General features: G+C 43.1%; 7 protein-coding genes across 9 annotated transcripts; 3 read left to right on the top strand and 4 right to left on the bottom strand.

The window, feature by feature from the left end:
- Window positions 1–9,230: 9,230 nt before the first annotated feature.
- Window positions 9,231–10,518, bottom strand: LOC122177054 (transcription factor jun-D-like). The gene is made up of 2 exons (XM_042866116.1): window positions 9,873–10,518; window positions 9,231–9,730 (listed from the first exon to the last, which is right to left on the bottom strand). Exons 1-2 carry the CDS (start codon window positions 10,516–10,518, stop codon window positions 9,231–9,233), a joined length of 1,146 nt encoding a protein of 381 aa, XP_042722050.1.
- A 723-nt stretch (window positions 10,519–11,241) lies between these two features.
- THAP1 (THAP domain containing 1) lies at window positions 11,242–15,837 on the top strand. Its single transcript, XM_042866342.1, has 3 exons — window positions 11,242–11,685; window positions 11,956–12,151; window positions 15,092–15,837. Exons 1-3 carry the CDS (start codon window positions 11,615–11,617, stop codon window positions 15,557–15,559), a joined length of 735 nt encoding a protein of 244 aa, XP_042722276.1. The 5' UTR covers window positions 11,242–11,614; the 3' UTR covers window positions 15,560–15,837.
- A 17,529-nt stretch (window positions 15,838–33,366) lies between these two features.
- Window positions 33,367–39,523, top strand: CHRNB3 (cholinergic receptor nicotinic beta 3 subunit). The gene is made up of 4 exons (XM_042866251.1): window positions 33,367–33,408; window positions 36,874–36,983; window positions 37,180–38,062; window positions 39,389–39,523. Exons 1-4 carry the CDS (start codon window positions 33,382–33,384, stop codon window positions 39,521–39,523), a joined length of 1,155 nt encoding a protein of 384 aa, XP_042722185.1. The 5' UTR covers window positions 33,367–33,381.
- A 4,980-nt stretch (window positions 39,524–44,503) lies between these two features.
- CHRNA6 (cholinergic receptor nicotinic alpha 6 subunit) lies at window positions 44,504–68,085 on the bottom strand. Its single transcript, XM_042866297.1, has 9 exons — window positions 62,438–68,085; window positions 61,604–61,904; window positions 56,704–56,784; window positions 52,691–52,788; window positions 51,067–51,206; window positions 49,702–49,746; window positions 48,525–48,634; window positions 47,417–48,404; window positions 44,504–45,057 (listed from the first exon to the last, which is right to left on the bottom strand). The coding sequence occupies exons 4-9, from the start codon at window positions 52,767–52,769 to the stop codon at window positions 44,935–44,937; spliced, it is 1,485 nt and encodes a 494-aa protein (XP_042722231.1). The 5' UTR covers window positions 52,770–52,788; window positions 56,704–56,784; window positions 61,604–61,904; window positions 62,438–68,085; the 3' UTR covers window positions 44,504–44,934.
- Window positions 68,086–68,543: 458 nt separating this feature from the next.
- On the top strand, window positions 68,544–119,177 carry IDUA (alpha-L-iduronidase). Of its 2 annotated transcripts, XM_042866272.1 has the most exons (14): window positions 68,544–68,665; window positions 71,538–71,678; window positions 106,177–106,259; window positions 106,960–107,067; window positions 107,679–107,774; window positions 108,260–108,462; window positions 108,707–108,886; window positions 110,375–110,591; window positions 111,149–111,364; window positions 111,953–112,074; window positions 112,924–113,049; window positions 113,656–113,732; window positions 114,267–114,367; window positions 116,306–119,177. In XM_042866272.1, exons 1-14 carry the CDS (start codon window positions 68,544–68,546, stop codon window positions 116,404–116,406), a joined length of 1,893 nt encoding a protein of 630 aa, XP_042722206.1. In that variant the 3' UTR covers window positions 116,407–119,177. The 2 variants fall into 2 exon arrangements, with proteins under 2 accessions (XP_042722206.1, XP_042722207.1); XM_042866273.1 differs by lacking the exons at window positions 68,544–68,665; window positions 71,538–71,678 and adding an exon at window positions 81,627–82,145.
- SLC26A1 (solute carrier family 26 member 1) lies at window positions 77,647–91,286 on the bottom strand. 2 transcript variants are annotated; one of them, XM_042866270.1, is made up of 3 exons: window positions 91,113–91,286; window positions 84,806–85,453; window positions 77,647–82,608 (listed from the first exon to the last, which is right to left on the bottom strand). In XM_042866270.1, exons 2-3 carry the CDS (start codon window positions 85,421–85,423, stop codon window positions 81,088–81,090), a joined length of 2,139 nt encoding a protein of 712 aa, XP_042722204.1. In that variant the 5' UTR covers window positions 85,424–85,453; window positions 91,113–91,286; the 3' UTR covers window positions 77,647–81,087. The 2 variants fall into 2 exon arrangements, with proteins under 2 accessions (XP_042722204.1, XP_042722205.1); XM_042866271.1 differs by lacking the exon at window positions 91,113–91,286 and adding an exon at window positions 87,529–87,604.
- Window positions 119,178–121,671: 2,494 nt separating the features above from the next.
- On the bottom strand, window positions 121,672–125,988 carry LOC122177170 (purpurin). The gene is made up of 5 exons (XM_042866328.1): window positions 125,872–125,988; window positions 124,754–124,890; window positions 123,305–123,417; window positions 122,828–123,040; window positions 121,672–121,782 (listed from the first exon to the last, which is right to left on the bottom strand). The coding sequence occupies exons 1-5, from the start codon at window positions 125,986–125,988 to the stop codon at window positions 121,772–121,774; spliced, it is 591 nt and encodes a 196-aa protein (XP_042722262.1). The 3' UTR covers window positions 121,672–121,771.
- Window positions 125,989–141,642: the final 15,654 nt, after the last annotated feature.

Below are 141,642 nucleotides of genomic sequence, written 5' to 3'. Positions count from 1 at the left end.
GAAAGGAGTGGGGAGTGGCACAGTAAGCGTAATAAGAAGACATTACAGGAAAAACCTAGATTTACTAGCTTTTAGATTTTCCAGCAAAATGACAACTATGCCTTGAGGTGAAATAATAAAAAATAAAAATAAATCAGCCAAAAATATGAATATAAAGCAACTTTAATTTTCCTCTAGATATTTATATCAAAGAAATAATACTCATGTCCAAGTATTGTACATACAATATCTTCCTTATAAACTCTTTAGTTTAAAACACGTGTACAAAATTGCACATTGCATTTTGCAAAAAATCATAAATACCTTTTTGCATGTAAACAATTCCAGCACAAGGATAAATGTTATACATTCCAAGATGTCTAAGTCTCTGATCATAAACAAACAAAAACGAACAAAAATCCCATTGTGATCCCCATAAAGGTCCTAGTGTTACAAATCAACCATTAACAGATTTCTAACTGATGTACTGCACACAGGAATACATAAATGAGCACAAGGCAAGTCGCCTTTTAGTCATAAGCACTTAAGACAGAGACTTGGAATACAATCCTGCTGCCGTTTAAACGCATGGTATCCATCCCATGGTATCTAATGGTAGCAGGTTTGCATTAATTTTTCCAAGATTGACAGCTGCAGTATGCCTTACTTTTAATTCTTAAGCAAGTTGGCTACCGCTGAACAGTAGGAATTGTAAAGTTATTGTAAACACAGTCATCACCGCTGTATATTCAGTAAGTTACAGTATTCTCCTAAACACATCACTAAATTAAGAAAATGTTTTACATTTAATCAAGTGCAAGTTGCCAAACAATATTGTCCACTTTGTTTCGGAAATAAGCATTTTGATTATAGTACTACATAGTTTGTTAAAGTAACATAAAAAAAATACAATGGACATAATCCTCAGTTGTATATTATTAAGCCCTATAGCTTCTATTTATGTGAAAAAAAAAAAAAATCACATCAGAAAAAAAGCTGCCAGAGGCACCCTCCATAAATCCTTCCCCTGACCAAATCCAGCCAATCAGTAGCTACTGCATTTTGTTTCGGTATTATTACCTCGGTTTGTGTGCAATTTGCTGGCCAGCACACCTATCTCAAGAGCTCCCCGAATAATTAGATTTAAAAGAAAAAGCAGAAGTGTTTCTGAATCCATTCAAAGTAGGGTTTTTGAAATCGGGTTTTTTTTTGTTTGGTTTGGTTGTTTTTTTCCCACCTATTCAAATACTATAATTTTTAAAAATTCTTCATGAAGAAGAGATTTTGGAAGGGTATTTCAGAGTATTCCTCTGTGCCAGCTAATTTAATAAGGCAGAATATGAAGGTGCACATAAGCCCAAATTGTAAGAATCCAGAAAAGCACGTAGGCAGACAACCACCCACTAACTACCTGCACATGAGCTACTGCAAGAGCAGAGGCAAATCTGAGCTGCTCTGTCTCCACCTTTCGTTTTGAATAGCCACCCTGAATGAGTACGTTTCAGTGCTATCTATGCCCAAAGGCCTAGGGAGAATCAGCTTGAACATCAGAATTGTAGGAAGTGACATTTTGCTCATACTTCTCCTTTTGGACAGAAAAAGAGCATGGGGATGCTGGTGGCTAACCAGTAAGGAGGGGTTGCTTCTCCTTTTCTAGAGGTCCCCTGGGTATGTTGATCAGGCAAGGGAGGACCACAGGACATGAGCAGCTCCCGCAGCTACCCCAAGACACTGTATTGCAAGGCTCACGGTGCTGTAAGTATTTTCTACAAGGACACTGAGCAAGAAACAAACAACAGTAAACACAAAGTGCTCCCAATGCTGAGTCCAACTGTGCAGGAGTCCTATCATTTTTAGCTGATGAAAGATCTCCATTGAAGTGATGCGCTCAAGTGGTGTGAAAGACATATTGCTCAAAGAATGATGGATTTCTGCTTGCCTACCTTGCACCCATCCAGAGCTTCTCCCTTTTCATGGGTATCTGAGTGACACAGCATGAGTCATATTACCATACTGTGAGGGCACTTATGTGGGCCCTTAAACTCAGGAAGATCTTTAGTCTAGGCAGAAATTGCAGAAAGAAGAAGCAAGCCTCGGCAAAAAAAAAAAAAAAAGAAAAAAAAGAAAGGAACTATCCTGGAAGAATGCCCTTCAACTCCACAGTCTAAGAAGTATAGAAGCTGAAACGCATCTTCAACAACAATACTTGTTCAGAAACAGAGAGCCAGCTGTGATTGCTGGTAGGAACCTGCTCAGGGGTCCTAAGGTTTTTCTCCAGATAGCATAAACTAGAGATAATATAACAGATAAACTTGTTTCCAGGAACTGCAGACTCACTTTTCACTTTCACAGTAGAGCATCCCTTAAGGTCTTTACTCTTCTTTTGACCTTAAAAAGCCTACAGACCTATTCGTAATTAAGAAGAGTGGGTGTGGTAAGAATCGGCAGCCAGATTTTGGTGGGTAAGAGGCCTATGCAAGCTTGCTCATCGTTTTCAGTTTGAAAGCCAGGAATTGCACAATACTATATTACAACACTTACTCCCTTCTCTTTGACCCCTACTGCAACCAAAGCAAAATTACTGGTGTAAATAAATGTTTACATTGATCAAGGTGGCACAACTACCCTAAGTGTCTCCGTTAATCAATGAATAGGACATTGCAACAAGAGAAGCAATTATTTGCTTGATTTGCTTGTAATAGGTCTTTTGTTCTCAGGTTTTTTTTTTGGGGGGGGGGGGGCGGTGGGGGGTGGACAGACAGAGGAAAGGAGAAAAAAATTAATGAAGTGTGAATATCTAATCTGTTACATAGGGAGGAATGCTCAGGGGACTCGCAAGAACTTGTTTTGCCACATATTGAGCAACACCACATGGGAAAGCCTTGAAATTAGAGCAAATGCTTGAAGCCAGGGCGTAACTGCCTTTTGGAACTCGCCCTTCATGAGCCTCTTTTTATTAGAGAGCAGACCTTTGCATCATCAGCCAGTGTTCAGATCTGGACTGTAGTTGATGACATTTCAGTATGGTGGTTACCATGGCTTTAAATAAATAGGGGTAAGTGTGAAATTACTGCTCGTCAGGCAAAACAGGGAGGGACACAGTTTCCAAAGAGGACAAGTTTAGAAGACATTTAAGCAGTAATAGTAAAGCAAAATAAAAGCATTTCAGAGAGCAACCCTAATTCTCCCTACTTTACTGCACAATAAATATTACCATTAAATAATCTCTTGCAGATAACTATATTCTTTCCTTGGATTTCTTGCCTTTTTTTTTTTTACTGTTGTTTTTTTCACTGATCAATATCTAACTATTCCCATGGAGAAAGGAATAAAAAAAGGACAATGCATGCTGTTGGCCTGCTGGAAGCATGATACAACACCACATACCACAAACACATCACAGATATACCAGCTTGTGCTGTGAAGTTGCCATACCATTTTAGTAACAAGCAAAAAACGGTCTGATCTGGTAACAAGCTAGCAAAGGGGAAAAAAAAAAAGCAAAATTTCTGCTCCTGGTTCTGTTTGTTAGGAGAGGCAAGTTTTCTGTTGGTGTCATTTGAAGTTTTCAGGAAAGAAAGGGAGGATATCCTAAGCAGGCTCTTCTGAGATGTCTATTAACTTTATGCCACCATGCATCGTAAGAAAATCTGAAGGTTTATTATACAGAGGAGGGAAAAATAGCTCTGAAGCTCAGCATGATCTCTAAAAAAAGCCCTGTGTGAGCCACAAGACTATCCTCACAAGCTTTTTTTGAGGGCTGTCCATTCTTAAAAGCCAACCTTTGTGTCAGACAGGAGGGTCGTGCTTTCCTGATAGCAAGAAGTCTTCTGGAGAAGACAGGAAAATGGTACCAAACAGTTCTGCCATTTTCAAGCTCCTGATTAGGGTTTTTTGAATGACAGCCCACAGCCTAAGAACGAGGATGCAATGAAAAGTCTGACTTTTAATAGTTTCACCTTTCTCCACCTAGCCCCCAGCAGAAATCGGGGAGCACACCCTTGTGCAGTTGACGAAGACACTTTAAGGTACTTAGTAGAAAGATTTTCAAACTGCTCAATTGATAAACAAAAAATAAATAAAGACTGCAATCCACAATATTTTCTGTGATGGGACAGGGGGTCTGTTGTGGATACAGCAAGACTCTACAGACCTTATTTCAGTGGCTTACAATTCTACTCTGACCTAGGTTTTAATCAGTAAGCAGCAGCAGAAGTAAGTCTTCTCAGAAGCGTGCTAGATACCAGAACCCAGTAGTGTGCTAGCACATCTATTAGGTTTTAGCAGGGCTTTGTAGTCAACCACTGTTCCAAAGCATTCCTACAGAAATCATAATTTCTCCACAAAAATCAGCACTTAGGTTTATTAATCTATTGCAGACGATGTTTGTTACCAGTACAGAACCCAGAGCAGAACTGAACTCACAACTAGCTGTGCTATGGATGCACACCTGTCGATGGCAGACACAAAAGCAAATGACAGGCAGGTAATGATCTAGAGCCACACCCCTAGGATAATTATTTATAGTAATCTTCCCTTCACAGAACAAATCCTTAGTTTGTCACACATGGCCCCACGGCCCCTCCAAGCAGAAGCCACCCCTGTCCCCCCTCAGAGCCACTGTCAGTCACTATGAAGAGAGAAATTTCACAGCACAAATAGCTGCAAACCATTTTCTAAGCAGCGTGGAGAGAGACCTCTGACACCAGAAGACAGGAGTAATTGAGAACTAATAAAACCTTTCATCTACCATGATGAACCATAACGGCCTAAGTCTTAATACATTCAGATATAATCCCTCAACAACTTCTCAGTACAGTTTCACTTATTTGTGACAAGACTAAATAGTTCATAAGAAAGGTGAGGTTCTGCCTTTTCCACACCAGGTAGTGTGTAGAATCCTGATACAGCATCACAGCAAGTGACTGCGGATTCCAAGACGTCACCATTTGCAGGATTATTATGTACAGTGAAATCTTTCTGTTCAAGGCCTTTTCTGCTGATGCAGGCCTTCCAAAATACTCACAGAAGCATGAAAGTGATGAGTGTTACCATACACCTGTGCTAGAATACTCACAGTCACTGCACACAACACTAACCACATAAAATGTCCAAAAAGTGGCAAAACTCCCTCAGAACCGTCGCAGTGGTCTCCCATGGTTACAGCAAAACAGCAAATAAAATACTTGGAAAACTGAAGCAGTTTTGTGCCAGTCAAATATGTACACAGAAATGTCATATTCCAATTTTTCTCACTGCTAAATACAGGAAGTTAGAGAATCAGGTAAGGAAGAGGCAAAATCATTCAGCTGCAGTTATAGTTGCACACACACAAAAAAATGTAACTTCTTCAGCTCAGAATCCAGAAGGCTGCATAAAACATATTGCAGGATGACATGCTACAAGCATATTAATTTTTTCTCACGTATTAGTTTTGGATATAGGGAAAGTTTCTCCAAGAAGCTGCTGGACTCAAATAGTTAAGATTCACAGTGTAGCAGCCAGGTCCCTATTTTCAGCACAACAAACAATTCAAATATACTACGCCTTCACACGTCAAACAGCACTGAACAATACCTGATTAGAAATTAGATGCCAAATAACATTTCTACTTTTAACAGCTGCATCCTGCAGACTGCCCAGGGGCTTAACCTAGGGAGACCGCTGCTTTCTCAGAAGTGAGATGGACACATTTAGCAAGATAACCAAAAGAAAACTCATGAGCTGCTCATGATTCCTGAGCCAGTAATGACATAAACACAAACCAAGGTGATGGAAAAGGCTTAGATGGACACTCTTTTTTTTCAAGAGTGCACAATATTCAACAGTGATTTACAATATGCAGCCAGGAGTCCAAATCCCTTGAGGTACTGATCTCTTGCAAGACTACTTACTGCTGTTCACAAGAAATCAACCAGCAGAATCAGCCCTTTCACTAATGGAGATGCACCACTACTACAGACCTACAGTCCTCAGAGTGCAAAGAGCATTTGTGTCTGGGAATCTGTTCCTCAGGCAGGCCAAATGGGCTGCCCTGAGACATGCTGGAAGCTGTAAGAACACTTCCCACCCACATGGACTGCCTGGACAGCCAGAGACACCCAGATGTCACTGCCTGAGGCGCTGAGGAGCACAACCATTTCTTGTAATCAAAACAGATAAAGGAAGGGACTGTACCACCTCCAGAGCAGAGACTACACCTGGGGCAAGGAAACAAGCATTGTCCATTTGTCATGGGTTTGTATCTGGAACGTGAAACCAAGGCAGAAGGGCTTGAGAGCACTATGGGAATCTTTGTAGAGACCAGCAACAGCACGCTTAAGTATGACAAAACATGGCACAGCTTTGAAGGATGGAGAAAAAAGCACTGAGGCTCCAGAGAACTTGAAATGAATTGTTTTTTTACAGTGACACTTAAGCACCCTACATATTCGCAGTTACTGAAACCGAACCACACAGATCAAAGCTGTGTAAGTGGACCTGGTATCACTCTTTGAGCATCACACAGTGACCAACATTCATGCAAAAGATCAAAACAAAAGCTAACTGATACAGAGAGGGAAAAAACAGCAATTAATTGACTTACTAACTCTAAGAATAAACTGCAGAACCCATAACTGAAGATATAGGGACACCATAGGGAAAACAGAGTAGTGATCCACTTTAGAAGACAGCAATGGAAGAAACCAGCACCTGAAGCAAACCCAGCAGCACACCTAAGCCTTGCCATGTGTTGCAGACCACGAAGTGCTTAGGTCATCCATTCTCATACTGTTGCGGAGCAGCACCCTCTTGCAACACCAACAAAACCCAACCTCACATGGGAGCCAGAGCATGGGGCAGGCTGCTCAGGGAGTGCATGTATGAGTTCTCTGAGAGGCAACACATTGTGCTGAAAGCCAGGAGGGTAAAGGGATAACACACAGTGTTTGCTGGCTTAAGGACTGGCTAGTTACAATCAGTAGGGATAACAGGGATTGCCTGTGTCTGAGGATGCACCCACTTCCTGAGCATTGCCAATATGTTCTGGCTGGAGCACTACCAAAGGGAGAGGAACAGGCACTGAGCACTGCACAGCCTTCATCTGCCCTGCCCACCCAGCCCCGCGCTCATCTGCTGATCTAAGAACTGAAACAGAGCTGCCCACACACATAACTTCTGCATATTTTTCCAAGGCTCTTTAACAAGAAGTACACTTGGTACACGTGCAGTGAAGGCGAGCACCTCACGTCAGTGGATTTCCCCAGAGCATGACCTCTCTCACTGGGGAAAGCACAGAAGGGTGGGGAAAAAACAGCTTCTATCAACTTCTCAGTCTTGCAGCAACTTCACAGATGGGTGATACCTGCTACATAGTGAAAACTGCCTTTTGCCTTGCTATCATGCAGCAGGTGCTGCTACAGACTGTAGCTACCCAGCTCAGAACACCTGTAAGGAAGTCTTCAAACCCATGTAAAGATGAGAATTGTTTTGTTAGAGAATCTATTCATTGGTATTCCCAAAGCTACCCTAAAACCAGCAAAAGATACCATTACACTCAAGCACTTAAAACCCCAGAATGGGCTCTGATGATGTGATTTAACAGTTACAAAATTATTGATATGGCTTCTACCTAATTTGCATATGCACTGGGAAAAGAAATACCCTTAGAGCATCCTGGCTTGCAACACCCCAATTCTGATGCATTGGCATATCACCTTACGCCTATGCTGTGACCACACACCAAACGTGCTGAACTTTGGGAAGAGACAGCACTAAGAGCACTAAGAGCGAAAGAAACGCAAGTCCATCCCAGGCCCTCTTCTTGAATTTCAAAGCGCAGGCTCCAGGAGAGACAACACAGGTGTTCAGCAGCTGCTGGTGAGGCTGAGCAGACCAGAAAGACGGCTGCACCATGGGATGCCCGTGTTCCCCACCACAGGATGCCCTTGTCGAGCTCCACATCCGGGCCCCAGCGAAGTGATACTGGAGAGGTGTGGGCTCTGCTCCACAGAAGGACCTGCTCAGGAGCTCTGCTCTTAATGGTGGCCTCCACACTCCGACAGACGGCTCCAGGGCTGCGCGGGGATGCTCAAAGCACACAAGTGCACAGAAGCAAGGCAAGCAGAAGCACCGAGCAGGGGATCTACAGCTTTCCAAAACTTGTTGAGGATTATGTCGAAGCAATCAGAGGAAAAAGTCCCTGTGCTGTTCCCTTCAGCTAGTGAAATCTTGACAAATAAATAAACTGCCTCAGTTCTTCCCAACCAGAAGCGTGTTCCACATTCCAGCACTGACTCTTTCCATCTCCGGAATATTGCAAAAAGGTTCTTCAGAGCAAAGTAGACCAAGAGGAAATGTATACAGATCTTTACTGAAAAATAAATCTATGTCTCCGTAGTAGTTCTGCAATTTATTCAAACAGCATACAACAGAATTGCCATTTTATAGCGAATCCGCCCCAAATCTGAGCCCTTTTCTGTATAGCACTTAATTGTTGCTATACTATGTAAAGAGCAAACACTACTGGAATGTACACAGTGAAAGAAAAGGAGTAAAGCTCTTCTTGCCAAGGAACTGCTATCACTACTAACACGTTATCTATAAAAATAAGGTCTAGGCAACATCCAAAAGTGTTCAAGTTTCAATAAATAACTATCAATGCCCCAGATTCGCACTGGCACAAGAAATACAGAGCTAACAGCTGAGAAATGTCCTTTCCTACAGCTGAACCAGCAACACGTCCTGTCCTGCTCCGGACTTAACACCGCTCTCCTTCAGGTTCAGTCTCAGTGCGTGAGCACCCACCTGGATGACTGAGCTCTCAATGGCAAATTAAAGCTCTAGAGAAAGACAGTAGTTAAAAAAAATCTTTATCAATGCCAAGAAAATATACAGAGCCATATTATGCTTTAAATATACCTATATACACACACATCTTTTCCAGAGGGCACAATTCTGGCCTTTTTTTTTTTTTTTTTTTTTTCCTCTTTTCCTTTTTCTTCAAACTCTGAGAAGCTTATCGATTGCTATACACTCCGGTATGGCGCATTAGGAAACATATATATATAGAGATATATATATATTATTATTTTTTATCCCCACGTGAAAGTAAAGTTCAGTCTTTCTGTAAACAGGAGTTACCTTAACCTCCGACACCTCCACAGGCCTCGCGCACTCCGCCCGGCGCACAGCCCCGGCTCGCACAGTGGCCGCGGAAATCAACGGGCGCGGCGGCCCCGCTCCCTCTCTCCCGCTCCCCCGGCCACTCCTCAGCAGGCGCCTGCCTCGGGCGCGGTGGCGGCGGCGGCCTCCGGGGGCGGCTCGCGGGGCGGCGGCCCGGAGGGAGCGGCGGCGTTGATGTGGCAGCCGGAGGAGAGGTGGCTGCGGACGCGGCCTTGCAGCTGAGTGACCTGTGCGCGCAGCAGGTTGGCGGTGGCGGCCAGCTCGGCGTTCTGCCCCTTCAGCGCCTTCACCTTCTCCTCCAGCCGGGCGATGCGCTCCAGCTTCCTCCGGCGGCACTTGGAGGCCGCGATGCGGTTCCGAAGCCGTTTGCGCTCCGCCTTCAGGCGCTCCTGGCTCTCCGCGTCCAGCGGCGACAGCGACGGCGGCGTCGGGGCGCTGCCTCCTCCCTCCCCGCTGGCGGCGGGCGGCACGTCGGGCACAGTCTGCGGCTCCTCCAGGGCTCGCGGCGCCGGCAGCCGCCCCGCGCCTATCCCCGCCGGCCCGAACGGCAACCCCGGCGGCGGCGGCGGCGGCGGAGGGGGGGGGGGGCGGCGGCGGCGGCGCGGAGGCAGCAGGATAGGCGCTGCCCGAGGGGCTGAGCGGCCCCGCGGGGGTGAAGCCGCTCAGGTTGGTGTAGACGGCAGGCGGCTCGGCGGCGGCGGCACCGGGGCGGGCCGGGCAGCAGGGCCCCGGCGGGGAGAGCGGCGGCGCGGTCAGCAGCTGGTTCTGCTTGTGCAGGTCGGCCAGGGCCTTGACAAAGCCGTCAGCAAAGCCCTCCTGCTCCTGCGTCACCGGCTGTCGGTAGAGGAACGTTCCCGCCGCCGCCGGCCCGCCGGCCCCCCCGGCCGCCGCCGGTCCCGGGCTGCCGGGCCCCAGCCCCGCGCCACCCTGGATGAGCAGCTGCTCCAGGTCGGCGGCCGGCGGCAGCTTCAGCAAAGGCAGCTCTGCCGCCGAGCCCAGCGCGGCCTCCGGTCCGCCGCGATTCGCCGCCGACCCGGCGCCGGCTCCCGGCGCCGAGCCCTGCGCCGAGCCCGGGGGCGGCGGCGGGGCGGCGGAGGGTGGCAGCAGACGCAGGGCGGCCGCGCTCCCACGGGCGCTGCCGGGTGGGCGCAAGGCGAAGGGCCCGGGCAGCGGCGAGGGGGCAGCGGGCGGCAGGTCGCGCTTCTTGCCGGCACCCAGCAGCAGCTTCGGACCAGCCGCCGCCTCGGCGCCGGGCCCTGCGGCGGCGGCGAAACCCGGCAGCGGCACGAAGTCGGGCAGCAGCTCCAGCCCTTCCTCGGGGTAGAACGGCGCCTCCATCTTCACGGCGGCTCTCCCGCTCCGCCCGCCGCTCATGCTGCCGGCCGGCCGGGGCGCGGCGCGGCGCTCCCCGGTGCCCGCCCTGTGGCGGCGGCGGCTACGGGGCGCGGCGCGACTCGGCTCTGCTCGGCGGGGGCCCGCAGCCCTCGGCTCTCAGCGGCGACTGAGCCGCCTCCCGGCGCCACCGGCCCTACGCCCCGCCCCGGGCCCGCCGTCTGCCCGCCCCGCCGCCGCCGCCGCCGCCGCCTCCCCCGAGCTCCCCGCCGCCGGCCCCCGGCTCGGAGGGGCTGTGCGAGGCTCCGCGAGGGGCCGCGTTCGGCAATTCGGTCCTCGGCCGTAAGCTGTCTCATCACCCTTCTCTCCGTCCATCTCTGAGGGGGGTCCCGGACCCGATCCTGGAGCCGCCTCCCGCGGCTCCTGCCCGGACTTTGCCCCCACGCAGGGTGCGCCACGGGGCGCTGTCCGCACCACTGGCCGGCCGCGGGCCTGTCATCGGCGCCCGCTTCCTGCCCCCCGCGGGGACAGCGAGGTCGGGACAGGGAAGAGGCGGCGGGAGCCCGGGCTCTGTGGCGCTCCGGGGGCCGTGGGGATCGGCCTCGAAATTCCGCGCCGGGAACGGCCAGCTGCTGCGGAGCGGCGTTGGTCAATGGAGTAATACAGGGCAGCGGTGCGACGGAGCGCAACTTACATTAACTTTTTGTAACCCGACGCGCTGATTTATTGTTAGCGCACATGCAACACTGGAGGACGGGTCACCCATCCCGACTATCCGCACCCCTCCCGCCCTGGGGGCGCTCTGCCTCCACACCGCAGCCGCCCCTGAGGTGGTTCCGGAGCGAGGGGCGAGAACAAGTTCAAGCACCGCTCTGATTGGAAGGTCCGCCTCATGAAGCTCCGCCCCCCGCGAAAGGACCCACCAATGGGCACGGGCGGCGCGCCGTAGCACCGCGAGAGTTGCGCTGAAGCTGGTGCCGCCATCTTGGAGTTGGGAGAGGCCGCGTCCCGTTGCTGTCCCTCTCGGAGGGTCGTTAGCGGGGGGGGAGGGGGGAGGATGGTAGCCCGACGGTGAGCGAACGGCACCCGGGAGTCCCTCCTCGCGCCGCCGAGCGGCGGCGACCGCGGGGCTGGCGGGATGGTGCAGTCGTGTTCCGCCTACCGCTGCCGGAACCGATACGACAAAGAGAAGCCCATCTCCTTCCACAAGTGAGCACGGGCGGTGGGGCGGGGCGGGGCGCGGCGCGGCGCCAGGGCGGGGCCAGGGCAGCGAGTGCGCGGCCTCCTGACGCAAGGGGGCGCTCGGCGGCGGGGACGCAAGGGGGCGCTCGGCGGCGGGGACGCGCGGGGCTGGCTCCGCCGTCGGTGTGAGGGGCGCCTCGGGGCGGGCCGGGCGTGGCGCGTGGGTGTACGCCGCTGCGCCCCAGGCTGGCGGAGCAAGCGCTTCTGAGAAACGCTGAGAGTGGCTCTTGTCGTCAGGTTTCCTTTGACCAGGCCCGATCTATGCAAGAAATGGGAGGCGGCGGTGAAAAGGAAAAACTTCAAGCCCACCAAGTACAGCAGCATCTGCTCGGAGCACTTCACACCCGACTGCTTCAAGCGGGAGTGCAACAACAAGCTGCTGAAGGAAAACGCTGTGCCCACTATATTCTGTTACACTGAGCCCAGTGAAAAGGTAAACGCACGCTGCTCACAGCCCGAGGTGCCAGAGTGCGGTTGCTGATCTGTCTGTAAGGCCATCTGCCATCACAGCAGTTCTGATACTGGTTCTTCTTTCCTGACGTAACTACTGCAGGCTGACATCTTGTCATTAACTACGTTAGGTAGGGCTTTGGTCATACATGACCAGACCGCCCCCAAAATTTGACAGATAATCCAAGTCCTTGCACCTCTTGAGGACTGATGGCCCATTCTTTCTCCTGTAAATAAGAAGACAGAGCTTCATGCGTTCTCTGTTGCAGATAGAGCTGCAGAGGCTAGTATTAAATTGTCAGTATTATGTTATAGCTTCACATCAGGTGGCTTGTCCTCGTTAGCCAGATGCTGAGCTACTAAGCTGTGGCTACAGGTAGGACTATACAGATATCTCTGTGAAATAAACTGGAAAGTCCAGCCTCCTACAAAATAACACCAATTGTAGAATTGTATTATAATTCAGAGTACCATTTACTAGCCAGTTTTCTTAATCTTCTGGAGTGTACTTTGGCCACCACTGATTGTATACAGCATCTAAAAATCTGATACAGTATCTAAAACTAGTGCCTCTGTGTTGAACATATTAAGGCAGCTTACTTGTGTTTCCAAGCTAACACCAGCCCTTTCTCACAGGCTTGTCACCTGTTCAGGCTGTCATCTTTATTTTCCCACACAGTGTACAATATTGGATTTGATGCAGAAATATAAAAGGAACATCTAGAAAATAAAAGTGGAAATAACAGACAAGAGACCATAACGCAAGGTATCAAGTGAAACACGGACAATTTTCAGGTCCACTTTTCTGTATTATGTCTTGTCTGATAATGCTTTCCCACAGTCTGAGCAACACACTTCCTGTGTCACTTAAAATAGTTTGCAAAACTTCTTGCAGTGTCAAAGCTGAATGTGTGTGTAGGGAAATCTGCTAATGTGACATCCGTGCGGCTGGGGTAGTGTTAAGCCACATTCTCTCATTCATTGCAGTGCCTGGCTATGTGAACACACAAAAGAATGACTCCTTATGGAGAAGCAGTTGGTGCTGTTCCTATTTATGTCACAGCAACTTTCAGTGTATCTTCAAGACGCTGAATAGTAGTGAAGGAGGAGGATATTTTTTTAAAATTGAATTCCTACTGATTTTGAAATACATCATTTTTTGCATTATGATTCTTGAAATACCTTCTAAATCTTTTTTTTTTTTTTTTAGTTATGTCTTAGGAGAACCATTTATTGGATGTAAGAAGGAATAAGAATTCATTTGTGACATGTAAGCAATATGAATAATGAGTTCTCTGTGACACATTGTGACAGCAGTAACTCAGTGTGTGCTGCATAACTCGTGAATAGATGCCTCTGTCTGAATCCAGCTGTCTGGCAACAATGCAGTTTTTGCTTGTGCACTCTCTGCACATTATGTCTTTGGTTTGTCAACTTAGCTGAAAATTTTGAAAGCTATAGGTTGAACTTTTTAGAATACTGACATGTGATTTGGGTGGGTACATCTAGATCATCCACTTCTTATAACTGAAAACTAACACAGGCAGTTGGCTGGTTTTGTACTTTAAGGTGATCAGTAATACCTGAGCACTGATGAAACTTCTCCTCAATACCAAATGCAGAATTGCATTCTCAGTTCCTTTACCTAATGTAGTCTGTACAAGGATGATATCTGGACCTCCCAAGTTGAGTGTTGGTTTGTCTTTACATTAACGCAAGGAATTTAATGATGTGATCTTCCAGTCTGATGAGGGGACAGTTGGTGGCTGTTAAAATTGATGTTGTGAATGTCTTCATGCTTTTATTTGTAGTAATAATGCTGGGGACGGGGAGTTAAAAATGGGTTTCAGTGTCTCACTGGGACTTTCTTAGGCTTTTATTTATTTATTTATGTGTTTACCACTCATATGCACTATGTGTGCATTTCTGAATTAAGTATGTTCCTTTGGGGCAGAAAGAATCAGATTTCTCTTTGGCCTCCTCCCAAGTGATGAGAGGTATGCATTGTCCTGAACCATGCAAGTGTCTGAACCTATTTAGAGCAGTATGTTGAAGTCTGTAGTATGACTGGGCCTGAGTTCATTTGGTGTTCTGCTCTATCCCATCTGCCAGCCACCCAGTCCTGTTTTCTTATTCCTTCCGTATGCCGTCTCTCATTGCATGGCTTTGACTTTAATGCAGAACAGAACTTTCTTGCGGTGATGGTGGAAGAGTGAATAGCTTTCTGTCATCTTAGCAAAATCCTGTGTTTCAGAAAGTGGGTTAATAGCAGAGCTGGGAGAGCTGTTTATTTTGGCTCATCACATCACCAAACCCTTCTGCTACAATCTCAAAATAATGTGGTGGTCAGCCCTAGCTGTGAGGAGGCAGGTCTTCCTGTGCCTACCTTCTCTGCTCTGCCAACTTGTTCGCCTCCCTTGGCGCAATGGTTCTTAATCTGCCCTAACAGAAGATTCTCCAGTTCTGCTGCGTTCCTGGTTAAATTAGCTGACAAGTTCAAAGTGCACGTGGTCGGATGCAGTAGAAAGAAAGAGGGAATGGGATAGCCTGGATGAGCTACCAGGTCAGCTGAACTCTTTTTCACAGAACTGCATCCAGGATCCTCAGCTAATCCTGGATATCTATTTCACATATCCTCAAAAGTGAGAATGACTTCGGGGCTCTTCAGTTTCAGATTTGTTCTAGATATCAAGGATTTGAGTTTCAAAAGAGAGTGGAAATGAAGTTTCTTAAAATACCTCAATTCAGAAAACAGACAAAATGAGCCAGTTTTGAAAGCTTAGGCTTTGAAATGTGTGGTGGGTTTTTTTAATTGTTTCTTTAAATTTTAGTCCTAGTTGTTTACACCGTAGTTGCCTGTACTAATGGAGTTGTTTTGCTAAAAAATGTTATGGTTACAAATGTACTTTTTTGTTTGTTGTAGCCTGAGGAATTTTCAGAGCAGCCAGATGATCCGCTTCCACCACCGCCACCGCCGCCGCCTCCACCGCCACCGCCGCCACCGCCACCACCTGCAGCTCCCATGCTACCGCCGTCTCCATCAGCTCCTTCTTTTCATTTATCTCAGATAGATGCCAGATTTGTAGATCCAAGTATCGGATTATTGATGCCTCCTCTCCAGACGCCTAGCAATCTTGCTGTTTTTTGTGATCACAATTATACCGTAGAGGATACAGTTCATCAGCGAAAAAGAATTCAGCAGCTAGAGGAACAAGTTGAAAAACTGCGAAAGAAGCTCAAGACGGCGCAACAGCGATGCCGACGTCAGGAGAGACAAATTGAAAAACTGAGAGAGATTGTTCAGTTTCAGAAAGAAAAAGACATCCTGGCAGGAAAAGGCTATGTGATTCTGCCCAATGACTATTTTGAAGTTGTAGAAGTTCCTGCATAAAAGTCATGAGCGTCCATCTCCACTTGGCTAGGCTAAGAAGTTTAGTTTAAAAACTCAATGCTCTCGAATTCTGTTTGGGAGACTCTTCCAGAATCCTAAATCAGCAAATAAGCTGTCATGCATAGGAGATCACATTTTTTAATTTGTTTTCATTTAAGTTTGATATGTTTTTTAATGTACTGAAATTGGAAACATCTCAGAATTAGGATGCACATTTATTTTTTGAAATAGGAATTGCTTTGCAGAAGGAAAGGATGCATGGTTAAATACACTTAAAATCTGTACTTCTCTCTCTCTCTCTCTCTCTCTCTCTCCCCCTCTCTCTGTCTTTCTTTTTTTTTTACAATGGTTATCTTATACTTGCATAGGCTGAAAGTGAAGCTGAGGTTGTTCTACACTTAATACAAAACTGTATCAAGGCATTTAATGTTTGCATAGGTGGTCCCCACAAAATACGATTTTTTTAAGCCAGCTGAGTACCTGCAAATGCTGCTTTGTATAGAGAAAAGTAAGATACATATATATGTGTGTATATATATTTCAGACTGGGAACACTTCTAACCAATTGTTACGCCTTCAAAATACTGCAAAAAGTCTAATTCCTAGATCCCTTTGGTGTGTAAATGAGCCTTTTCTTTTGGAGTATGTGTGGAGACTGAGAAGGGGAGATTTCATTAGTATGGCTGACTAGAGCTATAGGAGTTTTTGCTTTAAGTACACTTACAGACCTTGCTGAAATACAGTGCTGCTCTGAACATGCATGTTGTCACATTATTGGCAGGATCAGGAAGGTGGTGTACTGTTCAGGGTGACTGCTTTCTAAAGTGTCCTAATAATATGCAGTTCCCAGTATACTGGAATATGCCACTCTCATAAGCACTGTAAGGGTAGAACGTTGTCCTTGTCTGTCATTGATGCACATTTCAGCCAGCATGGGCTCATGAAAGGCCTGCTTGACCAATCTGATCTCTGTGACCAGATGACCTGCTTGGTGGACAGTGGAAAGGCTGTTGTCATAGTCTACCTAGACTTCAGCAAAGCTGCTGACGCTGTCTCCCACAATGTTCTCCTGCAGAAGCTGGCAGCTTGTGGTTTAGACATGTACACTCTTTGCTGGGTAAAGAACTGGCTGGTTGGCCGAGCTCTAAGAATGGTGGTGAATGGAGTTAAATCCAAATGGTGATTGGTCAGGAGTTGTGTTCCCCAGGGGTTGGTACTGGGGCGTGTTCTGTTCAGTATCTTGATTGATGGCCTGAATGAGGGGATTGAGAGCACGCTCTGTAAGACTGGCTGGAAGACTGTTTGGAGGAAAAGGACCAGGGGGTGTTGATCGGCACTTGGCTGTATGTGAGCCAGTTGCGTGCTCAGGTGGCCAAGAAGGCCAGTGGCTTCCTGTCTTGTATCAGAAACAGTGCAGCCAGCAGGAGCAGGGAAGTGATTGTTTCCCTGTATTCAGCTCTGGTGAGGCCGTACTGTGTTCAGTTTTAGACTCCTTACTACAAAAAAACGTTGAGGCCCTGGAGGTTGTTCAGAGGAGAGCAGCGAAGCTATGAGGGGTCTGGAGCACAGGTCTTATGGGGAGTGGCTGTAGGAACTGGGATTGTTCAGTCTGGAGAAGAGGAGGCTCAGAGGAGACCTTACTGCTCTCTACAACTGCCCGAAAGGAGATTGTAGTGAGATGGGGGAGAGCCTCTTCTAGGTAGGATAGACAGGAATAGCCTCACGTACTGCCAGGAGAGATTCAGGTTGGATATTAGGAAAAACTTATTTTCAGAAAGAGTGGTGATGCAGTGGCACGGGCTGCCCAAGGAAGTGGTGGAGTCACTGTCCATGGAGGTGTTCAAGAACTGTGGATGTGGCACTGAAGGACATAGTTTAGTGGGCAACATTGATGGTAGGTGGATGGTTGCACTAGATGATCTTAGGCATCTTTTCCAACCTTAGTGATTCTATGATTCTGTTATCTCAAAATGTGTGTAGCTTCAGGAATGAAGGTTTTTTTTTTTTCCTCTGGAGTACTGGACATTTGCTACTTTCATTATACCATACTACAGTTTTCTTTCTATCCACCCCTCCCTTTTTTTAATTCCCCCAAAGTCCACCATTGGGCAGCAGTGGATTTGGACTTTGGGAGTTGCTTGGTGCTAGACTGGTTTTTAATATCTCCAATGCTGCTGTCTCTCCTTCAGCCTTATTAAGAGTTTCTAAAAATTAATTTAGCATGACGAAGTAGTGCCACAGTTTGCACTTATTGTCAAATAATTTACTGAGTCAATGCACTCATTCAAAATCAGAGAATGACATCATACTGACTGTATTGTAGCTTTCACAGCTGAAATTCACAGAATTAAACAGACATGAGGAGGATGAGTTTTCTCTGTTTGTGTCAAGCTTGTATGTGGTGTGAAATCTAGCTCCAATGTTAATCAAGCCTTTTTGATGATGGTTTAAAAACTTCCCTTAATACCCATTAGCATGACAATTTGAAATTTGCTGTGGAGACCAGCTTCAGGGCAGGAAGGAGAAAGCAAAAAAGACCGTCTAAAAGCTCTTTTTAGGGCTGTTTTGAACCAGCAAAAGCACGGTGCCGGTGCTGGGGGTGGCAGCAGCTGGCAGCTGGTGGGCAGGCTGCTGAGACAGCAGGGGTGGAGCTGGCACCGCTCACTCTTATCTCTGTGATTAACCCTGACCCTTTCCCTGTGAGGGTATAAGCAGCCCCCGGGAGGGTGGGAGGGAGCTCCTAACTGCCTGGTGGAAAAAGGGTGTTGCTGCTAACTGGTGTGGGAGGTGGGTCTTTTAACAGGACACATCAGCGTTCTTGTCCTTGCTCAGGTGACCGCTCTGCCACTCGCTGACCCGGAGACTGTAAGATCAAATAAGATCAAACATGGTCTCTAGCAGACGGCGGGCTTGCTCCAAGAAGACTGTGGCGACCCAGACGGAGGGACTGCCCAGAACTGTGGCAGCTCAAGTCTCTGGCTGCAGGGAGTGCCTGAGTCTGCTGCTGCCGGGGACGATGGGAGGGATGGCACCTGCGTGAGGTGCGAGCAGGTGGATGAGCTGCTCAGCCTTGTGGTGGAGCTTAGGGAGGAGGTGGAGAGGTTAAGATCCATTAGAGACTGCGAGAGGGAGACAGACGGGTGGTGTAACTCTCGGCGAGAAACAAGCAGAGATTGCACCTGGGATGCATTAAAAAGAGCATGGCCAGAAGGTGGAGGGAGGTGATCCTCCCCCTCTACTCTGCCCTGGTAAGGCCTCATCTGGAGTACTGGGTGCAGTTCTGGGCTCCCCAGTACAAAAAAGACAGGGATCTCTTGGAAAGAGTCCAGCGGAGGGCCACAAAGATGGTGAGGGGCCTGGAGCATCTCTCCTATGAGGAAAGGCTGAGTGAACTGGGTCTGTTCAGCCTTGAGAAAAGAAGACTGAGAGGGGACCAGGTCTATAAATATCTGAGGTGTGGGGGGCAGAATGGTGAGGCCGGACTTTTTTCAATGGTGAGTGGAGACAGGACAAGGGGAAACGGCTGGAAACTGCAGCATAGGAAGTTCTGCACAAATGTGTGCAAGAACTTCTTTACAGTGAGGTGACGGAGCACTGGAACAGGCTGCCCAGGGAGGTGGTGGAGTCTCCTTCTCTGGAGATGTTCAAGACCTGCCTGGATGCCTACCTGTGAGACCTGCTGTAGGGAACCTGCTTTGGCAGGGGGGTTGGACTCGATGATCTCTGGAAGTCCCTTCCAACCCCTACAATTCTGTGATTCTGTGAAACGATTAGAGCCAGTCTCAATACTTCTGACCTCACTCATGCTGTCTATCTACTTTTCCTGCTATTTCACATACTTAAAATGAACAAATTGCTAATGCATCCTTTTGTGTACATTTGTTAATTAAAAATAAAAAGCAAATGGTGTGTTAGATTTTTAACTGTTCTCTATCTTCTTTTCCCAGGACTTTGCCAAAACTAGATTTACATTTAAAAAAAAATCTTTTTATAGAGTAGTTTCCCTGTTTAGATGCTGATTTTTTCCCTCAGTATTCACATGAATCTTGCTGTTGTTACTTTTGATGCTTAAAATAAACTCAAAAAAGATCAAATTCAGAAAGTTACAAGGAAAAGAAGTTTAAAGCACTAGCCACATGCTAGCACTTGTGGCCATTTAGTGGATGATTTTCACTTTCTCTGTGAGATATCCCTGCCTTTCACTCTCCAGTAATCTCGTGATTGGGGTGCCACCCCTCTTTTGATCACAGTGTGTACTCACATCACCATCCTTTCTGTCTGCACCGGGTCTGGTGCTGGCTGCAGCCTTCTGCTCTCACTAAGCAGCATTCTTGGGTTGGGGTGGGGAGACAGAGGAAGGTGTGCAGTATTGGATCTGACATTCGAAAGGGGCTGGGAGCAGGGGATGAGAAGAAATCCTCTTCTTTGGCTGCAGTGAGTACTTTATTTCAGCTACTTCTTAACTTTCAGCATTGTTGCTTCCATGACCTCCCCCACTTTTTGTACTTGTTGCTGTGCTCAGTGAGCTTTTTCTTCAGATACTTCCTTTAAAATTTCCTCATAAAAGCAACCCAATAAAATAAGTAGTAAGGTCACTTTAAGGCATGCTGAGAGATGGCTGATCCTGTGGGTAGATCTTGTGGGTAGCAACACTGGCCATGAGAGAGCTCAATGGGTCTCTTCCAGCCTTTGCCATCCTATGCTATGGCTGGTGTGCCGAGATTTTGTTGATGAAGTTGGTCTAATGGCTGACTTAGGCCTCAGGTAAATGTTGTGTTCACTAAGGATGGTGATTACTAGTTGTCCAGTACTATGAGGCTAAAGAGGAGGATTTCTCTAAATAGAGGTACAGTCTGTTCTGGCAACAGAATTTCTCCTGTAATCAGTCCTTCCTCCCACCTCTCAGCCTTTTTCTTCCTCCTTCTTTTCAATTCTTTTTTCTTTTTATTTCTCTTTTTTTTTTTCTTTTTTTTTTTTAGCTCTTGATGCTGCTGGAGGTAGATATGAACTTTGCTAGGCCTGTGAGGACTGTCAATATCACTGAGCTATGAAACAGTTGATCCTGGATGCTCCTGTTCTCCAGGGAGGAATAAGTGAGTTAAAACTAGCTCAGGATAGCTGCCCTCCTCAAAGTGCATTCTGTGAGCTGTGTAGTTCTTCTATGAAGGCTGCTTAGGCAATTTGAGGACCCAGTGGCACAGCTGTGTACCTGAAACAAAGGTTGCCATCCAGTTCCCCTCGTGTTGAGATCTTTCCAGCTTTCCCTGCAAAAGTTTGTGGTTATTCTTCCCATTCTTCCATATATTTGTCAATCCTTCACATCTCCTCCAAGCCATCTTTTGCTGCTAGATATCTGTCAGTCAGTCACACTGTCTCCTTGCACATCCTCTGCAGGAAGAACTGAGCTCTCTATTGGCTTCAGGTGCTTTACAGTCTGGATCCACGGCTCAGAAAGGAAAGAATTTTCAGAGGTGACACTTCTGTGTGAGAGAGGAAGTGACCTTGCTCTGGGCTTGAGAAATCCCAAGGCTTCTGTCTGCATCTCAGGTTTCTGGCAAAAACCACAGTAACTGGTTATGTGGAGAAGGAGGCTACAGGATACCCAGTGAGACAGCTCAGACTAGTGCTCCACTTCTTCCTTCTCTCTCTTCTTCTGTCATTCACTGTCACTGATGTCGGTGCTGTCAGGTTCATGGCAACCTGCATGCAAAGGAAATCTGAGGGGAGCCTGAACTGTTCCCAACATGGCTGTCAGACACCACAGTGGAGGCTTTTGTTCTTAGCAGAGTATGCTATGTAAACTCACTGGCAAATATTTATCTTTCTAAAATTTTAAGCTAGATCTGCACATGCAATCTTGTCTCAAGTGTTCCTGAGCTGTCATAGTGCTTTATGGAGTGATTTCATGGTGTCTGTTTATCCAACGGACTCTAGGAGCAATTGCTCATAGCTGATGTGTCCAGCATGTTGGGAAACCGAGCAGGATCTGCTCTACAGCAGGAAAATGGTTTGACTGTGGGTAACAGGACAAATGTTTGTTTCCCAAAGTGAAGGTATTCACTTGAGGAACTCTTGGTATTTACAAGTAGTCCATAAAACACAAGTACAAACCACTGTTGTAGCATCAGTGAAATTATCTTTCTTTGATTCTGCCATTAGCTGACAAAAAGAGATTTCCTGGGGGTAGCTTTTTATATACTTACATGTATATATGTATGAACATGTGTATGCATATATATGTATACATAAAAATATTTTTAAACACAAATATCCAGGGAAGTTTATGATGCTGTCATAATAAATATTGCAGTGTCAACATTAAATGTCCATCGGTACTGACATTTACCTCCTGGTTTTACCATCTTGGGTTTACCTCCTATCTAGTGAGCTTGTTATAACTTAAATTTTTTGATTAATGGTATGCCAGGTCAACAACTCTGACGTATAATATATAATTAAACTGCTGCCTATGAATGGTGCTTTCTGTGCTGTTCTCAGTCCTGTATGACAAAGTAGATTCCTGTATCAAAACAAAACTAGCCTCCATCGACACATTTTACTCCCTGAGTCAAAAGCTTCTACGTGCAGTAGATGGCAGTGGTCTTGCTTCTTTTTCACAGCACAGTCTCCACAAAGTCTTGTGTATATGCTGCCTACTCAAGTCATCATCTCTGTGGTATGTCTGAAGTAGGACTTCTTTGCCCACCAAAGAATCTCAGAATCTCACCACTGAAAGACCTTTCCATTAAAAGGATTTCCCTACTAAAAAGTTAGGAACTTTTCATAATCACAAATCATACAGTCATACAATCACTGAGGTTGAAAATGGACTCTAAGATCATCTAGTCCAATTGTCTAGCCACTACCAATGTTGCCCACCAATCACATCCCTCAGTGCCACATCTGCATAGCTCTTGAATACCTCCTGTGCAGCCTGTGCCAATGCCTCATTCCTAATACCCAATCTGAACCCCCCCTGGCACAATGTAAGGCCATTATCTCTTGTCCTAGACATCAACTCCTTTTTTTTCTTGTCTGCATTGCCTTGCTCCTCTGCTAGATTGCTATCCTCTCCTACCAAGATTTGTTTATTCTGTACTATTAATACTGTCAGAACTTAAGCATCTGTGTCTACTACATCTGTCTTTCCTTCTTTTTTGCTTCTGAACATAGCAACAAGACATGTGACTGCTCAATTACAGCTGTGGAGAGCTACAAGATTTTTGGGATGTGAGACAACAGTCTATCACTACATGCTGTTAACTGATACTATTGCATTCTGCATAACATGCAGGATGTGAAAATGTCTTGGCTGAGAACTGCTTTGAGTAAATGGATGTTTGGCCCAAGTACTGAAGAAGATTAGTTATTACTCCAGTGGATTTTACTCTCCTTCCTTTCAGCTGATTTTGATTTAGTTTTATTCTACTCTGGCTCACATCCCACATGTGACTGCCAGATCTGCAAACAAAAACGTCTGTCATGTGCAGGCAGAGCAGTGAGCTCAGGTGCATCCCCTGGTCCTCAAAGGAGCTAAGAGACTTCCAGGCAGTATGTTCAGCAGGGGCATGGCTTTCCTCAGGAAATCAGTGCAGAAATGACAAAAGTCTGACTACAAATATCCATGGGTCTGGGATTTTTCGTATGTGTCACTGAGAATTGTGCCATTGGAAACCCCTCTGTGGTTCTTCCCATCAGTGTCACTGGACATCCCACCATGTTTTTTCTCGTCAGCCCACGTAAAAGAGAGAGTACCAGGCAGCATCACTGTCTGAAAAAGGCACATCCATATAATTCCCTGCTATTAAGCTCTGGAGCCAGCTGTGACGTAGTGAGTGTTTGCTCATGATCTCACAAGGGGATCGGTTCTACCATGGTGTGAGGACCTGCTGCAGGGAGATCAAGGTAAGGTAACAGCCCCTTCACCAGTAAGGACTGCTCACCTGTGTTTGGCAGCATTTGCAACCAAGTGGTCCACCTCACTGCCCACAGTGGAACTGAAATCTGAAGTGCCCCTGTGGAGAGCTCCTGCAGTCTGTGTTTCCCTGCTGATGGTGGCCTCAGACAGGCGTGCCACACTGAAAGTTAGCATAAGGAGTTGCCCCAGTGAGGACCAACGTGGGTGACGAGTGCTGTCAGACAGTGCTGACAGCAGCTGGGTTTGTTTCCTTAGGGCTGAGGTAGCAGAAAAGGCATTCTGGGGCCCTGGCAGAGCTTAGGATGGTGGCATTTGTTCCGCAGACCCTCCGAGGAGCCAGGCAAGCTGTAGCCTGCCACTCGTCCTGCCAGCCAGAGCCCGAGCCCTGCCCACCGCCACTGCCCCGCAGGGCAGGCCCGCTCCTAGCACGGCCCTCCCAGCAGCGTGCGGAGCGCTTGGCGTGGCCCAGCGGCGGGCTCCTCCCACGAGAGCACACAGCGCCGTGCCCGCGGGTACTCCCTACGGCTTTTGTTGTGCTGGGCGGAGCCAGGCATTAGATGCCGCATCGTTCATGAGGTTAACTCCCCTGGATAGTCACAGGCGCGCCGGTAAGGCTGCTCTGGGCAACGGCTCTTGTTTTTATGTACTTCCTAAGCAACTCTTTATAGTAAGGTGCGACTGTAGTCATTAGGTGCCCGTATTCACTGCTTTGGCTAAATACAGCAGAATGTTAGCATACTTCCAAGCTAATCATATTGCTAATCATATTGCTCAGAACTGCTGCTGTAGACACAGGCTACCAATGTGTGCTTGTCCACTTATTTCTTCCATACTCAATACTATCAGACACCTCTGACGAAAATCAAAGACATCTGAAAAAATGTCACTGAAAATCTGTCCTTTCATCTGTGTCACTTGGGAGTTTAACTGGGATTTGCTTCTGTGTACTCATGAACACAACTGGGAAACACTTTAATGTATTGAACAAATACCTTGCAGTAGTGTAGGCTGAGTTTTGTGAGCATAGTCCTTTTTGAACAGGGACTAGTGGCTTTCTGCTATAAGTTATTAAAGATAGAAAATTCTAGATGTTATTGCGAATGAGAAATGGCTTCTGGATCTGCATTTATCCTTCTAAGTTGGGAACCTGATAACGAACCAGCTAAAATGGAATCTCAAACAGATGCTGTTAACTATGGCTCTGCATACCCTGTCCCTTCGTTTCCTACCTGTGAGCATTTCCATTTAATTTTATGGGATCCCTTGGTGGAATACACCTTATTCTTTGTAAATTTGACATTAACCCAAATCAGACTGACTCATCATGGCAAGCAAAAATGTTCCCATACCAGCTCAAACCATGAGATAGGCTTCAGAACAGCAATGGGCTGAACTGATCTCTCATGTGAAATGACAGAAGCGAGTTAGGAGGAGGTGTTAAATAAACACTCACAAACTCCTGCCACACAGTTTGCCATGGAGAAGCTGGATTTATGGTCCTGGCTAGGGTATAATACTGTAACAGAAATGAAGCCTGGTCAGTTTATTTGATGCTACCAGAGAAGGTTCTGCATTTTAACCAGGAATGATTCAAAGAAAAATGCATGCAATTCATAGGAGCTAGCAACTTTCAACAAAGTCCTGACTCTTATGTGGAAATTCCCACTTTTCAAAATTCTTGACTGTAAACGAGTAGAACCTCAGTATGGAGGAGAATTTTGTTACGCCACATTCTGCAAAAGATGCAGAATACTATCAGCCCAGGGCCCAGAACTTCTTACTAATCAAGAACTGCAAGCATCCGATATCATGAAGAAGATGGGTACTTCGAACACCAGGCACCTCTTGCTCAGAAGACAGGTAAACAGCCTAGGTCCTGGCTTGAAGTTTCTTGACATTTCCACTGGCTCCAAGCTTAAGTGGGCCTGGCCACTGGGTACTGTTTGGAATCCGAGTGTTTCTAGGTGTGGCAGGCTTCTTTTCCCTTTGCAGCACTTTAGAAGCAGATATATTCTCATTCACTGGTCACCTAGAAAGCCAGGCACGTAAAATTTCAGAAATACAGTGCCCAGGTAAGGTGATTGTACTGTATTCACAGGGTGTGCTGATGAGTGATTGGCATGGAAAGCTTTGAAGAGCTCTCAACGTGAAGGGAAATGGTCAGAACAATCTGAATCAGCCAGAGTGCCAACAGCTTTGCCCCCAAGAAGGGATTCAACACTTGTTTGTTCTTTGTATTTATTTCTCTTGTCCTTTCCACTCTGTTTCTGAAAGAGGCACTGGCACCTCTCCTGCTGCTCTGTGACACACAGAGCATGCACTTCTGGTGCTGATGCTGCTTAGTCTTTGAAAATAGTAGCTTTAGAAAAATGAAAATGTTTTATTGAAGCTCTGAATGGTAGAACAAATAATAATGTACTAAAACTTGAGACTGAATGCTTGTGTTCACGAAGCACAATCTGATAAAGTTATTGTGTGCTTGCAGACTTCAGTACAGAATATTCAACTTTTTGTTTTCTTCACAGAAACGTAAGTCCTGATACACATGCTGCAAATACACATGATGGGGAATTTGTAGACTATGGAAATAATATAATCCAAGCAGCCAGTAAGAGGCATGCAGCAGGAGAGTAAAATGTGCAACAACTACATTTGTTTTTATTGAAAGATAACAAAAAGCCTCAAGCTCCAGCACACCATCCAGTAACACAATAAAGCAAGAGATAAAAGAACACGAGCCTCCAAGCACTTATAGCAAACACTGCAGCTTCATCTTTTAGACAGCTGGAGAATTACTGTCTGACTTCATTGAGATACATTTCTAAAGCTAAGAAGGACTCTCCTTGTGAATCACCTGTGCAGATGTGGATCTACAAAACAGGCATGTCTCTTAACTCTGGAGATCATCATGAGCAAATGCCCTCAACCACAGACAGGAGCAGAGCTGTTGGGCCAATCCATATTCATCTCCACCAGGGCTTTCTACCTTCTGGTGAAGCGCTTGGTTTCATTGTGCTGTCTTCAAGGGAACCTCCCAGTGTGCTGCATCAGATACAGCAAAGCAAAGCACAGCAGCAGCTCCAAAATCGAGTTCAATCAGCTACCATCATACAGGCAGCATGGAGAGGCTACCAAGTTCGAAGAGGGCTGGAAGAAATGAACAAAGCCTCTGTAAAGATTCAGGCAGCATGGAGAGGATACCAAGTTCGAAGGGAGCTGGATGAAATGAACAAAGCTGCTGTCAAGATTCAGGCAGCTTATCGAAGCCATAGGACGCGGCAGGCGTTGCCTCTAGGGTTTTACAATTGCTTAAGAGATAAAAAGGTTGCGCTGGATGGAAAAGAGAAAGAGGAGGGAGTTACGTCAGTGCTTGGAGTGCCTGGCAGCCTGGAGTGCAACATGTGGTGTGAGGAAATCTCCCATATGCCAGCTGCTACCATCAAAATTGAGAGTCCATCAGGTTGTTGCAGGGACAGGCGCAGTCCAAGCTCTGATGTTATTCCTGGGATAGCTGTGTACAGTCCAGAGGTTTATCTCACACCCATCAAAGCTGTGAACCATGAAGACAATTTACTTGCCTTTGAGATTCTCCCAGCTGTGACGTCTGAACAGCAAGTCCAGAATGCTGCAGGTAAAATTCAGGCTGCAGGGGGAGAGCACCAAAGCAAAGAAGAGCTTGATAAAATGGAAAGACCAGCTGAGAAAAAGTCAGAGCAGAACCTGGTCCTAGCCTACAGTTGTCAACTCAAACAAAACTTTTGTGAAAATTTTCAAATTTCAGACATATGCAGTGTCACCGGAGTGCTGAAATGGACTTCAAAGCCCAAAGACAAGGTGCCATACCCCAAACAAAGCCTCACTGTGCAGTTAGAAGTGAAAAAGAGGAAAAAAGCATCTGATGCTAAGAGTGAAGCCCCATCCATCGGGAAGGTTGAAGTGCACACAGTGGTGACAAACCTGCCAGCATCCCAACGGTGCTCCATCTCCCTCCATGTGTCCAGTCCCAACGGAACTGTGCAGTGGTCTCAGAGGGAAATGGATGTGAGGCAGCTACGTGGGCTGTATGCTGTCAGAGGACTCAGGGGCTCGCAACCTGCTTATGTCTCCATCTGCATCAGCGTGGTGGAAGTGGGAAGGAAGGCAGGTGCGAGCTCAGCGTGGTAGGAAAGCTCCGAGGAGATCTAGCACTGAAATACCTCTTCTCATCCTGTGCTCGCAGAGCCTGGCCACGGCTGAAGCTCCCATCCTGATACAGTTCTGGCAGCACCCACTATGGGCTGCCATCAGCCCTTCACACAGACCTCCTGCTGCTGCTTGCTGTGGTCACATCTCTCGAGGCACGCTCCAGTTGCTGCCACAAGCCGGTCCAAGCAGAAGCGCAAGATTCGTGCATGCTTTCAGAGCTCGTTACTTAGCTTGGGGCACGCTTATGCAATGCTGCAGCTACAAGCCCATCGCGCTAGGAGTCAGCTTTCAAGCCACCTCGCTGCTCTCTCGCAGCAGGCCCAATAAACGCCGTGCAGAGGCCGTGCCCGCGTGCTGCGCTGCCGCGTCCCGCCTGGGAGCGGAGCTGGAGCGGCGCGAAACGGAGGGAGCAAAGAGCGGAGCGGGCGGGGACAGGGGCCCGAGGGGAAGAGTCGTGTCCTGGTGCGGGGGGAGGAAGCGGGGAAGGGGCCGTCGTGCTGGGACGCTGCGGGAAAGGATAGGGATGCTGGGCTGCCTGCCAGGCAGTGCAGATATATGCGCTGCTCTGCCGCTCCAGCTTCGCGGTGTTGGAGTCTTCAGCCGTACCCGATGTTAAGGACAGGTTCCCTGACACCTGTGGGAGAGTAAAGGTGAACCGTTGAGAAGGTTCAAGTTTCGTCCCGGTGCTAAAGAAATTTCGTCATCTCAGGGATGGAATATTCACACATTCCTTCCCTTTCAGAAAGTGTTGGAGAGAACAGCTGGATGAAAGCTTGTAAACGGGAGGTACCATCACCAAGCAAACACGAGAAAATGCAGCAAATTATTTCCCAGTGCCCTCCTCTGGTTGTCAGACAACGCTGGCAGCCAGAGATCAGACAGGAGAGGTCCCTGTCTCTTGCTCAACCCGATCAGTGTGTGGAGGCAATGGTAAAGCAAACACGGTCTTTCCCTCCAACAGTGTCCATGTAAATGTCTAAAAAGCCAGTTAGTAGGTTATCTGCACTACCTGCAAGCATGGGCTTCTTGGCCTGCACTGAAGACAAGCATCTCTCCATCCTGCAGTACAGCAGCGTCCAACAGAGAAGTGCCAGATGCAGTCCCATCCTGTGAGTAAGATCAGCCCTGCAAAGTGAACAAGGCAGGTCCACTACACTAACAGAGGGCCTGCAGATTTTCTTTGTAAGGTTTGAAGATAGAAAAGCAAACCCACCAATTTGCTGTAGGATCTGCCTAGGAGATACAGATAAGACAAGCCCATGGCAGCAGGAATCAGGAGGTGAGACAGAAAAAGACGAGGTGAGCCAAAAAGAAAGTTTCTGGTATCGTAGAATCCTGGAATACTAGAATGGCTTGTGTTGGAAGGGACCTCAAAGCCCACCCAGCCCCAACCTCATGCCATGGGCAGGGTTGCCACCTACCAGCTGAGGCTGCCCAGCCTGATCCAGCCTGGCCCTGAATGCCTCCAGGGTGGGGCATCCACAGGTTCTCTGGGCAGCCCATTCCAGTAGCAGCAACTGAACTGTGTTGACACAGCTTCTTTTTCACTAGAGGAAGCTAAATAACATGGTGAGGTTACAGTGCTAGTTATCAGTCCTCTACACAGGCCTCAGATGAGGCAAATATGAATTAAGACTGTGACAGCACCAAAATCTGTACCTTGCTGGAAAAGCACACTTCCCATACAAAAGGCAGCAAGCAAGGAAACTCCTCTGGGTTATGAATGTGCGTTAGAGCATGAGGACAATCTCTAAGGATATGCAAATAGGAACCATTTTGTTTGTGGAGAGCATATAGGAAAACTGTGCCAGCACAGAGATGGAAAGCATCCGTTGGAGCAGAATGGATGCAAAGGTCTGGATGCAAACTAAAGTAATTTTGCACTGCTCTCTCTTGAACTTGAAAATTTCCAGGGGAAAAAAAAAAAAGCCTTTCTGCAGTTAGAGATGGTGAAGTGAATAGAGGTGCAGGAGATGAACCCAGAGATTTACGGCATGCTCTAAAGGAAGCTTAGCCCAGGGCATTGCTGCTATTGCCACACATAGGGCCAGCGGCAGTGTGCACCCACAGCTGTGTTGGCTCCCTGTGAGCACTTCTGTGCTGCCCTATGTGTGTGTGTGTGATGAGACACAGTCTGAAACCGCCAGTCTTACCACCTATAATGTTTTGTCCCATCCCCCCCCCTTTTTTTTTTTTTTATTAAATAGCCATTATACTACAAAAAATGAATAAACTAAGTCAGCTCTCAAGGGAAGCCACCAAATTTGTCAGACCTACAGATACAGCTGGAGCAAACAATCTGTCAGGCATTTGGTGTGTTTTGGGGGCTGATTTGCAGCCTGGTTTGGTTCTGGTTTTGTTGTTGTTGTTGTTGTTTTTCCCAACAGTAATTGGCAGTATCACAAAATGCATTTCTCCCCCTTAAACACTTTGCCTCACATTGAATCCCAGACAGCGGTGGCTGTAGCCACCTGAATTCCATCCCAAGCACATCAGCCAGAGCTTAGGACCCAGAGCCCTGCTTTAGGCTTACGGGATGTGACAGCTGATGGAAAATCAATGAAGTGTGCTTCACGGAGCGTCATAATGATGCAAGATGAGGCTCAAAAAGTGCCTGCTTGCCTTTCAGGCTCAGCTGTCTGCCTTAGGTTTTAACCAGATTGTTTTAGCCCCCTTCTAGGATGAGATCAACTTGCCTATGAAAAGAAAGGACTATATTTAAAGGAAAAGCTACAGCCATGCCCATGCTGTGTCTGTTGCTCTGTGTGCTGTGTTGGAGCCATTCAGGTAAGAGCAATTTCTGCTTCTTCCAAACTGAACTACAGATGTTCCAGATTTTTTTCTGACAGAGTTAGCTGCTCTTCGCTGGGAAGAGGCAGATACGGCTTCTTTTTGTCCTCATCTAGCACTGCCAGACCAGCAAGGCAGCGCTGTATCAGCTGCTGACTTTGCACTGCAACCTCAGTAGCAATAGAGCTTTAAGATTTATGGTGCATTGGGGGGGGGGGGTCACAGTTAGGAGTTAAGCAAGGAGCCAAGGCTTTGCCCTCACTGCTGTTCCGGGCAGACCTCCATCATGGGGAGCACAGTGAGATGCCCCAGATGAGCTGATGAGGTGCCCTGCCAGCCTTTCTCAGGGGGTGCGTGTCGGTGTGGCAGAGCCCCTGACCAGCCCTCCCCGTTCCTGTTCCTCTGACAAGCTGCCACCAGTATGAACTGCAGGAAGGCAGGGGGCTTCTGGCATAGGAGCAGAAGCATGGGGGCAGATGATTCTCAGTTACTTGTCTTTGTGACAACCTAATACGGAGCTCCAGAAGTTTTGCCCGCTCTCTATTCTGTGTGATAAACTCAGGAAATCTAGGCTACTGCCCATGTCTCAGTTTTTCCAAAGGCAGCATTGCTTTGTTCAGTGTTTTCTCTGAAGCTTTATCTAACTTAATCATCACAGGTGATCAAAAGAGCTCCTCGGCTATTTTTTCCCCAGGTACATTTTCCTTCTCATTAAAAACTTGTACTCTTAAACTGTTCCCCTGCATGTATTTAGTCTGCCTTATAAGAGCTCCAGTCTTGTTCTTTCTGCTCTTCTCCACAATGCCTCCCAGGAGTGTTTGCCTCCAGCTGTCACTCCAGTGGGGATGCTGGGCTTGATGCTGCAGGGCTGCCCCTCCTCAGCTGCTTGGAAGGGGCTGAAGCCACTGTGCTCTTGGGCTGGCAAAGGGGGTACAGACTCCCTGTGCACAATGGGGCTGGCAAGGCATGTGTGGTGGAAGTGAGGCGGCAGCAGGGCAGAATTGTGGCTGACACTGCAGCTGTCCTGGCACAAGGACAGTACAAGATTCTTTTTCCCCTCTGGGAACTCTGAACCAAGGTGAGATTGTGCTCACCTTTTGGTGCAGCATGCGTGCCAAGGAAGAGGCAGAGTGTCAGTGGGATTGCTGTTGAGGAGGGGTGGGAGGTATCAGTTCTGAGCTGCCCTCCCCTTCTATGTGCAGGGCAGTGCTGGGGGAGTCCCAGGCCTTGAAGGTGCAGACCCAGCACTGAATGCATTGCCTCCTGCTGCCAGCTGAACACCTTTCGGTTTTTGCTCCCCTGGTGCTGTAGCCTTTCCTCTCTCACTGTCAGAGAGAACTCCTTTATTATTATTATTATTTTTTCTCCCTGTGGTTTGCTATCTTTTTGCTAAACTCAAGAAAAGGGTTTATTTCTCAGAGCTGTGTAGGGGTCACTCTCATTTGGTTTACAGGCCCTGCAGCAAGAAAATCATGCAATCCACATTAATATGTTTGGGTGGGAAGTTTCTATTCCAAAAAGGTCATATAAACAGAATCACAGCGTGAGTGGGATTGGCAGGGACCTCTGGGTCCATCTGGCCCAGTCCTTATTCAGCAGGAACGTCCATAGCAGCGTGCCCAGGCCCATATCCAGATGACTTTTGGAATGCTCTAAGGAGACTCCATCACCTCTGTGAAGAGTGGATGCCACCTCTGTGGCAATGCTCCATCACCTGCATAGCACAGAAGGATCATGCTGTGTTCATGTTTGTCCCCATTGCTTTATGTCCTGTCAGTGGTACCACTGATAAAGAGCCTGGCTCCAGAAGGAGAGCAGGTGAAAATCCATGGACCTGAAATGTCCATAGTTTATTGCTGTTCTTTCTGTCTATCAGCCAGGAATAACCCCACAGCAACCACCATCTCCCCATGACTTCATCTCTCCACAGTAACCCGCAGGTATTTGGAGAACCTGGAGTGTCGTTAGCCAGGATGATCTCCTTGGGCTGTGACATCCCATACCTCCTGCACATCCTTCTCTCTTCCAGATGTGGCTGCCCTTGATTCAGTTGTGGAGAATGAGGATGCGCTCCTGAGACACTTATTTCAAGGCTATCAGAAATGGGTCCGTCCTGTGGAAAACTCCAATGACACCATCAAAGTCCTCTTTGGGTTAAAGATATCACAGCTTGTGGATGTGGTAAGTGCTGTGTCAGACTCAATAAAGCATTGCTTCTCCTGTGGAGAGCCCTGTGCCTTGCTGTGATGCCGATTGTGCTGCTGGCCTTGGCTCCTGACACAACATCCACTGGTCAAGCAACAAAGTACCACCTGGTGTGGTGCCAGGGTAGGACCTCCAGCTGCCCTGGGGCTCCTTCATCTCCCAATAAAGCTGAAGGCCCCCTCCTGCCTGCAGCTCCTGTCATTAAAGCCTTGTCACATCAGAGGCTGTCCCTGGGCCTTGCAGGATAGCAAGGTACAGAGCTGGGTATTGCTAGCCCCAGGCAAGGTCTATCCAGGCCAAAACCAGCAGGTGACTCAGCCACACAGCAGGGGCCTGGGGTGAACCAGACAACCTACGCATGAGCTCACTGTCCCTTTCCCCTCCATCTGTGCAGTGCATGGTGGGGTTTGCACAGGGTGGGAGGGCCAGAGAGTGCCAGATGGCAGCAGTGCTCCTCTTGCTGCAGAGGACGAGTTCTCCTTTTGTGCTTTCTTTACAAGCTTTGTCTTCTCCCTGCTCAGATTCACCTCAGGTTGGGCAGCCTGGGGATGTGAGCCACCCTGCTTTCTGTCCTAGACCTGTCATCTCCTTGTGCCTCAGCACCTGATTCTGTGGGGGCTAAGATAGGTCCTACTGGATCATATGTGGGGGTTGTCTCCTCTGGCTGTCCTGGTATTGCAGGCCTCTCTACCTTGTGTTGCCCTAGGATGAGAAGAACCAGCTGATGACGACCAACGTGTGGCTGAAACAGGTAAATCAGATGGCCTCAGACCTTCCCATCCACTGCAAGGCTGCTCAGTGCTTTGGATGAGGGGCTGCTGCAGCCTGCCACTCTGCCCATCACCATCCATGACAAACTCAGTGCCACGTAGCCCTGCCTGAAGTTCTCCTCTCCATTCAGCCAGTGCCCAAAGAGGAGTAGAGGCAGATATTGAGCTTTCAGGATGCAAGGTACCCTCTTTCTGGACTGCATCCCAGCTATCCCAAGCCATCTATATTCTAGGGAAGCAACATCTCCTGGAACTGTGACAGTTGTTCTGGGATGCTGCCTGTGCGCTGAGGGACTATCCTATCTCAGACTTAGAGGTCATCTGAGCACTCTGTCCCTTGCCCCAGCTAAGACAGTCTTCTTCTTCAGCATAAGTAAAGAGAAAAAAAAAGGTCAGCATGTTAAACCCCCCAGATTAAAATCTGTGGGATTTCTGCAAATTAGTCATAACTGTCTGTCCTGCTTCTGGAAGTAATTTACACAAGAGAAGGAAAAGCTCAAGCTGAACTGTTAGATCTCCTTCACTCCTGAGGAACATTGTATTTGGTTTAGATTACATTGCACTGGTTTATTGACCTTGTGACAATTATTTTAAGTCTCTCAGCCGTGTCAGCATCTATAGATGTGTCAGATGATCTTAGGGAGAGGACACAAAACCAAAGGCTTGCATGGAGTGATTCTGTAAGGAGTAGTTCCCAGACTGCTGGGGCTGGTGGAGAAGTGCAGCTCAGTTTGTTTCCTCAGTTTGATGTCTACAGCCCTGCAGTGATTGAGCTCTGGGATGGTGTGGGATCCTGGACACTGAATGGGTACTATGCAATAAGATGGCCTCTCTCCTGGCCAGTTCCTCTATCCAGGACAAAAAAACTCCAGTGCCCTGGGACAGCCTTCATCCCTCTGTCTGTGTGACATCTCCATAGATGTATTAATGCATTTGAGGCAGTTCTGGTCAGACATTCTGGTCAGGCATGTGACACCTTTTTCTTCACGACATTGACCTGATTTCGAGCCTGTGTCACCATTCACACTGTAGGAAACTAGGTTCTGCTGCAGGTTCCTCTGAGCATGCTGCAGGGCTAGAGCAACGCCACCATCTTCTCCTTGCCTCACAGGTATGAGGAGAAGAAGGAAACCATTTTTTCTTATCCCTCTGCGTTAAAGCATAGATAAAAGAAAGACCTGACCAGGAAGTTGCACTGCAGACATGCTGCTCCCTTGCAGGTGTTTGGAAACCAAGCTCACATTTTAGCCAGGGCAGCTCCCTAGGATAACTGAACACTGAGGTGTTCACACAGGTTTCTGAACTGGGCTCCTGCTGGGTGCTATTCTTTCTAGAACCTCTTCTGAGCATTCTGAGGACTCTCAGATGGGCTATCAAGGAAGTGCAAAGTGCATGAATGTGCAGAGCAGAAAATAAGTGAGACATGGTCATTGGTTTTCACATATGCTGATATCCTCAGGAGAATGGGCTGAGCACTAAATACCCATGGTCTGGCTCTGGTGTTCCATTCTAGGAATCACAGTCTAGGAATCTAGAATTCGCAAAGGCTTAGTGTGAGCTGGTTTCGCATGCAATTCAATACTTAGAATACTGTTAGGAATTGCAAGAACAACAGCTGAGAAAAGATGCCTAAAACTAAGCAGCAATAAAATATCTTTTTGTTTTGTTTAGAGAAAAATGAAGAACATCCAAATCTTTCCAAGGACTCAGAGTTCCTTACTCTGCAGGAGCTGGGGAGGTCAGGGAAGGCTGATAGTCACCTTGGAGGTGAAGGGGGAGTCAGAGATATCATTCCTATGCATGAACTTGGCTTTTCTTAGATGAACAAAGCTCAGATGAAAGGATTTTCTTTTTTTATTTTTCTTTCTTTTTCCTCTCAAATCCAAGTTCTAAAGATGCTGGAAACTGAAGTGGGCTTCCTGGCAAATGTAGAAGGTGCAAAGGAGTTCCAGTGGTTGCTGAGATTTATCTGTTGCTGGGCAAGTTGTAGAATTAATTGCTAAGCTGGGGCCCAAAGTTTCTTGACCTGGCTTCACTGGCTTAACAACCTGAGCCCAGAGGCAGGAGTTTGGCAGAGCTGGTGGAACGGGAGAATAGTGGGGAATCTGGGAAGGCAGGAAGCGGAGAGGAAAAGGCCCTTTACATCTGCTGCTACAGTTCAAGTCAGCATAGCCCATGGGGAGATTCCCATTTTAAACTGTTCATCTTCAAATTCTTCATGCAGTTTATTTTCTGCTCTAGTAAGGAGACACGCAACTATTTGCCTTGCAGACATGAAAGAGCACTTTAGCTTGGAGAGAAATCAATGCAGGGCATGGGGGAGGGAGGATTGCTGCAGATAGACAGAGAATCCAGGCCTTCTGCCAGGCTTAGGAGAGCTCTACCAACCTTGCATCCGTGCATGACCTTGGGCCCTATCTTTCCTTTGCACCTGGAGGAGGAAGGCACTCTCATCTCACCTGGGTCTCTGCTGAGACTCTGGGTTGCTGTAAAGGTCTGAAATAACAAGTGGTATGGTTATGAAAGGCAGGTGGAACTGAAGCAGTAGGAGCAGGCTATATGATAGAAGAAGAAGCAAAGAAAATTGCTTCTAGGTTTGTCCTTAGCTTATGAAGGAAATTGACGTAGGAAAGCTGATCCCTGGGGAGGTCCTAGTGTTGGAGATTGATGGAAAGTGCTTCATTATTTGCTTCATGATATTAGCCACAATCTGCAGATCTTGTTTCCACTTGCTTCCATTCTTGTGAGCAGCTGAAAAACCGTACCATGGAAGAGAAGAGAGAGATGCTTCTTCACTGCACCTCAATTTCTGGGTTGTTGGTGCCACTTTGCTAGGCTCTCTCCAGGTAACAAGACACAATGGTTCAATGTGATGAAAATGGCCAGGACTCTTCTTGCTTTTTGCATTTTTTTTTTAACGTAAAAATGTATCTTCAGAATTGTAACCAAATTCTTTGCAACATGATCATATTAATTTTCCTGTAATGGTATGCCAATCTTTCTCATGAAACAATGATTTGTATTGCAGGGACAGTGTAATTAAGCACATAGAGATAGATGTCATAATGTAGGCACTTCTATAAAAGATCTTGCACACTGACATTACCATTACTGAATCGCAAAATAGCTCAAGTCATCTTTGTCTCCCAGCCAGCACAGGGAAATATCTGTAGGAAAACAGACAGTACTCTCCACAAGTGCCTGCTTCGAGGCTGCCTGGATAGGCTTTTTTACGAGGCTCACCTCTGGCTGAAGGGGCAGTGCTTATGGGGATTAATGTCTTCCAGCCATGCCTGCACGACATCCCTTCTGCAGCTGCTTCATCATATGCCAAGCTCTTCCCTCAGTGCTGTACAATACAGAAAAACAAGGCAGATTGGGGGGGGGAGGAGAAGTAATGAGGCTGCTGGGGGCTGAGCAGGCAGAGAACTGCTGATTCTTTGCAGGAATGGATGGACCACAAGCTCTCCTGGAGCCCAGAGGAATATGGTGGGATCACTGCTATCCGTGTCCCTTCTGAGTCCTTGTGGCTTCCTGACATTGTTCTGTTTGAAAAGTGAGTAGCATGTTTCTTACTCCAGGCTTAGGCTGTAGCATGGATGAGACATGCCAGCTATCATAGAGCTTGCGTGCATTCTTAGAGAGCTGCTTGTGTAGGCAGTATGAATGTTGGCTTTCCTTGCATGGGACTGTGATGGCGTAGCTCTGGGGCACTCTGATCTTGGTACTGTTTCTTTCTGTCTGACTCACAGCGCTGATGGACGTTTTGAAGGGTCCCTGATGACCAAAGCCATAGTGAAATACAATGGAGTGGTGACCTGGACACCACCAGCCAGCTACAAAAGCTCCTGCACGATGGACGTAACCTTCTTCCCCTTCGACAGGCAGAACTGTTCCATGAAATTTGGGTCATGGACATACGATGGCAGTATGGTGGACTTGATTCTAGTGGATGAAAATGTAGACAGGAAAGACTTCTTTGATAATGGGGAGTGGGAGATCTTAAATGCCAAAGGTATGAAAGGCAACAGGAAGGATGGGCTGTACTCTTACCCATTTGTCACTTACTCCTTTGTGTTGAGACGCCTTCCACTGTTCTACACTCTTTTCTTAATAATTCCCTGCCTAGGATTGTCTTTTCTAACTGTCCTAGTGTTTTACCTGCCCTCAGATGAAGGAGAAAAGCTCTCATTGTCCACTTCAGTTCTAGTCTCCCTCACTGTTTTCCTTTTAGTGATTGAGGAAATAATCCCTTCTTCTTCCAAAGTCATCCCTCTGATTGGTGAGTATCTACTGTTCATCATGATTTTTGTGACCCTCTCTATCATTGTGACTGTCTTTGTTATCAACGTCCACCACCGCTCCTCAGCAACCTACCATCCCATGGCTCCCTGGGTTAAAAGACTCTTCCTCCAGAAGCTGCCTCGGCTGCTCTGCATGAAGGGACATGTAGACCGTTATTCTTTCTCAGACACTGAGGAAAAGGAAACCACCTTGAAATCAAAACTCCCAGGAAAGCAGAAACACAAGCAAGCAAAAGATGGAGAGAAGATCGTGATTGCCTTTTTGGAAAAGGCAGCTGATTCCATTCGGTACATTTCCAGGCATGTCAAAAAGGAGCACTTCATCAGGCAGGTAGGTGAAGGGAGGGCAAAGAGGCATCACAGCCTCCTAGTCAGCAGTAACTTCCAAGTTTTTCCTTTTCTGCATGCCCTTCTGACTGCTTCTTCCTCTTGCATTCCTCTTGCACGTGTTTTGGGAGCTTTCCCTGCTGGGTGTGTGAAAGCATGTTACTTCAAGAACAGTGTTGTGTTGTGGGACTCTCTGTTCTTCCCAGATGGAAGGGGGGCAAAGCTGGTTGTCCTGGAGGAATTCCTGTCTTAGGAGTATTTGAATAACCTGGTCTTGGTTAAGATGGGGACAGAAGCAAATCTGGAAAACCTGAGTTGCCATATGCTCTGAAATTGTGTCTTTCACAACTGTTCTGGGCAAGTTTTATGGCAATCACTAGGGCTCAGTCTTGGCCTCCCATCTATTCTGTGTAGTGTATGTGCCCTGTTTTGAGCTGAGGCCTTTATGGCTTGCACTAACAGAAGTTCATTTTAGACACTCTTCTCCTCCATCTTTCTCCTCCCAGCAATTCACCTGGCTATTAACATTGCAAATTTTAGAAGTTAGTTAAGTAACATGTCCATAAACAGTGCACCTCACATAAAGGTAGGATAGCCAAGCAAGGCAACCAGCAGCATATGTAAAGAGAAGAAGTTCTCTTAGCACCCTCCCAGCAAAGGCCAAGGCTTTGTTTAAATTTTATTGATGACATCACAGGGTGAGGAACAGTAAACCAAATGTGCAGTATGTGAGCATGTAGTGTCCGTGACTGAAGTCTTCTCTTTGAGGCTTGAATTATTTAAAAAAAAAAAAAAAAAAAAAGTCCCTTGAATCTGTTTTATAAACAGTGCTTCCATTTATTCAGGGTTGTGCCAGTACACACAGTGCAGAGCCTCCCTCCTAAATGCATGCAGCATGAGCCAGCAGAGCACTTAGGCAAACACAAGCTGGTGGGACCACTTGTACCGCAAGTAACATCTGCGTCAGAGTGCTTTGCTACAGCCAACTCCTAGCCCTCCAAGGGAAATGCTAAAAGAAAACCTAAATCGTTATAAAGACATCTGCAGGTTTCAGTCAGCTGTAAGTTTTTACCTATGCACTTAGCTAAAATCTTTTGCACAGCCTGAAAGAAGTCTAATTATCACGTGCTTATACCATGAAAATGCTCTGGTGTCGTGAGAGACTGGCACGTATGGCTGCTGAAAAGCTGACCCATATTGGTTTCAGGCTACGGCACACTGCAGTCTGATTTTTAAAAGCAGGTTTTTTGGAGTTGAAATATGTTTAGTCATACCAACAATGTACTGGCCTCCTTGCTGTTTCTATCTGCTTTTCCTCTCTCCTTCACAGGTTGTCCAAGACTGGAAATTTGTAGCTCAAGTCCTGGATCGGATCTTCCTGTGGTTATTCCTGGTGGTGTCAGTGGTGGGTTCAGTTCTCATCTTCACCCCTGCGTTACAGATGTGGCTGAATAGCACCTTGTAGAAAACGCTCCCACACTAACATACAGCAAGCCCAATGACGTGGGATAGTGGTGCCTTTGAGACTGGTTTCTGTTCTTCAGGATGGGAAGCAGTGCAAGAGCAAGAGAAGGTGATGTTAGCAACAGGCATTGGTTACTACTTCCTGCATGTGGCTCTGACTGTTACAACCTTGGTGGAGACTGGAGAAGGGCTCGGTGAACAGCAGAATCCAAAATTGAATTGGGGATGCATAAATGAGTTATAAGTATTTTACTAGTAGTTCGGTTATAATACAATATTATTATATTGTTATTTATATTATATTGCCAGGATTATTAGTTATACTTGGGGATAGTAGTTCTGGCACAACCATTATGTGTAATGAGCAGATGTGTCAGTTAAAATACTACTTAATTAAAGAAATTAGAGTATAGTAGCAACATTGTGCTCAGTTCTCAGTGCACAGTAGCAAGTCAGTATTCAGTTTATCTACATTACCAAGTGAAAACCACAAAGTCTTTACAGATAGCTTTTACATGTGTCAGAACTGGCAGTTATATAGCATGTGCATTAGAAAAAAAGCGTGAACAACTTTTAGATGGGATACCCAAAACCTCTACTCTATGGCCATACCTTCAGGACCAGCTCAAGCATGGCAGAACTTAGAACTCAGCCCACCCACTACCAACCTCTACAGCACGCACATTTTGTCTCTCCTCTTGGCCATCAGGAAGTTGCATTATTATAATTCTGTATAGTATTCCTTTTTGCCTCATGCTGTGGAAGATAATTAAAGGCTGAACAAGTGAGGGCTTTTCCCATGCTCCTCCACGTTTGGAAACTATGATTCCCACACCTGCATGTTCACAGGTCTGGAAGATCACCTGGAGGACATCTGCTGAAGGCCCACAACCATGCTGCTCCAAGTGGCAACAAAGATCTTCTAAGTAATTCAGTTGGAGGAGATGCAAGATCATCTGTGGCAAATGAAGCTTGTCACTGGTGCAGAAGTGTTTTTCTCCTAAGAGCTGTGGGGTGTGTTGGCTGCCAGAAGGGTACATCTTTGGTGTTGGCTTGTCCATGTTTCTCAGTCAGTTCAGAATTTCGTTGCTTTGACGCATTTAAATGGAATCCTTCTGCATTATTAGAAGAGAAAATGCACAGGTGAGGGTCTCCTCTACATTCCCTGGGACAATGCTTTGCCATCATTACATCCTTTTGAAAACCTCTCTCAGAATTTGTAGGCATTTTTGAGGCTAACAAGTGGTTGGAAATCCAATTTCTGACAACATAACTGTAAACCTGTTGCTAAAGCTTTAGTTAACCTTGAAACTTTCTCTCTAAGGGTGGAGGTCAGAAGGTGTTCAAAATATCCAAAGGTATTGTTGTGTTGTATGACATGTGCACGCCAGGCTCTGTAAGTTCAGATCATCCCATCTTGTTTCGTCACTGAAGTTCACTTGAGCAAACATAATCAATAAAATTGTGTTTAGTAAATGATTCTCAGAAGTGAGAAGGCTCTTACGTTAGTCTGAAGGTGTTCTTAACTTTTTGCTTTGCCAGTCCAATTTCTAGCCCTCATTAAAAAAACTCTGGTTTCAAATCTATTCAATGCATGATTTTGCTTGTTTTTGGAAAGTACTCGTAACTTTTAACCTGTGTGCATGAGTTTGAGGAGGAAGCTTTCAGAGTTGGCTATTATATTGCAGGATCCCAGAGCAGATCTATTTAGTTTAGCATATTCAGACAGGTGTCTCAGTGTAGACACTGATGTACAGATCTCACACATTAACCTGTTCTTCTTTCCATGCACTGTTCAAATAATTTTGTTACCCTGACCAGTACTGTGAAATATCCATAGGAAAACCTATTTCCAGCAATCAAAGACTGTTGAACTCAAAAGTGATGGATTTTCCCACTGACTGTTAGTGCCAAGGGGCTGCCTATTAGTGATGGTGGATGACAGAATTCTCTTCTGTGTAAGTGCTTCAGGTACTCAGCTGGCAGATGATGCTGTCCTTACCTTGCTTCAATTCAGTTTCCAACCTGCAGACAGCAGACCTCTTTGTATTATGTGACCATATCAGACCTCAAGCTGCTTTTTCCTGTATTGTTTGGGAGGGCTCAGGTGCATGTACTGGGAGAAGTGTGAGTGCTGCACAATCCTCTTGGCTTTTGACCTCTGGTGCTCCTAGCACAGCCCCCAGAACTGCTACATTTTTAGTCTCTCTGCCTATTATTCATGCTGACTGTTTCTGAGCTTCCCTGAATCTTATTCCCTCAGGCCCAGAAATGCATTCAGCGCATCTCACTAAAAAACACAATGTGAAAGGACATCTGTGCAGCACTCCTCCCGCTGGGTTCCTTCCTTCTGCTCCATGTGCCTGTGGATGATGACCTTTCAAATTTAAAATCTTAAAAGAAAACCCAGCCTTCTGCCTTCTCTGCCCAAAGTGTGACATCTTGATACCTGGCTCTGCTTTGCCAGGGATGCAGTGCTGCATGGCAGGACCATATGTATCTTCCATCCACCTGGAGACAAACACGCTAAATTCCTCTGGGCCTTTTCATGAGGGAGAGTTGGAAGGATGGTCTCCCTTGGGAAGAGAATGCGATGAGCTGGCTGAGCTATCTAACTGCTTCTGGGAACAGTATTTTTAAAATAAATTCACAGATGCGAACACTCTCAGGGAAAAAAAGTTGATCGCCGCCGGTGGTATGCTTACTGGTGGAATATATAATCAGCCCTGCATTCACCTCCAGCCATTCTATTATTTTCACTGTCTGTATGGCCACAGGTTCAACAGCAAATGCCGGAAATCAGATGCCTTTCCTGTCGAAATAAAACATTCAGGCACAGAATGCAGCTTTCCTCTTCAAATTCTCTCTCTTTCCCCTTCCATTCTTGCTGATTAATGAGCTAGCACAGAGAGATCATTTGATAACATATCTTAACACATTGTGCTGCAAGCTCTTCAAGTGTGTTCCAGGAGTAATATTTAACTGGCAGGTTGATAAACAATGTATGTTCATACATCTGTCTGACTGTCACTACACTATTACGCAATATTCAGGCAGACTATAGAAGAAAAGATTTTCTTCTAGAAAAGAGTGGCTACATACTTCAAATACGTATTCTTGTCATGCCACTGTTGCCTCTGCCTTATATTTCAGCTTCACTGTCTTTAATACGAGCAGAAAAAGAGTAAAAAGCCAATCAGGGACTTCAGAATGATTCTCTTCTGCCAAGGAACGGTACTGTCTGAAGTAAAGATTGGTGCATGGCACACTCTGAAAACATCGTACTGACACTGCACAGTTAAGACAGCCTATAGCAGAGAAAACCTTTTTACTCTTGAAGCTGTTGTTTGGAATAGCAACGATGCCCTTTAAGAACCCTTAGGTACAAAACCAACAGGGACAAAATAGGCAAAGGGCCTGAGGGCGAAGTGTCCACATAGTTTAGAAACCACATTAGGTGCACAGCTACCAAGTGTTTCAGGATTAAGCTCGTTACCTGGGTACCCAAGAGAAACTTCAGCCCCAGAGTGTCCCTACAGTTGCAGAACAGGTTGCACACTCAGGACTGTTCTGACAGGAGCCTCTGCAGAGCTGTTTGGATCAAAGTGCCTACCTTTGCATAGGATTCATGATAATCTGCCTTCTTTTGACATGATATGTGTAATCTAATTTGGACCTGGTTTTGAAAACAGATAAAATCAATGCTGCCCATCCAGTTCTGTCTGTGATGAATAGCTGCCCAGGGACAATTGCTTCCCAAGTGGGCTTACAAGTGAACCTGAGCAAGAAAGTATTTTCAGAGCAGCCTCTGTGGACTGGGACCATAGTCAGGCTGATGTAAGGAATGTGGTTTGCATATCCTCCTGGAGCTGACCACTGATTTTAATACTCAGTACTGGGAAATAAAGGGGAATTTGGTCACAAATATGATGAATAAAATGGCTTTTAAAGATTTTGAGGCATGTGGATCTCAAATGTATACGCTTTACATTTTAATCATGGATGCCTCAGGTCTTTTATGCTTTTACACATTGCATCCAGGTTATTCCCCTCTGGTGCCCCTAAGATCACAGAATCACACAATCATTTAAGGTTGTAAAAGACCTCTAAATACACCAAGTCCCACCATCAGCGAATCCCCACAGTGCCCACTAACCGCATCCCTCATTGCCACATCCACGTGGTTCTTGAACACCTCCAAGGAAGCTGACTCCACCCCTTCGCTGGGTGCCACTGCAGCACCACTTTTCTGAGTTTTTCCCAACTTGAACCTCCCTTGGTACAGCTTGAGGCCATTCCTTCCCATTCTGTTGCTGTTACTGGGGAGAAGAGGCTGACACCCTCATTTCCACAGCCTCCTTTCAGAGCAATAAAGTCTCCTCTCATCCTCCTCTTCTCCAGACTGAACGATCCCAGCTCCCCATAAGACTTGTGCTCCAGAACCCTCACAGCTTTGTTGCCCTTCTCTGGACACACTCCAGGGCCTCAGTGTCTTTCTTGTAGAGAGAGGCCCAAAACTGAATACAGGACTCAAGGTGCAGCCTCACCAGTGCTGTGTACAGAGGGATGGTCACCTTTCTTCTCCTGTTGGCAATACTACTTCTGAAACAAGCCAGGATCCCGTTGGCCTTCTTGGCCACCTGGGCACACTGCTGACTCATGGTCAGCCAGCTAATAATACCCTCAGGTCCTTTTCCAAAAAGCTGCTCCAAACAATGTTAGAAAGACTGTGCACTGCAGCATATTAAGCAGGTTTGTCATTAGTGAGAAATGCTTAAGACCTATTAGACTTCAAGCATAAAACTAAATACATGTGCTGCTGATCTCAGATCCTCATTTGTGTACATGTGTTGTAGAAGATGGGGATTGTGTAAACATTACAGAGTCAAGGGATTGGTTTGATTGTACTTTTATTTGGATTTTTGCCTGCCCTGTCCCAAAAGCACAGTAAAGAGTGTTGATTGAGTCAGTAGGACTGTGGTACCTCAACTAAGTGCCATGCTGATGTCTAGCATTGTACAATGAAAGAATTGTAAGAGTTGTGATGAGGAAAGAAAAATAAGACTTTTGTTCTCTTAGCACAAATCACTCACAATGGCCCTCTGAACTGAAACCATGGGAAAAAATCAATTTCTGCCCACTACAGTGATTCTTGGTGCAATTGCTACTGAAGATCTAATTGAGAAGACAGACAGCTACTCTATAAATCGCAGCCTCTCTGCCTTAGAAAGACCAAAAGCTCATTTCACATTTTCAGTACCCTTCTCATTCTGCCTTGGATTATTGCTTGCTTCCCTTCTCTCCACTGAAGCTAGATGCTGAGGGATGACGTAAGAGGAGAGAAATACAGGGGGCAGCTCCAAACTGAAAATGGAATACAAACATACGTGGAAAAAAAAGGAGTGACTCAAGTTATGCATCTGCTATTAGTGGCTGGATAAATAATCCAGCAGTCCCAAACACACAAAGGATTATAAACACCCAGAGAAATACTCTGTCAATCACCATAGCTACATATTTCCAATCATCTTCCACCTGAAAGAGAAAAAAAAAAAGGATAGATTACGTAATGTAACATATAATTGTGAGTTAGCATTTAATGGTAAAAAATGTCCCTTCTGCTTTTGAACAAGGAAGAACATACATCCTGGCAGAAACATTGCTTGTGGTGTTTATAGCTGTTCAGTTTTCTTAAGAGGGGTCTATTTTCTTAACAGTATTTATAACTTCTGGGTGAGAACATTAAGCATTCTCCTAATCTTCTACTGATTTTTTTTCCTGAGAATTCCAGTCGGTTGGCAAAATGTGGCTGTGTCTGACAGCAGCAAATAGAATGAGACCATGTGACGGGTATAGATTGAGGTGATGTGGCAGGAGGCTGAGTCACTGCAGCTGCACATGGCTGGATCCTGCCAAAGGATCTGGTCTGGCTGCCCACATACGAGACAGCCTGCTGCTCTGGCATGATTGGCTGCACTGCCATTCCAGTTAAACACTCTGCCTCCAGTGAAATGGACAGCTGAGCACATGAGCGTTAGAAAAGCAAACATCCTGACTACGCAAAGCTGTGCCATGTGCTGAACAGGCTGGAGTGAATGTAAGTTTCGGGGATACACGCTGGAACAGCTTTCAGTGAAGTCACTGTCCTTCGAACCATGCCTGTGCGTGAGGATCACTGCATCAAAGGGCACTCATTCACATAAAACCAGTGAGTGGTAAAGAGATCCCTGCTGAAGAGTTCTCTCCACTTGTTTTCCTCCTTTCCTCGCTGCAGTTCTTCTGAAAGGACATACAGCATGAACTCTAGCTACAGTTGTGCTTCCACAATTTCCCTAAGTTCTTCCACAATCTCCAGAGATATTCAAGATCTTTCTGGTTGCTTGTCTATGCGACCTAATATAGGGAATCTACTTTAGCAGGGGGCAGGACTGGATGATCTCCAGAGATTCCTTTCAACTCCAACAAATCTGTCATTTTTAAAGGGCTTCTATTCATATGGGACATGTCCATAACAGCATGCACGTAGCTGTATACATCTGAACAGAGCAGAAGCCTCTGGAATAATTTGCTCAGTGCTCATTGGAGAAAAAAAAACAGAGAAAGGATTTTTCCCACATGAGAAGTCCTGTCTCCAATCCTTGGTGCACTGTGAAAGGTGAGATGCAGAGCTGCTGATGCACACACCAGACTAAGAGTACAATTGCATGTGGCAGAAGAGGTTTGCAAAATGTGAATCAGCATGACTGGAAATGAAAGACTTATCATGAGCTTCATAATCAAAGTGGCACACTACTTGAACTGCTTCACACAAAGTCTCCTCTTATTTGGAATGCATCGAAGAAATCAGCTGAATGCAGTACAAGGGTATATTTTCTGATGCTGTGGCACTGAAAACAGGGCTGAAATGCTGGGGTGAAACAAAGCATTAGGGGCATAGTTACTAAGCAAGACTCAGTTCAATCCCTGCCTTACTGTGTACTGCTGGACTCCTGTGCTTTTCTTTGGTCTCATCCTACGAAGCCTGTCACCAGGCCTTAGCTATAGCCCAATATTCAAAGTTATGCACTTTGTTTTCAGGTGAATTTTATGCAGGACATTAAAAAAAAACATGGGGGGGAGGGGGAGAGGAGGGAGGAAGAATGAATTTTGGGGTTGCATTGAAATTGTATAAATTGGTGCTGATTTCAACCAAATATTTGGATTGAAAGAATATCTCTCAATAATTATCGTGCAAAATATTGGCTTTTTTGTGATAGAAATACAGTAGCTTTTAATTTTGAAATGGAATTTGTCTTCTCATAGCATCTAAAAAGCATCCACATTTAAAGTTAGAGCAAAAGTAAATGTTTCATTAGGATCAAAACTCTTTAAAAACAAACCATCTTGAAGTGTCAGGGTTTTAATTCTTTATGAGGCTTTGGCAAGTGCTTATGTGAGATAATCTTCATTGGAGCTGCTTTTAGTTCTGTGTTTACTCCCAAAAAATTGGCTCTTGCATTCTTAAGATTCCAATGTACATTACCTTCTATGACAGCAATCCTAGCTAGGATGAAGGATTTATAGCCTTACACAAGCTAATCTATTTGTTCAAATGACAATTCTCTTTTTTTTTTTTTTAATTAAAAAAAGCCTGTGTGTGTGTGGATCTTATTCACCTATTGTCTGTTTTTGTTTATCTGCCTCCCCCAAACTCAGAACTTTTATTTTAAAATTGGAAATGATGTCTTGCTGAAGGCACAGTGAGTCAAACCACTGCAAAAATATAAAAAATTGTCAGAAATCACCGTACTGAAACACATACTGAAACCCTACATCACAGTTGTTTGCCTTGCTTGCTACTCTTCCTTGAAATTCTGCAAGCGTGACCTTGTGCTCAGCTTGCTACCTCCCTTACCTCTTTGGTTTCATTTTGAGACTTCATGTTCTCTGCAATGAACTGAACGTTGTTGATGACATCTTTCACTTCTGGGGAGTACTCTGTGTGCTCTGCCATCCATTTCAATGACTGATGACTCAGTTGACTTCTTTTGGTTGAGATGAGTTCGGCTGCTTTATCGCAGTGACAACACCGGTGCTCCTTATGTAATTTGTTATCTTTGTGTTTCCTGTGCTTTGCTTTGCCTGATGCTTTGGCTGATCCTTTCTTGGTCTCTTTGGAGATGTTTTTTTTCTCCTGTTCTAGAGGCCGCTGCATCAACAGAACCTTGGGGAGCAGGCTAAGAAAGACAGTTTTTACCCATTTGGGCATTGTGTGTGTAGTTGGAGTTCTGTAATGTATATTTAGGACAAACACAGTGATGACGATGGAGAGAGTCACAAATATCATCGTGAAGAGCAAATATTCACCCACGAGAGGTATTACTAACGAGGTAGATGGAATTGTTTCTGTGATCACTAGTAAAAATACAGTCAAAGAAAGCAGAACAGAGATGCAAAGAGTCACCTTCTCACCACAGTCAGATGGCAGGTAAAAAACAAGCACAGTCAGGAATGAGATGAAGAGGCAGGGAATAATCAAATTTATAGTGTAGAACATTGGCAATCTTCGAATATAAAAGGAATATGTTATATCTGTGTAGATCTCTTCACAGCAGTTATATTTGATGTCATGTTTGTAGCCAGAAGCATCAACTATTTCCCACTCACTATTTTCCCAAAACTCATTCATGTCTACTTTGGAGCCAATGATCAGAAGATCAATTTTGGCTTTGTCGTAAGTCCATGAGCCAAATTTCAAGGAACAGTTCTGATGATCAAATGGGAAAAAAGTAATATCCATGGGACAGGAACTTTTAAATATAGCTGGGGGGGTCCAGGTGATCATTCCATCGTAGCGAAGAAGGGCTTTGGTCTTGCCTTCAACTTGAAAATCTCCCACAGCACTAGAAAGACAAAAGAGGCAAAGAAAAGAAAATGCTACAAGAGGAAAATAATGTATCTTATGGATATAGCAAGATGATACTTTTCAGAGAAGGAGTAAAATGGAAAAGTGTTCATCATACTTATTGTATAAGACAATATCTGGTTTCCAGATTTTATCTGCTGGTACCCGAACAAATTCAATTCCATCATACTCTCTGGGATCCCATCGCAATTTGTAGTCATTCCAAATCTGAAAGAAGAACGGATTAGAAGTATAAACATTGTGTTATCAGCAAGTATCTGCCTCACAGATCTTCCTCATGAATGGGAGGTTGCGATAGAGACTGGAAGAGAATCATGAGTAGAAGAGAGTCATGAGTGATCTGAAAGACATCAAAATCATAAGCTGGAGAAACAGGGGGCATAGGTGAGCATTGCTCACATTGTCTTGCCATCTCTTGCTCTGTGAGGAGCTATGATAACAGCGATTCACTGCTGACATGCTGAGCTCTCTCCTCTGGCTTGCTACCTCAATGTATAGCAGTGCTACTCTGCACTGCAAGCAAGAAACATGGTCCTTGCTGCTGCCCATATTGGATTGGGTCCTGAAGGCTAAGGGAGACCAACATCAAAGGAGACAAACTACCTAAAGGGAAAGGAGGTGCCTGTGCACAATGTCAGGTTGGTGTGGCTGGGAAACATTACTGACTTTATAGGGGCAATGAATTATGAGCTCAGTAGCAGCTAAAGACACCTGTCATTGCTCTCTAGTGATTTATCACTGGGCTATGTCCAAGTTCTCACAGCCTACTCACAGCCTGGTCTTAAGTACCATAACTTCTCAAGAAAACTTTGTGTGGATCACTAACAGGGTCTGGAGGAAACTGTTTTGGTGAAAGATAGCTTGTTTCTCTCAGCAGCTAAGATTTTGTAGGGATCTTTGCTTATGCATATGTGCTTAAACCATCAGGTGAAATTAAGGCATGTTCTTTTTGATAAGAAATGTTTTCACTGGAATCTTTAATATGGAGTTGACTTAGGATCACAGAGTTGCGTATTTAATCACTCTTAAAGTGTATATTCAGCTAAATTTACTAGTGATAAACCAGTGATAATGAAAACTCAGAACACAGGAAAGATGGGATATATAACTTCTCAGAAAAAAAAAAAGAAGAAGAAATTACTTATTCAAATTTTGCTAATGTAGTGTCTCCTAATTTGTACCTCTTAAACCATATTACAGAACACTTATTATATAGACCTAACATTCCATCACATTAATGCAAAGTGTATGAGAAATGCAATGCAGTCACTTACATGTCTTAGCCACAAATTGGTTTCCATAATCTGATTGACTTCATCCTAGAAAGAAACACAGGCATGCACATCTTCACTCATATATCATTTATAGTATGCTGAGATGGCCACAGTCTTATTCCGACAAAAATAGAAACCAGAATTCCACATTAACTGACATCAGCTATTTTCTGCCTGTGGTCAGTGGCACTTGAGTGGATAATAAAGGTAAGTGGACAGAGCTGGGTTATTTTCAGGGTGGGGGTTACAAGTTGTATACAGACAACTGCAGCTCTACCAAAAAAATGTTAAGGCTCTGCTGAAAAGTTATGCCCCACACATGTGTGGAAGAGAGTTGCACTTGCCAGAGACCTGAGTGTATGGAGGACAACAAACTTACAGCTGCTCTGATCAATGGCAGAGGAATAAGGTTCTACTGGTGTCCATGTGTTTTGTTGGGCTCAGTTTTTAAAACACTCTGTTTTACATAGTACAGTACTGGACAAAATTCAAGGAAAACAACATCTGCAGTACAGTTCTTGTATTTCTATGCGAAGTTGTGCAGCATATGAACTAAACCTGCACTAAGTTAAATCACTGCTGCAATGAAAACTTATTTTTAGAGTCACTTACTGCTGTTGTCAACCAGCAGTGAATCATAAGGGTGCTGCAAAAAGCACAAAAATAAAAGATGGGATCCTGTTCTAAGTAGCCTTCAGTTTAAAAGTGTTTGGAAAGGTACAGGTAATAAGTATATATGAATGCAGCCTAACATATCCAATGAAAATATCTGTGAGAATATTGCTTTGTGTAGTTCTTAATATGTAAACATATGATGTCAAAAATTTTAAAATACTTACAGACCAAAGAATACAGAAAATGCAGATAATTTTTATCACTGAGTACAGAGGACTAAGCAACAAGATAGTTTTGAAAGCCTTGTGTGGCTCCTGTCTAATGGGCAAGGTAACTAGGCCCTTCCCAAACCCATGACACTTGATAAAATCCAAATGGATCCCCAGGAGAACTAGGCTGCATGTTAGACAGCACAAATACAATCCCATGTCCCTGGGGTAGGCAAACCCTGTGACTGTGAACATTTGGTACTGCTGCTCCATATGCCAGGGGCTGCTGCCTAGAGCAGAGGGATTTGACATGATAGAGATAGCCAATGAATCTGTACAATGTGAACTGCCTGTATGAGGAGCTGAAGTGACCCAGCTGACAGAATGGCAAACATCTCACTGTGTACACATAGGCACAGGCATGATAATACCAGCTGTGAGGGCTGTATGCGCAGACATCATGAGTACGTCTGTTGTTGGAACACTTTCTGTGTTTTACAATCATGCCCAAATCTCAGCAGTCTTCTGTAGTCAATCTTACCACATTTGTAAGCTGGGTAATGGCCAATTCAAAATGCACTGTGACGGGATCAGATACATTTTCCACCGGCCTGATGAACTGGTTGTAGTGGGAGAAGAGTTTGTGAAATAGCCGTTCCTCTGACTCGCAGGCTGTGGTGTCTGCATTGGTAAAGATAAAAAGTACTTCAGAGGTAAGGAAGAGGGAAAGTAGGTGCTAAATAACATGCTGCTCCAGTCTTTCGTTCTGTGTATCAAGATACAGAGCTTACTTCTGCTCTGAAGGATGTCCATTTGTTAAGTTCAGTGAGAAAAAGATGGAGGTTTTGTAAGAGAGAACACTCTTTGGGAACAAGCACATCCGACAGAACTGGAACTCCCAATTAGTATGGGACAGATTAGAGTTTAGTAGGAAAAGGCGTAGGGCAGGCCCTGAACTGCCTCACTGCAGAAACAACAAAAGTGCTCTGAATCTGTTACATACACCCCAAATCTGATACAGGCGTTTTCCTAGTGCTTGAAACAAAAGACTTTGATTTTAAAAGGAAAGATTAAATCGTGTGGTTTCTGGTCTGTGATCACACAGATGTCCTGCAGGTAGATATGCTTACTCTAAAAAACATTACTTTAATTGTTTGGGCCACTCTTTCCTTGGTTGTGAGCCTTCTGCATTAATAAAGCATGCTCAGATTCAGAGGATTATCATGATTTAAAGATGAAACTTTGGTTATTGCTGATTTCATTTATGAGCAAATATGCCAGTAGAACTTGCATGATTTGGCATTTTGTTCCATCCTTTTTGCAACTTCTAGAGAAGAGACACGAATGTCTGCAGAATTTGGATGTTTGAACATTGTGTTTTGTGTCACTTAAAAAGGAAATTGCAGTTTCCTTTTCAGATCTCCTTAGAGCCATCCATCAGGCTGTGAGTAGAAGTCCCCTGCTGTGGGAACACGGGTTTCCTGCCATAGTCTCACATCCAAAGCCAGTGAGTCTAAAATCATGTTTGGTCTGAATTTTTCCTGCTGGCTTAGTAACAGACTTAAAGTAATAGAAGCAGGCAAATATGTAGGCCTCTCGTTTTTATACTCCGGTTGCAGATGCTCATCCTTTTGGTGTTGCTTTATGACAATGACTTTGTGCTCTGCTAATATAAATGCTGTAACTCAGAAATGTCCTGGTCCTGCAGGCATTCAGAAAAGACAGCAGGAATCCTGCTGAAATTCAGTGAGATGCATGGATATCACTGCACCAGAAACAGATTGCAAACAGCAGTGAATGAAATGCATCGGAGTTCTCACTTTTGGAAATGTGAGCACAGAATGTGCTTCAGTGTGCATTATTAAAGCAGTGGCAAAATTCAAAATTCAAGCATCGAGCAAAATTGTGAGAGCTTCTCTATCATTGTCATTCTTTGCTAGAAACAGTTCCTCAATTAGTTCTCAGAATAAAATGAAGAATTCTAGCTGTGAAAATTAATATTGTTGTAGCTCTCTCAAAATACTGTTGAAATCTTACAAGCTTCAAGTTAGGAACAGAATAGAATATTCTATATTAGAATAGAAGCTTTAAATTGCATTCATTCCATAGAATCAGAAACAGAGGCTAGAAAATACTTTACAAGACTAACACCAAAGACAGCCTACCTGTAATTAAGAATGTGAGCATGAGTGCCCACGCACCAAAAGCAGGGAGACACCAACATAGCCGCCTCGTGGGATGCATCGCCAGAAGCAGAACACACCTTTTGAGAAGAGAGATTTGAGGTAAGCCAGGAACTGAGATCAAGAAGACACTGAAACCCCTTGGTAAGTAAGAGGTGCAAAGATGGACTTCAGTTTTGCATTTGCAGCAAACTCTGCAGCCTGCTAAGCAGAGCAAAGCCTGGCGAGTTGCTTCCACAGTCACCAGGAGAGAAGAGCTTACGCTGTGCGGAGAGATGAGAGCGGGAGCATCCTATCAGGTGACTTTCACATTTACAGACACCCGCACCCTTGCCTCTGGGGGAATGTGTGAGAGTGCAGGAGAAGGAGGAAAGGCAAGAGGCAGGGTGGCCGTGGCTGTGGGGTGGGGGAAGAATCCTCCTGGCTCTCCACGTGCTGAGTAAAACAAGCTTACTCAAAAGCATCTGTTTTAACTATTGCTTGGTCCTCACCAGAGTGAGCATGTCAAAATATTCAGGGATGAAACAACTTTGCTTTTCTCACCAAGGACTGATTCTGCAGCAGGAGGAATGGATATACGCATCTAACAGAAAATATATCTGAGCCTTGAAATAGGAAAAACATCATGCGCTGGAATTCCTTGACAGTATTCCAGGCAATTAAATACCAAGGCAAATAGATTTACAGTGGGCATCTGACAGGAACAACCAAGTGTGCTAAATTCTCTCCTGACAGACAAGCCAGCTCACAAAATCCATTTTCCTGTGACTTTTTTGGTGCATGTGCTCAGACAGAGAATCTCCTTTATGTGTGCTCAGTACAGCATGAACACATCTAAGCAAAGGGATGAGTGCTTCGATCAAAACAGAACTGCTCCTAATTTCCCATCATTACACTGTTGTATAAGCGTGGGAATAAAAGAAAAGCCATGAAAGTAAAAAAAGATGCCCTTTTTGTTGCACAACACAGAGGCAATGCTACAGCTCGGGAGGTGAAATCAAAATACCTTCTATCCATGTTGTTAAAATATGAGTAGAAGGGAATAGGTCTGCATGGAAGAAAGAGACTTTAGAATGAGTTGTCTGAATAGAACTGATATTGGAAGTTAACAAAGTTGCCCATGGCAAATTTTGAGGGATGAAAAGACAGTCTTGGAGGTTACTAGCAGAAAACCTATTCCTAAGCTTACTGGATCCAGCCTGGTTCTGCTGCTGATGGAAGTTTGAGTTGAGCTTTCCCTCAGGAGAAAACTGACAAGGTAAGAAGAATCACGCCATAAGAACATTTTGGTGCCAGGAACTAGCCTGACCTCTCAAAAACAGCAGCAAACTAAACATGATTTTAAGTTAAGGAGGTGCAGTGAGGCATGGCTATGAAGCATTTCCAAGCTGAAGTTAGATATGAATTCTTCTGTGAAGTAGTTAAAGATGAAAGTAAAGATTTCAGCATAAAGATTTTGTCCTGCACATTTTCATTTTTCCAACACTCTCTGAGAAAATAAGTGGAAACAACAGGAAATTGTTTTGCTTTGAATCTGATTTTTCCAAGTTGGAATGTTTGTTAGAGTGATGCTAACAGCCTAGGTCTATAACCTTGCTGTTCCTTTGTATAATCCAGGGAAGACCTTGTTTCCTTTTTGAATTTATGCTGCCCATGGTGCACTGTATTTCACAGAATTATGCAACCACAATACATCAGAGGATACCTGCTACTGGATGGAATGCTTTATGGCATACACACTCCAGTTCAAGTAGAAGAAGAACAGTAACATAGTTAAAATCAGTGTGAAAATAAACTGACTCCAAATTCAATTTTTGTTCTTCAAAGCAACAGACTGGCCAAGGAATTGGTTGTCAGAAGTAAAAACATCTACAAGCTTGTATCTGGGTTAAATAGGCATCCATGGCTTGCCTGAGTAGCCTGTGCCAGGCCTCACCAAACTCTGAGGAAGGAATTTCCTCCTGGCAACTAACCTTACACTCCATACATACATATATACATTTAGTTTCAAGCCATTCTCCTTTGCCCTATCACTTCTTGCCCAGGTAAGAAATCAGTGTCCCTCCTGTTGTAAGCTCCCTTTAGTTACTGGAAGGCCACAGAGAGTTCTCCCTGGAGCCTTCTCCATGCTGAACAAGCCCAGCTCCCTCAACCTGTCTTCATAGAGGAGGTGCTCCAGCCCTCTGAGCATCTTTGTGGCCTCCTCTGGACCCTCTTCAACAACTCCACATCTTTCTTGTGCTGGGGGCTCCACACAACTGTCACCTCCATCCCTGTAAAATTGGGCATATCTTCAAGTGATTCACCTGGAATCCACCTGGAGAACACTAGCCTGCCAACCTCTCAGATTCCACAAGAGATCTGGTATAACCTCCTACAGCTGAGATGTTACTAACAGCAAAATGTTATTATTCTCTTAATTCTTCTTCTGTGCAATGAAGGAATGGCTCTTCTGAGGATGCTGAGGGACTAAGTATTGTATTATTAGACTGCACAGACCTGCTTCATCAGTGAGGATTATAGCTTCATCAAAACAGGGGGTTGCTATTGATCTGTGTTAGTACCATGCTGAATGTAGTTAGGATCCCATGTTTTGTTTGACTCTTGCACTCAGCACTCAGTACAAATTACTGGTGATCTTGCATTGTAAAGTAGTTTTCAGAAGAATATTAAGAATACAGCTTTGCTGCATCTCTGGCAGATGCTTAACCACCACAGAAACACTTCCAGGTCATCACCCTTTGTTCAAATGTGAGTACAGTATGTCTTGAAAGGTCTCACATGGAGCAGTGCATTCACAGGGATGGTTTTCCTGCACTACCTGCAGCAAAGCCATGTGCAAACCCTGGGCTGTGCCTCTGTCTTATTCTGGGACCTTAAATGCCATCAGTGTTTGCTCCCTCATCCATTAGTCACTGGATGGAGGCCAGGAGGAGCGGGAGATGTGGAGCATGTATGTGGATGGAACTCAGGGGGCCATTGCATGTAGATGCAGTGCCCCGTGCTCTAAGATGATTCACATGAAGGCATTTTGGGGAGTGAGATTTTAAGTGATGGGTGGGAAGAGGCTGTGAAGCCTGCATCAACCACAGCTTCAGCAAAAACTGAGCACAGAATTTCTTCAGTTCAGTAGTATAATCTATGGTACAGTCCCTTCTTCCTTGTTCTTCTGTTTTAAAGGGATAAAACCATGACAATCTGATAATGAGGCAGTCGTCACATGCTGAATAACAGTACATTAAGGAAGATGCCCATTGAGGTGATGCAGTACCCAGAGTGTGAGACAAAGATCCATCTTTCAAAGTTGGAGCATCTTTTTAAAGTCAAAACGTCACTGATGGCAATGTTCTTGATACACCTTACGCTGTACATGAGAGTCAAATAGCATCACTCTTTTCTGCTTCAGTGACCTTCAGTTTGGAACAACTCTTTTTGTAATTCAATAGAGACCTATTATAGGCTGATAAAACCTGATCAATTCTAAGGAAACTAAAACTCAAATCAGTAATCTCTATCTGGCTTTTCTACTACTCTTATTAAGGCAAAGAGTCCTGGGAATGTGTTTCAACGTGCAAAATTTGTACTGCTACTGGAGTAGCTGAAGATTTCATTGTCAAAATGAATGTCGACAATTATCAAATAGCAATCCACAAAGTATTATTTTCTTCACAACAAGACATATTCACAACCATAATTTCACTTGAAATGAAGCACTGTTTTGCACCAGATTTCACTGGAAAATGGTCACCAGGAGCCCTTCTGCCAAAAAACAAGCACACAGAATCTTGAAAAATTGCAGACTAAAATGAATGATGTGAAGAAGTCAGAATTTATTCTGACAGGTCTCAGTAGTCCTGTTGAAATTCTACTTGGACATAAGAAATTGGTATACTTTCTTCTTTCGACTTGAGGCAAATCTAGCAGATGTGCAAGTTCAGAGCAGCAGGGACTAATGGTGTACAAGGATGCACTCTAAAGGTGCTTGGAGTTCTCACCAGCTGAACACTTTGACAGAATTCTTCTCAAGGAATATTTCTCTCCAGAGGAAACCACTGCAACGTCTGGTAACTTCTCTCCTGTTTGAAAAAGAAAAGTATTATCTCTCTACTAACACTGACTACTCACTGACTTATTGCCACAGAGCTTGTACTCACATTGTGCCAATATCTCTCAGCAGTGTTGTTTTGAATGGCTCAGAGCCATTTTTTCTTAGCCATTTCTCTAGTCAGTCAGAAAAGCATGAACATTTTCACAAGATACATTAATTTCACACAACACTAATTACACAACCAAAATTAATACACAAAACAAAAAACATCAAATTGACAAAAATAAATATTGACCCAAACCTAAGTTAAGTTCCCTGACACGGCTGATGATGAGGAGGAGTGTTGTGTGACTGTAGTGACATACGACAGCCTAAGGAGAGCAAGCAGCACAGTGACATCTCCCATGAAATCTCATCACGGCACATCTATTTCATAAAATATTTCAATTTTTGGTTGATTTATATGAAAAGCAGAGAGAGGACTTTATTTACTCTCAGAAAATAGTACCACCTCTCTGCAAACAGAACCACTTAGCCCAAAACTCAGACTTTGGCTAAAATTATTTTTAATCCACTTTAGTAGTAATTACTTAATTGCTGGCTCTCAAAGTGCACTGAGAAAGACAGCTGTGGGACTGGTAGAATATAAATGTGCTGAGAGGCAAAGAATAAAGACACTGCAATATAACTGACCAAAGCTCCAGTGCTCCTGAAACAAGTCGTTACTTTGAGAGATCTGAGTTATACCGTTTTTTAACCTCCTGTAACAGCTTATATTTGTATATGGAGGGGGAGCACTTCCAAGGTGCCAAAGGAGACCAGCTGTCCATTCCCCTCTAAATGGATGACAAGTCAACAACAGAATCTTCTGGTAATGCAAGAAAAACAAAATCTACCTTCTGTTATATGAAAAGCAGTCGCTTTAAGAAAACAATAACTCTGCCACAAAAAGCACAAATCAGTGCTTTCAGGCGAGATCTTGTTTTTACTCAGTTGGTGGACTTGTCCATCTCCCCTGTGGACATCTTTGTATTTGTAAGAGAAGCATGAAGACCATCAGCAAAGTTGACTTTCTTCTTTATGTTACAATGTTTTATTTTTGTTAAATGCCAGTCTGACAGCCACAGAGATCTGTACACTTCTTTTACTGCATGGTTTTGTGAATGCGATGAGTTCAGACATTTTGAGGACAAGCAGAGCCATCAATACTTCTTGTGCCTCTGGCCAAGAAGTGTAAGGAGAAAACCTGATGTCATTATGGTCAAAAATCTTCTCTGTTGTTTTTTAAAGGAGCACTTGGAAAGGAAAAAATGAGAAGAATAACGATGTTATAATGAGCACTGTGATTGAGAGAGGAAATGAAAAAAAAATGCAAAACAGCTGCCATTATTAATTAAGAAAGGTAATATGTTAAGGGGACAGGCTTTGAGTTCTGTGCATACACTCGAGATTTGACAGTGAAGAACCTTTGTTGTGTCACAGCCTTTGCAATGTTGCCTTAGGTTTTGCAAGCAGAGCTGAGAGATTGCTACACTTGTTTCAGGCAAAAGTAAGATAAACTACTTAGTGGAGGATTAACTCCATCCAAGATGGATCCAAGATCCAACTCCATCAAGCTAACTTTGAACTAGGTGACTAGTTCAAAGATTTTTCTGTCATTAGTGAAGGAAGATGGAGTTCTCTAAGCTTGCTCTTTGAAGTCTACGTTCTGGATGGCTTCAGTAATGTCGGACAGCTTCCACACATTTTCCTTTCTTTTTCCATTTGGGAGTGGAAAATAGGAGAATAATGCTTTGACTATGTCCAGTTAGACTTTGTTTGCTGTATGCATGTATTCCTCTAAAATTTACCATATAGACAGTAACAAGGAAAATGTTCAAACTGGTTATGATTAAGGCAGAATTACAAAAATGATGGGAAGAATTGTATTATTTTCAGGGATAAAACAGAAGGTGACAGAAGATATTACAATTCCTCTGCAGGCCTCTAGAATATGTGCAGCAGGTCATATGTTAGCTTTCTGTTCCTCAATGAGGTATTATAATATTCAGATATCATACTTATCATACATGAGCTCATATCATGCATATCATACTTGAGCTCATGATTCATCTATATGAATAGTTAATCAGCCCACATTAACTGCACAGGGAAGTAAATGAAGAATCACACTGAAGGCTGCAAAACATGTGTTGAATTGGAATGTACAGGGTGGGGCAAGCAGAGTTTAACCATCATCCAGACATGGATACAGCTGTTTTGAAACAAAAGTGGTGAAAAAGATAAACATAAATTGCCAGGATACTCCCTTGGCTTCAGGGGTGAAAATTCAGCAGGAAATTTCCAGAGCCACAAATGTGAAGATGAAATGAAAACACGATGAACAGCAAGAAGTGGTACGAAGTGCCAAGAGTGTTCCACTGTGCATCACAACAAGATGAGTGTCAGTGCCTGCCTAACATACAGTGCCACTGAGCTGCAGCCTGACAGAGGAAAACAGAGGGAAATTCTCTCTGACCTATGACAGCTAGCATCTGTTGGAACTAAAATGCAACTGGGCAAGCCAACAGGACACTCTAATCTAAGCTAGCTAGAAGACTCGTAATTCAGAGAAGGTCAAAGCCACCAGTATGGTAAGCAGAATTTTTTGAATTTCCCTTAAAAACAAAATAATTAATTTTGGGAGGGTACAGCAGCTTTGCAGAAAAGAAACTGGGGATCCCTGTGGACATCAGCAAGAGCCAGCAATGTACCCTTGCTACAAAGAAGGCTAATGGCATCCAGGGCTCCATCAGGGAAAGTATCACTAGCGGACTGAAGGAGGTGATCATTCCCATTTCCTCACTAATGAGGCCACATCTGGATTGCTGTATCCAAGTCTGGGCTCCCCAGTGCAAGAGAGACATGTACCGCTAGATAGGGTCCATCAAAGAGTCGTCAGAAAGATGAAGGGACTGGAGTACTTCTTCTGTGGGGAAAGGCTGAGAGAGGTGGGACTTTCAAGCCTGAAGGAGGCTCAGGGGATCTTAACAAACTTGAAAGGTGGGCCTGTGTGAGCCTAATGAGGTTCAACATAACAAAGTGCAAGGTTTTGCATTTGGGTCAGAGTAATCCTAGATACAAATACAAACAGGGAAATACTTATTGAGAACAGCCTTGCTGAGGAGAAGAACTAGAACTAGAAGAACTGATGGATAAAAAACTTAGCATGAGCCAGCACTGTGCTCTTGCAGCTTGGAAAGCCAATAGTATGCTGGCCTTTATCAAAAGCGGAGTGGCAGCAGGTACAGGGAGATAATTGTCCCTCTCTACTCTGCCCTTTTGAGGCCCCATTTGAAGTACTGCATCTAGGTCTGGGTGTCCCAATACAGGAAAAATACAGAGCTGCTGGAGAGGGTCCAGAAGAGGGTCAAGAAGATGGTCCCTTACAAAGACAGGCTGAGGGAGCTGGGCTTGTTCAGCCTGGAGAAGAGAAGGCGGAGAGGAGACTTCATTGCAGCCCTCCAGTATTTAAAATGGTATTATAAAAAGGAGGGGAATCAGCTTTTTACATGGGTAGGTGACAGGAGTAGAGGAAACGGTTGTAAGCTCAAAGAGAGAAGGTTTATTCTGGATGCCAGAGGGAAGTTCTTTACAGAGAGAGTGGTGAGGTGCTGGAACAGGCTGCTCAGAGAAGTTGTGAATGCCCTGTCCCTTGAGGCGTTCAAGGCAGGTTGGATGGGGCCCTGGACAGCCTGGTCTAGTACTAGATATGGAGGTTGGTAGTTTCACCTGTGGCAGGAGAGTTGGAGCTTGATAACCCTTGGGGTCCCTTCCAACCCAAGCCATTCTGTGATTCTATGATCTCATCAGGTCTATAATAGCTGAAGGGAGTATGGGAGTTTGCAAAGAAGACAGAGCCAGGCTCTTTTCAGTGGTGCCCAACTCCAGGACAGGAGGAAATGGGCCCAACTTGGAAGACAGGATGTTCCTTTTGAACATCAGGAAGCACTTCTGTGCTGTGAAGGTACCGGAGCACTGCTGCAGGAATTTCATGATTTTTTTTTTTTTTTTTTTTTTTTTTTTTTTTTTTTTTTTTAGAGAGAGAGAGAGAGAGAGAGAGAGAGAGAGATACAGTTCCTTGAAAATAAGTACTTGGTTAACTTCAGCACATCCATTCCAACATTGTACAAATGGGAAAACCATGCCCTGAGAAGTTCTCCCATGAATTACCTAATAACAAGTGTAGTCTACACCTTCATCACTGGACTAACAACCTGAGGGCAAGGGTAGCAAAAATTTTTCAAGCAACAGAATAGCATAGTGTACAAGTTCATTTTGCTTTAGTCTGGATACCACTATGAACACATAGTTTTCAGAACTCGTTCCTCTCATTCAGAATCAGGCTAAGGATGGATAGTCTTAGGTTCAAATCACAAGTTTTTCTTTCCACATGCATGCATTCTGTGCTTTAGCAGGCTCCTCCTGCCAATACCGAATTTTCTATGGAATCAAGGACAGCTGATAAGGGGCTCATGCCCTGGAACTGGTCATTAATGTTTAGACGAAGGGTAGGCTACCTTGGCAAGTTGTATAAAGTACTGGCCAAGGTATGAGTATCCCAAACAGTCATTTGGAATGGCAATGAAGCGGAGAGGATGTTGCAAATGCCCTGCAGGCATTCAGAGCCAGGCTGGACGTGGCTCTGAACAGCCTGATCTAGTGGTTGCCAACCCTGCACATAGCAGGGGGAAACTCAATGATCATTATGGTGCTTTTCAACCCAGGCCATTCTATGATTCAAATTGTTACCATTAATTTATCATTTGATTTGTAAATGGTTGTTATAAACCTGGGCCATTATATACCTGTATGCAAGCAGCAGACAGTCCCCTGGAGAAGACAAAGAAGCGGCAAGGCAGTTTCACAAACAGCTAGAGGTTGTTCTGTGTAATAGCCCTGGAGGAGAGAGAGCACAGATAATTTTCTATTTTGAAAGCAGCATGCCTGCAGGACTGCCCAGGCTGAAATTTATGATGTCTTCTGTCCTCTCCTGCTCCTTACCACCAGATGATGCCCAGACATTCAGAAGGTGCAAGAACGCTTCTAACCACTTTCCATGGAGGACTGTCCAGCCCACACTAGGACAGCACTGGTCTTTGTCATCCCCTATTCATTTTCAGAATAGAAGTGATGGTTAGTACTGCTACTTGTAGAGAAGATCTGATGAACTCAGACATTGAAATACTTCAAGTCCTGCAATGCTGAAATATCTCTAAAGCGTTGCTATTCCTTTAACACATTAGTTTTAAGCCTTGCAAAATAAAGTAAAACAAATTAATAAATCATTAGGTAAAATGTTTGCACTGGATCTTCTGAACTCTATTCCTTCAGTTTCTAAGTATGACTTAAGGGCTTTGTTCTGCAGTCCACGATTAAAATAGAAGAGCTGTGAAGCTGCAGGGAAGATACTGATGGACAGCTCTGCAAATTGTTCCAGTTGAACCATAAAACTGTCAAAAAAATGATACATATTACTTGTGATGGCCCTATGCCTCCCAGAAATAAAGTGGATCACTAATGGAAGACTTTGGTAAGGAATTAAATATTAATTAGGGCTTATACAAGATATATATAAAAAGGATTAGTGATAAATTGTAAGTTTGCTGTGAGAACAGTAGAACACAAGCCAAAGCACTTACTTTTGAACTTTGGTGTCTTGACTGATTACAAGCAATATAGACCTACAGAGAAGGTCATATAGCAGAAAAAATTTCTTTAGTCCTTGTTTTTAAAAGAGATAGTGGCACAATGCCCTCAGTTCCCTTTAACTGACTTCAGAAGCATGGCGCCAGCTGAGTACTTATATTCTCAACTACTGAAATCACTCCTAACTGGAACAGCTTCTGAGGGTTGCCTCATGAGCTCATGTTATGGCCATAGCATGTCTGATATGGAAATTAAGGCTATGCGTAGTGTCAAAGTGACACATTCTGTAATGGAAGTGTTGTTTAATTGAGTACAGTTGTGTTAACTTGTTCAGACAAAATGAGCCAATGAAAGCTTTTCAAAGGACTCAAACAGCAGCCATTTTGATTTCTCTGGAGAACTTCGTGATTTGTTATTCCTATTGCCTTTGCATCTCTGCAGAGTACACACATTTCAGTTACAATACATGTCCTGTGGAACAAGGAAATGAAAATGTGAATATGCCTTTTGTCTTTCCATTTTTATGGATGGTGAATCTGTAGTAAAAAATCTGTAGTATTTTGACTGGCATCTAACTTGCACTTAATGTTTAAACTATAAACCATAATAAACATTAATGCAGTCAGCAGATTTCCAAAACTTGCTGTCAGTCCAAATGTTGACAATGTTCATTTTAATTCACAAAAGAATATGTTGGATTCTGCTTCACCTGATATTGTGACCCATCAAGAACAGATAGATGAATAACAAATATTCCCAGCTGCAAAATAGAAGCTGACACAAATCCTGTAGCAACTAGGAGCAATTAGAAACTGTTACCAAGAAAGTACTATTGTCCAGCTTTGTGACCGAATCCAACTTCTACGTTATTTCCAGAAAGTGCAATGTATTGCTGTGAAAGATGCACTGATAGAAGTTCCTCACTAGTTCTTCTGCTAGTACACAGTACTCTCTTTGATGGTAATAGGATTTGAAAGTTTCTGTTTTGATCTTTAGCTATTTCCTCTTGTGCAGGAAAAATAAAAAAAAAAAAAAGGTGCTTTCTGAGGACATAACAGATTCACAGTCCTCCTCCATACAGACCCAGTGCATATAAGATATCATAGAGCTGTGGACTTGTGGTTCCCTTCTACATGTAGATCCAAAGCTTTTTGATCAAAAGCTTCTTCTGTTGCTGCTCAGGAAACAAAATCAATCTGTTCCCTTGCACAAGGTCTCCTAGGCAGGCTAAGCAAACAAGGTTCTTACTAGTCCTTACATAGACACTTTGTTCTCTTCTGTTCTGGAGGGAATGTTTTCCTCCCCATGTTCAGAACCTAGCTCCTGATAGCAGTGCTCTTCAGAAGGCTCATATTCCTCTATTTGCTTTGAACATCCAATTTTTTTAGCCCATCCATTAGAAGAGTGAGGAACAGAGAGAAAAACTTGTGTTTTTCCTTTCCTAGCTTAAATGTTATTTGCATATGAGTAAATTTGCTGAGCAGAGCAGAGAAGAAGATGAAGTAAAAATAACAGGTCAGAGTTATATAAATATGTATAAATAACATACCAGCTGCATCTTTGTGACATCCACTGTACTTGACTATTTCCCAAACCACCTTCTGAGCAGCACTGTATTTGAAAAAGTTTTCCCTAAGCAGAAAGTGGGTATCACACTGAGTCCCAGGCACCCTGATTTCTTTACAAAGGAGAAGATAGCAATGGCTGTAGGATGGTTATCTAAGCTCTAAGGACTATTTTTGTATGTTTTCTTTAAAAGGTCTGCTTTGTATTTATTAGTTCCCAGATAGACTTTGAAACTTGGATACAGACTGAGTCTTCGTCAGATGCAGTGGAATAAACTCACAACTCTACACCCAGCAATAAAATCTGTCAGATTTGCCTCCTGAATTAAGCACAAATGCAGCACATGCCAGCATCAAACCCAGCACTGAACACACCTGAGAAACAAGTACATACCATGGGAAAGAAAGAACATTGCATTCTCACAGACATCAATGCTCTCCATATACAAATATTTAGCATTGACACATTGACACCATTTTCCACCAGACATACTCCAGCAGAGCAGATTTGAAAGACATGCCAATGGAAAATGCAGAATGGGACCTGTAGATGTATATCAGCTTCATGCAAGATGGAAACTGGAAAGTGGGGAATGTAGTGGTAACAGTTAAGGAAATGACTGAGGAACAGTTAAGGAAATGACTAACATTTCAGTGCAGAAAGCAAAGCTCACAGCCTTACTAAGAGTGTTAGAATTGTCAAAGGACAAAAGTGTTTATATCTGGACAGATTTAGAGTTTGACTACAGGGTATTCCATGATCATGGGGACAACTGTAGACAAAGGGGACTTATAACATCTCAAGGATCTTCAGTCAAATGTGGATCAACAGCTTACAAGCTATCGATCTGCTTGAAGCAGTGGCAATCATGCACTAGTGCACATCAGACTGGAAACAACCCAATAAAATACAGGAAAACAGATGGTGGGTAGGGCTGTGAAGGAAGCTTTGAAGAGTCAAATATTGTTGGTCCTACTGGAGAAAATCCAAACATTGAGGCATAAGGCTTACCATATACATCAGAAGAGGAGCAATTAGCTAATCTTCTGAAGGCAAAAAAAAAAAAAAAAAAAATCAAGAAAGATGGTGGATGAGCCCTTCACACCAAGTAAATAGTCACACAGGAAATTATGCGTGAATTGACTGATAAAAAACATGAGGAAACTCACTGGGTAAGCAAAATGACAGAAGTGCTAAATATACAAGAGTTAAGTGCATGAATGACTGAGATAGCCGAAAGTGCAGTAAAGAAATGTGAATTGTTTTTAAAGAACAATCCTCATTAACTCTGAAGACCTTCACAGGGGGCAACGGAAACATCCCATTATTGGCAAATAGACTTTGCTGAGTTACTACAGCAAAAACGGGTATTTATATTTTTTAGTAATGACAGAAACTTTTTCAGGCTGGCCAGAATCTTTCCCTTGATGCACAAGAAGGCCACGGAAGTTGCAGAAGTGTTGCTTAAGGTAATAACACCAAGGGGTACCTATAGGACCATCTTCAGATAGGAGTTCACACCTTATAGCAGAAGTAGTTCAAAATCTAGCTAAAGAAATAGGGATAAATTATGATCTCCATACTCCATGGAAACTACAATCAACTGAAAAAGCAGGAAGGATGAATCAAAGCTTAAAAAAACAAATGAGTAAAGTTTGTCAAGAGGTTCAATATAAGATGGCTGGGTGCTTTATCCTTAGCCTTGCTATGGATACACATCCAGCCAGGAACTAAAGAAAATGTCAACCCTTTTTAAATAATAAGTGTAACCTTATTAGAGAACAGAAACCAGGGAAATGCTATTTAATGGAATATGTCATTTCTTTAGGGACGTTTTTGCTTTCTCCCTGCACATACATCACAGTCAGCATGATGCTGCCCTTAGATGTTCCGGTGCATCAATACAGGGATTGCATGTCTCCAGATTGTACTCATCGCCTACATGGCAGTCAGGATTGAAAGAGTCACTCTGTGGACATATCACAGAGGGATCAAGCCAGTTTCATCACTAGGATGGAGCGTTAAACAAGAGGGACCTTTGTGCTTAAAGTTAAGTCAGGAATCATAAGGTTTTGGATTCTAGGGACTCTGGTGGTGACAAACTGGTCTACTATGACAAATGGCTCACAGGCTTTATTGCTACAGGAGCCAGCATTTGTGGGAAATGTTATCCAAGGAAGTGATTAATTGTTTCTTTTATCTTGATTCAGGAAAACTGGAGGCAGAAATGTATAGTTCCTGTTTAGTAAGGTTCCCCATCCCTGTAAAGTTTAGCAAAATTACACAATATTAAAGAGCTTAGGGACAAATGCAACCTACGGGAACATCTGTGATATGCTATGCAACTACAAGTGAAATGAAGAGGATTGTGAATATAAAAGTCCAAGGCACACTTCCATGCCAAGCATTGTGTTAAATTCATGAATTGTACCTCAGCCTGTAGGATTTTAACAAAATTACAACCCCATTGAACTGTAATCAGACCCCACAGGTAAGTTATGCTGAAGCCTTTCTGCAAATCTGCACAGCTTGTTGGCAGAAGCCTGCTGTAGAAGGGAGAAACAGCAGGTTTTGGAAAAAACTTTGAGACTGCTCCACTAAAGAGAAACATAATGGACAGCTGCAGTTCAAGTACTCTTTCTATGGTCTGCTGATGAACGAATGAGAAGGAGAAAGGATATCTCAGGGCTGACAAACCAGGTCTTGGGGGAAAGTTGCAGTAGTGAAATAAGCTGAGATTTAAAAACAAGCCATCTGTGAGAGAAGGAGCACTAACACCCATGCTGTTGATGCTGGTAAGATTCCAGTTACTTCTGATCAACAACATCTTTATTACATAACGTGTATGCAGTTATGAGCAGGAGGCATTTAAACTGAAAAACTCCTTAAGCAAATTCACAGTGCATTGCTTTCCTCCTTGGTATCCAGATGCCTCCTGACAAAGCTAATGCAGTAGGAGGAGTAAACTGCTCCCTGTGAAGGAGACTGATGTGTCTGTTCTCCCAAAACATCTGCACAGATGCTGCAAGGAGAGCAATTGTGACCTAACAGTTTACATGACAATAAATTACTCAGCTCTGATGTATCATGCTGTCACATTTCTCATCTGCCCAGTTTGAGGCACTGGATGAATTTGTGCTGTGCAGGCAGCTGTCACTTAGGGGACATGGGAATGGTCAGCCTATACTTGTTGGAAAGAGTTGATTCCCTGCTATTTCACTCCCACTCTCCCACCATTTCTTATACTTGTGTGCCTCCTCAGGAGTGCCTCTGGACAAGAAGAGCTCCTGGTCTGTGCAAGGAGAAAGAAGAAGGCTGTTCCAAGACAGTGTCCTTTGTCTTCGAGCATTAGTGATGGGAAATCTCCCAGGTAAACATTTCCAAACAAAACCTCCTGCTGTGGACTTCCCATTCTCCTAGCTCCTGGATGAGCAAAAATTAAAAGGCAGTAGGAGAGATTCCCTTTGGCTAAGGCCTGTATCAGGGCTCTGCCTGATGGTCTCTAGAATCACACCCATAGCAGGGTGGGCATATGTGCTCAGTTCCGAATTAAACTTCTATGCCTTGGAAAACGTTTGCTGGAAGTTGCTTCTTGTAACCCAGGTGTCTGCTCTGCTCCTGGGAGAAGATGACTGGGAGTTCTGTAAACTAGGCCACTGGGTACTACCGATGTAACCTGGCACTTGGCCTGCAAATGCATCCACACATATTCAGTTGGCTACCTTGGTTTACTGACAGCAAATCATTTGACCTCTTCTGTAGCATCCCTGCAGATATTTTGGGAACAGAGAAATATGAGGTTCCACCATAGGGAACTCTTCTTGCTTTGGTTTCTTGCCACGGCAGGAAGAACAAGGGCAGCAGCGTTGAGCAGGAAAGATTTTCTGCTCTTCAGAAAATGAACACTGAAAAATCCTGTTGCTTTCTCAGATACAGAAAGTGGAACCTGGGGCTGATGCAGAGCCACCTCAAGTTCCCTGTCTGTCTGTCTTCTGGGAAGGATTTTTGTCCTCCCTTCTCCCCCCAGCTTTTGGTCTGATGCAGCTGAGGCGGCAAGGATCACACCTTGGGGAAAACTGTCCAAAACAAGAGGCAGACTCCTGGAGAAGAGTCTTTCCCTGAGCTCTGACAGATGATTCTTTAAATACCAACAGAGCCCTCTAGAGCGCTCACCCTGCAGGCCAAGTTCCCTCACAATGTCTTCAGGATTCACGCTGCTGGCCCAGCCACGGCACGGCGGCGTTTCAGCACTTTTTACGGCACGCCTGATACCGTGCCTGAAAGGACGAGGCTTCCTGGATAAACGAACGTAACTTTTCTTAGGCATCTTCTCTTAAGAAAGCAACTTCGGCTTTTTGGCCACGCCGAAACGTAACACTGCCGTTTCGGAAGCTTGCACGCGGCCGCCCAGCACCCACCGCCTCACAACGCCGTCAGGGCGGGGAGCCGCGGCACTCCCGCGGTGGGCGGGCTCCCGTCGTCGCGTCCGGGCTGCGTTTGCTGCCGGCGCCGGTCGGCGGTTCCCGCGCCGCCATGGGGGTGCTGCTCTGGCTGATGGTGCAGCTCGGCGCGGGCTCCGCGGCGCTTGTGGTGTACGTGGATGTCCGGCGAGCCGAGCGGCCCCTGAGGCACTTTTGGAGGAGTACAGGCTTTTGGTAAGCGCGCTGTCCTGCTGCGGACCCGGGCTCCGGCGGCGGGCCCGGTGCCGCGGGCGAGAAGCGCTTGAGGGGTCGTCTGCCCGCAGCCCGCCCGAAGCTCAGCATGCCCGTGGTGCGCCGGCGCTGCCTGTCCGGAGGAGCCCGCTCCGGCCGGCCTGCCGACGTGGGTCACGCTGCGTCGCGGGGTGGGCCGCCCGCCCTGCTGCTGCGCTGTTCGTCGGCCCCCGAACGCGTCACGTCCTCCCTCCTGCCCCCAAGCAGCGTGAGCTGTGGGACGCTGAACTCACGGCCCTTCATGTCAGTTCTGCGAGTTTCTCAGAGCGCGGCGTGTTCCGCAGCCCGGGTGTAAACTGACTGTGGCCTCTGCCGCTTAGGCACGCAGTGGGTTAAGTGGCAGTTGTGAGGCTGTGTCACAGCGGTGTTAGGTCAGCAGCCTGCACTTAGGTTTAAAAGGAATTTTTTAATACAGTGCTTAAGGCGACCCTGAGAAAAGAGTTGGAAAAATTTACAGTGTTTTCTCATGTCAGCGGAAAAAGGCCTAAAATCAGCTAGTGTATGTTAATCTAAAAACAAGCTTATGAAGAGAAAGGTTTGAGCTTTCTGGATTTTCATCTTTTGTTTGTAATTTCTACTTGCAAGGCAAAAAAGCGTTTAAGAAAAGCTGCATTAAATAATACACTTTTCTCATTTAAACCGCAACCCGAGAAACACTCAGGCATTTAATTATGTGAAATAAATTTTATAAGACTGCAAGTGTGAGAAAGATGTCAGTGAGGAGACCAAGGAGCAGAAGGAGCGGCTCTACCGACCGGCTCTATCAGCAGCTATTCAATTATGCTGTAATACTTGGCCAACAGTGTTAGTGATGGATCCCTTGAACAGCCACTCTGGGTCCAGTTGTTGGGCACGTATGCAGCTGGGGATCAGTGGATAACAAAGCCTGAGAGGTTTCAAGCCTTAAAATTTTCGTTGATGAGTGCTTTCAATTCAGAAGAGGAACCAGAACTAACTAACAAAAAATGCTGATTTTCCAGCATTCTGTTCTGTCTTGTCATGGTCATAAGGTTTCTCTCCGGCAGTGTGAATTTCAACATTTTTATTCAGCATGGGCAATGCCTGTGAATGCTTTATGCCTTGATTTCTGTCTAGTTTGCCACTGGGTGAAACAGTGCATTTGTGCAAGTTTGAATTTCAGTGCAGTCATAAAACACTCCTTCAGAATCCAGCAGTTGATACTGTCCTTATCCATTGGAACAATGAAAACCACCCAGATGGCTGGTACATTTCTAGACAAAGTAGAATCCGTAACTTCTCAGTCTCGTGTGTGACTTGAGGCAGTCTTTGGGAGATGGCATTTTAAGTGCCTTGTATGCTAATGAAGTTGCACAGAAGAGCTCTCATATGCTAGCTGATTTGCATGAAGCACCGCAGGAATGTAGTATGTGCCAAGACTTAGCTTTCTAATAAGAATGCAGGAGATGGGATGGTAGTGTCTGTGCTAGGACATGTCAAGTCTTTTTCAAGGTGGGTTCAGGTTTTTCTGCCTTCAGGCACAGAAGTCTGTACAGTATCAGGCTCATTCAGTAACTGCAGGAAGTGAGATTAACTTAAAGAGGGAGTAGGGAAGGAGAAGATGACAGTTCGACTATCTGCAGTATAGTTAAAATAATATAGCTCAGAAGATGCTGCTACCATTAGCAGCACCAGTATCTACTGCCAGTGATGGAGGCTGAACAGACAACTTTGGGAATCCTTGCAGAAAAGGGTAATCCTGGCAGAAAAGAGTAATGTGTAAAACTTACTGCTAAAAGGAGAAATTTGAAGTCACACAACCCGTTTGGTAGCATGGAAGTGGTAGTAAATTTGGAGCCTGTCTCATCTACCCATCAGAAGAGACATCACAGTAGGCCAAGCGTAACTTTGTTGCTCATCTATACAGTAACTATACTACCTGTAAACAGTATAGTATAGTACAAGTTGTCTCCTCTTGCTTCAGGAAGATGTACAGAAGTATTTTACCAAACTTTGGAAATAATTATGTTTTTATCTTTCTTGTAATGTAAACAGTTCAAAACTCAGAATTTGCAGATTCCTAGCAGTCTAATTGAAAGTGGTGAAAGATGCACAAAGCCAGTGAACAGAGCAATGTTCTAAGTTAATGTTCTAACTTGAGGAGAACGAGGAGTGAGATCTCTTTCCATCTTGCAGTTATTTCTCTGCGGAGGTAAAAGCAGCAGGAATTTGCTCTGGTGTTCCTTAATTTTGGTGGAATAATGTGGCACTGAATTAATGTTAGTATGATCATCGTTATGCAATTTAACGTGCTCAAGGCTTGCAGCATCACAGAAATACCAAGCTTCATACTCCAGTACTTTCTTATGCTTCAAGGTGAGATGAGGTGTGATGGATGCTTCTCATAGCAGAGCAAGGGTTGATGTCAGCGCATAGACTTCAGCAGGAATATCAACGCAGTATTTGCTTTAGCACAGTCTTGGACAAACCTGGCTCCTGCTCCAGAACCTAGAAGTCACTGTGCTTTTTTTATCACTGGTTACTCAGAAGTAAAGTGATCGCCACTGCATAGCCACTTCATGCCACCTCTGACTGAAGCTGTTACCTGAGGAGCAATGACTGCTTGTGATACTTTAAGTGTGGCAATGAGATGTACCTGATTTTTGTTCTGTTTAGCCACATCATAGGTCCAACTCCTTAGCTTCCATTTCACTCTCGTCCCTTGTTAAGACAGTGTTCCTTATGCCAGATAAGATCTTGCAGGTGATACATGTTTAGCACAGGGAGTTCTGAATACCCAGTGGATCTGATAGCCAATGTTGTAATACGTTACTTCTTTTTTGTTCTTTTTCCAAAGCCCTCCTTTACCTCACAGGTCTGCTGACCTATTTGACCTAAGCAAAGATCAAGAGATGAACCTTGCGTACATTTCTTCTGTTCCTCATGATGGCATTGAACAAGTTCGAATTCACTGGTTACTGGAATTGATTACTGTCAGGTAAGCAAACATTTCATGTCAAAAATCTAAAAAAAAAAGAGTTGTGACTTACTAAGGTGCCGAGCAGTTGCTCACTTTGGCAGTTCTCACAGTTTAACTGCAGACTGGTTGTGTTTTTTGTGTTCATGGAAGTCAGATAATGGCCAGTATATTGGAATAGTTTGGGGGTGTATGAGTTAAGGAAAGAGAGAGATTGTCTTGAGTAAGATGGGGCTAACTTGCATGCATTTTGTCCTAAGAAGAGGCTGAGGAGCGCCCTTGAGGCTTCTTTTCATCAGAAGAATCTGGTGGGTGTACTGATCAGCTGTACCAAGACCATCTTACATCATATACTGGAGTTATTCCACATCTCTCTGGCTGCTGTTTGAAGCTCAGTGACTTGATTCCCAGTTGTACAATGACTTCCAAAGAGGTCTCAGGCTAGCAGAATTGAGACTCATTACGTGTTTTGAGGTCATAGTGTAGCATTTTCCTGCAGAAGCTGGCAGCCAGAGGCTTGGATGGGTGCACTCTTGGCTGGGTAAGGAGCTGGCTGGAGGGCCGGGCACAGAGAGTGGTGGTGAATGGAGTCAAATCCAGCTGGCGACCGGTCGTGAGTGGTGTTCCCCAGGGGTCGGTGCTGGGGCCTGTCCTCTTCAATATCTTTATTGATGACCTGGATGAGGGCATTGAGTGCACCCTCAGTAAATTCGCAGATGACACCAAATTGGCTGGAAGTGTGGATCTGCCTGAGGGTAGTGAGGCCCTACAGAGGGATCTGGACAGGCTGGAGAGCTGGGCTGGAGCCAATGGGATGAGTTTCAACAAGGCCAAATGCCGGGTCCTGCACTTCGGCCACAACAACCCCAGGCGACGCTACAGGCTTGGGGCGGTGTGGCTGGAGGACTGCGTAGAGGAAATGGACCTGGGGGTATTGATTGATGCTCGGCTGAACATGAGCCGACAGTGTGCCCAGGTGGCCAAGAAGGCCAACGGCATCCTGGCTTGCATCAGAAACAGTGTTGCAAGCAGGAGCAGAGAGGTGATTGTTCCCCTATATTCAGCACTCGTGAGGCTGCACCTCGAGTACTGTGTCCAGTTTTGGGCCCCTCACTGCAAGAAAGATATTGAGGCCCTGGAACGTGTTCAAAGGAGGGCAACAAAGCTGGTGAGGGGTCTGGAACACAGGCCATATGAGGAGAGGCTGAAGGAGCTGGGAATGTTCAGCCTGGAGAAGAGGAGGCTCAGGGGAGACCTTATTGCTCTCTATAACTTCCTGAAGGGAGGTTGTAGTGAGCTGGGGGTCGGCCTCTTCTCTCGTGTCATTAGTGATAGGACCAGGGGGAATGGTTTCAAGCTACGGCAGGGGAGATTCAGGCTGGACATGAGGAAGTATTACTTTTCAGAAAGGGTGGTCAGGCACTGGAATGGACTGCCCAGGGAGGTGGTGGAATCACCGACCCTGGGGGTGTTCAAGGAAAGGCTGGATGTTGTGTTGAGGGACATGGTTTAGTAGGAGCTATTGGGAATAGGTGAACGGTTGGACTGGGTGATCTTTTAGGTCTTTTCCAACCTTAGTGATTCTATGATTCTATGATTCTATGATTTTATAATTGGATGCATCCTTTTAAAATACTGCTTGGTGTAGCCTAGAAGACAGGGCTCTTCAGGAGACCTTAGTGCTCCTTTAAATGAGGAAGAGCTCTGCTTTGCTGTTGGAGCAGTATATGCTGAGTACTATAGAGAGAACTCAGCCAGATTACAATCAACAGTCATTCCAGCTGTTTTCAAGTTACACCATAGTTATTGCTGCTCTTCCTCCAAGTCCAGCTGAATTTGTTGTTAGTGCAGTAACACTTGCAGCTACTCGGTACTGAGATGAAGAACTAGAAGAAACCAGACTTTAAGAGTTCTTTTTTTTCAGCGTACAGTCTAGCTGACTCATATGTACCTACAGCTCCCTCTGGCTATAGGCCTGATTTTAGTATCCAGGTCAAAGTGTTACACAGATTTGGAGAGGGAGTTTATGTACCTACAGCTCCCTCTGGCTGTCTTCTTTTAATATTCAGGTTGCAGTGTTTCACTTCCTTTCCAAGTAATATGTCTTTGGGAAAAGTTAGGAAAAGGCTAGAATAGGGTGGTAGTTGTAAATTCCTTACCAAAGCACTTCAGGTGGGAGTGCTGTCACATGTAAGGAATGGTAAGGAAAGGATGCCTTCCACGACAATAAGTAAAATAGGAGAACTAGTGACAATTGATGTAGAGAAGGTTGAAGTTGCCAATTTATTTTTTTTTTTTGTCTCAGTTTTTACTCACAGTCATTCTCCTCTAATCACTCAAGTCCCTCAACCTCAAGCCAGGGTCTTGGGGAACAAAATTGTGGCAGTCTGGAAAAGTCCCCAGTGACTCAGGAAAATAGCACACCGCTTTCTAAAAAAAGATAACAAGGACAGTGCTGAAACCAGTGACCAGTCATCCTCACCTCAGTGCCTGGTAAGCCTATGGAACACAGATCCTCCTGGAAGCTATGCTAAAATACATGAAAGGCAGGGAGGTAATCAGAGACAGTCAGCATGACTTCATTAAGGACAAATCGTACCTGACAAGTGATATTCTACAATGGAGTGATTGGATCAGTAAATAAGATTTACTGATGTCATCTACCTGGACTTCTGATAATGAATCGGCTGGATGTCTGTGTCCAAAAAGTTACAGTCCATTTCTCAGTGTCCAAGTGGAAACCAATAGCAAGTAACATCCCTCGAGGGTCCATACAAGGACCATACTATTTAATATCTTTGTTACTGTCATAGATAGTGGGATTGAGTGCATACTCAGCAAGTGTGCAGGTGACATCAAGCTAACTAGTGCTGTTGATTGCACCTGAAGGGAGAGATGCCCTCTGGAGGGATTTTAACAGGCTTGGGATGTGGTTCTACATAGGAATTTATGAAGTTCAGTAAGGCCATGTGCAAGATCTTGCATCTGGATTGGATAGTCCTCAATGTCAGTAGAGACTGGGTGATGAGTGGATTGCAAGCTGATCTATGGAGAAGGGTTTGGGAATATTGGTGGATGGAGAATTGGATAATGGGCCAACATTTTGTGCTTGCAGCCCAGAAAGTCAACTGTAATTGTGGAGTCTTGCACCTGGGGAGGAATAACTGCATGCACCAGTGCAGATCAGGGAGAGGAGCTGGAGACGAGCTCTGTGGAGAACAACCTGAGTATTCTGGTGGACAGCAGATTGGCCATGAGGCAGCAGTGTGCCCTTGTGACCAAGAAGGCCAGCAGTATTCTGGAACCCATTAAAAAGCATGTGGCCAGTAGATGGAGGGAGGTGATCGTACCTGTCTACTCTGCCCTGGTGAGGCCACTTTTAGAATACTGTGTCCAGTTCTGGGCTCCTTGATTCGAAAAAGACAGAGATCTCCTTGAAGGAGTCTGGAGGAGGCCTGTGAAGATGCTAAAGGGCTTGGAGCATCTCCCTTAAGAGGAAAGGCTGAGCAACCTGAATATGTTCAGCCTTGTGAAAAGAAGGCGATCTGATTAATGATTATAAATATCCAAAGTGAGGTGGAAGGCAAATGGGTGAGGCTTAGTGACAGGACAAAGAGGCCACCCAGAGAGGCTGTGGACTCTCCTTCTATGGAGAAGACCTGTCTGGATGCATACCTGTGTGCCTTATTGTAGGAAACCTTGCTTTGCAGGGGGTATGGAGTCAATGATCTCTTGAGGTCCCTTCTAACCCCTGCAATTCTGTGATTCTGTGATTCTGCTATCATGGTGTCATGGTTCTATGTTTTTGTTTTTTTGTTTTTGGATTTCAGTATTCCACATCAAAACATCATGTAGTGTATGGGGCATTAAAGTGTCACTGCCCCAATCCCAGGTACCTATCCCTGTACATTACAGCAGTCACGGGATCTGGCCCTTCCGGGTGGGGAGGGCGCTCTCTTGCTGCCTTGCAGTGGGTGCTGGAGGTGCTTTCCTAGCCGTTCCAAGCTTTTCAGGTTTGAATCGGTCCCGGGAACTCTCTTATCTTGTCTGATTTATTCATCTCAGTTGCAATTAAATTGTATATATTGTGTTATTTTGTATTCCAATATTATAGTAAAATAAGTTTTCCTCCATAGATTGCTGCCGCTGCTCTTTTCCTCCCTTTCTTCCTTCCCATTTTTTGTGGGACTGGGGTGGGGGGGGGGGAGGGCAGAGGCCTATCGCCCCTATCACGGACATAGATCAATCTGGTCAACTCCGTGGCACATGGTCTTCATCAAAAGAAACATGGCCAGCAGATTGAAGGGGGTAATTCTTTCCATTTACTCTGCTATTTTCTGGACTCACCTGGAGTACCACAGCCAAGAGATGGAGTACCTCCAGCGCAAGAGATATATGGACTTTTTAGAGTGGTCCTGAGGAGGGCCATGGAGATAATCAGAGGACCGGAGTGCCTCTCCTTTCAGTAGAGTCTGAAAGAGTTGGGGTTGATTAGCCTGGAGAAGGCTCAGGGCAGACTGCATAACGTCTTAGAATACTTGAAGGTTTCATACAGGAAAGAGGGAGAGGGACTTGTTATCAGGGAATGTATTGATAGGACAAGGAGTAAGTTAAATAAAAAGAGAATCCGTTTAGGGTAGTTACTAGAAAAAAATCTCTAATATTAGAGTGGTAGAATACTACAACAAGTTGCCCAGAGAAGTTTTGGATACCCTTTCCTTGGAAGTGCTCAAGGCCAGGTTGAATGGCTCTTCAGGCAGTCTGATCTAATGGATGGTATACCCTGCCCATGGCAGAGGGGTTGAAAATAGATGATTTCTTCCAACTCAAACTATTCTGTGATATGGAAGACATTTTCTCTTATGAGAGTAGTGAGACACTGGAACAGATTGCCCAGATAAGTTGTAGATGCACGGTCACTGGAAGTGTTGAACACGTTGAACAACAGGGCTGTGAGCAACCTGATGTAGTGAAAGATGTCCTGTGCTGTGGCTGGGTGTTGGGTTAAATGGTCTTTGAAGGTCGCTTCATACACAAACTTTTTTATTATTATTCTATTATTTTTATTGCCCCGTCCTTGGAGGTGTTCAAGGCCAGGTTGGATGGGGCTGTGGGCAGCCTGGTTTAGCATTAAGTGTGGAGGTTGGTGGCCCTGAATGTGGCAGGGGGTTGGAAATTCATGATCCTTGAGGTCCCTTCCAACCCTGGCCATTCTGTGATTCTGTGATTCTGTGTGATTCTATTATTCTGTGATTCAGTGTGCCCAGTAGAATAAAAAATGAAGATGCCTAGAACAGCAGTGATTGATGTAGGTAGGAAACAAAACATACAATAAATAAATAAAAATCCAAAACTGTAATCTTAAAATTCATTTGCCAAAGATGGCATTTAAACACTGGATAGGCAGACAGTAAATTGAGCAACAGTGGTGTTTGGAAAGGGAGAGAGCATGAGCCCTGCAGATGAACATTGAGCTTGGAAGAAGAAATAGGTTTAGGGTTGCAGATCAGAAGAGGAGAAGTTCTGTGCTGATGCTTACTTCTGTGCATTTGTGATTCTTTTTCTAAGCCAGTGATTTCCAGAACAACATAGAGAGGTTTTGAACAAGATCCATGTAACAGTAAAGTTAGCTTATATTGTGAGACTGGTGAATAGAGAGGATGTGGTCTACCCACAGAAGACAGTGTGCTGGGAGGTCCACCACAGAGGATGGCCAGCAGTATCACGTTGCTTTTCTTTCCAGTTGTGCTAAGTGTAAAAAGGTGATATAAATGTTCCACCCAAAAAGCAGATGTGCCTATGTAGAAGTGGAAAAAGTCTTCTAGAGTGCTCTTCTTTATTGTGTCTTCTAATAATAGTTGCCTCAATGCCATATGCATCCCTTATGCTTTAACTCTTTTCTAGGACACCAGACCTACCTTTTGTCCTTTACTTTATTCCACATTACGCTTATATTTTACCACCCATGAAAGTATACCATGAGGCGAGCTTGAAGAACTGCTATTTTTATTTTTCAGCCAAAAACACACATTTATATTCACGTCATGAGACACAGGATTCATGGTTACACACGAACTCAAAGTTTCTTTCATGGACTGGACAGTTCCCAGGATGTTTGGCAGTCCCAGTAAATGTAGCTATTTCTGGAACCTAGACAACATATTCTGGTTGTCCTGCCAATAAACAAGAGGAGAGTTGGAGGTACATACTCTCAACTCTGAGCCCAGCTCCATGGGAATCACGCAGTCCTCAAGATAAGGTCCTGTCCCTATTGTTAAGTAGCTGTACTAAAGTTTGTTGGATATATGATCTGTGCAAGGCACCATAGTGAACAAAAATATTGTAATATACATGATAGATATAACATTTTCTAGTAGTCATATAACAATTTTATTTCAAAATTAGTATTAACCTAGTTGGAATTACAATAATATCCCCAGCTCCTCTCCCAAGTCACAGTACATAGTTCATGGTACAATAGGAGAGAAGAGAATTGGCAGTTTGTAACATTTTCAGTCATATGCTTAGTCTTGATGCAGTGCAGTATAGCAAACATTAACCTGCTGGAAAAGGGCTTACTTTTTTTTAAGTGACATTTTTTGTACTCTGAAGTAATTCATGGTCTCCGAGCATCCCTACATCATCACACTGAAGGCCATTTCCCTGCTGTGTTTTATGCTGTCCTACTCGACTCGATTGTGAGCTGGATCTGTCAGTGAAACAGGTAATGGTTCTTAAACTTTCTTCCGGTTGATGGTTTCCTTCTAGTAAAAGTACTAAAGCTCAAGCCTCTTCTTATGCATAGAAGAGTTTTTCTGCTCTCCTTTGGTGCCAAAAATATGATGAAAAATAGCTTCTGACTTAATTTCTCAGTCTGATGGGTAAAAAAGGACTGCATTGGCAACTTCTACTTATCCCCAGAGGTTGTTTCAAGCATACACTTTCCATGGGGATAGTTGTTTTTCTTTCTTTTTTTTTTTTTTTTTCTTTTCTAAGATGAGATTCATCAAGAGCCAAAGGAATTTATATTTTTTCCCTTTTATGTTCTAGGTTGGTAACTTGATTCATGAAGATAAAAAAAGTGTAGATTGCTAGGAAATGTTTTTCTTTTCTATTGAAAAAATTTAAGTTTACTTCCAACAGCAGCTTACTTGGTCACAGCAGCCTAAAATTGTCTGTACTGTTACCAATTGTGTAGCACTAATTCTTGTGAACCCACTTCCTGGCGAAACATTAAAAGATACTCCCAGATCAAAGAATGATTGCAAATAAAAATAAATACAACACTTTGTCCTTGGACTTTGTCCATTTGTTTTTATGAAATAAAATAAGCCAGTCGTACCAAGTCAGCACTTTAAATAATTAATATTATTTAATTGTTTTATGGCAGGAATTGGCTGCCAGTGGTCAATCTTGTAATATCTAGACAGGCATTTCTGTCAGGTTTTACTGCTCTGGCAGTGCTAGCAGTGTACAGTTGATTGACTTTTCTGTAATGAACGCATGAGAATGTCAGCATTGAGTCACTTACCTAATACTGTGCTACTCTCAATTCCTATTAAGACGCTTTTATTTTGTCTTTTGGGAATGTAGGTTTTTTTTTTTTTTTTTTTTTTTTTTTTTTTTTTTAAGTGAAATATATGTTCTTGAGAGCCAAACAGGCTCTGGGGCACCTGGAGAACCTCAGTTAGATTGTTCTTCCATTCAGTGACCTGAAAGTTGAAATAAGCAAATCACATGATGTGTCGAAGTGGCATTTGTTTTAATGGTATATCTAAGAAATAGTTTCAGCATACATGTAACCTATTTCTGGTGTCTGCTAAGTGTACAAAGTACAAGTGTGACAGTTTCCTTCTCTGCTTGGTTCCACATGTGAACCAGCCATGAATAAGAAGAGAAAGGTAGGGCAGCTGTCCTCCCTTTCATGCGGGTAATTTTAGACCTCAGTGTAAGAAAGAGTTTTCTGTCAATGCTAGAACACTAAGTACCAACAGTACTAGAATCAGTATAACTAGAATCAAAACCTAGATGTATGCTTATTTGTATAGAGAGAGCATACATATAAAACAACAAAACTGACTCTGAGGGTATCATTTGACACCATACAGAATAAATAACTCAATGCAAATTGTCATGAAAATTAACACAAACATGTAAAACATGGCTTATTAGATCTATAATCAAAGAATTACATGGTGGGGAAAAAAAAGTCAGTAGTATGTAGAATGGTCTGTAGCTTGGTGAGATTTTTCTAGTGTTTGGGGATGTACAACTTAGAAAGCATTGTTCTACTTGGATAGTTATACTGCTGTGGACTATATGTACTACTTCATTAGAAGTGCATCAGAGAGTACCAGCCTGGCATTTTTGACTGACTAACCATTCCCCCACATGGTAGATCACAGATTAACTTCTCATTCTATCCTCTTTTCTCCTACCTTCTTCGCTTACCCTTGTACCTTTGCAGGCTGTTGTAGGAAGGGCATGATGTGCTGCATCACAGTCTTGGGGTTTATATTTAGTGATCCTTGTGTGTCCCTCGATTAGAGTTGCATCAACAGCCATAACACATTTTGACAGGGTGGTGTAACTACTCTGGTAATTGTATGATTGGTATGATTGTCAGAAAAGCCATTCTGTTTTCTTAATCCCATATATCTCTTTTCTCTAGACACAAGAAAATTGTGCATCAAGGTCATGGTTCTTCCTGTATTATTAGAGGTTACTGAGATAACCCTCCATAATTAACATATGGTAGTTCCAATATCACAAGTGACTCCAGGAAGTTATCTTGAGAAGATGGTTTTGAGAGAAATTGTGATAGCCCGTGGTTTCTTCACTAGTGGCAAGTTGTGTCATGAAGCCCATGCAATCAGGGTGATGAGGAGAGGTGTAACACATCCCACAATACTTTATACATTTTCTTGTTTGCAAATAGTGGGAGTTGCTAAAGAGCATGTCTTGAACGATGGAATGGGCAGGACTTTGCAAGCCAGAGTTTAAATCATTATATGTCCATGATCAGAGATCCATTGTGTTTGCATATATGGCTCATCCTTCTTAACACAAGCCACTGGGAGAGGCAGATGGCTCTTGACAGACTTCCAGCCACAACAGTATCATGACACATATATTGGTCATGTATCATAATGGCAAAAGGAGGAAAACTGCCCCAAGATGCACTTCTTTTTCACCCACATTCTGAAATTGAGGTGCAGAGAATTATCCAGCTTGTCCCAGCCTGGCCCTGGTCTGCATCCCAAAGGGCTGTTCTAAGTGGCATCCAGTAAATTGCAGAACTCTTCAGGGAACAATGTCTTGTAGGCCCGTTACTGTACAAAACCAACAGTGTGTCTGATAACTTAATTATTGGAAACTGCCCTTCTCCATCTGTCACTTTCTTTAGCATATTGTCAAGGAAAACATGGGATTAAACAGAGCAGTCTGCTGTAAGCTTTTGGTCTTTTGCAAACTGCACAGCATTGTGTATACTGTAGAACAGCATTTCTTGCATACTTCCAAAATCTGTCCCAAAGTAACCTCCTCTTTTCAGAGAGTCTATCACTGAGGGATTACAGCAAGCTAAGAGAACAGAAATATTTAACTCCTTGTAGTCTTTTAGAATTTCCTTTAGAGTATTAACTCCAGTGGTGTCCAAAAATGGGACGGACGAACAATCTACAACAAGGGCTTGGAAGTCAATTTGCTTAGGGACTAGTTGCAGAGTGGTGTCTCTGTTGCCCAGTCCGTTAACAGTTGGTTGATTTTCTTTTTTCAGATGCTGCTTTTCCTTCTTCTCATATTTCTTCCTTCTGGCAGCTTCTAAGTTAGGATCTAGATCTGTCAATCTGTACAGAGACTTTAGGAAATAGTTTCTGTTGGCATAATATAGTGGTGCCTCGAAACGGAATATTTTGACCTTTGGAACAGAAGAGAGATTTTCATATTCTAAGTCATCCTCATAAAAGTTGGTATCTTGGATTTGACCAAGCAGGGCTGTCCGTGGCTGCTGTGTCCGAACAATGATGCATAACATGGAGAAAACAATGCCAACTAATAGCCCTATTTCTGTGCTGATCAAGGCAGAGGCAGACACAGTAACGACCCAAACCACTGTGTCCACCTTATTCACATGGTACCGTGCTGGCACATCTCGGAACTTTCTTAGAGCTCCTCGAAGGCTGACAATGATGATACAAGCCAGGACGCACTTCTGCAAGGAGTAGAAGAGAGGTGCCAAGAAGAGTAGTACCAGCAGAACCACCATTGCACTAATCACTCCAGAGACTTGAGTCTGGCAGCCTGTAGATGTTTTCACAAGTGTTTTCGCCAGAGCTGCACTTGTTGCAAAAGAGTGGAAAAAAGAGGGAATGATGTTGCAGAACCCTACAGCAAACATTTCCTGATTGGCTCGGATAGTGTAAGCGTATTTCTTTGCACACATTTCAGAAAGGGATACAGTGAAGACAAAGCTGACTACAGCAAGAGGTAAGGCATCTACAGCAACACGGATCATTAAGTCAAAACGTGGTACCTTGGGGGCAATAAATCCTGTTGGAATAGCTCCGGAGACACTGGATGAATACACTTCATTTAAGTTTCCATAATGTGACACTAGTGTTGCCACAACAATAACTACCAGCTCTGTTGGAAGAGGGAATTTCAGCTTATGCTTGTAACGATCTCCCAGTTCCTTAGCAGTAACCAGCACAACAATACAAATGGCACTTGTAATGATATCACAAATGTTAGCCTGAGAAATGTTCCTGAAAATGTTAATCCAAGTAATAACAAGCATCCCGTGCCCTTGGCTACGTGGGATTTTTATTCCAATCAAATACTTCACTTGAGCTGTTAAAATTGTTAAGGAAGCGCCAGTTGCAAAGCCATCTAGAACTGATTCAGACAGGTAAATAGATACAAAACCCAGACGAAAGACTCCCATTAGAACCTGGGGAGACACAAAAAAAAAAAAGAGAAAAAAAAGATAAGCCTTAAATGATACTATGATACTGCAAGTACAGATGAGAGAAAATAGCTGGAGGCAGATAGCATTTGGCTAGTTGAAAATTAAAGTAGGAGTTATCCTTTAGTGTTTCCAATCTGCTTTTAAAACATGATTCCTGATATGGGATATGGGTTATGGGATACTACAAAACCAAGGGATGAATTAGAAATTTGAAAAATAATCAAATTGAACTTCCTAACTCCAGTATTATTCTGAAGTAAGTCCAGTGCAGTGGCTTGTCAGAATTTTATTTCCTAAGCCTAAGAGCAGTGGATCAAGAAGTGCTGTTATATAAACTTTTTTTTCTTTTCTTTTTCTGACTGAAAGCGATTACAGTTACAACTTGTAGATTGTTTTGTAAAGAGAATTTGAGTTACAACAGTGACAACCCTAACCCTAAGTTCTCTGGTGATGTGGTTACATTAAGCAGCTTTTGATGTCAGCCTTGTGAACACAAGGGAAAGTACAACAAGGCCTTTATGGCATGCCTAAGATCAACAATGGCAGAAGAGACCACAAACTTTGACACATCTGAGGATATTGTCCTAACTAGTTGCTGCTGCTTCTTTTGATTGCTTTGGAAAATATAGCTTTGTTTTGTTGTTCATGTACATGACTTGAAAGTTCTTAGTAAAGGGAAGGTCTTCCCTCTTAAATCTTATGCAGACAATTCACAGATATGTTCATGGTGCTTCCTTATGTGTTCTCTTGATATCCTTATGATGGGCAGCATATTGGTGAGTGTCCAACAGTCCAACAAACCACTGTCTGAAAGTTAGTTTAGTCTACTTCCTCATTTCCTTTCTGCTTTCTTTCCTTTCTGACTTATCACTGGACAGTGCTTTGGTACAACATAGCACTTGGTAGTGAAACACTGAGCAGTGTGTTCTGAGCTAATGTAGAAGTAGGTGAACGAGCCTGCACCTTCATTAAAATATCTAGGGAGATAACATTTTTTAGAATCACAGAATCTTTTTTTTATTGTTGAAGTACATAGGTACTTCAGAATTTCCCTCGTGACGAGATTTGTATTTGATTCACAGTCCCATGAAATCAGCAAGACTGAGATAGTAGAGTGTTAAAGCAGTGTTACTATTCTTGCAAAAGATTTATTTTACTTGTGCTTGCTTGTAGCTGATAAAACTGCCTACATCATGTTTTCTCTGAATTGTCTGCAGAGTTAGGCTTCCTGGAGAAAACAGTCACAGAATCACAGAATCACAGAATGGCCAGGGTTGGAAGGGACCTCAAGGATCATGAATCTCCAACCCCGCTGCCACATGCAGGGCCACCAAACTCCATGTCCAATGCTAAACCAGACTGCCCAGGGCCCCATCCAACCTGGCCTTGAACACCTCCAAGGATGGGGCATCCACCTCACCACTCTCTGGGTAAAGAATTTTCCCCTGATGTCCGACCTAAATCTCCCCTCCCTCAACTTAAAACCGTTTCCCCTCGTCCTACAAATATCAACCCTTTCAAAGAGTTGATTCCCCTCCCCGCTGTAGGCTCCCTTTAGGTAGTGAAAGGCTTCAATGAGGTCAACCCACATCCTTCTTTTCTCCAGGCTGAAGCCCAGCTTCCTCAGCCTGTCCTCATAGGGGAGGTGCTCCAGTCCTGTGATCATCCTAGTGGCCCTCCTCTGGACCCTCTCCAACAGCTCCTTGTCTTTTTTGTACTGCTGGCTCCACACCTGGACGCAGTATTCCAGATGGGGCCTCACAAGAGCAGAGTAGAGGGGGACAATCACCTCCCTGTCCCTGCTGGCCACCCCTCTTTTGATGGACCATTTGATGGACCATCATTTGATGGACCAGGATACCATTTGCCCTCCAAGCCGCAAGAGCACACTGTTGGCTCATACTAAGTTTTTCATCTATCAGGACCCCCAGGTCCTTCTCCACAGGGCTGCTTTCAAGGACCGCTCCTTCCAGCCTGTACAGATGCCTGGGATTCCTCCGGTCCAAGTGCCAAAAAACTTTGTACTTTGCCGTGTTGAACCTCATCAACAGCCTCAAAATCCAGGATTATTCAAGTGAAATGATACTGTGGCTCTCATGGAAGGACAGTTAGAACTTAGGTCATGCAAGAAAGCTTTAGGAATTTCATAGTTTGTCTCTGAATATCAGCAACCACTTACCTGATACACTCCAGCCACAAATGTCAGGGCTGTAGCAATGCCTATGGCATAGCATTCTTTTCCACATTCAGCATTCATCCCCTCAGTGGTAAGATTGAAGACAGTTGTGTTGGACTGGCTGTCAGTCTGCAGGGAGCCATGACCCAAGGCTGGTGTGGCATCATCATTTAAGTCAAAGCCAGCTAAGAGAAGTTCTCGGTCCACAACTTGTCCCACCATTAAACTTATCAAGCTGAAAATGCCAACTGAGACGTGACGAGATGTGCCCATTAAGAAATAGATGATGTTGGCAAAGAAAGATGTGTAAAGACTGTAAATGGGCTTCAGGCCTGCCAGTAGTGAGTACGCGATTGCTTGGGGCACCAAAATGATTCCAATCACTAACCCAGACATAACATCACCCCAAATGTACTCTTTGCACTGGTACTTGGGAAGCCATCGTAAAACAGGAAAGAAGTCCATTACAAAGTTCTTCAGTTTCCTTGGTGTGCAGGAGAAGCTCTTCCTCAGCTTGGCTAGCACAATCTCTTTCCTGTTCGCCTTCACACGAGTCTTTCTTTCCATGAAAAAGCAGGAAGAAGTGTTTTCCATCTTCATAGCCTCATGTGGTCTTTCCATTGTCTTAGTGTTTACTTCATGTATCTTTTCCTGCAGTGTGAAGAAAATGCCTCTTAGAGTGGAGCTAGTGAATGTTTTTTTTTAGCACAGATGTATAATAATAATAGTTCATCCCCCTTAAAAAAAGCTTTTCAGGAAACAGTATCCCAACACAGGGCTCTGGTGGCTGGGCACACAGCACTAAGAAACAAATCTTTAGATCGATCAAAAGCTTTTGTACAAAACCTTAAATATGTCTCTGATTGAATCCAATTTGTTTTACTAAGAAAAAAAAAACTGAGTTAAAATAGTCATTTCTTTGTATGACAGATAATTCAGCTCTTCCAGATGCTGCATCATAAAAGTCTCTGTCATAAAGGTCTCAGTTGTAACAGGCAGCAGTTGATGGTGTAAAATAAGCACATAGTAGTGGGATAGTCTGTGGTCTTTCTAATAGTGTATTTCTAATAATGTACTGATTTGGTATTCATGTGTGTTATAGTGATCTGTCACTGCAGATGTCCTCAGCACACAGTGGGTGGTTTTTGCTAGTGGAACCTGCAAAAACAGAGTTCCTTGGGGTGCAACAATTTAGTCTCAGGTAAAACATTGTGCACAAACCACTGATGACTCTTAGAAATTGTCTGTAGTTCTAATAACTGCTATGTAACATCCGGAAGTGTGATTGATAAACAAATGCATACATCGCCAAGCCTGTAAGCTTTCTAAATGTAGGCACCCTTAATAGAGGGTGGCTCATTATAAAGTATTTTATGTTTGTCCTGCTTAAGGTGTCCTGCTTATGAACCTTTTCCAGCTTTTAACAGATACCTTTTGTCAGGAAATTGAAAGCAAAGATAAATGATGTGCATGGAGCCAATGCAAAAGTCTTTAAAAAGATATTCAAGGTATTGTTTTGAATCACACAATGTAAGTATTACGGCCATCCAGAGTTTAATACATCTTGAAACAGGGTGCTTAAATGTTCCAAGTATGTAGCTCATGGTATGCCAAAAGGCAAAAAAGAGATTATTGTTGGAGATGTGTGAAGTGGTTGTCCAAACTGAAAATAACCTGCATGGTAGTTTAAATATATTTTTAAAGATTACTGGATTTATATCCATCCCAGTTACATTAAGTAATCTTTGATTCCCACTGTGTACATTTCTTTGCTATAGCTTCTTTCCATCACAAAATAAATTACAGTTCTAGTGTAATTATTTAGAAAGATATATGTCAGTTTCTAGTTGTATTGTCAAATATAGTTTTGACTGTACTGTATTGAGAGGTTATGCTAGGCAAGACATTCCTAGATGGCAAAGCTAGATCTAACCTTCATTAGAATGCAAAGGTGAGAGAAAAGAGAGATGTTACAGCACTAAGAAGATTACTTAAGAGCAAATAATTAAAGTTTGTAGAATACTAAATGCTAGAAACTGTAATGAAGACACTCATTTAAAAAGATGCAGAAAAACAGTGCTTCCTCTCTTACCTAGATCAGTTTGAGAGTCTTGTACTTGAGGACTGCAAGTTCTATGCAAATGCCACCTACTTCTTAAAGCCAAGTGAATTCAGACAGCCAAGAAATAAATACAGTGGCCTTGTTTAACATAGTTACAAGCTACTGGGCAGTTCAGTATCCAATGCTCGCTTTTGATAGGCTACTTAAAAGAGATTTTATTGGCTTCTGTACTCCAGGCTCAGATGCTTAATTGTACAGTTACTGTCTGCTGTCTTCTGATCTTGCAGGATTTACTTACAAATAAATTTGTATTAAAAAGAAATCAACAATAAAACAGCAAAACAAAACAGCATTAACAGACATTTACAGTCTGTGCAGCTTCCTGAGGGGATAATAGTAGCTTTCAATACATAATATTTTTAGAATAGAGTTTCTCTGTTAAATCTGTTAAGAGATATTGTGTATGTGTGATAATTTTGTAGTATGTCTATATTATCTGTATAGTGTCTGCTCTGCTGGACAATCAGAATGGTAGTTTGTTGTAAACTAAAAAGCTTATTTGGGAAAAAAAAAACCACCCTATGTATTCTTTCACAATTTTAGCCTAAGGTTAAAAAACCTGCCTCATGGAAAAATGTTTTCAAGTTAAAATGCAAATACTAACATGAGATCCTTTTCTTCAGTTCTTTTTCCTCTGAAAATAAGGACTTTCTTCCTGTAAACAGCCATTTCTTCTGCTAGATGTATTTTCAAACTGCAACGTCAAATGAACAGGCTAGCTGTAAAACAACTCTAAAATGAGTTTCCATTTTTGGCAGGTGCTGTTAATGATTATAGTTTAATTGAAGCTTTTAGAATGTAGTAAAGCCACAGCAAATAATGTAGGGGATGTTGTTACCAGCAAAACATTTTTCAGCTATGTAACCCAAGAGTTCTTAGACTGCCAGTAGTTCAGCAATAACTTAGTTGCTTCAATGGAAGGAAATGGCATTCCACTGTGAATAGCAGATATCACCCTTACCTTTGTGTGGCCTAGTAGAGAGCTGGGAACTTTCAGTGCTTTTGCCTGCTCCAAAAACAGGATGGGAAAGGACAAATCTGTATACTCCTTGCATGAGTGACTAGCCAGCTGATTCTGGCACTGAGATATAACACCATCCTTCCTCAGTGGTAATACTTGAGCAGTATTCAGGCAGTAAAGGTGTTAATAAACAGACTCCTCTGCCGTTCTGCTAAAGTGACTTTTCAGTTCTGCCCATGCTCAGTGGTGTGTAGGAACAGGGACAACACATGTTTCCAGCTGCCTTTTACCCCACCAAAGCTTCAGAACATGCTATTTGCCTTTATTCAAGCAGAGGCTTCCCATCATTTACTGAAAGAGCTGTTCTTAGTGGAAACATGCAAATGAAGCATGATATAGAACAGAACGTGTTCATTTTTTGAATTTAACTTAGATATTGGAACATTCTCAATTGTTTACTACATGTGAAGTCTACATGCTGCATGTATGACCTATTCATATTGTATCAAAGTAATGGGTAATTTTTGATGTTTGGAATCTAAAAGGCTTTTTTCAAATTGTCCAGGGTAATATGAGCAAAAAGCATAATTTTCTGTTTTAGCCTGAACCTATCATTTCATCAGGGTAAATGCAGTGACTCAGTTTATCTTGTGAAGTAGTGAAGCAAAGCAAAGAATCAATCAAGCTGAACAAACTACTGAATTTCCAGCTGGCATTAGTCCTGTCTTTCTTCCTGTCTTTTCACCATACCATGGAACTGACAAAAGCTCTCTCAATGAGAGGAAGCATTCATCACAACACGTTCAGTGGGATTTATCTTGACAGATTTTCTGACAGGCAATCCCTGGTGGGACACATTCTCCCTGAGTTGTTTTCTATGGAGCAGCACAAGCTGAAAAAAAAGAAAAAAGTATACTGATGCATCCTTTTCTTTCTCCATCATGATCTTCTTCCACAAACCAAAAAATAAAAAAAAAAGAAACTGTGTATCTAAAAAGCACACGAGGGAAAAACCAGATAAGCCTGCTTCTCTATGCTAAAGTGATCTTAGAAAAGCTGTATGTTGGGCAGAAATCACAGTTCTGCACTAGCATCACTCTTGCTGTAACAGTGACTGCCATTGTAAGATGGGATGAAACCCTGTGTATGATTCAAGAGAATTGTTGATGCTTGCATTTTTTTTCAGTGTTCAGTGAAAGATCAGCTAAAAGGTAGTATGGGTGGAGCAAGTTTTGCATTTATAGTCCGAAATTTCATTGTAGTTCTGTTGCATAAATCACAGAAAAAACAAGACACCTCACTTCATCTAAGTATTTGATTTAAAATGTGTTGGTGTTGAGTTCAATCAAGTTCATATTATTTGTACTTCATATCAGCAGCCTTTTCTGCTTATAAGAAACCTCTCTTGAATTCCAGTGACTGTGACTACGTTAGTGTTCTGTTTCTGAGCATTGGCATAGTTTTGAAAAAAATTTCCAATAGCTTCACCTACTGTGCATTGATTCAATGTGGAGAGGAGTGTTATGCATGCAAACCAGCCTTTTTCAAAGGAAAATACACAGAAGCTTTGCCCCTGTGTATCCTGATTTGTGGAGATAAATAAAAAAGCCTGATCCAGAAATTGTTTTTTTGTGTGGATTTGAGTAGGTGTGGTAAGGACCTGAACTAGACTGAAATAAAATCATCTGAACTGCTTATAATACAATACTGTTTCAGCATTTGCTGCTTTGATTTATTAAATTTTTACTGTACAGAATAACTTGGAAACATTGATGTAGATAATAAGTTTTAGAAACAAACCAGGAAAAGTTAAATGAATGTTTCCTTCTGTCTTGTATAAGCAATTGTGTTTTTAGCATTTGACAACCAGGGCCTAAATGTGCTTGGAAGCAAACTTAAGTAAGGTACCCACAACCAAAACCATTTATTTAAGAGCTGACTTAGGAAACTTTCCCACTCTAGGCCAAGAATACTGCGGTGCTTTTGAAGAAAAGCATGTGAAACTTGATGGGAACAGTTTATTTTGACTAATTGGGCAAGCTGCCATGGCTTTAGAGCATTTTTCTATTTTGTTTCAATTCTCTGCTTATATGAAGGTGAAAGAGGAAAAAAATATTTACAGTTTCATATTTCTAACTAAAATCTCAAAATCACAGTTTTTATTTCTGGCTCTAAATCTAATCTAGTATTTCCAATGCAATTTAAGATCTTTTTCAAATGTATGTATTCAGAAAATATTTGATTCAATTCCTGTTTCCCCAAAGGATTGATCCTTAGTACAGTGCCTTTGTGAGAAAGAGGACTACCACTGATGCTTAAAGATCCCAGAGGTGGTATGCAGGCCAGAAGAGAAATGACACAGTCAAACAGCAGCTATTTTTTAAGATCATTCATGGGAATGATCAGACCTTGGAAATAAATAAAAAGGTAGTTGGAGTGGTTCTCCAGGAACTATTTTTGTTCAGGGTTTCCAGAACGTGCTGATCAAAATACAGGGAAAATTGTCTTGTTCTCCTGGAGAGTCCTAGGGCGTGACTGCCAAAGGGGCATTTTCTATGGGGACTAAAGAGCATTCCGTAAGATCAGACTTCTTTCTTTTGGAAAGGTAGCTGATCCAAAGTGAAAGTCTGTTTTTTAAACAAGTCTTCCAGTATAGCTCTCCCAAGATCTTCGTCTTCAGTTGCAGTGCTAAACAGAAAACTGTTTTCTGCCCTATGCTTTTGCTGGATGCCTTCTCCATGGCTGTTATGCCATTTTAAGCTGTTGTAGAGAAAAATAAGTAGATAGCTCATACTCATGTTTTTTTCCCCATTATCTTCGTTGACATCTTAGGTTTACTAGAACCAATACAGATGATATTTATGGTTTCTTTCTCTTACCTAACTGCTCTGAAGATGCTGTTTTACTAATAATACTCTTTGAACCAGCCAAGCTTCATATAGTACTTACAAGTACAAATAGGAACAAGCCAAATACCCAGTATTAAACTCTTAGACCAGGTTTGTAGGAAAGTTTAGTTCTATTCCAGTTGCAGACTACAATTTTCAAAGACCTTTGTTCAGTATCTATCTTATGAATAATATCTATGAAGCACAGAATAATGGAAAACTTACAAATCAGCATCAGTGTACAAAATAAATGAAAAGAGACAGTTTGGCACACTTGAGAACAGGCATAGAATGAATAAAAACTGAGTTTAGAGGTGAAAGGGAAGGCAAGACTCTTACCTGAATAACTTTTTGACAGAAATGTTCAGCTCTGTTTTTGCATGTTGGAATGAATGAAAGTCGTCAATCTGGCTTTGATCTATTTGCATAAATGATAATCATTAACTAGGCAGTCTTCAAGAGGAATTGGTAGTTAAGGAATCTTCGGCTTTCTGCTTGGTAGTGTGCTGTCACTCGTACTTCTCTGAAAACTTGGATATACGTGCAGCACTCACTGACTTTGAGTTTAAATGCTACATGAGATTATTAATTAACTAATAGTGATCCAAAAATTATGCTGAGTTCAGGCTAGCACATTTCTGACCTTTGAAGCTGATTCTTATTTGAGATTTTCTCTGCTTTATGCATTGTCATACAGCATTAGCTTTTAATTTTATGTGTGGCACAGGAGTTGAACTGCAGTCTTGTCTAAGATTTTGTGCATTTCATGGTCTGGGGTATTCTTCTGTTCTTTGCTGAGAACAGGACTACTGGAGGTCAGAGTTCCATTCCTCCAGGTCACTGCATTTAGATCACAAGATCTCTGTTATTTGTGTAAACAAGAGACTGTAAAATGTAGGCAGGTCAGTGGGACAAAGACTGTGTTCATTGTTTGTAAAGTGTATAAATGATCAAGTCACTTCACCAAGGTTGTGCCTGACCAATCTACTGGCTTTCTGTGATGGAGTGGTGGCATTGGTGGACAAAGGGGAGGCAAGTGATGTCATCTACCTGGCTACCTGTAAGGCCTTTGACATTTTTCCCCACTACACGCTTATCTCTAAATTGGAGAGATACGGAGATATGGGAGGGTAGAATGTTCGATGGATAAGGAATTTGTTGGAAGGTCACAAGACAGAGGATTATGGCTAGTGGCTTTACATCCCGGTGCAGGCAGTGTCCCCCAGGGGTCTGTTTTGGGACCAGTAGTCTTTTTATAAGTGACATAGATGATGGGTTTGAGTGCATCCTCAGCAAGTTTGCTGATTACACCACAGTGAGTGTTACAGTTGATACAGCAGAAGGAAGGGATGCTATCCAGAGGGACCTTGATAAACTTGAAAGGTGGCCCATGTGAACCTAATGAGGCTCAGTAAAGCAAAGTGCAAGTTTTTGCACTTGGATTGGGATAGTCCCAGGTGTGTGTACAGACTGGAAGAAGAACTCCTTTAGAGTAGCACTGCTGAGAAGGACTTAGGTGTCTTGGTAGTTGAAAAACTTAAGATGAGCTAGCAGTGCGTGCTTGCAGCCCAGAAGGCCAACAGTTGCCTGTGCTGTAACAGAAGAGTAGTGGCCAACGGGGAGAAGGAGGGAATTGTCCCTCTCTAGTTTGCTCTTGTGAGACCTGGAGTATCACATCCAGGTCTGGGGCTCACCACGCAGCAAAGATGTCAGACTTTTGGAAAGGGTCCAGAGAAAGGCCAGAAGGGTGGTCATACGGCTTGAACACCTGTCCTGTAAAGAGAGGCTGAATGAAATCAGCTTGTTCAGTCTTGAGAAGAGAAGGTTGTGGGGAGACCTCATAGAGCTTTCCAGTATTTAAAGAGAGATTATAAACAGGAGGGAAAGTTCTTACATAAGTAGATAGTGATAGAACAAGGGTGAAGGGAAGATTTAGACAGTGGTGAGGTGCTGGAATAGATCAGGTTGCCCAGAGAGGTTGTGAATGTCTCATCTCTGGAGATATTCAAGGCCAAGGCGGATGGATTCCTGGGCAACCTGATCTATTACTTGATCTGCTTGTGGCAGGATGGTTGGAACTTGATGATCCTTGAGATCCCTTCCAACCCAAGCCATTCTATGATTTTGTGATAGGACTGTATGAAATTCCTCTCTTACCTTAGCTTTTACTTGGTGCAGAGCTGTCCAAATAACCAATAATCATGCTTTTCCTAACATTAATTAATGTGGTAACTAGGCAGTGTAAGTTAACAGACTGGGCACAGACCCATGACTCATAGGAACTGCATTTGGAACTTGCCATTTGAGCCATTGAATTTCCAGTGTTTCTATTAGAAGTTATGTTGGGCTACAAGCTAAAGGATGAGGAGATGTGTGTGTTTCTCAGCCAAGAAAGAGCAGGTACAGTTGCTTGCCATAAGAATCTGAGATGTGAAACTTGAATCAAGTTATGTTTCTGGATAGGTAAATATGATTACTCCTTCGCTGCCAGCAGAGGGAATTGTTTCTGGGGTACAGTGTACAAACATGTCTACGAAGGGTCAGGATCCAACAAAGCCTTTTATTCCAGAGCAAGAAGTTGTTTGTTTTTCTGTAAGAGTAGAAAGGAAATAATAAAATGAAGGAAATGAGAAGTCACAACTCCACCATGAAAGTGGAGCAGAAAGAGAAGCACATTTTTGTGTTATTAAATGTTATGAATTCCAAAAACCAGTGACTGTTTCCAAGATCTCAAACTTCCTTGTAGTAGTTGGGACACTCTTATCCCAGAAGCTCAAGAAGTTCATGTGAGTCTTAAAATCCTTTCTCTTACCTCTTTCCTATAGAAAGTCTTATCAAGCATTGCTTGAACAACTGACAGTCATGACAAGCAGCAATCGTGGCATGTCCCTTTGCCTTTCAAAAGGTGGTTTCTAGAACATACTCTACATACAAGAGGGAAGCAATAGCATGCTTAATATGTGTAATGACTTTTGCACACACTGTAGGTGGTAAGGCAGTGTGTCTCTTCAATATAAAGTACCACAGAACAGAAGGTGGCTTCATTGCTTCTGTTTGTTTCTTTTCAGGCCTGTGGTATTCTGAACATAAAGCAATTTAAATCAAGCCTAGTCTTTCAAATCTATCCTTTCACCCAGTTTGGTAATTGTTCCTTAGAACCAAGGCTTATATTCTCAAATGACCTCTTAAGTTGTGAATGCCATATTCTGAATAGAATTATGGTATCACCAAGGTTGGAAAAGACCTTCAAGATCATTCGGTTCAACCATCCACCTGCCAGCAGTATAACCCTGATAAACTGTGTACCTCAGTACCACATCTAGACATTTCTTGAGCATCTCTAGGGACTGTGACTCCACAACCTCCCTGGGCAGCCCATTCCAGTGCCTGACCACACTTTCCAAGAATAAATTTTTCCTAATATACAACCTAAACCTTCCCTGGCTCAACTTGAGGCCATTCACTATTGTCTTATCTCCTATTATCTGGGAGAAGAGTTTAATCTCCTCTTTTGCTTCCTCTCAGGCAGTTGTAGAGAGCTGTAAGGTCACTCCTAAGCCTTTTCTTCTCCAGACCAAACAATCTCAGTTCGCTCAGCTGCTCCTCCTAAAACTTGCACTTCAGACTCCTCACCAGCTTCATTGCCTTTATCTAGACACGCTCCAGGGCCTTAGTGTCTTTCTTGTAGTGAGAGATCCAAAATTAAACACAGTACTTGAGGTGCTGCCTCACCAGAGTTGAGTACAGGGGCATGCATGGTCAATTCCCTGCTCCTTCTGGCTACACTCTTTCTGATACAAGCCAGGATGTCACTGGCTCTCAGTCAACACCCCAGGTCCATTTCTTCCATGCAGTCTTCCAGATATTCTGTCCCAAGCTGGTAGTAGCAATGCATAAGACTGTTGTGACCGAAGTGTGGGACTTGGCACTTGGTCTTGTTGAACTTCATCCTGCTGGCTTCAGCCCAGCTATCCAGCCTACCCATATCTTTCTGAAGAGCCTTCCTAGCCCCACGCAAATTGACCCTTCCACTCAGCTTGGTGTAATCTTCAAATTTAATCAGGATGCGCTCAGTCCCCTCATCCAGGTCATCAGTGATTATATTAAACAGGATGGGCCCCAGTACTAACCCTAGGGAGCACCACTCATGAAACAAAATGACTAACAAAACTTGCCTACCCTTTTCCTTTACAGTGTGTTTCCAATATGATCATTTTTTGCACTGGATGTTGCAAATTATTTGGGTTCTCTCCACTTAAAACTTTTTGAAATAGACTTCTCTGCATTTCTTTCTGACAGCACCTTTCCCAGGCATTTTAGAGTACTACAGGACATACATTTATTGGTTGATCCCTACTAGAGTCAGTGGCAACTTTCTAACTTTGTTTTCATAGAGTCACAGATGGATAGAATAGTTTCTGCTGGAAGGAATCTTAAAGATCATCTGGTTCCAGTCCTTCTGCCATGGGCGGGGACACATCTCACTAGACCAGGTTGCTTGAAGTGCCATTGAATCAGGCCCTGAATACTTCAAGGGACATGTCATCCACAGCTTCTCTGGACAACAGATTCCAGTTTCTCACCACCCTCATATTAAATAATTCCTTCTAATGTCTAATCTAAATCTGTCCACTTATAGCTTAAAACCATTACTGCTTGTCTTTTCATTACACTCACTGATGTAGAGTTCCTCCCCATCTTTCCTGTGGGCCATGTTTAGGTATCGGAAGGCCACTATAAGGTCTTCCCAGAGCCATCTCATCTCCATGCTGAACAATCTTAGCTCTTTCAGCCTGTTCATGGGAGAGGTGATTCAGATCCATCTTTCCGGCTATTCTCTGGATCTGTTCTAACAGGTCCATATCTCCCTTGTGCTGGGACCCCCCAGATGTGTTGCTGGAAAAAATGAACATTTGCAAGGTGATTTTCACAGTTAAATTTTTTTTTTTTAACTTCTCTAAAAGAGCAGAATTAGAAGAAAATAGTTGACTGGAATTCTACTGGCAAAAAAAACGATTGAATCTTTGACAGACACACAAGGGAAGCTTAGCCCAGAACAATCTGTAGAAAACACTTCTACGTCTTCCACTCCCTGCTTCTGCTCCCAACGCTCATAACCACCAGTATACCAGGATCTTGTAATGGTGTTAGCAAGGCCACTAAGTCTGTGATCTGTCCACAGAAGAAAATACAAGGACCAGAAACTAAATCCTTCCAATAGCATAGAGTCTGTTAAATAAAACTCATCAGCACATTCCCAGAATTCCTGCAAGCATTACCTGAGAAAATTACAAATGCAGTATTCCAGTTTTTGAAAGCCTTTGCTTGCTATGTCTAACATTCATTCTCTAACTGTGACAAGAGCAGAAAAAGTGCAGCTGAAAATGATACATATGTGGGAGTGAAAAAAACAGTTAGGTTTTTATTTCTTCTTTTATTTCTTTTTTTCTTTTTTTTTTTCTTTTTTTTTTCTGTAGTCTCTAATGACAGGAGAATCACTGAGATCAGTAAAGTTCAGTGCAAACAAACAGGTATCTGTATAAAGCTGAACAAGACTACGAACATAAAACCAGTTGCATAGCACTTACCAAAGGCACAAAGCAGCTGCAGTAAATCAACAACAGATTTCTTATCAATGCACAGTAGCACAGTTCCTCAGGAGCACAGCTTTCTACAAGAGTAGATTAGAAGTTACGTTGTGATATAGATTGAATCTGTCCAATTATATTACCCCAGTAGTATTTAAAGTAAGATAACACAAATAACTAGTAGCAGTATCTGTGTCCTGTAGAGTGTAGTTACAGGTAAAAGATAAGCTTAAAAATGTTAAATTACAGGGGCTGTTAATCTCTGCCTTCTTACTCATCTCTGCTATTCTGTTTTAATACTGCAAGGAGAACAAACAGGAGTATGGTCTGCTTTAACAGTTGCATGAGTTTTGTATACTTATTTAGTTAGGACAAAAAATAAACTACAATAAATGGAATTACAGTAAGGCTGTGTGCAGAACAGTCCTTAAACACAGTGATGAGCTGTCCATGGTAATTAATGTAGATCAGTATCCAATGAAAAAGGATTTTCATGAAAATACATTATAGTGGAAGCTTGGCTGATAACTTTTAGTTCCAGCATGAATTACATACCTTCAGATGGCTTTTAGTGTAAAATGGGTGAGCTTGTCTGCCTAGTAAACAAAACTGCAACAAGTTTCCTGAATTGATGCCCCTTAGTAATGATCTTCAAGAGTCTACCTTAATGTCTGAAAATTACTTTCAAACATTTCATTAGCTCCTTTAAAAACAACAGCAAAATAGATAGATAGATAGATAGATAGATAGATAGATAGATAGATAGATTACAACCTCTCCCTGCACTCAGCTTCTCTGAAGCTATGTCGTATCTCCTGTGAGAAGGTTGTTCTCCAGTCTGGGAGCTGTGATCTCCTTTTCGCATTTTCATCCATAAACAGACTGAACTTTGAAGCCTGTTTATTCATCAGTTAGGGGTGAATGTTACCATTGATACTTCTAAATTGTAGAAGCAAATTTACTATGGGAAGGATAGTCCCTAAGCAACACTGAAGCCTCTTCATCTGTACATTGCATTAATGTGTGATTTTGACTGGATATTCAAAAACTCTTCTGTACGCAAAAAAACAGAGCACTTCTTACTTCATTGTGAACTAAATTTTCATTTTCTTTATTTTGAAAAGGTTTTCCATATTAGTGAAAGTTTTAAGGAACAAATAGAAAAAAAAAGGGTTATGCGTGAAGCAAAGAAGACTATGTAGTGGAAAAACTATTAGTGATCATATATCACTATCCTAAGTTGTAATGCCAAAACCAGGTTCAGAATAATATTATTAACTAGAAGTTTACAGAAAGCTATGGGTCTGTATCTTGCTGAAAACTGTCTGCAATTTGTTAGTTCCGTCAGCTCATTTATAAAAGGTATTGCTGTATTTTGCATTTCAAGAGCCAGAAAATGACACATCTTTTGAAAATGACAGCTGTTTAAAGAGCTGCTCACTTTATATTGGGTGATAGTGCTCACTTAACAGTGCTGAAGTATTCAGAAACAACCCATCACAAAAATTCAGGAAAAATTAAGCCATATTCACACTGCCTTTTCACCATCAAAAGTTATTTAATGTCAGTAAATTAAGAAGTGGACCCAGTATCATTTATTTCTCATTTTGCAAGTAAGTGATATATTCAGAACGGTCACCTCTGCCTGTCCACAAACCAGGATTAACTTAGGAATACATACCTGAAAGGACATTTATCATGCCTATAGATTCAGCAGCATCTGGACTTAGACAATATGTGCTATCTGAACTCCAACAAAAGACACTAGATAAATACATCAGCTGACTGCTTGCTGAGTATCTTTGCAACTTTAGTGTTTAGTCCATGTTTTGCTGTTATGTAATTGTTTGCTGTTGTTAGCACTTATTACAGGTTTAGTCTCCCTACTCAACTCTCTAAAAGATTGCTTATAGCTGACATCATTTAGAGTGCCATCAGCAAGAACAGTGTAAAATTACAGTAAACATTTCGTTGGTAGTCATGTGTTAATGGAGAAGCAAAATCATTGCTATACATCAAACCCAATCAGAAAGAAAGGTCTGCTTTAGAAGCCCAGCAGAATCTGAACCTATCTTTCAAAGTGCCTTTAAATCTGTGGCCAAGAATCAATCAAAAACTGGTCCCTTTTTTGGATTCTTGTTATTATTACAGTTTAATTCCCTTTCCAAATGAATGTAGACACAGCAGATCTCAGCAAGAGATCACAACAAGATCCCACAAGAATAAATTATACAAGCCTAGATTATCTTACGGGATCTGTTCACGTCTGGAGAGGCCAGGTGGCAAAATGCCTTTTGCTATTGCCTAAATTGATACGATCTTGTAGCCTATTTTCCCTTTTATGTCTTAAATTTATTCCAAAAGGAGGGAGGTGGGGGTTAGAGACACAACAGACTAACAGTATTTTCCTATCAAGCTAACTCACCTTGGCACAGGAAGCTGCTGATGCTTTGTCTGCCTCTCTCTTTTTCTTCCCCCCACAACCAACATGCACATTGCTGAAGGAAGGACTGTGCTCACAAAAACAGGCTGAGTAAGAAATAGGAAATCATAGGCCTCAATTAGCATCAGCTTGAAAGCATTCATTGTTTGCTTACATTTCTGTGCATGGGAGATTTAGCCAGATCACAGATTTTGTAAGTTGTTTTGCAAGGTAAAAGTCTAATAGTGCTGATATCAAAGAAGAAAGGAGGTAATTAAAATGCTCTATAAATAGAATACAAATTTGATTTTGTATATTTCAAGATAAAAAAGATTCAGCTGAATGCACAGCCTCCTGGCTGGCTTCTAGAAGAGGTAGTGAATTTCAATTAAAAAAAAGACTTGTTTTGCATGTATGAAGCCAGTTTGTTTCTAAGCCACAAAGATTCGTACCCGTCCTTCATTTTGTGCATGTATCGCGCTGGTTGGTTGTGTGGATAGATTAACTGTGACAAGCTGTGACATCAGCAAGAGCTGGATGCTGCCTGGCTGTGTAGTTTGCAATGCATCCTCCCTTCCCTTACTGCTGGGCTGACTCATTCACTGTACAGGGTGAGTGAATTATGCTTAGTACAGACCCAGTTCTGTCCTCAGCATGGAATGATGTCTTTTGGCATTCTGCTTCTGTGCAGAAGCCTCTGTGCAGAGGCTGTGCTATTAGCAAGCAGATTTTAAGTCTGTGTTTACACAAATGATATAGCTGAGAAGCAAATGAGATTTGTATTAATGCTAACAGATAAAACTGGAAATTACAAAATGTGCCTGTTCTTCAGCATGAGTGAAGTAATATTTGGCTTTAGAGTTTGGAAAAATTGTCTAAATTAGGCTTTCTGTCCTGCAATGCCTTTGTAAAAAGCACAGACAGTGTTTTGGTTAGGGACTGGTGTGGAGGAATGATCAGTTTCTGTGAATCTGAAACGGTTGAGTGATTGTGTTTATTTTGGGATACAGGCATTTCACAGAAAAGGACTGACTTCCATACACATAATGATTGTAGGAAACAAGATTGAGTGGAGCAAGAACATGGTAAAGGAAGTTCTATTGTGAATGAATACCATAGTGCCAGCTTCCAATGAGTTCAGAAGTCTGCTGATTTCGTAGTTAGTCACTAATGATCTTTGCTTAAAGCTGAGGTATCAATTTAGAAGTTTTTTTAGTTTGCGTTGAAGAAACCTGGAGCAATCACCATGGGAGGGTGACTTCTGGAAAGGTGAATGCTCATGAAATATACTCTGCCCTTCACTTTGAGGTATCATTCCCATAATACAGTCTTATGGCCTGCTTCTGAGATCAGGAAGTTTTAAAGTGATCAGTAGAACAAGAATTTAATGCATACTGTTGGTGGTTTTGGAGCAAACAAGCTCTCTGTAACAGTCTGAACTTTAAACTGGCTCCGTATCATTCCTCACAGCTGCCAAAAAACAAGGAAGCAGGATCCTTTTGTGTTGTAAGAGACACTTGGAGGACAGCAAGTTGGCCTCCTTGAAAAGATAAACTTGCGTACGTGTCCTCTCTATAGCTCTTGACCTTCATCTTGAAGATGCTGTGCCCACAAGTTAAGTGACTTACTGTTGCTTCACAGCCTACTTTCCTGGCTAAAGAAGACAGCTACTTCCAAAAATGGGTCCTTCTGGATAACCTTGTGGCAATAAGAGGTTGAATTGACAGAGCTTATCAGTGCTTGTGCCTTCATTTTTTCAGTGAACATTTCCTGGAAGAAGTTTCTCCGCTTGTAAAAAGTAAGACACAGGGTAGATGGACTTTTTTTGGTTCATCAAGTATATTGTGTCTGCTCTGGAGATTCGTGGTCTCTTAAAATGGCATCAAGGATGCAAAAAATGCAGTAAGCAATTCCTTGGGATATTGTATCTAAGGATGCTTGCTGTAGTAGTCACCTCAAACAGTTGTTTACACTTGAGATGTGGTGCTTAATTACCATGCATACTATGTCACCAGAACAATAGTGACTGCCCAGTGTAGCCAAAAACTACATCCTTGCACTATGGGCCAAAGGAGTGTATGCTTGCATGAACCAGCTTGCCAGGACACATAGTGATGTTCCATCATACAACTAAACATCTCTGTCAAATTAATACTGGTATGTGATATGATCATTATCTCAGCTGACACGATAGCAAGTTGCCTCTTATCTCAGGCCCCACTTTCAGTTATCTCTAGGTAATACAGAAATCCTCCCACAGATGAGAGTCTTTTTTTTAGGTGGCTCCCTTGTGCACTTCAGCTTTCAATTCTGAAGCCAGCCAATGCCCCATGGAAAAATTATGTTTCCTGTTAAGAGATCATTTGCACCTCACCTCTGCTAACACCTTGTGCCAATTTTCTGTCCCTGATTTTGTCTGCATCCACAACTAGACCACCAGTCTTTTCCAGCAGAAGCTTCTAGTGAATATGTAGCAGGCTCTGCTGCTCTGAGAATGATGTTAGCCACACTGCAAACCTGCTAGAAGAGAGCAATAGACAAACAATAGACGTGTCTGGCCCTGCTGCTGTTGCTGTTCTCAGGCACTGAAAGCAAGTCACGTTTTTGACTTGCGTACTATCTGTATCCACCAGAAATGTTAAGGGAGGCTATGCAAGTTGAGCAGAATGTCTGTATGAGAAAGCTACTACTCTAATATATAGGTATTTCCTGTTCTTCTTACTTCTAGACCAGACAAAGCTCTCTTCAGTAGAAGACCTCTGCTGATGGTTACCCCATATGCTGCCTTTCATTTCCTGATCAGGACTATGATGTACTGGTGGAGGTCAGCCACAGTATTTCCTCTTACAGAGAATTTTGTTCACTAACTTTTGATAAAATTACTTTCACATGTTATCAGAGATTCAATACCTGACAGAAGGTTACCTGGAACAGAAACACTCCCTGCCTATGTATTTCTTGCTGTCTTTACAGATAAGGTATTTGGTCCAATGTCTGTGTGTGCACTTGCTTTACAGACTTTACTACTGTACCCCTGGAAAGGATCAACTTAGGACAGAAGAGAGAAAGACGCAACCTGCTGAGCACGGGAAGCCATAGGCCAAGGAGCAGAAGCAACAGCTGTGCTAACTGAAGCAGATCTGGCTGTGAAATAGATTGCTGACTTGCTAAAGCAAGGTCATCAGTTCCCCCATGAGAGATTGAGTGAGTGAATGGGAAATTGCTGACTTGCTAAAGCGAGGTTGTCAGTTCCCCCATGAGAGATTGAGTAAGAGAATGGGAAATAGACTGAAAGTGGAATGGATAAGATTCACAACATGAAGCTTTTGCAATATATTCATGGAATCAGAGAATTGCAGAATGGTTTGGGTTGGAAGAGACCTTAAACGTGCTGTGTGCAGGGCTGCCACCAACAAGATCAGACCACCCCATCCAGCCTGGCCTTGAACACCCCCAGGGACATCCACAATTTCTTTGGACAACTTGTTCCATTGTTTTACTACCCTCTGAATAAAGAATTTCCTCATAGTATGTAATCTTAATTTCTCCTCTTTTATTTTAAAGCCATTTTGCCTTGTCCTATTGCTGTTTGCCCATGTAAAACATTAGTCTCCCTACTATTGATATGCTCCCTTTAATTACTGAAAGACCGCAAAGAGGTCTTGAGCCTTCTCTTCTCCAAGCTGAACAATCCCAGCTCCCTCAACCTGTCTTCATAGAAGAGGTGCTCCAGCCCTCTCTGATCGTCCTCGTGGCCTTCTCTGGATGTGCTCTGACAGTTCCACATCTTCCTTTTGCTGGGGGCCTGAATGTAGCGCCACAGATGGGGCTTCACAAGGACAGAGCAGAGAGGGACTATCACTTCCCTCTCTCTACTGGCCACCTCTCTTTTGTTGCAGCCCAGGACACCATTGGCCTTGTGGGCTGCACCCTTTTGGCTCACGTGCAGGTCTTTGTCTACCAAGACCCCACATCATTCTCCACAGGGCTGTTCCTGCATAAACTCTATGTTTATATCTGGGATTGTTCCAATTAAGATTCAGTGCCTTGCTCTTGGCTTCGTTGAACAGCATTATGTTTATGTGGACCCACTTTTCAATCTCATGTATCATCAGCCTCCACCTGGATGGAGAGTTACTGACTTCAACCCTGTGTCTGTGTCCATGCATCCAATTCCTCAAATCCTTATCTTTCCGATTTAGACAGAAAGATGTTATGTGGAACTATGTCAAAGACTTTACACAGTCCAGAAAGACTGTATCAGTTGTTCTTCCTTTGTTGACTGATTCTGTCACTCCACCATACAAGACCACCAGATTGATCAGGTATGCTTTGCCTTTGGCAGAGCATTGGCAAGCTGTCCAGGAGCTGCCTATGCACCTGAAAATAATTTTCCTCCATACTCTAGAAAAGCAAAGCTGTTAACAATGGTCTACAATCTTTGACTCAGCAAAGGATGGCCCACAAAAAACCTTCTTTCCAGGAAGGAAAGAAATAAGATTTTGTGACAGCAAGCAGGTAGTCCCTACACATACCTCCCCTTACTCATCACTGTTCATGTTCACAGCTGTTGCTCTCACAAGGCAGCGCAAATAAATGAGTCTGGAAGTGAGACTGTGACAAAGACTGAAAAGAAGTGCCGTCACTGAAATATAGCAAACTAGGCCTAGGCTTACAAGGACATTGCTGCCAAAATACCAGTAAACATGCTAACATGCATTTGCTTGTTGTGACTGAAGAAGAGTAAAACTTCATCTGGCAAGTCTCCATGAAAAGCCCAGTTAAGTGACTTTTGAAAGCCAGGCACAAATAAGACAGTGACTGCTGCTCCACATCTGACATAGCCAACAACAAACTGAGAGCAGTCTTAGCCGGACAGGTGTTCAGGTGAAACAGTAAGTACATAGATTTCTTTCTGCTTGCTAATAAATGAAGACAGAGGCATCTGGAAACAATGACTTAAGAGAAATCAGGAAGGGAGAATGCAAAAAAAAAAAAAAAGCTTGAAGATCTATAGGAGTTTACAAGTTTATTAATTATCAAAGGCAATGCAATCTTTTGACTGCTGAGTTGATCAGTTTTGTTATGTCATTGGTGTCATAAAATTATATTTAGTATCACGTCTTGTAGCAGCCTGACAGTTGAGCCAATATTTGTTAGAAAGACTTTCATTCTTCTGCTATTATTTGTGTGGCATTATTAAGTATTTACAAGACAGTAGAGTTAATCATTTCTGTGCTCACTGAATGTAAGTGTACAGGTAAGCAAATATTTCAATAGAACACAGGGTATAACTGGAAATAGTTAATGGATCTGTGGGAGCAAGACAACATTCTGTGGCAAAATGTTTGTCTTTGAACTTTGGAATGGGACTGCCAGACTTTTTTTTTCTTTTTTTTTTTTTCTTCCAAATAACTATACTGTAAGTCCAGCAGTAACTTCTGAAATGCTCTGTGGGCAGTAAAATAAATACTAAAATAAATCTTTCTTCCATTTGCTTAATTATTTAATCATTCTGCTACATTATTTGACTTTGGCAGGAACAGCAAACCTGTCAGTAGTTGCAGACACAACACTGTCTGTCATGGTGGCAGGGCATACCTTGAAAGAGGAAAGCCAGCCTCAGGTCTTTAGTAAGAGTGTGACCTTCTGGGACTAAAAGTATGTGCTTGGTTGTATCACAGATGGAGTTGATATGGTGAATATGGCTTGGATTATGGTTTTTTTGCCTGTTTTGCTCTGCAGGTGGTAGAGATGCAGATGGCACTTTCTCTACTTCATGTCATAATTCTTTATTCAGTAGGCAATTCTGTGAGCCCCTTATTTCTCTGAGAACTTCAGGATTACTATTACAAGTTCTTCAGTGAAGTCTTCCCTTGTCAAGAGAGGTCAGAAGAAGCCTCAACTTAGCAGGCTTGGAGTCCTTCTCTTCTGTTAATGGCATGGAAATAAATGAATTGTGAATCTCAACAGAGAACAGTGATTTAATAGTTCTTCTGTTGATTGTCCTACTCCCACTTTTTACCCTTTGTGGCTAGCATTCCTTGCTAGATCTAGTCAGTCACAGATCCTGCAATCGACTGTCTCTCCTGCTTCTATCTTAGGACATTGTATTTGCAGCTCCTTTGTACCTCCATAGCAGAGACAAGGTACCTGGGACAGAGTAGATGAGACAGCAGGGGCAGAGCTCAGGCTGCACTCTACCAGTGAAATCTGGTTTCTCTAGCAAGACTGGAGAAATCATTTCTGATTTCCTGACCAGCCGTCTTACTTGACTAGGGTTGGACTAAAAGAGTGCTTACAAAACCTTTAGTCAGTGCATATCGAGGGCAGAATTTTGACACCAGTCTGTGGCTTGTGCTGAACAGCAATAAGTTATATTGCCGGAATATTTTCAACAAAAGTTAATTTTAATTCCTGGGTGGCACATCATACTGGCAAGAATTCTATTCTGTCAGATTTCAGTTAAATCAAGCTACAGGTTCAGAAATTATGTGAAACAGTACACAACCCATGTAGCACATCATATTTGCTTTCATTGGATATTGATTAAGAAAAGCCTTTCAGGCATTTAAGATATGTCTTCAAATGTATCATAAATAAATTGCAAATAGAAATTCGCAGCCCCTGGGTGGAAGAATTTCACTGATTTCGTGCAGCTCCATTCCCAAATTGTGCACTCCTGAGTTGTCTACTCCTGCAAGCATTGCTAACACAAAGGGAAGCCCCTTACGATTTTCCTAAGTGTTCGAACATATGCATTTAAATGTGGCTAACGTAATTCCACTTCTAGGTACAGATGCAAGTTGGAAATTAAAATCATTGCAGATTGAGATCCTAGAAGTGCAAAAGAAATAGGAAGTAAAGGCTAACAGTAAAGTAAAAATCGCAGACATTTCACATGTAAATATGCTGTTCTTTGAAAGGCATGGAGCTATTTCCCAGGTGGGCCTAAACTCATAGAAGCACTATAGTATAGCTGTATTATATACTGTAAATTAAAGAGCCTTAGCAATATGAGACAAAGCTGGCCTTTGAGTAAGAAATCAAAAGGAAACTGAAAAACCAGGGTAGCCCAAAGCAGTCTAGGTAAATTCCGCTTTAGCAAAAAGTTAGAGAAACTAACATTAAGCACTCAAAACCCGACAGGCATCCTAATTATATTGCTTTTGTTGCTGCCACTGAAGTAGGAAAACGGCATGTGTTGGACGAGAAAAATGGCTTGCTTTTGCTTAACGCCCTTCAGAGGAAGGAAATCAGTGTGCAGTTCCAAGAACCCTAGTTACATGTAAATTTTGAAAGCCAAAAGAAAGCAGGTATCTGACTCATTATCTGCAGACAAGTACTACAGTATTTATATTTAACTTTTTTTTTTTTTTTTTTTTTTCCCCAGAATGATGAATGAGAAACTTTACTACAATTTTACTGCCTTGGATAACCTTATGGATCGTCTGTGGGAAAATAAGCTTACTCCAGGTAAGAGTAACTCCCTACCTCCAGAACTTGGTTCATCTGCTGTTTTGTCCACATTGTGCAATCATCAGATAGAACTACTCTTAGGGAACATTTTATTTTGATAAAAATTTTGTTTTTTTGTTTTTTGTTTTTTTTTACTATTTGCGTTTGCCTCATATCCACATTAATGTAAACACTCTGAGAAAAGCATTATTAGGGTAATAAAGACAACACAAATGCTTTTACGTAGTTTTCAATGATAGTCTGAGATGTACTGATTGGGAAATTACATCTCTTGGAGAAAGTTTTTAATGAACTAACATGCACCTAAAGGGGCCAGAGAAGCAGGTTCTCAAGATACAGCATCCCTTGAATCTCTGCAGATGCCTACTGTTTAAAGTTCCTCCTCTGCACTGGATTTATGATGGAAGTATTTCTATTGGTTACTGTTGTCATCAGCAAGGACCAAATGCAGCAAACTCACATCTGAAATATTCCCAGAGGGGACACAGAAACAGGACAGAAAGCCAACTTATTGATGTTTCTTCATTGTCTTTGCTTCTTCTCTAATAAGATTGCTTCAAATAATACAATAACCCTTTCACTAATCAAAAGGGGATAATATTAAAAAGGAAAAGGGGGGGGGGGGGGGAGGGAGAAAATGGGAGGGAAGGGGAGGGGAGGGAGAAGGAAAGAAACTGATATTTTGTGTCTGTTTTAGGATTTGAATTGATGGGCAGTCCATCAGGATATTTTCTAAATTTTGAAGATAAAGAGCAAGTAGTAAGATGGAGAAACTTAGTTACACTTCTGGCCAACAGATACATAGGTAAGTTCCAAAAAATGGGAACACCCCTGTAACTTATTCTATTGTAGTCCTTTTTAATTACTTCGGAATGTTCTGTGGCTTGTTGTAGTTTCTTGACACTAGATTTCATTGCAAAAGAGGAAAATATGTATATCAGAATAGTAAATGGGACAGTAGCCCCATTTAGCTGATCCACAACCAAAAGCCTGACTGTACAGTATGTGGTCTGGCTAGCCCATTTGACCTGCCCATGAGGACTGAATTTTAACTTGTATTGCTTGTGCTGGGCCATCATAGCCTGAATACATCCCACACAGTAGCTTCAAGAATTTCTGACAAGGCAGAAGCTTTAGCCTAGGCCTCATGCAGTCTACATACTTTGACAACAGAGTTATTACATCACCTCACTGCAGTTTTGTGCTGGTGGTCTTTTCATCTTTCTGCTATTGCTAAACCCAAAATGAAAGATCATTTTGAAATTACCCAATTTGTATTTTTATGACTATTAAAAAGAGATCATTTACACCCTATTGTAGCTCCAGGTGCATACCTTCACATGCAGCACATGTCTAGCTGATAGGATTGTCTGTACATGCACTGCAGATCACTGATAAATGAGGCCTCTTGCACAGATAGATACGGATTGGAGCATGTTGCTAAATGGAATTTTGAAACTTGGAATGAACCAGATCACCATGACTTCGACAATGTGTCTATGACAGTGAAAGGTAAGCATATTTTTGAGCACTTACTAGTAGCAGTAATGTCAGAAGGGTGTGTGTGTTGAGTGGGGAACGGTGAAAAAGGAGAAATGTTGAATAAATAAAGTAGATTTGAGAGATGTGCATTAAAAATGTATTTAATCTTTTATGTTACTGACTACAATAGTTACTCTGTCTCCTGCTTGAACATCAGTATAAATACAGGGATAGCAGAACAGAGAAAACAGAACACAAATTACACTATTAAGACCATTGGTTGGTTATAAAATAAGTTTACTAGGGGTAGTGGGGCAGTAAGATGAAAATAGTTGTCAGGTAAGTGCTTTAGGAGCCTGACTTCACAAGACCTTTGGAAGAACCTTGTGAATGCAGTGAAGGCTTTCGTATCTTCTTATATTGTCAGTCCAAATAAATGCAGTAATGGAAAGAAATATCTTTAGTTTTAGATTCTGAGTTATCACCTTTGTTATGTGCATCTGCTTGGACTTCAGGGTTTCTCAACTATTATGATGCCTGCTCAGAAGGATTAAGAGCAGCTAGTAGTCTACTAAAATTTGGAGGACCTGGGGACTCCTTCCACCCCTTTCCCAAGTCACCCATATGCTGGAGTCTTCTGTGTCATTGCTACAATGGAACCAACTTTTTCACAGGAGAGACTGGTGTAAGGTTGGACTACATCTCTCTTCATAAGAAGGTTAGTTCAAGACTTCAAGTTAAAGCTATTTTTAAGCAGTTCAGTCTAAGTTATTTTTTATTCTGATTAATGATGTTGATTTTCTTGTAAGCGAGCAGCCTGTGGAAGGAAATACAATTAGTTGTTCTAAGGAAACTTAAGAAGGATGTATATCTAGGAATATATTTTCAAAATATGGTGGTGCATCTCTGTGGTTACTACTATTTGCTCACTTTTACTAAGTAGATACAAAATATTGTTGCAGGGAGGTGGGCGTTCTCTCTACATCTTGCAACAAGAAGTGGAAGCAGTTGAACAAATACAGAAGTTATTTCCAAATTTTGCTTCCATTCCCATATACAACGATGAAGCAGATCCAATGGTTGGATGGTCTATTCCACAACTGTGGCGAGCTGACGTGACATATGCAGCTATGGTTGTAAAGGTAACTCAGTTCATTGACAGTCTTGTCATAGCACAGTCTCTTGAAGCTTTAATGCAATTGTAAAAGTAGGCCATTTTGCAAAAGTAGTTGATTTTTAATTTTTATTATTCTGATAACTTAGTAACAGAGACAAGAAAATACAGATATAGCCAGTGTTTCCCTTAATTCTTTGTCTCCAGTAGCTTTATTTAATTTATATTAAATTTCTTAATCTTCCCTTAAAGAAGACAGCTGGCAGCTAGCCTCCCATATGTTGGAGAATGTTTTGGATATTGTATACAGTCTCTCATTTAGATTCACTTGTAAGACTACCCATTCTCTCTCTGTGTAATACTGCTGTTGCCATCTCCCTTCTGTTATGTTATTTTCCAGCCTCTTCACAAGTTCATCTTGTCAAGGGACATCAAGTACAATTAAGAAGTAAATCTTTAAGCACTGGCCTGCTCTTTGGCTTTGGATAATGACTCCATACATATGGTTTTACTAATTAGTGCTTGTCATTACTGCTCATGCTTGGAAAAGCAGAAGCATGCCTGTATTCTGTACCCTGTGCAAGCTCAACTTTTGCCCCTACATAGCAACAATTCCCACTGCATGTTTGTTGTTTTGTGAGTCACTACCTCCTATAGCAACCGTGGCAAAATGTGTTTCACCCAGAAATGGGATACATCTTTTCACCTGCACCTCTGGGACAAGGGCTTCTACCTCCTAAATCTTCTCCAAAGCAGCAAGTCACTGGCTGCATTGCCGGGAATTCATGAGAGCAAACAGCAGTGTTTACAGTGACATAGAGTTATGAAGGGATAGAAAAGACATATCTAGCAGAAAATTAACTCTTTGGTAGATAGCTTTTAACCTGGTTAAAAGCCCTTATTTGAGGAGTACGACTATGAGACCTTCTCTGTTCTGAAGTACCATTTGTTTCTGATTTCTAGGCAAAATATGTTCGGCAGAGAGCTTGGATGCTCTGACATTTTGCAGGAAAATGGCAAAGTAACCAGTGAAATACTGAAAGACAATCTGGTCCATGTTAGTGCCAAATGGCTAAAACTGCTCAATGAGAAACAGAATTCCTGGATTCTGGAGCAACTTGAAGGCCCAGCTTCCTTTGTAGCCCTTTGTAATGGCTACAGGGTGTCTCCAGAACTGGAATAAATGTATATTTTGGATGCTAAATCCAGATTACTAATCTACTGTTCAAACAGAGGAGTATTACTTGTAGTTCAGACATATTAATAATTTATGCAGACTACCAGTAGTACTCACTTCAGTCTTTTAATCAACCGAGCTGTGTGAATACTTAAATTATCCAGTGTTTAAACTTTCACTTAAAAAATACTTTTCTTCATGAGCTGTGGTGAATAGTTTAATTCTTCACACTTTTCTAAATGACAGTGACGTGTCTTCCCAGTATACTGTGAATTTTAAAACAAATAAAGACATCATTGTGTTTGTTGAATATTTTCCATCTTCTCTGCTGTTTTGCAGGTAATCATCCAGCATCAAAACTTACTGATTTCCAAAGCCAACAACACCATTAACTATACACTGTTGAGTAATGACAATGCCTTCATGAGCTACTACCCCCATTACTTCACACAGCGGACTCTGACAGCACGTTTTCAGATGAACAATACAAAGCCACCTCACGTCCAGATGGTGCGGAAACCAGTGCTGACTGTCATGGGCTTGCTGGCACTGCTAGGTACAGTAATCACTGATTAGGAAGCGCATTTTAACCTCATCTACGTAGATATTTCATACATGAGAGAGATTGTTTCAGCCATCTCACCCCAGATAAAAAGCTGGATTTTTCCTACTCAACTGTGATTTTTAAATAAAACAAACTCTTATTTTCTTGGAGGTCAGGAGATCTTCCTGACCGCTTATCATGTCTTTGATTTAATCTACTGTTTTGTTTATAAATTCTGCAATCCAAACACTTCTTTATAGTGGACTTGTAACTTCCCTTGTGTGCCATCATTTCAGGCTGCAAATGACTTCAAGAAATACTGCCAGCTGTAAAACTCATACAGCCTACTAAGGGGAAATCCTAATTCATGGTTGTATGCTTAGACATCACCTGAATTGCTGTAGTGTCTTGCTTTTCAGTTGTAAAAACCATACATAAGCTTTACTGATACTACACCTGGTAAACCAAGCTAGAACATAGCTCGACCTACAGATCCCTATGTTTCGAACCTTCTTGCATCAGAAGTTGGATTGAGTAGCATGCTTACAGTGTTATCACATTTTTCAAAGGAGAAAAGCAGATTTTTGCGGAAGTAAACAGCGGTGAAGGTGAAAGCACTGAAAACAGCACCTTTGGTGTCCTGGCATCTGTGCACACCCCAAGTGAGCTTCAGCCCTCAGACAGTTGGCAAGCTACTCTGCTGATGTATTCAAGTGAGGATAACAGGACTTCATCCAATGTCAGCACCATCACAGTGAACGCCACCCACTTCCCCAAACTTAGAGGTAAACACATATCATATAGGCAATTCTCAGAATTGATTGTGAGGACAGAACATGTTCTGAAACATTTCTGCTTAGTTGCTTTTCCTAGTAAGAGTGAGTTTCATTTGCTAGCTCTCTTACTTGTCTTCTGAGCACTCCCAGATATTCTGAGATACAATGGTGCTCTTCTAGGAAATGTTCTTTACATTTTGCTCCTGCCTTTAATAAAGGCAGGAAAAAAGCTAGCTTTTCAGAAAGCTTTTCATCTTAGTTCATTAGCTGGGTTATATCAGGCAACAAATTATCTTACGAGGATCACTCAACATGACTACGTGATTACACAAATGATGCAGTTGTCCAACAAATGCATGCAGGACTTCTGCAAAAAAAAAGAAGTGGGTTTCAATTCTGGGTGTGGAATTTGGCAGATATATATTACAGAACCTCATAAGAATGCCAGCACTATTTTTACAGCTTTGCAATGGAAGCAACTCCAAAGTGCTGAAATCACTTTTGAGAAAGTAGACTTCAACTCCTTCTGCTAAATTAATTCATGTTGGCATTTAAATCTAATTGAAGGGTTTACTGTCTTTTATTTGTGTCCTGAAGAGCCAGTGTATGTGATGTATTACCTGGACAACAACCAAACCAATCCCTATCTGAAGTGGAAAAAAGTAGGAAGCCCTGACTTTCCTTCCCCAGAGCAGTTCCAGCAAATAAGGGACGCTGAGGTATGACCATGTCTTTGCTTGAAGTATTGTATGGGGCACGTGCTTGTAAGCTGATTAATTACAGCTAAAGAGACAAGACACTAACTAAGGTAGTCAAAATTTCCATCTCCTATTCAAGTGACTTGCAGCTAAGCAGAGAAATGTAACTCACAGATAACTGATAGTTTTGCATTCTTTTTATGCAAGAGTCTAAATGTTTATCACCAGTTTATTTGCTAGTGGCCTGGAGTAAGTTGCATGGCCCTGCATGCATTACAGAAGGGCCATACTATCTCAGGAGACAGTTTAAAGGATAAGCCCTCAGTAACAAAAAACAGCCATGCCCAGATTGCTTACTGTATATGCAGATGTATAAGTAGACTGTCATTTTAGCTTCTCTCATATTTTTCAGCCCTTTGGGTTAAAGTAAGGGGACCACCTTTACCACCTCTGTGCTCAGGGACAGTAATTGCCTTCTGACCTTGATGTACAGTATTGTATCTTCTCTTCCTAGTCACTATACTGCTGAAGTCTTTGGGATCCTATAGGAGTCATAAGGTCTGCGTTCAGCAAGAAAGCAGAAAGGTTTTAGATCCTCTTGGCCATCTTCTGATACCTAATCCTCAGTGAGCAAGCTGTGCGATTGTTATAACTACCAATCACTTTCACTGTACACTGGGGATCAATGGCAGAGAGGTGAAAGGGTGGGGAGTGCACACAAAGACTCAGCACATAAAATACTCAGACTCTACTAGAAATTTATGACTCCAAAATAAATGTGCAGTCACGTTACTTGGATGTAACAGTTAGATATTATGTTCCATAACATTAATGAAAGATTATTCACAGGGCATGTTTTTTGCTCCACAGGACCCAGTGGTAACAGGTCCCTTGCCTTTTCCTGAAAGTGGCACCTTGACACTGAAGCAAGACTTCCCTATTCCGTCAGTCTTTTTGATCCACATCTGTTCAAGACCCAGTTCGGTTCCTGATCAAGTATGTATTGTATTCTGTCATCACACACCAAATTAGGAACTGCTTCCTTCTTAAAATCTCATTAAGGAAAGCCAGACTAGCATTTGAGCCCATTATATATTAGAAACACTGTGTAGTAAAGAAACAGTTATTCTCTACTTTGATAAAGCTATCCAAGGCATAATTCAAGATAAAGCATTTCCACTGAAGAGATAGGAGCCATCACTGAGATAAATGCAAGTTTAACAAATGGTGGGAAAATATAATGTAGTAATGCAGTTTCTTTTTTAAAATTATGTGATACGCTACCAGGCTTGACAACACCTCCCCAGTTAATAATTTATGGGCTAAAAATAAACTGAAATAATGATGTCTCAGATAAGATAACTGCTTCTGCTCGTTCAATCCCAAATGTTTAAAATGTTTATAGTGGTTTCCAGAACCTCTGAAAGTCTTATGCAAGGTTTAGAGATTGGAGATCTACAAAGCCACAGAGCCAGAATTTTTGTTTTTTCCCCCAGTCTTAATGGAAAGAATGAAACTGAGTAAGGTAGGGTGAGCACAAAAAATCTCACCTAGCTGATTGGTTTGTGCAGCTTTCTCACATGGGCATTTGTCTTTGAACAGGTGACTGGTGTTCGTTTCATCCCTCTCACAAAGGGACAGGTTATTGTGCTGTGGGACGATGGCTGTGTAAATTCAAAGTAAGTGACTTCTAAGATAGATACAACCAACGTGTGAATTGCTAAGTTGCCACCAGTCCTACAGATTCACTAATTAATCACTGCTTGCACCTCGAGTGATATTAAAGTGCACTTCCCTGACAAAATGAAGTGTCGGATTTCCATACAGCATTTGCAGAGAAAATGCTGTTTGCATAGGAAAACCTGCCTGCTGTTCACAAGCAGCCAATGACATTTTTGAGAGATATTCCTTAAGCATAGCAGATAGAAAGATCCATGATAAAAGTTGCTATATTAGCAGTAAGTGCCTAGGTGGAATCATCCATAACGGGTATAGGCTGGAATAGAAAACTTTATATTTCTTACTCCAGCAAGCTGTACTAGAGTAGCAACTCTGTGTAGATGAACTATCACAAGTCCAAGACAGATGCGATTTTCCTTAGGAAGCACTGACATAGCCAGTCTAGATGTGTCAGCTTCGTCTCTGTGATTGAGATTTGATAATTTATTGTATTGTAAGTTATGTTTAGTGACTTGTCTAGTTCTCTTTTCTAGGTGTATAAAGACATTTGAAGTTGAGTTCTCACCAAATGGAAAAGTCTACAAACGTATTAATGCCAAAGACACAATATTCACTCTGTATGTCTACAGTCCAGGTAAAGTCAGACTGTACATAGTATTATCTGTCATGTTAATAGCATGTCTGTAGTAGTCAATAGTAGTAAATGTCTGAAAACTCAATTAATAAGTACCAAAAATATGTAATTTGTTAGTGTACATCTTCCCATCACAAAAAGAGTATATCTTTTTCAGTAGGACTAAGTACTTTGTAAAAGCCTTATTGTCAAAACAAGCATTTATTGGAAAAAAAAAAAAAACAACCAGCAGTTATGAGGACATTACTAAGAACGTTGCCATGAGTAAATTCTTTCTCACAGAAACCAAGGTCACCCGGACATAGGCCTGGTGTGCTCTCTGGAAGGAAAAGCAACTTCTTTGTCTCTATTCCTAGCTGATGTAGAGGCATACAAAAATGAGAACAAAAAAACTTTCTCCACATGACCAGAGTTTGGCATTGTGCTGATTGTGTTGGTAGCAGGCTCAAAGCAAGAAAAGTCTGAGGTCTAGGCTCAATTCCAGTGGCCTTAAGAGTGTGGCAAATACAGTTTGTACAGTCCTCTTGGCACAGGGTGATAGGAGCAAACAGCTTTGTAACACTTGTTTTGTACCATTGAGTTCTGAGGTGTTAAGCTGCCCAAGTACTTCAGTTCAACACACAGATAAGTATGAGTTCACGTCCACCTTTTGAGGAATAGTTTATTTATACATGCATTTATCGTGTTCTTAGCTGCAACAGAGGAAGTTTGCACTTTGCTCTTCACCTGGTCATCAGTCCTGCGCTTACACCCTTTATGGTTTGACAAACTATTGAGGTTCTCACTTTTTAAGAACTAAAGATGTTCTTCTGTCAGGTAGTTTGTTCTAACATGTGAATACCTAACCAAAGTGAGATGCATCTCTTTGCTCTTTCCTACAGCTTTATTTTCAGATTCAACTAGCTGCCTAAGTTTTAGATATTTCACATTAGAAGGAAGTTCATCTGTGTCAACCGATCTCTTGTCTGAAAGTGATACTAATGAACTGCAAGCCAGAGAAGCTTTTGCCAAAAACAAAAGCTCATTTTAGCCCAAGAAAGACGTAGCATCAACAGTGGGCACACAATAAAGTTCAGAGCCATGATGTATTATTGCAACAGGAAGGCTGTCCAGGTTAGAAAAAATTGTAAATTATGGCTAAGGCAAATTTCTGAGATTAGAATCAATTATTATCTAGTGCTGCTCATCTGGAGAATGTGCCGTATTTACTTGTTTGTTTAAAAAAAAGACTTCTTGAAAAAATTCCCACATCTTTGCAGCTTTTTTTTTTTTGCTAGATACTTATTTCTCACTCATCATTTCCACCCTTTTTTTTTTTTTTTTCTTAAGGAAAAGAAAAAATACTAAAGCTCAGATTTAAGTCAAGTAAGTAGATTACAAAAAACATATTGTTTGTGAAGTTGAAGTCCTTGCTAGTGAAGGCTGTCTTCTTTAAGCTAGATAAAGGATGAAAGCTAGCAGAGCTGCAGAATAGCAACTCACATACCTTTGGAGAAAGCCGTCCCACTACTGGAGTCGAACGGAGGATTTTCAGTCAGCTTGCATAATCGTCGTTCTCCTTTGTTGGTCCTGTCCGCATATAACCTGTCCCAGCACACAACAATAGGCAGAATTCAAGTCAGAAAAAAGGAAAATTTCTAGAGATATCCTAGCCTTCTTTGGAAGGGCTGCTGGGAAGGCAGTCCCATGACTGTGCTCACAAGTCCTAATAACAAGAGAGGAGGTGCTAGATGCTAATGAAAATAAGAGCATTTGGACCTGGGGATTTTATATGCCTTTTTAGTTAGGCAGGTACAGGCACACTTATGTAGCGTGCACAACAGAATTAACTACTTCCCACAAACCCACATTTTATCAGGGCATTGCCTGCTCCACATCCTCCAAGCACCACATGTATCAGCCTTTCACATTTACCATTTCTAACCTTTTCATTTGCAGGAAGCTCAGTCTCCGGCTTTTACAGGGTGCATGCCATTGACTACTGGGGAAAGGCAGGCCTGTCCTCTGTTCCTGTGGAGTATGTTGAAGCTCTCAAGTGACTCTGAAGAGTGGTGCCTGGTTTGTTGACTGAGTGATGTATTCTTCCTGCAGATGACAACTCCCCAGAAAAGTAAACTCCTCCCAATCTACGGGGGGAGTATAGAAAGGACCTGATGAAGCAAGTTAGGAACGCAAGTCAGAAGCAACTGCCTCTATTAACTCTTCAGAGATCAAAGACAGTGTTATCAAAAAACCACTGCTGACAACAGCTATAGGACTGGCATTCAGTTTGGCAACTAGAAATTATTGTTTGCTATTGTACACCAATCTGATACACAGAACAGACAATTATTCATGAAGGTCACAAACTGCAGCAGGAGCAATGCCATCACTTTACTATATGGGCGAGGATGGCAGTAAAGGCACAAGGAGGACCCGTCTGAGAGTGAGCTGCCTGCTTCAGCTGCCTGACTGTATCTTGACATAAAGAGTGATAAAAGAGCAAATGGCAACCAGACTTGCACATACAGATCATGAAGTGGAAGGTCTTGTCTTTCACATCAGTTAAACATACATGCTCCTGAGGGTTGTTTCAGAGCACTTCCACTCTTCTTAGGTGCATGAGGTTCTTCTCCCTCTCACAAAGGGAGTTCCTGCCTGTAGACTGCATTGTGCCTGCTGCTCGCTGCCTTTGCGTAAGTCACCTCCTTGCCTTTATGGAGGTCTTTGTGTTTGTACAGAGCCATGAGTTACTGCCTCTTTAGGGTGAAGATTCTAGCTCCAAAAGTGTCTCTTCCTCTCCATTCCACTCTTACCTAATCTCGCTTTATACAGCCCTTCAGATACATCTCTCCCCAGCATGCTTCCCTTCTGGAGTTTCATGCTTAGATTGTAAAGGAGCTGAGGCTTGGCTTTGGATTCCCAGGAAAGTTAAAATGCTGGTTAAAGCCTTTTGTGTTATAGCATAACGCACAGTTACATTTAACAGAGGGCTACAGCTGACAACCAGCTAGGAAACTAATCAAGAGCTGTTCGAGTCTCCATATTTCAGAAACCACATGCTCAAGTGTGTTATTGCTCCAGATAATGAGCTACGGAACACCTCTGGCTGTCCTTGCAAATGCCAAACACTTTATGCAACAACAAAGTTCCTTGAAATTGCAGGGGTGTTTTTTTTTACTCACCCCTCTTCACAGCAGCACAGTTTGAGCAGTGCCTTTAAAATGCTTGTAGAGGGAAAGATATTGCCAGTGAAAACAGCTGGAATGTTTTCCATTAGAGGAGCAACTTTGTCACACAAACATCTCCCCTGCTGCTCTCTTTGCTGACATCAGACACCTCACCAGCCTCACAACGAAGCTTGCATTTTTGATGAAACGCAGACAAAAAAAAAAAAAAAGTTTGCACAGTAGGAGATAGCTGAACTGTCTAAAATGGCTGCATATTTACAACATGGGAAAGAAACATACAGAATGTCAGTATTCAATGACACTTTCTAGTTACTTGTTCAAGTGCTTATACTAAAAGCTAGCCTTAAAAAATTTGACCTCAGAATTCAGGTGAAATATTTCTTACCTCACTGAAGTTTGACTGAGGAGTGATTGTTGCATCCAAATCTGCCAATTCCTTACTTGTAAAGACTTGTACACAACAAGAAAAAAAACATCAGAGTCTTCTTAGTTGGTAATTATACCAGTTTCAGAAAAGCGTCATTGAGAAGTCCTACCAGAATGGGGATAGTAAAAATACATTTTAACGTTGTTACAACTACATCCAAGTGAAGAATCCAAAAATGAAGGTAAGTAGATCCACTAGATAAGATATAGAGTTTGCCAGTATGAGGTGGAACCACTGAGACACATTTAAGACACGTTTAAGTATGAATAGTGCATCTGAAATGGGAATAATATAAAAGCATGAGAGGACAGTTAGGATGCCATATTTATGTAGTCTTACTATGATTTCCCTGCGTGGACAGCTACTGCATGTAGTAGTAGTTTTCAATTCAAGGACTATACAATAGTTATAAAAATAATATTTGCAAAAGCAGACCTAAGAATATTGTAGATGCAGGTAGAATCTATTCTGTCAGGACCAACTTCAGCCACTTTGAAGTCACCAGCAACCTCTTTTAGGTCTCCTACATTAATCATCCAAATGTGGATGGTGCTTTTTCAAGTATTCACTGGCACTGGCAACTGTGCATGGAAAACAGCTGACCAAAAATGGTGCACTAACTGTTCAGAAACAAGTTTTACATACTCAGCAAGATTTATTTATTTTTCTACTTCTTCTTTGTTGCTTTAGTATAAACTTACTCCTTTAAGCAATGAGCAAATCCAAAAATCTGTAATAGAGGATAGAAAGTTTCTAGACTAGAATTTGTTTCCAGCAAGGTATGAACTTGCTGCTCTGGTCTTTTCTGTATTTCAGTGACTACAAAATCTGCTACTTACAACTTGAAACTTGAGTTTTCTATGACTGTTTGCCACTGACTGTCTCACAGTGCTTCCAACATTGCTTGCTTAATCGTTCATTTCTACCATCTCCTCCTTTACTGGGACAGCGGTCAGCTTTCCCCAGTGCTTTAAGGTTTCATAAGTGCTGGATGTGCATAAATGGTAACTGGGGAGTAGCAGGTGCTCGGTGGTTTTTGTAGCTTCTGAGCCAAAGCAGCACTGCAGAGTTCTCAGATAAGTCTTCTTCTGGCTAAGCAACAGAAATAAGAAAATCTAACTGCAACCTCAAGATAAGATGGTGTGCTTTTCAAGAGGCAGAAGCTTCTGAGATTGTTTTGCAACTGTTTGTTAAAATGAATACAAAGGAAAAATCAAGGATATTTTAGGGGATATTTTATGATATTTTATATTGTTTAATTTTGTATATACTGGATTTGTTACCATCTTCTGTGCTGCACAATAAAATATCTCTGTTTTAGCAGGTATGAATCCTGCTAAAACAAGGTGCAATCACTGTGCTCTGGTAGCTGCTCAGTACTCTTATGTTAGTGGTTAATTGTGAAGCACTGCCACTGTTCTCAAGGTATAGGAGCCTGACTGGTGTGAGTTCCAACCTTATACAGAACTGAAGCATGGAGGAAGTGTGACAAAAAAAAAGTATGTCGAGGCTGAAGTAGGGCTTTAGACACATAGGTTTCTCAGCTACAGGTTTGTTTTTTCTTTATGCTCAGAGGAAAACTGGTTTAACATGTTATGATATTCTACCATTGGATCTCAGGACTTGAGTGTCCTTGGTGTGAGGAGGTACACTGGCATCTGAAGGACAAGATCCTTGCAGTGTTCCTCCTGCTGTTGCACAATCTCAGCCTTTCTGCCAGCACCAAAAGACCTTCTGAGGACAAAACAACAGTCCTTTTCATTTGTAAACAGTTTTTTCTATGCTCTTGTTAGTGGAAAGTTTGTGCAGAACAGGAGGACTTGGGACCTGTAGACACTTAGAACCAGGAATAATAGACTGGTTTCCATTAGCCTGTTGAAACAGCAAGCAGAAGTGTGTCTGCACTAGACTTACACTGAACATCAGATGCTGAACCCAGTAGAGCGAGAGTACTTTGGCTCAGATCAGAATACACTTGTTACTACCTAACTGACTTTACTTAGCCTGTCACAGTCTGAGAAGTCAGTGGAGAGAAATGGACGTGAGCTAATTAGATCACTTCTATCTGTTTATTAACTCATCAGATCATACAGTAAGGTCCTGAATGTGATCTTGATGGGAATGTGTTTTCTCAGGACAAGGCAGGCTCCTGGGACACGTGTAACTCTGCGGTGTAATCTCCCAGAGTCCCACTTGCCTTCCTGGAGGCACAATCTTTTGTGACTGGGAAGGGATTTTACTGTCTAACTCTTACAGACTGTGCCTAGTGCGGTAAGGATGTGCTTGGCCCTGCATCTGGATTGTGCTTGCTAGAATGCCCAGCCAATTTGTATGTTATAGTTGCAGACAATTTAAAATCTCACCTCTCGGTGTCTGGTAGTCTGGTCTGAATGTCTTGGCCAAAGGTCAGGCTCCTACATCTAGGGGCTTGTGTTGTCTAATCAGTTGTAATACAAGTCCAAAGTTCACAGAACTCCACCCCAATACTTCTTCATGGAACTGGTGAACAAGTGGTGAACATTAAATCGATTCACTAACCTTGCACTTAGTCCAGCTCAAAAGACTGGAATCTTTTAACACTCAATAGTCTCTTATCTGTGTGGTTTTGCTTTTGCATTGTGTGCTGCTCTTCTGCTTCTGACCTTAACTTTAGGTGGTTCACCACCTTGTCCCCTTGAAGTAGGCTAATGTAGGCCAGAAAAGCAAGAACACCTTAATACCATAGTTTCTCTGCTGAGAGGCTTAAGAGTGCCTCCTGAGAAAAGAAAGCCTGAGAGACATCCCTGCATCCTGAGGATCGTGTGTCTGGCCCTGGGGAAATGTGTTTAGTTAGTGTTTTACATGCTTCTCCTGCAGATACAGTGGATAGTGTTCATGGATACAGTAAGAAAGACACTGCATGTCGCAGAAGCTGTTTTGTGATGTGATGCTCTGAGGCATTTCTCTATTTCATCCGGTACCACACACCAAATGCAGGGCTCAGGAGTGAGAACTGCTCAACTTGGTCTTACGTGCTTCCTCGTATTGCTGGCAAACTGCAGGGTTCAGCACAGTGTGGGGTGTGTTCTGTTCTGATAGTTTTATTCATAGGAACATTCTAAGTGAATTTGATTGCACTAAGGAATGTGGAAATTGTCAAAAATACTGACTCAGTTTACGCTTTTTCTACAAGGAGTTGTCTAGATATTATTTTTGTTCTTTTATCAATTAAAGTGTTGCCCACAAAACATGCCAGTTGTGTACCTTTGTGTTCTATAGCTCTCAGGTACCAGAGACTGGATAAGAAGTCAGTGAAGAGTGTGTTATTGCCTGTGTCATTAGAAACAGAAGTACCTGCTCTCTTAAAGCAATGGCCCAGTGCTACTGAAAGGAACATATGCTTTACTGCACTCTAGATTTGGGGTCAACTCAGAAATATTATTTTTCTATTCAGTTGTTCCAGAAATAATTTTAGGACATTACCAGGCAGCAACGATCAAGCCCTGCTGGCCCCATGCCTTCAGGGCTGTGGCAGACCACCCTGCTCTCCTCCCTTCCCAGGGAGCTGCCCCGCTTCCGCTCTCCAGTGGCGTGCAACAGAAAGCAGTTATAGATGGGTTTTTTAAAAACTTTTATTGACAAATGCCACTTTAGGTATTACCTTGAAAATTCAGATACCACTACTGTACTGCACGCAGTTTACAAAATCCCCAACATTTTCATGTGTTTTTCAGAGAAAACACACTACTATGATTTATTAGCTGAGTGGCAGCTTCAATACCAAGAGGTCTGGCTTCTGTGCTTAGGGGTAGAATCAGAAATATACTCTTAGCAGGCTCCTGCAAAGAAAGAAAAGAAATCTCAGCTCAGGTAAGTAAATGTGCAAAGTGCTCTACCAGCCTTTTAGCCTTTAGTGAAACTGGAGTTAACATCTTCCTAGACTATTGCTGATGCACAGAACAAGACAGGCGGTATCATTCTGTACCTGTTCTCCCAACTTTTGCTAGACACAGACAACTGAGTTTTTAGCCCTCTGAACGCATCAACACGATCCCATGAATATGAAGGGGCAAGGGGCAGGGATGCCCCACCATCCCCATAACCAGGTGTGATGCCAGTGCTTGCTCTGCCTTTTCCTGTCTGGCATTGCAGAGCACTTGAATCAGAGTGGCAGCCTCCAGCCCAGGTCCTCCGGTCTGGCTTAGTACAGGGCCTATCTCCAGGCAACGTGCTATGTGTAAAGGGTGGCCACCAAGAAGAGACACTTTTGCACCCAGTGTAGCTGTAGAAATTAATCTGCATACCACAGGAACAGCTGGAAGATCGGCTTCCATGGCCCCAGGAAAAAAAATGTCCTCAAAACAGGCCCTAGATATGCTCCATTAGCGTGTGTGTGAAGCAGCTGCTAACTCTCACTGCCAGCATACACAGCCAGAACTGCTGCTCAAAGCCCCTCATTGCTGCTGTTCAGACAGCCTAGGACACAAAATGAGCTAAGGAGAGGAGCACATTTCTCTCTGGAGGCAGTTTTCCTTCCTTTTCCTCATGGACGATGCACAAACATGAAGTAAGACGCTGTTACTCAGGTGGCCAAGCCAACCATTTCCAACTATCAGGTTGTTGCACTCCAACCTATTTGATACAGAGGAGCTGATTCCCCTTTGTAACATGTCAGCGTCAGCACACAAGGGGAAACTTAAGGCCATGGAACAGGGTCTCTACCTCCTGTGGACTTGCCTTTTGCAGTGTTTTCTTATGAAGATAAAAACATCGTAAACGATTACAGCTTGGCTTGCTGCAGCTCTGCCACACTGACAGCAAATGCGGTCACCTCCCCTGCAAGCTGCCTGTGCAGCCATTTCTCTGTGGGTTGGCTTGAGGTACCTGACTGCAGCACAGGCTGGAACTGGCCAGACATGCAGATCTCCTCCTGCTTCTGGCGCACGATGCGCTGGATGGCGGGGGGCAGGCCACGGGGGTTGCGAGAGAAGATCAGGGAGTAGCCATCATCACAGGAGCCGTCCTCCTTCAGGCTGCGGCAGGCGTAAGTAATGGCGTAGTTATCATAGTCGGTGTCAATCACCCAGTAGTTGTCCCCTGAAACACAGAGCATGTGTTTGTTACTGTAGGCATGGTAGACTGATGGCGGACTGGGCTGCACAGCACAGAGAGGCCACACTTCTACAAAGGGCTGGGCAGCCTCCTGCAGGACTGAGAGTCTCCCACCTCCAGCACGTCTCCACCTGTGAGGTGAAGAACTGGAGCAGACATGGTGCAGCCTGAGTTGTGGTCACAAATGCACAAATCCAGGCAGTGGTAAGCTCTAGGCAGCACAGTGAGGAGGCAGGAAGAGGCACTCACCACCACTTGACAGATAGCTCGCCAGGCCCTGGTACGTCATGTACATCTTTGCAGGAGTGGTCGGGTCTGGCACTGTGTACTGAGCAGCCATGTCAGCACAGATTACCCAGAACCTGCAACGAGACCCGCAGGACTGATGGTAAGACTCTGGGTGAACCCCACTGAGGACTGGGCAAGCACCAGGCCAGATTCAGCTCAACACCCTCAGACACAGTCATCCCTAGTGCAAAGCTAGTCTGCTATTAAATGCAGCGAGTATGTGGCTCCATTAATGCCGATGCCTGGCTGCTCTGCTCTGGCCCCAGTATCTACAGAGCTGCCATGCTGAGGCTAGGCCAGGATCCAACCCCTCTGCTGGGAGCTACCTCTCCTCTCCTTTCACCTTCCTTGTCTATTGGCACAGGGATGCCTGTTACATGCGCAGAAACAAGCACAGACAGCCTCTGCTGGCCAAACCAGTCAAAGTCTTTTGCCCAGACAATGGGAGCCTTGTAACTACCCAGACAGTTTTCTTCATCCTTTTCCACCAATGGTCCTTATTCACACCCCTTTGCTTTGTGCCTCCCCACAGTGTGGCAAGCATTACTGGATTTGTGAAGCACTGGAAGGCTCTCCATTTGCATTCTGTGGGATGTATTTCCTTCTTATGCTGCCTTTACAGAAAGAAATTCCCGGCAGCCTTTATATCCCACCTGGTCTCTGAAGAGTCCTTTCAGGAATCTTCCCACCCAACTGCATGCCTGCAAAGCTTTCTTCAGATTTGCTAGAGTGCCATGCTATTAGAACTAAGGTCTGCAGCCACCTACTCTGCTCTACTATTCATGCAGTTAGGTAGTATTCAGTAGCTGATGCAGAACAGAACCAGCGCTGGCCTGCTGGAAGACCCAGACTGTCTTCTCCACATGCAGAAAGCTATTTAATCCCTACATATATTGTGATCCCTTACAGTAAACATGACTGACAAGCAGAATTCTTAAGGTTCTTTCCATCTGTCTGTTCAGGCACCACAGTGGTATCTAAGAGCTAACTGAGCGTTTTTCTCAGAAGTCTGCTTAATGCTATGTTGAATGATCAGCAAAAGCAATTCTTGCTTACGCTTGTTTCCTTCCCTTGATCTTCTGTGAAATCAGCACTGTTGTGCTCTCGTCTGCCTGCAGGCTTGCTAGCTCTTTTCTCTTGTCTGGGATTTACCTAATAGCTCCATATTCAAGATTGGGCTTTATAATTGAAACTGGAGGTTATGCAGTCATTTTTGATACATCCAGACCACAGCCAGGGTGAGAACTAACCCAGACTCAGAAGTCTAGCCATTAATGTACTGGCTTGATCCATCTTTCTTTTTGGACAAAGACAACCCGTTTGCATTGTGTGCAATGACAGATCACCATCCATGTCCCCACGCTGAGTACCTCATGGCAGCTGCTGGAACTATAAGTTAAGAAAGCTTACCCAAAAAGCTTCACCCGGCCCTTGGAAGAAGCTGTCATTGTGCCATCTTCCTCAACAGTGTATTCAGCAGAGATGTTATCCTGAAGGAAAAGGCCTTCTGGATCCTTCTTGGCCAAGGCATACCATTTCCCTGCGTACTAAAGTGAAAGATTATTACTATACAGATTAATCATCACTTCAAGATTAGCACAAGAGCATTTCTATAAATAGCGTGCACTTCTACCGATTGCCCTGCCCAAAGTGAATGTGAGTCATGTGGGTACAACCCATGCAGGTCCTGCTCCACTGTGTGGTAAACTCTTCTCTCGTGCCTTGAGAAGCGGGTCTCACAACTCTGCATTTCTGTCTGCATTTACTCTATCATTTGAGAAATGCTTGACACAGCTACCCAACTCTGAAAGCTTCTCCTGCCCTGGAGTGCCTGATGTGAATCAGAACAGTTCTAGTTACTGTTTAGCACCCTGCTTTTCCATGTAAGATTAAAATGCAAATAACAAAATGCATCCAGAAAGACACAAGCAACCTGTCAGGAGTCACTCTGGTGGCTGTCAGGGGCCAAAGCTGGTCTCTTAACAGTGCCAACAGTCTACCCTGCATAGCCGGAGATGATACAGAGATGAAATGATGTTCTGGGGCAGGCCAGCAGCAGGGTGTGGTGTGGGAGAAGTGAAACTAAGAGGAAAATTCTTAGAAAAAAACATGGAGTTCCTGGAAATGCAAAAGCAATATCTAGTAAAATTAAAAAAAAAGGTGTAAGCGAGACAGTGAAAGGCAGAAAGGCCCTCAGAAGTTAACACTGTCCATGGAAACACTGGGGAAAGCTGAATTTAGCTGGGTTAAATTCGATTGAGGCCGGAGCTGAATTTCAGCTAATAGAAGGCTGGGTGTAACAGTGTGACATCCCTGACTTGTGGGGCCAGCTTTTCCACAACACTCAGAAGGTTAAGGAGTAACAAGGCAAGCAAACTGTAGAAGCAGCATTTGACAGACAGCGTTGGGAAAGAAGTTAACTTCTTGGTGAGGAGCCCTTTTAGCAACCTCCAAGTTGGAAAATGAGTTCACATAGCTAAGCTTCTTCACACATACTCTATTTACCAAGATGAAGTAACCGTAATTACCCTTTTTGGATCAAAATTGTCTTTCACAGAGAAAGAGTCCACTGCACAGGTCTGAGCTAGGCTGTATTCAACCGTGGAGAGGATTGATGCCAGGAAAAGGTATTGTGCGTATTTCATTCTGCAAGACAAAAGCAAATGGGCAGAGTTTTATTTCATGCACTAAATGTGGATAGCTAGTGCTATGCCTACAGATACTATATATATAGCTCCTAATTTTAGCTAGTTTTGAAACTAGTTTTCTTCAACACTCCAGTATTGTACTGTTTATTGCACTGAGAAACGTGGGTCATTGTGGAGCCTGATTCCAGCAAATCTGAGCTCCATTGGCAATTGCTTTGCAAGATAATTTTGCTTGACAGTAGTAGCATTGCAGAAAATAATGTTCTGATGAATTCTGATATAGCATTGTAGGGTGGAAGGACGTTATTCCTGAGTATGCCCATCACTTTGAAAACAGCAAAGCTGTGTTCAATATGACCAGTTCTTGTCAGTGAATCAGGTTCCTCCTAGAAAAATACATCTTAGGATTGTTTAACTTTACATCCACCTTACAAACATAACAAATAATACTTCATTTCTGGAGATGGATCTGCCATTGCAGATCAAGCTCCAGAAATGATCTGCAATCACAGCTACCAGATGGCTATGGCTATTTTACTTTCCCAGGGCATTCCATTCTCACCCATACCTCTGTATGTTCGTTCCTCACACTTTGGGAAGAGAGAGCAACTGCATATACATTCTTACATAGTACTCAACCCTGAATATCTGCTCTGATGCCCCCCAAAAAAACACCACAGCTGCTTGTATCTTGCTTTCAACATCCAAACAGCTATCAACCCAGGTCTTCCAGACACCCAAGCAGCTACTCTGTTCCCAGCTGCTGCCGTGCAAGCTGCTATTTCCTACTGCAAGATCTGCTGATCTGTCTCACCTCTGCTGAAGAGACACCTACCTGTTGGGTAGAGGTGCTGAAGATCCCTGAGATTACTCTGCTTCAGTCTTCAGGCTAAAGTCAGCAGGAGAGTTTTGTGTCGATTGCCCTCCAGCTGCCTTTAAATAATGAATCTGCAAAGTCACTAATTGGTTATTTTTGCTCATGTGCCTGAATAAAACGCTTAATCTGGATAATCCATTATATAAAAACCAACTGTAATCCTCACACTGGTGTGTCTGACTGCTATTCTAATACAAACACAGCTTTTACATAATGGAAAAAGCTGTCCAGAAAGCTAATAACTTTGCTGATGTGATTGTACCACACCTTTGTCTCACTGAGATCTTCCTGCTTCTTACACGTGTTAGGAGAATAAGCACTGAGCATTAATCACAAACTCATGGACCATACATATTCATCTGCACAGGCACATGTTCATATTTGATTACTTGTTTGGAGCAGTTATATTTTTAGCCCTTCCAGTATCTGCATTATCAAATGAGGATGATCCGCCCAGGAGCAGACAGGTATTATGCATTGTCTGCTAAAATGAAACCCTCTGCTAAAAAAACATACGCAAAAAAAAAAAAAAAAAAGATTTTGCCTTTATATAAAAAATGTTGATAGTAAAAAGTGCCTGCCGTTCTTTCAATTTTCTAAAGTGATCAAAGGTTTTTCCCAACTGTACAGGCTGGCTGTGTACTTTTTCCAACTAGGGTCACCTGGATAGTGTTAGAAAATTTCAGCCACTCCTTTACGAGTTGGCTCACTGTTGATGACTTCTTCCACTGGGCTGATGGGTGCTGGAAAGACTCAGACACTCTCACTAGGGATAACCACAGTTTCTGTCAAGTAAGGCCAGGGAGTCTTGAATCTCCAGGTGCTGCTGAACAGTTTGGGCACTGGCAAAAAGGGTAAGGCCTTTTGGATGTGTGGTCTTGTTGCAGTGATCATTTGCTTGCCCAGGAATTCCTCAACAGAAGCATACAACCCAGCTCTCTGGCTATCTTGGTGTATACTATCTTGCTTTCCAAGCAGCTTCTTCAGAGGCGTCCATTACGTAGGTAAGACAGTGCTAGCTTTCTGCCAGGGGAAACTTTGGTTTGACCTTTGTGCAACTTCCATTTATATTTCAGAAGGAGACAAGGATACTTGGCATCTGCAAGTCTGGTGGAGTGACTGAGTGTACCTTGCTCTTCCAGGTGAGCAGCATGAAATTGGCTTTTAGTGTTTGCTTCGCATGCAGAACCTTCACAGGCACAGCCTTCCTAAAATAGCAGAGGTTTGCTGAGCACAGGCATTAAAACAAAAGACTTTGGATTAAACAAAAATTGGCTTTCAAGCCAATCATAGCCAGTACTGTGGTCAGGGCGAGAGTGTGGGAGAACATGGCTAAAAAGACAGTCTAGTCCTTGAGCGGGTAGGAACTCATTCAAAAACACTCTCTGTGGAACATTCCTTTCATGACTATAAACATCACTACCAAGCCTTTACTAGATCCCTGCCACACAGAGGTAATGTTGGCAACTGCCAATAAAATATCTGTAGGCACTACTGAAATGTCTGCTGGAGACTGCCCTACAACACTTAACAGGCATTGCCCTTCCCACAAAATGGTGACAAAGGTATTGTCTTCTGCCTGAGAGGTGGGAAGACTGCATGGCAAACTGCGCAGTAGAACATGGAGATGCTAAAATTGCTGTCTTTTAGCAACATCTTGGGCAAGTTCACCTGGGGTTACAGTATACCTGAAACTTGCTCCTGGTTCAGGATCCATCTGGGTTGCATATCATGTGGAGATTGGGGCAGATTTCAGAGGTGTGCTCATGCTTTAGGAACCATGGGGTGAGCAGACAGGACAGGGTTTTGATCCTCAGCACCTATGGGAAGGGGATAGCCTGTGGAGCATTTGGAGATGGTCACTGTTAGGAGCAATAGCACTTCCTTCCCTGTCTGTTGGTGGCTCAGTTCTTCCAGTGACAACAAGACATTAAGATGCAGGGAGGTGATGCATGTCCAGCTGATCCAACAAGGCACGGGGCACTTCACCTTCTGCCTGGAAACTTGGTGGTTTTGTTTTCTAGAAAGGTGCCAAATAGCCATTTTCCAAAATAACCCTTCAGCTGCAGCTGTCTGCTCACCATTTGTTCTGTACCTCAGGGATCAGCAGGGTCCCCAACACTGTGTGAAAGTAACCAGCTCTGTTAGTTCAGACACAGCAGCTTACCTGCAGCCTTGTCCACATGCTGTACAGCCCTGGGACACACTCCTTGCCTTCGCTTCTTGTTCAGAAAAAGTTGCTGCGTTTAGTAGTGGGAAGAACATTAACAGAAGTCTATAAATGCTCGACAAACCTTGTCAATTTCACTAGCTGCTTTGTGAGAGGTTAGGTGTCCACCAGCTTTTCAAACAACCCTCCTTGAAATAAAATCTGAGCTCAGAATTGTTCTTTTCTGCTCCTAAATGGTGACTTAAGAAAGAATGAACTGCAGCATTTTCTGTAAATTAGAATGGCTTTGAAACACTTATCACTTCATCTGTTTCCAACAAAAGAGATTACTTTATGTCCCTGTGAGACATAGGTGACACTTGAAGCCATGCTTAGGTGACCACTTAATCCCTTGGATCCCTTGGAGATTATCGACATGCTAATAATAGCTAATCACAGCCCAAGATTTTGGTTGGTGACTGCAACATCTGTCACTCCATTACTTGCTGCTTGGAGAAAGAAGAAAACAATATCAAACTAACCTTCACTTTAACAGTATTGCTGTAGTGTATGCTGGGCATATGAAAAAAAAAAGGGGAGGAAAGCATCAAAGCATGCTCCTGGACTGGTTAAATTTGATGTAACATGAAGTGGATCTTATGAGAACAAAGGTGCACTGAAGGGTCTGGTTGTCAAAGAAGACATCCAAGAGTATCTTTCAGGCCTGCTAATCAAAACTGGCTATTGTTTATACAAGAGGTGCTCACACTAAATAGAATGTTCGGTCCGTTGTTCTAAGCACAAGAGTCTGAATGGCCTACAGTAAAGCAGGATTGCAGATGAGATAATTAGTGGCCTATTCTGCCTATCCTATGAAATACAGAAGCAGCAGTTTTGGTTTTCCTATCCCCAACAGCCCCCTCCTTATGCCTTATTATTGGAATAAGCGTTGGGTAAACTGTTCTGGGAATTACTGCAATTGCACTGCTGGCTCAGATTTAGCAACATGCGCTAGCTCAGCAGCTGATAGCATAGTCTGAGATCTCTAAATAGCCTCCAGCATCAGGCCTTCAGTTCCCTGCTGCCCACAAGGCAATTAACTTGTGAGCTTGTTTACCAATGTGCTGGAGAACAATTGCCAGTAGTTGGATTTTGAGTTGCCCTTGTTAAAGACACAGTGGTGGTTATTGTGCTATAAGTCAGGAGGATTTCCAGCTGTAGCTTCACTCCATTTCATGCTCTGGGGATGCAGTGCATCCTTCTGGGGTTGTCATACATGTGCCCACAATCCTGGAGGATCCATGTCCTCACCCCGGGTCTGCCCAAAGCCTGAGAGGACGATGATGGCCTGCCCTGTTTCCTTGCCAAGGCAGGAAGAAGGAGAATGGAGGAATTCTTGTGGTGGCAGGCCACATAAAGGCCACTGGATGAGGACTTTGTGGTGTCTGTTACTTCTCCAAAATGCTGATCTTTCCTGACAAAGAGTGGTGCAATACTGATGACAGAAAAATCACTTGAAGTTTGTTCCTCTGTGATTCAAGGGTAAGGTTCCTGGGTGTGTTGCGTCATTAGATAAAAAAGCAGCATAAATCACTGCCTTATGACTATTAAGGCACAATTTAAATACTTCATTGCTTTAAACTGAAAGGCATTCTTCCTTTCTGGAATATGATAATGACATTCCTACTAAACATATTGACCGGCACTTTGCAGACCAGGGGTCATCTGCTCTTCTGCACTTGAACACACAGCCCAGGTGGAGATAGACTTGCACTTGTTCCTGGCTTGCAAAAGAAAACAAGAGGATGCAGAAGAGACCAGGAGCCAACCACAAGATGCGGTTGACCTGGGGGGTGTCCTTTTCCATCCTGCCCACCCCTGGGAAGCAGGGGAGGAAAGCATTAGGCTCCACCACTTTTCGTTGCATGCCACTCACTTCAGTGACAGGTGCAGCTTGAATTTCAAAAATATGCAGGGACATCAGCTTTTTTCTTGCAGCTACTGCAAAATTTTTGAGACCTTAGACGGGCTGTTTCTCTAAGATCTACTGATCAACAGATGAGTCCTGAATGTCTGTGTCTTTTCTTTCCAAGGCTGCAATACATTTGGTATTACTTACTATAGTATCATAGAGCCATATAATTTTTTGAGTTGGAATGGACTCTTAAAGGCCATCTAGTCCAACTCCCCTGCAATGAGCAGGGACGCCGACAGCTCAGTCAGGTGCTCAGAGCCCCATCTGGACTGACCTTGGATGTCTCCAGGCATGGGACATCCAGCACATCTCTGGGCAACCTGTGCCAGTTCTTCACTATCCTTTGTCATAACATTTTTCTCCCCTCCAGTTGCACTGCCCAGCCAGGTTGGATTTTTCTCATTTTGTATGCACCAAGAGCAGAGTCTCAGTGGTTTAAATAGGACCATTGTCACAGGTCTGGCCACAAAACTAAACCATGGCTTTTGTCCCAAGCCGTGGCAGCACAGAATGAATGCAGAGGTGGCTACATTTCTCCTGAAGTGAGATGTGAACACGCTGATGATCTGCTGGCCAAAGAGTGGACCATTTTTTTTGTGCTGTCACCTGTTTCCTGCACAGCTATGCAAAAGACGGTGTCAACTTGATCAATAAACTGCTGAATTTTGCTTCAAGTCAGAACAGTTTTCCATATGGCCTATTGCTTCTTGGTACAAAGAGATCACTACCCAGCCTGGGACAACTTGATGAAAAACAGACATTTTTTTTACTACCAAATACAGAAGTGGATTTTAAAAAATTTTTATTATTTCCTAGCATTTGCTACTAGACATACTACTCAGTATTGTATGTCTACTTTTATTACTACTGAGCTGTGCTATTTGTATATCTTGACACATTTATTCATTTCAGTTGCAACATTTGTCTCCAGACAAAACATTTGTATTTTCTGCCAGTGCCCTGGTGCCTAAAGCACAGAGGGCACCTGCTCCAGCACAGGAGTCTGCCTTTTCCAAATAGATGAAGGTGGCATCTGCAAACGTGCTGGGAATTAAGCTGTCTGGAGCTAAGGTCTTTGCACACAGAGGCAGTCTTAGCATATCTCAGTAACCAGATGTTGTTCTCCTGGAGAGAGATGGGAGAAAAGGGGCTGTCTCCTTGGGACAGACCAACCCCCTGCCATGCTGCTTTGTTAGGTAGCAGACTGGAGCTCATTTAATCCCCTCTGTTTTTTGCAGGATGCCTCCTGAAGATGAGAAGCACAGAGGTTAAGAACTGTCTTTGAAGGAATATGTGTATAGCATGGTAGGTCTAGTTCATGAACCAGGAACGAATCTATAGGCTTTAGCCTCGAGTCAACCAAGGTGTAAGGCTAGAACATCATATACTCAGAAAGCAATTAATACCTCCCAGATTTCTCCAACAGGATATTTATAGCTCCTTACATGACATCTCAAGGTGGTTTACAATAAGATACTGCTGGCACAGGGCTTGAACAGTTCTGAATAAGCCTGGATGTTCACTACAAGCTTGAAGATGGATTTAAAAGCTAAAACCAGAAGCACAAATTAACAAAGCCAGGGGAATCTGTACTTGCATGCAGCCAAAGACCATTAGTCAGGCACCTGGCCTTAGCAAGCATTAGAGGACACTGTTTCTATCTGCAGCAGAAGGTGGAAAGACTAAGGAGGAAGATTTATATCACTCTGTTCTCCAAGGGGAGGGTGATTGTGAACATGAGGCTTAGTGAGTCACAGAGCTAGAGAATAAGCCAAAGGTGTTTGCATACACTTGGATTTCAGCTTTCAGCTTTCTGTCTGCTTTCCTTGTGGCCTTTATTATATTACTTTAAAAAAAGGGGAAAAAAAAAAAATGTGGCAGTATATTGTTTTCAAAGCTATCAAAAATGATTAGATTATTACTTTTCTTCATGGAAGATTTTTTGTTTCTTTTATAATTTAAGCAGATGACCTTCTTTGAAGCTGCAAGACCTGAGATAGGTCAAGTCTTGCACAGATAGGAAACCTCAACATTTTCACCTTGTCACGCTATTTACCACAGAGGGCACTGAGATAACAAAGTGATTTGTTTTAGGGAGAAATCCAGAGGTCCAATCGACTCTTGAGGTCCCAACATGTTACTAAGCGCTTAACGCAAAACCACATTTACATTCAATATCAGGTTGAACAGCAAAACGGAAACGCTGGGAATTGCAGTATTGCTTCAGAAAGGAAGCTACTAATTCCCATTAAAAATATTATAACTGAACAACTTCTACTGAGGAGTGAACGTCAAGCATTCCTTGGCCTATAAGGAGAGAAAAGAGTAGGAGTCATGACTGTTGCAGGCCCACTGCTGGAGCTGCAGCTATTCCATACTTCTGTTTCCTCAGTTAGTCAGAGTTTCTGTCCTCTGAATAAGAGCCACTCTCTGTGAGTACATGGCAGGGCCCTGCACTGTCACGTTAAGCTGGAAAAGCATGTCCACAAGCTACTTCCATCTTCTTTATCTTGGCATGCCGTCAGCTTCTTTGTAAATGTACAGAAACATCTTCCCAGCCTGATTTCATTGTCCTGGTGCTCTTGCACTGGGAATTGCACAGCATCACCTGCTCCTGTCTGGATAGCCAAAAGCAAACTGTGACACATGCCCCACAAGATCTCTGCAGCCTTGATTTCCCTCCTCATGACAGCACCCTTAATGTGTCATTCCCCAAATATTTCCTTTCTCAACAGTGGATGCTCAAAGCATAGATGGACATTTTCTGATAGTTTTTGTCTCATGGCCTGTCTCGTCATCACTCTTTTTATCCACTATGCTCTCCATGCTCTCTATATTCCTTCCCAAGTTTCATTCCTTGGCTGTTTCCATAGTTTCCACAGTTTCTTATGTGTTCATCAGCCCTTTTCTTCTTAACTGTTACTTTGTCGTCTTTTCTGTTCTTTCTTTATTCTTGAATTAACTGGAGTTAGTTTCTCTTCCCCATCTGTCCTTTACTAAGCAATACTAATATTACTTCTGTATTTCCATAGTGGCTGTGCTTTCTACAATCACTTTTCTTGTCTGAGATGCTGCCCTCTTGTTCTCCAGGCATTTGCCAGTCCTGAGTTTTTCTTAGAGCCTCTTCTCTTCATCATTTCACTTCCACTTTTGGGTAGATCTGAGCACCTATATTATGACACTAGTGGTCTGTATTTAGGTTTCATATGTTCTGTTAATGTTATGCACAGGTTATTTGGGAAAGGCATTTACAGAGAAAGTGCAGAGTTTGGAAAAAGCTAGTGGGGGGCAGCCCTGCTAATGGCACAGGGTTGGGGCTGGATCACCTCTAAGTTCTATTCTATGATGAAAACTAAGAGTAAGAGAATCTGTGCATGTTTGCAATGGAAATAAGGAGGATGAGAACAAGAAGTCAACTCACCATTCTAGATTTGGTGGACTTAGTCAAAACTAGGCCACGTGTCCAGCTTTCTGGTATAGCAAAAATGTCTTTTCTCGAAGATCTCTTGAAGAATAACAGCTAGATATCCTAAATTCCAAACATACTTATGTGCTGGAGTGTACAGAAAGGGCTGCTAGTTTGGAACACCAAGACTTCTGGAACACTGGATAACGCGGGGCCACACTCCTAGACACTGCTTTTCCCTTTGTGAGAAGAGCATAACATCGCTCTTAACAGCAGACTGTTATTAAGGAAGAAAATAAATAAATATTGGCATTCATCTAAAACATGATTTAAAACTTTGCATTGAGCTATTTTTTGTTTGTTTGTTTTCCTTCCTGCTCTTCTTTCATCCCTGGTCATTCTGGGCTGTGCAGCAGTGCTATCTAAGGGTGCTGGGGCATGGCTGGGGTGGAAGGATCCCAAGCAGCAGCTCCCAGATTTCACTTGCCAGCCTCAAGGGACTTCCTTTGAGTAGGGAAGCTGTCTGGCTCCAGGCTAGGAAGCAGACCCTGGCTCTGGAGGGGTATGGCCAGCATCCTCACTGGGTGGAAAGCTTATTCTTGGACACAAGCAGGTGGCATGAGAATATTACTCAGTAAATCAGATAAGCTGCAATCTTGTTATGCCAACGGATGAGTAAGCCTGGAAGGTTTGAGTGTAACTGCCAGTACATCATCCTGTAAGGATAATGTCTAATCAAATTAGCTACTTGCAATTCCCCTCACCCCCCTCAGCCTTTTGGTTAGGAGAAAAACATTGTTCCTATGAAGGAGGGGCAAAAGGATCTTCAGAGCTGTCATCCCCAGCTTTTGCCATCACTTTTTATTGCTTTATGGGCGGTATTGGCACCATCTGCTTTGGGCACAGTCCCATAGATGTCTCTCACAGTAATGCTTCCCTTGGGCAGAATGTTTTGCTTCATCTCCACTGGATGGTTTTCCTTCGCAATTTGAGCTCTCGGTATCGTCCATCCTAGGACCACAGAGAGACTGTGATATGTGTTATTCAGAGGATAGGGATTTTATTCCAAGGGACTGCCATTTATTTTCCCAGCTACCAGCCATTGGGGCAGTTTAAACATTTGGGGTTTCCATCTGAAACTGCATTTAAAGGACATCCAGCACAGCAGAGGGCTTATGCCAACTCTGCAATTCAGTTTTAAAGCTATTAAAAACAAATGTGTGCAGCCACACGTGCTCAGATATTATTATGCTATGAGAGCCTAGTGCAAGTTTCCTAAAATAGCAGACTCATCCTTCTTCAAAATCCTCCATTGTCTGCCTAAGCCCAATCAAACAGCATTATCCAGATGCAGGCTTAGTCTGTACCCACCTCAGTTATCATTGTTGTGCCAATACAGTCCCACAGTAGTTTCCCTGAAGACCAAGGGAACACCTGCAGCCTGTGCTCTGTGCTTTAAATTTAGTGTCTGTCAGTCCGTCTTGATCCAAGGGGTTTACTCCGGAGCTGCAGGCTCCCTGCGTATTACTGGTTCAGATTTCCACCTCCTATCTCTACCTGCCTTCAATTATACTACAGCCCTAGCTTGGCTTAATCAGTTTCATCCCTGTTTCTCCACTCTGTGCTATAACATTCAGTACTTCAGGAACTTTGGTCTTTCCCCATTAAAAGAAGTCTTATCTTCATGTTAAGTTTCAAACCTTGCACACTGGGGAAGGAACTTGGATCCTTTATGTTTTGAGCCTGCAGTGTCACTGTTGGATACTGTTTGTTTTTCTTTTAATCGTTTCAAAACAAAAACATTTATCTTGAACTGAACAAAATGTTTTGTACTGAACAAAGTACAAAAGTCTGCAAGACTGAGATCTAAAAGAGTGTCAGCTTTGATTCAACACAAATAGTTTCTCCACTTGCCATTGTCCAGTTCCCAAATCAAAACCCAAAAGTGCATATAATGATTTATATACTCCTTAAAACAGTCACCAAACTTGTTTACGTCAGCTTATGTGTAAAGAGGAAAGCCTGCTTGCTTAGAAAACAACATATGGTGCCAATCCCAAAGGACCTTCTGTTCAGACACAGGGCATCCTGCACACACCCTCCAGCTGCACAGATCTGTGCTGTGATATCCGTTTGATACATAGGCTGGTTGTTAGACATTAAAACAATTCAGGGAAGTGGCTGGGAGCTCCCAGAGAGATGTTCCTGTCACAAAAGTGACCTGGAACAAGGAAAGTCCAAGAAAGAGAAGCTGCCATGCCACAGGATGCTCAACTGTAAGAGGAACTGCACTTCACCTCAATCCATTCTCAAAATCCAGATGGTAGGAATCTTCTGTGGGATATCAGAATCCAAAATGTCTGTTACTCTCCTGAAAAGTTCTTTAAATACTTTGACCTTACCTGGTTCTTTCCGCTCCCTGTTGGTATGGGATGAAACACAGCTGTCATCTTAACAGCATGTTGGAAGGTTCCCAAGTTGGTACTGAATGGAGGTAGAGGTCTTGAAAAGCTGAATAATGACTTCGGTTTTCATCATGAATCATCACAAAAATTACTCCTGCAACCTTACAGTACTGCAAGTGAGGCTTTTCCTGGTGTCCAAAAACTGGTTTCTTCAGTTTTAATAGGTCTGAGATGCAAGGGAAAGCTGAGGGCAAGGGAAGCTGAACTCTCATGAAAAGATGTTTTACTCCACCTGTTTCATCCATACCTCTTCCAGCAAGCAAGAGTCATTACGTGTGCATCACTTCTGGCAAGAATTTGCTTGGAAAAGGATGGCATCTTTATTTCTTGAGGTATCTAAGAGAAGAAAAGAGTGGTGTTTTTCATTGTTTTCAGTATTCCCCTTGTTGTGGAAGCCCTTCCAGTGTGGTTCCATTATTTTCTCCTATCCTGTATGTCCAACACGAGAAACAAGCTGTTTCCTTCTTGTTAGTAGCCTTTTATACACTTATACTTTCAAACTTATACTGTTTTTTTTTGTTTGTTTGTTTGTTTGTTTTGTTTTTGTTTTTTAAATGGAGATGACTCAAAAGAGAGATGATAAACCTCAGTCTTTTTCACTCAGAGGTCACCTTTTCCCATTGTCTTTCAAGGCTACACACTTGTTTAGAAGTTGGTGTAATGTGTTAGTCAACTGAATGTTCCTCCAAATAGACACATATCCCTTTCTACACATCAGTTCACTCATGTCCAGCCTGTGATAAGCTCAGATACTTGCTCACTATCCTGAAATCAACAAGTGACCGTTCTCCACATAAGCTGGGTTTTCTATGCACCCTTGGTGAGCTGTAGCCCACTTCTCCTATACACACCTGTTTGCAATTTATTTTAACAAAGGTGCTCGAAAACATATACAGACACCTGACACAGCTTACATGTTGAATTAATATGCATCTTTGGACCCAGCTGTATGGCTATGACTACCTCTGCAGACAATCCTACTCAAAAAGTTTTTCCATTTAATTAATGAGCTACTAAAAACCACCCTTCTTCTCGCAAATATATTTGCCACTACCTTTAAAGTATTTCATCTAAGCCGTCATCTTGAGAGAACATCTCACACCTCATTTCATGAAGTCAAGTGCTATGTAAGTAGTTACTTTTCCTTCTGCCCTTAGAATTCTTTCTTTGGCGTGCAGGAAATTATGCTGGTTGGACACAATTTGCCCTTGACAAAACCACACTGGCTATAATTTTTCTCCTGCAGTTACTTACAGCGACTTATTTGCTCTTGAATTTTCTGATAGGTTAGATTTAAGGCAGACTGCTATGGGATTCTCTTATTGTTCTGTTTTGCTACAAGAAAACTGAATCTATTTTTTTTTCTAGCATTTCAGAGCCCCAGAAGGTTATTAGAAATAACAGCTCAGTGGTTACTTCATGCAGTCCTCTAAATACTGCAGTCCTTCAACACTGTTCTTGACATTCCTACTCTTCCCAATGTGGTAACATAAAATGCTCCTTGCCCTTTATATTCCTATTTTCATTTGATTTTGCATCTTGACCTTTCAGACTCTATTTTTACTGGTTCATGGAGTTTATAAGATCTTCAATAATGTTTTCATGCTTAATACTTCCTATTTTTCTATTTGTTTCTTTTACTTTTTATCTTAAGATTAACCAGATTAACGAAATATTCCATTTCTCCAATCTCAAATTCTCATTTCATGGTTTCACTGACTTTAACTCTGTCTCTAACTCTAGTTCTTTCCTATAGTTCTTCCCCTGAATACACTGAAAAGCAAAGAAAGCTCTCTCCTGCTCTTTCTGCCACCCTTAGCAGCCAGAAAACTACTGCAACATTCAAGACCTTAGAGGATAACCTACAACCTGAAGTGTTGCATTCCCTACAGATAAAAGGCAATTAAATTTCCCCATTGCTACACTGTCCTGTGCTTGTTGCTCACAAAAATACTCCATCCATCTCCATATGAGAGATCTGGAGCAGACCATCATGGTGGTCCTGAGATGGTTCTTGTCCCTTCTTCAGAATATCAACATGAAAGGCAATATGTGCATCTCTGGCACACACCGCTTTCTACAGCAGTCTTTTTCAGAAACAATTCTGTTTTAATATCCTGGCTGTGTAATCTACTAGAAAATCTCTGCCACTTTAGCATAAATTCATTTAAGATGCTCAATCAGTTGATCCAACAAATTTCTTACTCCATCTCCAGTAACCCTAGGGAACTGAAAGACAGAACAGAAAGTGAGATTATAAATAACAAATTTCTAGATTTGTGTGTCTGCCTGTACACCACTGTTTTACCTGTATTTTCTGAAAGGTCTTTTCTCTTATCTATCTCCCCCGACACTTCAGTTTGCATGAATTTGTGTGAAGATGCTCACTTCTTTCAGAGGCAGACAGCATCTAGTTGATCTGTCCTCCATGCTGGTGGGAGACAAGGTCCTTCCCATTTGCCCTCTTCCTGAGCTCCAGACTTGCACGTGTATGTATTTCTAATATTGCTGCCCCTGTTCCTCTCTTGTCACCGTCCCTTTAGGCACTCACAGTCACATTTGGGCTTCTGTACACTCTTGGTAGTAGTGCCAGCATCCACAGGGGCAGGCAGCCTGGACCTTTACTCCTTGAGCAGGTGGGCCTTGGTTATCTTCCAGTAAGAAGGACGATTTGGACTGAAATTCCCTCTGATCACCACTGATGAAGACTCTTGTACATTGTTTAATTTCCCTAAGAGTAGTGCCCTTTGTGGCATTTGCAGCAAAAGCACAAACTGACACATTCAAGATTAGTGCCTGATAGCACCAAGAATAATTTACAGCAGCAGATAAAATACAATAGAAGTGGCTCTAAAAGAACAGCATTACATCACTATTATTTATTCTGACAGTACTCTTTTGTGAAGAATAAACTTCATACCACTCCATATAGTCTTGGCATGACTGGGGAAGTTCCCACTGGTAGATGAAACCCAGTTATACAGGTCCAACACCCTGCAGCTGTAAAGGTTTTCCCGGCCTTTTGCTGCAGTCTGAACAACATCTGCACAGGGGAATCTAAGTCTGGTTGTAGCCTAGCTCAACTTGGACATCTGACTGCAAGTGGGCATAGCAAAGCCTCTCACATAAGTGAGAGTTACAGAGTGGCCCGATAGTTGAAGGTGATAATTTTAGGTCATAATTTGCGGGATTTGGGGATCTATCCCCTTATGTCTACTCTATTGAAGGTATAACGCACCTTCAGCACAGCTAAATGGAGAAATCAGCTCATGGCCCTCTTATCTGATGGGGCAACATGGTTCTTTGTGTTCAGAATGCAGGAGGTCTCAAGCCTCAAAAGGAGGGCCAGCATGAACTTTGCTCACAAAGAAGTGCAACTTGCATGGAGAGTCAGAGAAGAAAAAATACATAGCCAAGCTGATCTCTACTATTGCAAAGGGAACAAACTCCAGCCAGATCTTCTTTTTGTCATTAGATAGATTTTCAATTTTGATGTTGGATGATTGCCACATCATTCTGTGCATTATTCTTTTAGCAGACACTAAAAGCTCCTGGACTGCTTCTGTTGCTACCATAGACCAAGGGTGTCTGTAGATTATACCTGCAAAGTCTGTACATGGTATCATTCACTTCAAAGCCTCAGTTCCAGTAGAAATGCAGGTACAAACATTTTGTCAAAGGCATCCTGAAGTTCTTTGCCCTGGCTCTGTCCACTGAAGGAGAAAACAGCTATCCTGTTTCCTCACATATCAAATATTATATACAATTCAGTCTGTCTTGCTAAGTAGATGAATGGGATGTATCTATTCTATCTGAAACAATGCCTCATAATCCTGGAGGATTGCTGTATTTCTTCCCCCGAGAGAGGGCAGGGAAATACAGCTGGGGGTAATAATTTGGCAGTGTGTATAGCACAGGTCATTCAGTAGTGGCAGGATTAGAAAATCAGGAAGACAAACAAGACGGTCTAGGTAGAACGAATCCTGTCAACATCAGCACCAAAATCATGCTAAACCAGGACTGTGCTTTATATTGTCCAAGACAAGTGAATTATTCATAGTGGGAAATTTCAGTGTTCCTTTCAAAACAGTGAGAGGAAGACTATGCGAAGAGTTTCTCCCTTCTTAGCAGATGAAAAAAAATTATCCATAATATTCTTTTGTAAAGCAGGAGACAGAAGTTCTATTCATTTGCTATCGTAAAGGCCTCACAGAACTGATCTAGAATCTGCATGGACACCTGGAGTGTGTGTGTATCTACCCAATCTGAATGGAAACCTCCATTCTTTTTAGGTTCATTAACTACTTCAGCAGAGAGATTTGCTAGCTAGTAATCATAATTTATAGTTGCCGTAGTCTACCAGTAACTCCATCCAGCTTTAAAGACTGACATATTTAACATTCTATTAGAGATGTTTCTTAGACAAGCTGGGAGAGCAGAAATAATAAGATGCTCACCTTGTTAGCTGAGGATTAGGTCCAAGCAGTATATATTTAATTAGACTTTAAAGAGCTTATTCAATGTTAGAAGATGCAGCTCTTCTCTTTTGTTGCTACTACAATGTAATTATTTCAGTAAGTTTTCTGCTTGCCAAGAGAAAGGAGAGTGCTTTAAGATATGGTGAATACTCAGTTTTTTGTTTGCATTTAGATTAAGAAGAAGAAAGTTGACTCAAAGCTTTTGTAGAGGTCATCTAATCTGTTTGGTTGAGAAGATCTGTCCTCCCACAGACTCACCTCCAGCACTATAAAGGAATACCTTCCTGATGACGATCTCTCT

The sequence above is a fragment of the Lagopus leucura genome, unplaced genomic scaffold (genome assembly GCF_019238085.1).
Source record: "Lagopus leucura isolate 7727_CA_CO unplaced genomic scaffold, USGS_WTPT01 Super-Scaffold_810, whole genome shotgun sequence".
NCBI lineage: Eukaryota > Metazoa > Chordata > Aves > Galliformes > Phasianidae > Lagopus > Lagopus leucura.
The sequence above is the reverse complement of the archived record's forward strand: the minus strand, read 5'-3'. Positions and strand labels throughout refer to the sequence as shown.

Bases quoted from the DNA above. Each gene is read 5' to 3' on its own strand.
- LOC122177054 (XM_042866116.1), bottom strand. From the start codon at position 10,518: ATGAGCGGCGGGCGGAGCGGGAGAGCCGCCGTGAAGATGGAGGCGCCG. The intron at 9,731-9,872 runs GGCCCTGCTGCC...GCCGCCGCCGCC, and splicing joins GCCGCCGCTCTCCCCGCCGG to CCCCCCCCCCTCCGCCGCCG.
- CHRNB3 (XM_042866251.1), top strand. From the start codon at position 33,382: ATGACGACCAACGTGTGGCTGAAACAG. The intron at 33,409-36,873 runs GTAAATCAGATG...GATTCTTTGCAG, and splicing joins CCAACGTGTGGCTGAAACAG to GAATGGATGGACCACAAGCT. The intron at 36,984-37,179 runs GTGAGTAGCATG...TCTGACTCACAG, and splicing joins GACATTGTTCTGTTTGAAAA to CGCTGATGGACGTTTTGAAG.
- IDUA (XM_042866272.1), top strand. From the start codon at position 68,544: ATGGGGGTGCTGCTCTGGCTGATGGTGCAGCTCGGCGCGGGCTCCGCG. The intron at 111,365-111,952 runs GTAAACACATAT...TGTGTCCTGAAG, and splicing joins CCACTTCCCCAAACTTAGAG to AGCCAGTGTATGTGATGTAT. The intron at 112,075-112,923 runs GTATGACCATGT...TTTGCTCCACAG, and splicing joins AGCAAATAAGGGACGCTGAG to GACCCAGTGGTAACAGGTCC.
- LOC122177170 (XM_042866328.1), bottom strand. From the start codon at position 125,988: ATGAAATACGCACAATACCTTTTCCTGGCATCAATCCTCTCCACGGTT. The intron at 124,891-125,871 runs GTAATTACGGTT...CTTTCACTTTAG, and splicing joins ACAATTTTGATCCAAAAAGG to TACGCAGGGAAATGGTATGC. The intron at 123,418-124,753 runs GTAAGCTTTCTT...GTCTCGTTGCAG, and splicing joins GGCCGGGTGAAGCTTTTTGG to GTTCTGGGTAATCTGTGCTG.
- CHRNA6 (XM_042866297.1), bottom strand. From the start codon at position 52,769: ATGCATCCCACGAGGCGGCTATGTTGGTGTCTCCCTGCTTTTGGTGCG. The intron at 51,207-52,690 runs GTAGGCTGTCTT...TTACCAATGCAG, and splicing joins GCTCACATTCTTAATTACAG to ACACCACAGCCTGCGAGTCA. The intron at 48,405-48,524 runs GTATGATGAACA...TTGTCTTTCTAG, and splicing joins GATATTGTCTTATACAATAA to TGCTGTGGGAGATTTTCAAG.
- THAP1 (XM_042866342.1), top strand. From the start codon at position 11,615: ATGGTGCAGTCGTGTTCCGCCTACCGCTGCCGGAACCGATACGACAAA. The intron at 11,686-11,955 runs GTGAGCACGGGC...TCTTGTCGTCAG, and splicing joins AAGCCCATCTCCTTCCACAA to GTTTCCTTTGACCAGGCCCG. The intron at 12,152-15,091 runs GTAAACGCACGC...TGTTTGTTGTAG, and splicing joins ACACTGAGCCCAGTGAAAAG to CCTGAGGAATTTTCAGAGCA.
- SLC26A1 (XM_042866270.1), bottom strand. From the start codon at position 85,423: ATGGAAAGACCACATGAGGCTATGAAGATGGAAAACACTTCTTCCTGC. The intron at 82,609-84,805 runs GTAAGTGGTTGC...GTGTCTCCCCAG, and splicing joins TTGTGGCTGGAGTGTATCAG to GTTCTAATGGGAGTCTTTCG.